General features: G+C 38.9%; 6 protein-coding genes and 1 pseudogene across 10 annotated transcripts; 3 read left to right on the top strand and 4 right to left on the bottom strand.

Annotated features, from left to right (window-relative positions):
• Nucleotides 1-5450: 5450 nt before the first annotated feature.
• On the top strand, nucleotides 5451-18069 carry LOC135717271 (phospholipase A1-like). Its single transcript, XM_065239269.1, has 5 exons — nucleotides 5451-5895; nucleotides 5956-6219; nucleotides 16553-16738; nucleotides 17511-17751; nucleotides 17958-18069. Exons 1-5 carry the CDS (start codon nucleotides 5601-5603, stop codon nucleotides 18016-18018), a joined length of 1047 nt encoding a protein of 348 aa, XP_065095341.1. The 5' UTR covers nucleotides 5451-5600; the 3' UTR covers nucleotides 18019-18069.
• Nucleotides 18070-25793: 7724 nt separating this feature from the next.
• On the top strand, nucleotides 25794-34674 carry LOC135717249 (phospholipase A1 member A-like). Its single transcript, XM_065239242.1, has 5 exons — nucleotides 25794-25857; nucleotides 25926-27069; nucleotides 33159-33467; nucleotides 33528-33959; nucleotides 34019-34674. Exons 2-5 carry the CDS (start codon nucleotides 27018-27020, stop codon nucleotides 34648-34650), a joined length of 1425 nt encoding a protein of 474 aa, XP_065095314.1. The 5' UTR covers nucleotides 25794-25857; nucleotides 25926-27017; the 3' UTR covers nucleotides 34651-34674.
• A 1310-nt stretch (nucleotides 34675-35984) lies between these two features.
• Nucleotides 35985-96631, top strand: LOC135717269 (lipase member H-like). Of its 4 annotated transcripts, none has more exons than XM_065239265.1 (4): nucleotides 35985-36064; nucleotides 36663-36846; nucleotides 95637-95827; nucleotides 95890-96631. In XM_065239265.1, the coding sequence occupies exons 1-4, from the start codon at nucleotides 36004-36006 to the stop codon at nucleotides 96525-96527; spliced, it is 1074 nt and encodes a 357-aa protein (XP_065095337.1). In that variant the 5' UTR covers nucleotides 35985-36003; the 3' UTR covers nucleotides 96528-96631. The 4 variants fall into 4 exon arrangements, with proteins under 4 accessions (XP_065095337.1, XP_065095339.1, XP_065095338.1 ...); XM_065239267.1 differs by lacking the exons at nucleotides 95637-95827; nucleotides 95890-96631 and adding exons at nucleotides 55819-56009; nucleotides 56072-56741; XM_065239266.1 differs by lacking the exon at nucleotides 35985-36064 and adding an exon at nucleotides 36452-36586.
• Nucleotides 56737-69193, bottom strand: LOC135717266 (annulin-like; annotated as a pseudogene).
• LOC135717248 (annulin-like) lies at nucleotides 69648-72319 on the bottom strand. The gene is made up of 4 exons (XM_065239241.1): nucleotides 72126-72319; nucleotides 71529-72053; nucleotides 71090-71473; nucleotides 69648-71028 (listed from the first exon to the last, which is right to left on the bottom strand). The coding sequence occupies exons 1-4, from the start codon at nucleotides 72172-72174 to the stop codon at nucleotides 69746-69748; spliced, it is 2241 nt and encodes a 746-aa protein (XP_065095313.1). The 5' UTR covers nucleotides 72175-72319; the 3' UTR covers nucleotides 69648-69745.
• On the bottom strand, nucleotides 96593-135994 carry LOC135717265 (annulin-like). 2 transcript variants are annotated; one of them, XM_065239259.1, is made up of 6 exons: nucleotides 135772-135994; nucleotides 98641-99156; nucleotides 98195-98578; nucleotides 97493-98142; nucleotides 96997-97431; nucleotides 96593-96939 (listed from the first exon to the last, which is right to left on the bottom strand). In XM_065239259.1, the coding sequence occupies exons 1-6, from the start codon at nucleotides 135977-135979 to the stop codon at nucleotides 96727-96729; spliced, it is 2406 nt and encodes an 801-aa protein (XP_065095331.1). In that variant the 5' UTR covers nucleotides 135980-135994; the 3' UTR covers nucleotides 96593-96726. The 2 variants fall into 2 exon arrangements, with proteins under 2 accessions (XP_065095331.1, XP_065095332.1); XM_065239260.1 differs by lacking the exon at nucleotides 135772-135994 and adding an exon at nucleotides 108335-108446 and having other exon boundaries at nucleotides 96596-96939.
• Nucleotides 109102-111773, bottom strand: LOC135717247 (annulin-like). Its single transcript, XM_065239240.1, has 5 exons — nucleotides 111632-111773; nucleotides 111035-111559; nucleotides 110596-110979; nucleotides 109287-110534; nucleotides 109102-109207 (listed from the first exon to the last, which is right to left on the bottom strand). Exons 1-5 carry the CDS (start codon nucleotides 111678-111680, stop codon nucleotides 109152-109154), a joined length of 2262 nt encoding a protein of 753 aa, XP_065095312.1. The 5' UTR covers nucleotides 111681-111773; the 3' UTR covers nucleotides 109102-109151.
• Nucleotides 135995-144179: the final 8185 nt, after the last annotated feature.

Genomic DNA, 144179 nt, shown 5'->3' with positions numbered 1-144179 from the left:
TCTTACACAGATTTTTTTACCTGTACAATCATTTGATCGATGCCCATAAGCACAACATTTGTAGCAACGTAATACATTAACATTTTCCACAACGTTACATACTTCCCACTCTACATTCAGTTTACCCCGACGCATAATTTTTTGGAATGCTTCCGAGTCAATTTCACAGATCACCGATACTGCATTGAATTTTCTGCCAGGGACTCTGATCATTTTCACAATTTTAAAAAACAGATTGTAACAGATTGTATTGACTTTCAAATGCACCAGCAAACGCACCGATAATCGTTAATCCAAGCGAATTATTAACAAAAGAGAAAATCGACGAAGAGAATCGATAATCGCGTTAACGTCCTTATGCATGCTCACTGTCGAATTAATTAAAATAGTGAATACCGATAAATACCGACTTTTTTAATCATTTGATACCGATAATCATGAAAACAATCTGGCAACGCTGGTAAGGCGTAAGGTTGAAGACTCCAATTATCATCACAACCAACAATATTAACGGATAGTTATACATCAACGAATGCCTGAAAAAATGTGTGTTGCCGGTCTCACCGAGGTACCGTCAAGTTAAGGCCAAATTTGGCGAGTTTCCACTACAGTAAGAATGCGCAACAGTGGTAATGGAGAAGTCGTCATTGAGAAAGGGATGAACCCCTGCCCGGATTTCCACCCAATCGAAATGTATTGGGGTATCATCGAAGCTAAACTGAAAAATAGTGGAAAATGGCTAAGGATGCTATTTCAGTGGCCAGCTACTGGAAAAAAAAAGCAGCCGGTGAACTTGAGCAGTAGTTGATGGCATGTATCAAGCCCAAAGTTTGCATTCGAGAGGAATACAAATCGCAAAACCCAATACAATAAATACATAACATTTTCTTCTAATAACGTTTTATTCTAAACCAAACAGATTCCAAGAGAAAGCGCACAGATTCTAAATAGGCAGGGCTTTATATTGGCATTCTAAGTAAGTTTGTCCTTCCGTGGATTACTGAACAATATGGACCGGAGCCGAATGTGGTTTTTCAGCAAGACGGGGCATCATGCTACACCTCAAACCGCACGCAGAATTGACTGAAGGAACATCTGTCCTTCCGGCCGAAAGATATGTGGCCGCCATCAAGACCCCTTGAATTACTCAGTGTGGCGCGTCATGAAGGCCAAGACCTGTTTCAAACGCCATTCCAGTAAAACAAGCGTCAGACAAACATTGACCCACGCATGGAGAGATATGGATCCGGACTATATTATCAGAATATGTCGAGCATTCCGGAAGCGTGTTGAGGCCGCAATTGCGGTAAATAGAAATTAAATCGATCATTAACATAGGTTTAAGTTCTTACAAACATATCCCTTTGCTCCGTAACGTGGGTAGATCACCTTTTCGTGGTACTTTACGGGATTTAAGATCTGCCACCGATTCCTAGTCCTGATTACTTCAAACTAGAGGAACATGATTTTTCAGTAATCAAAGGAACACATCTTAGTCCTTGTTACTTTTTATGCCTTGTTGATAGTGCCAAGAAAATGAGTTAATTAGTCTTCATCTATGTGATTCCTAATCTTCAATTCGTTGTTCTCTAGTTTGAAGTGGTTAAGACTAGGGTTATGATGCATGGTCATTATTGGTGTCATTGCACTAAACTAAGAACAACAGAAAAAATCGCTTTTAAATAAATATTTTTTTTCCACTCCGATAATTTTCAGATTTTTTGTTTGTCTTTGAAATTTGATGGAAATTTAATGGTGCAAACATAGCGGCGCTGGTGGTGTAGTGGTAAGCGTGATTATCTCTCACCCTAGCAGGCCTGGGTTCAATCCCAGTCAACGCCGCCAGGTGTGGGAGCTGCCTCCCTGGTGTCGGTAGCATTGGTGCTCAGTACGGAAAACAAGATCGACGGAAAACAAATCAAGGAAAAAACAATACGTCTACCTAGCTCCGTATTCCAGACAGGTGAATATTGATTTACAAACCATGTCAAACCTTTATCCAACCTCAAAGGTTGACTAAAAGTAAATTGGTACGCAAAAAAAGAACTGTAATTCGTGATTCAATAATTATGAACAAAAGTCCATTTATGGTTGCTTTACAGTACTTTTATTAAAACTTCAAAGTTACAGCATTAGATGGTTACATTTCTCCGGTTCGAACGAAATCTCAAACCTTCCTCTTGGAAACGGACATGGAATCAGCGCGTTTCTTCCATTTTGCCCACATTTGCCGCTTCGTCGAAGTCGCTGCTTTGAAATTGCCCATTATTTTTCAATTGGTCAAAATTACGGGCAATTCGGAGGATTCATTAGCTTGGAGACAAAATCGATCTTGTTGGTAGCATACCACTTCAGCTCCACCTTGGAGTAGTGGCAGTTGGCCAAGTCGGGCCAAAAGATAACTTTGCCCCTATGCTTGCGGATGAACGGCAATACACGCTTTTTCAGGCATTCTTCGATGTAAACTTGGGATGTCATCGTCGAGGATGACGAATGGTTCCGTTTTCAGGTCAAAACTGCAAATCGCTTGCCAAATCATGGCCTTCTTCACGAACTTGTCGGCAAACACGAACTTGAATCTTCCCGGCACATCCCTACGTCCTGTCGCGATGTAAAACTTTTGACCGGGAAGCTGCTTAAAATCGAGCTTGACGTATGTCTTCATCGATCAAAGTGCAGCCCTTGTGTTTCGTCACAGCACGGTTGTACAAGAGCCTTGCACGCTTTTTGGCCACGGAATTCTGCTTCATGTGACGGTTCGAATATTTACTAGCTTTGTACGACTTGTATCCTTCCCTGGTAATTATGTTCCGCACCGTTTGAAAGTTGGCGTTGTACCTTCTGGCCACATCTCGGATTGAAAGACAGGGGTTAGCTTTAACGCACCTCAACACCTTGCTGCGCAGCTGACGATCCCTGGTTCCAGTTTTTTCGTAGGTCCACTGATTCTTTTCCACACTCAGCGTTTCCTTGTTGCTCTTGAGCACTCAACAAACTGTTGTTTTCGGCATCTTCAGCACTTTAGGCAGCTTGGAGCCGGACCACTCCGGATTCTCCAGGTGTTTGTGCACAATATTTTTTCTGCTTTCGAGTTCCGTTTGACGTTATTTCTGAACGCGATCGACTACTTTGATAATCGTTGTTCTCTATAGAAGTATAAACGAACCACTGTCAAACATGTTCGATTCTCAACACTAGAGGCGTGCTGGCGACGCGCGAAGGGCGTATCAATTTACTTTTATTGAGCTTGCTAACATATATCTTTCCAAACTATAAATCACAAATAAAATTATACATTTAATATAATCATATATTCCATGGAGCTGGAGTCGGAGCCGGAGTCGGCACTGATCTCGCCATCCAGATCTCGCCAATGACATGCTTACTTCTCTGCAGCAGACAAGTAGGTTCATTTTGAACTTTGTCCGTTAAGTAGGTCGCCTGATGTGTGCCACGAAAATGCGTCGTGCACACTAAAAATTAATTAAAATTGCATGCAACGTAATCTGTTACAAACAGGGAACTGACATCCCTATCGTACTTGCAACAAGGACCAATAGGCAACAAAAGTGCTGAGGGCCAAGCTGACAATTCAACAATCTCGATGATTGCTTACGGTATCCATGGATTTAAGAATGATTTTCATTCATTTGCCTGATGGTTTCTAGTTGCTCGACGAATGTAATGTTAGAATGTAAAATTTCACGTTTCCTCCTGCGAATTTTCATTTTTTTACACTGACAAAAAATTACATGGCAAAGTTGAACTTTCACAACACTTATTTGCTGTATTTCCCATAGTAATTCGTCATAATCTCCATTCAAACTTCAACCATTTGCATGACCTCTAAACCTTCATCAATCTTTACCATTTTACTTTTGCAAAGCCTCATATTTGCGAGCTTTTAATCAAACTGGAGGGTGGCCTATTATATTGCAAATATGTACTTTTTTTTTAAATGAAGCACCAACCATACATACGTCAATTTATCTTCAAGTCCGCCAATAACCCTTTTTGCAATATAAGCTTAATATAGGGCTTCCAAGCTTTATATTAAATGAGCTTATTGGTTACTTGGAATATACTAAGAATTCAACTATTGCCGTATATTTTTTAAATATGGTAGCTGGGATATTGAATTCTCCAGACAAACATGCAGCTGCATAATTCCTTTCATCTCATCAATGATCCACAAAGTGCACTTTTTCTTCCAATTTACTCTGTTTAAAAACAAATCCTTTGAAAGCGTTTTTCAGTGTTGTCCACTTTCCGCAATAAAAGAAACAACCTCCAAGAACAGTGATAATCTAAACTGGTTGACAATTTCAATATGAGCAAACAAAATGTAAGCAGCCCCCGCCCTCAACAATGTTGTATACAAATTTAACAAATCTGATCACCTCACAGCATATAAGCAAAAAAGTATCACTTACCTACGGTAGTGGTTTGCATATTATAATTAATCTATTCACTGGCGTGAAGTAGCACGCTTTCCATCACTTTCAAGGTTCCGTACAACTGAGAAGCATATCATCTTCGGCGGGCGCTTCATCATACTCAAATGGATGCAGCAGTGTTGCACTGCAACCGCTGATTAGATAAACGATTCTCACATTCATTAAGGTTTTCCTTGATTCGTGCTGAAAAAGAATTATGCTATTGCCGGCCGACGAGAAACGTAGCTCTATAAACAAAATTATGCGGGGTGTGTGCTAAAGGTTAGATTGCATTGAACAAATTCGGCAAATCACAAATAAGAGAGCATTTTAATGAAAATGATATCCAAGCCCTCATTCCAATGCTCTTTTCATTAAACATCTGCGGAATTGTGCCATGTGGTTTGTCAGTTAATTTGATATCATGAAAACCTTGGTTTCAAAGTCACATCGAACACTAGAAAAAGTGCTGTCAACTCTGATCACAAAAAAAAATCAAATATCATAGTGATATTTTTTTACCATTCCACGATACTGACTCCCAATGTGTTCTCCAAGAACATATGTACGCTATTCTCTCCACTCGATTATAAAAACAAAATTTGTTCTCTCCACTGTGCTCCAAGTCCGCAGTTGTCGCGCCAACCGGCATCAATTTCCGCACCAGCAGCGAGCAAGCAAGCGAGCGGGCGAGTTTTTTGCCTCTAGTACCTAGTGGTTGAGCACGCTGCACTGCTTCGACACCTCATACTAAAAGCTCGACAAATCCGTAAGAATTTTTCACTCACGCGTGCTACCTCGGCAAAGCCAGTAGCATTAGTCGGAACTTCTGTTTTTCTTTTGCTTTATTTACATCCGTCCCCACAAGACCGAGGAGCGCGTTAGACGCGAGCGTGCTGATGTTTTAGTTTGAAGATAAGCGCCAAGCGGTTGGATCGCTTTCGGGTTTTCGGGTTTGAGGAGTTATTTTTGTGATTTGTAAATCTTTGAAACAATTATTCGAAGAATGTTTTGATTGTTTAGACACCCGCGTCGATAATTGAACACACAGCAAAAGTGAAAATAAAACGGAAGTCTGTGAAAGCGCATTCGATCGATCGATTTGAATCCTATGCTGTTGCAAACAATGGATAAACCATGTGAATGAAGTGAAATTGAGTGACAATGAGTAAAGTGCTGCTAAAATTGATTTCATTTGCTACCTCATTGATATTCATCGGTGTGAAAGCACGGGAATTTAGCATAGGTCCGTGTCAGTTCCAGTACTACGAACCGTGTAACTCGGACGCCATAGAGTTCTACCTATTCACCAGTGATAGTCCAAATGATGCTCCAATTCTGCTGGACAACATTGACCCCAAAGTTCCGGGGCACATAAATCTTACCTATAGGAATAAGTTGATAGTGCATGGATATAATGGAAACCTCGATTTCAATGCAACGAAAATGATACGAAATGGTTCGTTAGAAAGTTTTCTGCAACAAGATCGCAAATTATCAACCAACTCTATCCTTCCAGCCTACCTGAGACAATCTCACACAAATGTCTTCGTCGTCGATTGGGGCAAGCTCTCCAAGCTGCCCTGCTATCCGACGGCGGCTTTCAATACCAAACAGGCTGGCGAGTGTACGGCGACGTTCTTAATTGGTCTCAAGGCCAACCATCCGGAGTTCAGCTGTCGGGATCTACATTCTATCGGCTTCAGCTTGGGCGCACATGTGCTCAGCTTCACCAGCAACGCACTGGAGAAATCAATTGGCGTAAAATTCAGGCGAATTACAGGTTCTGTATTGACATAGAAGTTGGGGCCATAAAAATATTCAAACCGGTGTCAGTGCACTCTTGCAAGATGTTTTTGCTCCTCAGCAGGTTTCCCCTCAATCTCCAGCACTAACAGTTTCGATCGGGTAGCTTGCACTCAGCTTAAACTACGTTGCATAATCTCACATCCAACCGGGCAAAAGAAATAAATTCGCACTACTAACTGGCTGCATTGAAACACCACCGGCAATCTGTGTTCTAAAAATTGACTGTGACAGTGTCACTCGGTCAAACAACCCAACCTACCGGCTTTAACATTGTATACAGCGAACGTAGTGATTGAAAAAAAATAGATTCATTCCAGTTACATTTGATCCTTATGTTTATCTAAGAAACCGCTTCTGCAAAACTTCATGGCTCTCGCTGATTAAACGTTGAGCAATTATTCAAAATGCTGCACATGAATCATTGTCAATGTTACTGCTAGTGTACTCCCAAGCGGATGTGTTATGTGTTGTTTTTTTTCGAGTAGGTAATTGCCATTACAAAACACTACGCACCTCCACCGGTTGACCGTTGAGTGTCATAAAAGTCTATGATCGATTAAACGTTGTTGTCGTTCTTTACATTGACACCGTTTGAGGGGGATTATGCAAAATCTACTGGGTCGGATAGGTTACTGGTAGTTTGAATTTAATTTATTACTTGTGTAGTGAGAAAAGGTGGAAGTCAATTTGATATTTGGGGAAGATGAGGCAGCGAACTTAAAAGGCAATAGAATGTTCAACTACTTACCTACTAGCAGATTTGTGCCAAAATGAATATTTAAACGAGTGTTATATATCTAGGTCAACTAAGCTCAACTAGAATATCAATTTCAAGCGTTTAAAATTTTTGCATTGACGGTTTGTCATCATTACAGATGCGAAAAAATTGTCCCCAATAATGAATGTGAATGCATGCAAGCCATTGTTAGTCAATGGTTTCAGGATCAAGTACCATGATGCTCAACCTGTTTTAAACCAAGTTTCAAGTTCCAGAAACAGTAATTAATCATTAGTCATAGTATAAACTAAAAGTGATTCTGCCTAGGGGTCTACTCCAAAATTACGTAATGCAAGAAAGTGTAGAGTAATGTACAAACCCATTATGTTTTGCAACAAAGTAAGAGAAAGCGGGGGTTGCTATACACAGAATTATCGTATAGCTGAAAATTATACATTAACTTTCACAGTTAAATGACTTCAGAGCGATTCAAAGTATTTATTTAGTTTTCTAGGGAAAAGATGCTGAAAAATCAATAGACATTAACATATTTAAATTTATTCCAAGCTTTCATAAATCCTAATTCATAGTAATTATGGCTTACAGAGTTAAAATCAATTTTAATCAGTAATATTTCATTTTTAATGCCCATTATCGATAACCAGTAAATAATTACTTATTTTAAAAATAAAGTGGATGTACCAGCAAACAGGTGAGGAAGGTGGCATTTGCCGCTAAAAAAATTACTGAAGTGTGGAGAAATTGCTTCAATTGTCCCTTTTCTTTACATCTTGAAAATGTTCTCATCTTCTACGTAGTTCCATCAACATCTTGCAAGATCCATAATTAATGTTCCCAAGTTATCTCAATTTCACGAAGATCTCAGAACATTCATGACCTTCTTCAAACTTCAGGAAAAATCCCTTCTTTAAGAATTTTCCTTAACATCTGAGCGAATCAATAATTCAAAAACTTCCAGTAAAAACACAATTTTTGACTCAATATTTTCCGATTTGCACGAAAATTTTGTGTTAATAGGCAATCGTTTTTAGCAAACATTTTCGCAAAAATTCAGCCATTTTGGTTCTTGTAACTTTCTCAAAATATCATATTTGAAAAAAACGACACTTCTTATCGAAATTACATCAAAGACAAAGTTGTTTATAAAAGTAAAGTGATTCTGGGACAAACGGTAATTCTTTTAGTAATTTTGAGTAAAAATTCAAAAAAGTGTTAAAACTTTAAATATTATAAAAATATATCTTCAATATTTATGATTTATTTTCTAAATATAGCTCATGAAATGTTCAAAGTTAGGGAGTATTTAAAACTATAGACACTTGAAAATTGACAGAAATCGTAGAACATCAACTTTTGGTCATATTTTTAAACTTCTTATTAACTAGCTTATTAACTTATTAGACGTATTTTTAGCACAGATAACGATTTACAATATCTTAAATTGGTAAACTTGACTACTTCTCACTCCACAGGGCCTGGGTTCAATCTCAGTCGGCGCCATTGGGATTTTATGAGGGTTTAAAATCTCTGATCACGCCTTTCTTCGAAAAGGAAGTAAACCCGTTGGTTCCAAACTAGTAAAAAGTTCTAACATTTCATCAACAGTTTTGATGATTTTTGACCATTTTCAAGTGTCCGTGGTTTTGAATATTCAAATTTTTTGCATTTTTATGAGCTTTTTTAAAATTAAAAAAGTTTCTATTTTTAGATACTTGAGATTTATTCAATTTTTTTTTTAATTTTTACTCAAAATTACAAAAAAAATACCATGTATATTTTTCCCAGAAAGATTTTATTTTTCTCCACAACTTTTTTTCAGACCTTATTTCGATCAGAAGGGACGTTTTCGTGCTATAATTTATTAAAAAGGATAAATACGCCATTTGAAAAAAATCACAACATCTAAAATAGTTGCTTTTTTTGGAAAATCGAGTTTTTCCGATTCGTCATTTAGCGAGGAAGTGCTCTGAAGTTAGGTCTACAAATTATCTGAAGTTCTGTTAAGTTCATTAAGAAGCTCAACTAGATTGCTGAGCTTTTACAAAGTTAGTTGAACTTCTATAAAATTAGATTCACTTGGTGTTTCTTGAAAATCTATGAATTACATTGAAATTCTTAAACGAACCCTTTACTATTAAGAAATTTTGCAAGATTCTACAAAGTTCTCTGAAATCAAATAATGTTCGCTAAGCTTTTACAAATTGCCATTGACTTTTAAGAAGGTCACTGCACTTCTGGGAATACTCAGCTTCATTGATCTGAAATCCTTCCCCGCCCACAAATTTAAAAATAGCGGTTAAGACATGTGAAAAAATCTCGTCAATGCTGTTGAAGATTTGTTGTAAATACACCTGGCATCCTTAGGCTGAATAACTCCCACTTCATGTAAGAGAAAACAGGAGAAGTTGTTACACTATCGCTGTTTCGTTTACGTCACCCTTATGGAATGTGATGAGGGCATCGTTAAAATCAAGGTTGCAAATACTCATTTCAGCTAAAACAATGTTTTTTTAATTATGAAATAATTAGATGCCATGATCATATTTTGAATTGGTAGGATACAAGAAGAGGTTGCAAAGAATGTGTTTGACATATTAAACCTGTTTATTTCACTACATGAGAGTCACAATCAGCAATTTTTCACACACTCACTCCCTCACTCACTCACTCAGCAAATCGCTGATTGTGACTCATAGAAAGCCAAATTTACAGGTTTTATGTTTCAAACGCATACTTTGTAACCTCTTCTTGTAAGTTACAATTAAAACATGCCATCATACCATCTTTTGGTTTTTTTTTTATTCCGAAAAACATTATTTTAGCTGAAATGAGTATTTGCAACCTTGGTTAAAATGAAAATGAAACTGAGAGTTCGTCACCGAAACAGAAATCCTGAGTACGGCTATGTGTGCAGTGATGCCAACATTGCAGTTTAAACTGAATTCTTCCAGTATTTTTGGACGCATGCAGTCAAACAGTTAAAGTTTGAAATCTTCCAGTTTTTCGAGAGTTCATCGAGTTTTTGATCAAAATATGTTGAAGTATGATTACTAGACTGATGCAAAATTTGAAATTTTCGCTCCACAGTGTTCAAACGGTTTCAAATTGGGTCCTGATTAGCCTCCGAAAGTTTAAACTCATTTGATAAGAAACTGACTTGGTACAAACCATTTGAAGTTTATATGGAAAATACTATGGGAAAACAAAACTTTTTGTTCTTTGTCTTTTAGCCTTTTTACATATTGTACTGTTAACAAATTCTATTGCTATTCTTATGAGAATTTTTATCAACTACAACTTTGCAGAAAATCGTTTTTCAGCCAAACGCCAAATTAAATAGTTATTAATTGTTTAAGAGATTGATAATCTTATCGCAAGATTAAGCAACTGTATTGTAGGCAACTGTATTCTGCAATGTGACATAGAAGCCATGATTTTTGTCCTCTATTCTACGCGCCATAAACACCAATGTTGCCTGCTGAACAGATGATTGAGCATAATCATAAGACATCAGTGACTTGAATCATTAATAACTTTTGTTCCTTACATTTGATCGAAAACTGGTCTTGAATAAAGTTGTAGCTGAGAAAATTTTCAACAAGCTCAGCTATCATTTTTAAAAGTAGAGTGAACTGGTGAAATTTGAGATAGATATGAATCGAACTTATGGTTTCTCCATAGTAATTCCCATGTAAATTTCAAATGGTTTGTGTCAAGTCAGTTTCTCAATAAATGAGTTCAAATTTTAGAAGGTTAATCAGGGCCCAATTTGGAACCGTTTGAGCACTGTGGAGCGAAAATTTCAAATTTTGCATCAGTCTAATGATTACCAGTACAGATGCTTACATTTTAAAATTTTATATTCGAATTGAAATCTGGAAATACAATTTATATTAACAGTCATAAAGTGAAAAATGCGTTGCAATACTGCTCACTTCATTGCAACGAAACAGGCGTTTGGTATTATGACAGATAACATAATTTTATGTCAAAGTTTACCTAAATGATGATGAGTACTTGTTACAAAACAGTACGTTTTAGATCATGCCATCAATATTAATAATGTATCGCTGATGTTTTACTACCATATTTGAAATTATCGGGGTTCTTATTCCTATGTCTTCTTCTCATATGGATTCATTTAATTAAATAAAAGTAAGATTTAAGCTGATAATTATAAAAGGTAGACCCCATTTTGCTAAATAGTATGCCCTGAGCTTTCCAGGATTTACGAAAAGTGTCCATGTTTATAGGAAAACTGTTTTATAATTGAAAAATGTTATTTTTGGTAAAACAAATACTTTATTTCGACAAACGATTTTAAGACATGACACTCAGTTTTAAGATAACGATTTTATAATTAAAACCATTAAAGGATGAAGTTTAACATTTACTTATGTTTACTATGTCTAAGAATGAAGTCTCAGACACTTGATTAATTTCAAGTTCGCAATCTTAAACACATTTCAAAGTTGGACATTTCAGATATGTTTGCTAATTTTGAAATATTTATCATGTTCCCTAATCTTGGAAATTTCTACTTGTATGGAATATTAATTTGTATGCAAAACTTCCTGAATCTTGAAGCTTCTCCTTAATGCAAAATCATACAATTTTCTAAGCATGAAATCTAAAATAAATCGAAGTCTCAGAATTTCATTTTTATTTTCAAAATCATGAATTTGGGTTTATTTTTCTGTGTGATCGTGAATTTTATTATGGAAAAAACGACTTCCCTCATTATTTGATTCATAATACTCTTGAAAATTATTTGTAGAACACTCTTCAAATAAATTCTGCAATGCTTTTATTATTAATGTTTCATATTATTAATGATTCCTGCAATACTCCTGAAAAAATCACTTGAAGTTCTCCTTAGCATTAACTTAATTTTCTCCTGAAATTCCCATGGAATAACTATAGCAATTCCTTTTTAGTTCTGCTTAGAATTCCCAATTATTCTTTAAATGCTCTTCATAGTTTGGATGGAAGTCTCTTTTGAATTTTCTAAAATTTATCTTTGGAATATCATTGGAATACTCCTCGGAATTGCTTGTGAAATTATCATCAAAATTGTGTTGGAACTGTCCTCGGAATTCGTAATTCGTTTCATTAGAATTCTTTTAAAATACTCCTAAGAAATGCTTTGGAATTATTTTAGAATTTTCGTTGAATTCACTTTGGAATTCCCTTAGAATTTCTCTTGAGAATTCACTTGAAGCTCTTCTCATAATTTATTTTAAAGATTTTTGCTCAATATTTGTTTGGCATTCAAGTCAAAACTCTCTTGATATTCCTTTGAAGTTCTCTTGGAATTATTTTAAGATTCAACTGTAATTCTGCTTTTAGTCATTCCTCCTAAATATTCTCCGGAAATTCCCATGGAATTATGCACTAAGACACGCCTTGAAACTTTCCTCAGAATTCCCATGGATTTCTTCTTTTGAATTGCCTTGAAGTTCTCCTCAGTATTATCGTGAAATAAGCCTAAGAATTCTTTTCCAAATTTTTAAAAACTCCTCAGCAATTAACCTCGGTATTTCCTATGATTGTTCTTTAAAGCTTCCTTTGAATCCTATTAATAATTTCCATGGAATTCTAATCAGAACTAACTTGGAATTCTCCTTAGGTTTCACATAAAATCAGGAATTCCTCAGAACTACCTTGAAAGCAGATTGCCCTTGATCTTTTTCTCACACACAAGCTCAGAAATTTGCATGTTTGCCATAATATTTAATTTTTATGAGGATCCAGTTTTCTTCCAGTTTTTTGGGTGAATTTTGCAAGTAATTTTTGAAAATCTGTTGGCAACCTTGTTTGTGTGGCAGTAGTAGAGAAAATGAGCCATTTAAATTATTACTACTACTACTACTACTACTACTACTACTACTACTACTACTACTACTACTACTACTACTACTACTACTACTACTACTACTACTACTACTACTACTACTACTACTACTACTACTACTACTACTACTACTACTACTACTACTACTACTACTACTACTACTACTACTACTACTACTACTACTACTACTACTACTACTACTACTACTACTACTACTACTACTACTACTACTACTACTACTACTACTACTACTACTACTACTACTACTACTACTACTACTACTACTACTACTACTACTACTACATGAACTCGTCTAATTTAACATTAATTATGATATGTTAAAAAAGACAAAGTACCTAAACGTTGTATACGAGGCTCACGGACACAACGTAAATTAGTTATGAGTCACATTTTAACGCAAAAATTAACACAGTAGGAGTTCTCTGCATAGTGCTTTTGGAATTACGTCCATTGATTAAACGAAAACCTCTTTGAATTCGCCCATTGGTCATGTCACTTGCAGGAGCCATTATCGCAACCCTCTCACTACGTCCCTGGTAATGACCTCACACAACTTGTTAACCCGTTTGTAATCACTGAGTGGCTTTCACATTGTATACTGCTTTTATTAACCTTGTTTATTAATACCACACAAACACAATCATATGCTTTTCCAATGTATAGGGAAAGTGGGGCAATTTTTGAACATATTATACTAAAGGATCTGTTGCAGGCTTAATGTTTGAAGCCTACTGGAACTATCTATTTCATTTTAGTCTAGAAAATCTTTTTCCTCTAGTGCGAATATTCGAAAAATGTTAGACTAGCTCAAAATGTCAAAAATGTTTTGAGTTTTCTGAATAAGAAAATAAGGTCTACATGTAGTTTCTTACATATAATTAGTGTTGCCAAAATCGAACGGTTTTGCTTTAAAATTTAATGTTTGATTTCGTTGATTTTTGACCACCGTGAGTTATCTTTATGATATAGACGGCCTCCCTTTTTTTTGTTTTTCCTCTGTTCGGGACCTAACACCACTGCGACCAGTAATTTGATCTATTGTAGTATATCCCGTGTCCTTAGTTTAGTGCATGTCGTATTACTCCATCACTATTGAGAAATGATAAAATATTCGATTTTTTACAGTTTTAATTCCTGCATTTATCGCAAGGATCCGACTCTAATTGAAAGGTCCCGCTATTTAAACCCTTCGAAGTGTTGAAACACCCTACAAAGGCGCGCCCCTTTGTCAGTTAAAATTGGATTCCTAAGCAACAAAATTAAACAATGACACCGATAATGACCATGCATCAGAACCCTAGTCTTAATCACTTCAAACTAGAGAACAACGAATAGAAGATTAGGAACCACATAGATGAAAACTAACTAACTAGTTTTTCCTTGTTTCAAAATCATCCTCGGTGGGCCGAGTCTTGTCAATATCAACAAGGCATAAAAAGTAACAAGGACTAAGATGTGTTCCTTTGATTACTGAAAAATCCTGTTCTCCTAGTTTGAAGTAGTCGGGACTAGGAATCAGTGGTAACGTACCACGAAAAGGTGATCTACCCACGTTACGGGCCCTTAGCTCATTCGGTAAAGGCGCAGCTATAAACCAAGGTGACTGGGTTATATTCCCGGTCCGGTATTTTTCGGAATGGAGAATTTCTTGACTTTTCTGGGCATACCACACAATTATCTAGAACACTAAGTTGAGCGCACGCAATAAGCAAATATGCGAGTAGCAATAAGCTTGAAATGCGAAAAAGAAGAAGAAGAAAGACGTCAATAGACAATTGATGATATTTTATTAAACATTGTAATCACAAGGAGCAAAAATACTTTATTTTCAAAATGCGTTCGATGTCACTGTGCCAAAAACGAACTTTTTTGTTGTTTTGTAGCCACAATCGGATACTGTATATAAATGATCGTTGGTTTCTTACATAGCGCGATGTTTTGCAAACAAAATATTACTTATTTTTATTCGGGTCACTATGAGCACCATTTTGCATTATTCCTTTTAAAAAATGACTGTATTGTATGAAATCACGTTTTGAAGCAGCTGTTTAGGTAAAAAATCAGTCATTAGATGATTGAAAAAAATAACCATAAATAGGCAGTACTTCTTAAATTTAATGTATCATACAGAAAGTAATTCTCGCGTCACTTTTCAAATAGACCAACTACAATTTTCTTTTAACAGATTATGTAGAAAAATTAGACCAAAGTATCGATCCAACCAAGTTATTAAACGAGAATCGATTAAGAGAACCGATCAGTGTAGATAGAACCTATTGAAAAGTGACACGAAAATTGTTTCTTTTAAATCTTCTTATGCAAAAACTGATCATTGTTGACCCTTCATAAAGCCTCAAGAGAACAAAATATTCTTACCGGTTGTTTACAACGGCGCTTATACCACCTCGATAGGGTGCTCATTTTACACCAACGGTTTTCTTTCGGATACAAAACGATTTTTTTTTTAATCTTCTTTCATAAGATTCAAAAGTTTACTTTTAATATTAAATTTGTATTCATGATGTGAATAGGGCTTAAAACTTTCCATTTGGTTCGAAATCATTAGAATTTTTCACTGAATTTACACCACATTAGTGATGATTTTCTTAAGGTGTCCAAACTGTTGCCACTTTCCCCATACACTGACTCAAATCATATTACGCCTTCCCTCAACTTTGAGTACTTCCTCAGTTGATAATTGAGTCTAACTGCTGAACCATTTTCGCATTCATATATTGCCATCTGTGCTTGATTTCCTATTCATATTGGACAGTGATGCTTTCATGGGCAGTATTTTATGGCAACTCAGTACCATTGTGCCCAGGAGCGATGAGAAATTTATCAACCCAAACAAATTCTTGAACAGACCAAAATCTAACCTCATGTAATCCGCTCTGTTCCTGACTAGGGTATTAGTCGGCCTTTGACTTTAAATGATCATTATTTCTTGAATGTGTGTGGTTTACATGTATTACTTATCAAGTGACACAGATGCGTCTTTTCAACTTTAGTTCCTTTGAAATTTCAATTATTATTAATTACAGTTCCTAGTTCTATCAGGTCTGTTTAAGAGAATGATCACCTTGGTGGGATTGGTTTGTTGGTATTAGTCGGCCGCACTTTACTAATTATTTATAATCATGCTCATGACACACATTAACCTTGATATTTTCTCACCCCTCAATCAAATTGACACAAATCGACACTCTTGTTAACTATACCTACTAATCAAAGCAGAGGCAATAGCACTCATAAAACAGATTGCAATAAGCATAATCCTTACGTGGCATCATACATTCACTACCGGATTCTTTTTAACCTTTAGTGATTGAAATACCTCTTGAGGTTGTGCGTACCTACGAAAACGACTCGATATGAAAGCCAAGTTCAAGTTGAACCGCTTTACTAACAAGTGTAATTATCAACAAAGTACAGCAGCAGCATCATCACCAGCGGCAACAACAACAGCCACTAGCAGCAGCCATCGATTGGCGGAAATCTGCGGGTTACTAAAAACTCACCATCATAATTTATTCACATTTTTTTTCCACTTTATAATCCGGTGAACGGTGAGGTCGTAAAACATTGTTGATTGGTATCAACATCATTAGGTTTTATAGATTACCACGCACACCACGATTGAGAATCTAATGAATACCTACCTAGTTCTAACAGCATGCGTTCTCAATTCAGGTCTCGATCCGGCGCTTCCCTTCTTTGCAACCGCCCGCCAACAGTGGAAACTGGATCTCACCGATGCTGATTTTGTCGATGTGATACACACGAATGCCGGCGTGTACGGCAAGATTGAGACCTGCGGCCACGTGGATTTCTACATGAACGGGGGCCAAAACCAACCGATGTGCGAGAATGTTTCGAGTGAGTACCGGGGGTTAGAACAGTGATTTGTGAAGCGGACTCACGTGGTTCGTGACATCTCTATTTTTCTAATTATATTCTTTCTAAATTGGTTGATATGATATCTTATTACAATCAAAATTCTCAACTCGATATTGAAGATAAGTACAATTAAAAAAAATAGTGGGTTATAAAACAGCAAATCAATAGGAAATCCAATTGATGAAACCATGATAAATTAGATAAAGCAACGTTAAATTGACGGTCGATCCCGCATACTCTTTATGAGTCAGATAACACAGTACCTAGTTGTCTATTTAATAGCATTGCAAAGCATATTGTTAACTAATGTTGAAATTAAATTCAAATGCTAAGACAAATTTTTAGTATGATTTATGTATGAACGATCTGCCGTACGCTAATGAAGCTCAGTGCTATATAGTGTAATATACAAACTTTAACCACCAGAACATAATTTCAACTCCAATGAAGTGACTTTCATTTGCAAACCGAATTGCTTGATTATAACCTTGAGAGCAGAGATCAAGAACCATGACGATAATCTAACCACCGAGCTTTGTTCTACATCCACACATCCAATTAAGATCCCAAAGTCAGTAACTTGCAATATTATTATGGTCAATCGATTGTAAGGGTTATGATGCATGCACACCTTGATTGTTATTTTTCGCTAAACATGTTTCTTCCATGCTTTTCTTGCTTTCACAATCACCACCCACCCGACCGATCGAATCATGATGGGCCACACGAACACCGGATCGATCGAATGTAGATCAGCCACTGTGTAGCCACATGATGGCCCCCGCCTTTTTTGCCGAATCGATCTCCAGCAAAATTGGCTTCTGGGCAACCAAGTGCACCAGCTATTTCTCCTACTTTTTCGGCTTCTGCCGGTACAAAGCTGATCAGCAACAACAATCGTCGTGGTTCGACGACGGTCGAAGCCAGGAAATCAACGACAACAGCTTGATCGATAGCAATCGAATATTGATGGGCGAGCACTGTTCGCATACGTGAGTAGAATCCTTCATCGATCAATGAACGGTTTAATTTCGATGCGTCCCCTTACACTTGACTTTCCATCCCTCACTATATGTAGCATTCTTTTGCGATCGCAGCCAAATTTCACTGCCAATTTATATGCTCCAGCCGAGCTTATTTTCTCAAACAAAACATTTACAATCATTATACACCCTCTGTTTTGTGTGTCGTTTACCAGCGCTGAAGGAGTATACTTCGTACCGACCAACAAGAAGCCACCGCATGCCATGGGATATTGAGAAGACTGAACAGCGCATAGTTTCACAACTGCCACACGAATCAGCCGGATCTGATTTTGAGCGACCGACCAACCGGGTAATCTTCTGACTGCAGCTTCCATAAGGTGATCAATATGGCTAGTTTTGGAACTAGGCAATGCAAATGTAAATAAGCTGAGAAAACGCATGCGCCAATTACGTATGACATACAGTGACAGCGCGTGCATATTTAAGCGCACTTCTATAATTATATACATATATAATTGGAATTGAAGTCAACCGTTGTCGGTAGATGATGGTGATAGAATCGTTAATCAGATAGATATCTAGAAAGATGAATTACTAATTAAATATGCTCAGCGAAGTGAGCTAGTGTTGTAGAAGAGGAAGTTACCAATGCAAAACATTGAACGAGTGAGTTACCAATGTAAAATAAGTGATGAACATGTAAAATAAATTGAACCAGTGCCGTAATTTGTGTTCCATGAAGTTTGTGATGCATGCCATGACTTTAATTTGGAAAGAACCACCAGAACGGCAGATTATGATATCTACAACTGAAATGTCCTCATCTATATGTAATCGAGGTAGTGGAAGCTTAAACCGCATGACGAGGTTTTCAGTGACTTTGCGATTGCTGGCCACTTTCTAAAGAGGCTTGTCAGACAAAGAAATGTGTTTTAATAAGGACGAAACTACGAAAAACCCATGTAAATTTTGGTTCGCTGAGACCGACACATGTAAGCGACCCTTTCGACATAAGAATCAGTTGAATGAAACGAGAAAATCAATTCAATCAAACGTTCTCTTCGTCAAGTTGCTTATGTTTCGGTTTGAGAACACTAAATTTTACATGAAATGTTTATTTACGTTCCATGATTTAAGTCCAATATATATTACATCTCGCGAAAAAGTAGTTATTTCTAAGTGAGTACAAGTTGCAAATTAATGTAAAACTGTAAATTTCAATCAATCAAAATCTACTGCAAAATTTCCCTTCACCTGGCTAGGTCAGTTCACAAGAAGCAAAAAAAATGGCCATAACGATTGAACACTTGCAGGATATTTTTTTTATACCAATACACTCCCGGAAATAAATATAAAGACACATAAAAAAGCATGGCGCCTACCAAATATAAGAATCAGAGGAATTCTAAACCATGTATTTTTGGAAGCCACATTATCATGCTACAATATCACCCATAGAAATAACCAATTGCATCATGTACGCAGGGGAAATAAATGGAAATGTGATTTTCTCCTTCGGAAATAAATATAAAGACACATAAAAAAATGTATGGGAAATTGGTCATTTTCGAAACATTACTAAGCATGTCAACAATTCTTGTAGCACCAAAATAACCAAAGAGTTAGTTAAAGTAATAATTAAACTTAATTTCTGAAACGTTTTAAGCAGATCCAATCGCTAGAAGTTATCGAAAATTACAAAAAATCATTGGTTGATCAGCGTTGATTAATTAGGTGATACATACATTTAGGCGTTTTCCGAGTTAGAATGTGTCTTGAGATGTTCAAACAAATTAATAGGAAGATGGGAAGAGCGCGTAGGCCCGTCACCCCCTCACTTTTACTAGATATCAGTTTTAGTGTAACTAAATAAACACAGGTCATCTTCCTATTAATTTGTTTGAACATCTCATACTAAAATCCTGCACCAGCTAGGGGAGCCTACTGACAGCTGGAGTGCGATTCTGGAACATCTACTATGCACACGGTTGCACGATGATTCTCTCAAGGCCTGGGAAGACTATGCTTCGACTATCGAAGACCCGAACTACAACTGCCTCATCGAGTTTCTTCAACGAAGAATCCGAGTGGAAGAAATCAAAAATTCAGTTGGTTTTTGAAACGTGCGTGGATCCGGAAAGACATTAAAACACAACGTAGGGCCTGGTCACCGCTCGACGGAACATATGGCTACAGCTAATTTTATCGGAAACACTAGAAGTAATGCGGTCAATGCACATGTATGACAAGCTTAACATGAGTATTATTTGTACAGGTTTTTCTTTCCTCTGTTCGGGACCTAACACCACTGCGACCAGTAATTTGATCTATTGTAGTATATCCCGTGTCCTTAGTTTAGTGCATTTCGTATTACTCCATCACTATTGAGACATGATGAAATATTCGATTTTTTTACAGTTTTAATTCCTGCATTTATCGCAAGAATCCGACTCTAATTGAAAGATCCCGCTATTTAAACCCTTTGGAGTGTTGAAACACCCTCCAAAGGCGCGCCCTTTGTCAGTTAAAATTGGATTCCTAAGCAACAAAATTAAACAATGACATCGATAATGACCATGCATCAGAACCCTAGTCTTAATCACTTCAAACTAGGGAACAACTAATAGAAGATTAGGAATCACATAGATTAAGACTAACTAACTAGTTTTTCCTTGTTTCAAAATCATCCTCGGTGGACAAAGCCGAGTCTTGTCAATATCAATAAGGCATAAAAAGTAACAAGGACTAAGATGTGGACTAGGAATCGGTGATAGATTTTACATCCCGTACTTCTTCTTCTTCTTCGCATTTCAAGCTTATTGCATATCGCATATTAGCTTATTGCGTGCTCTCAACTTAGTGTTCTAGATGCACTTCCACAGTTATTAATTGAGAGCTTTCGATGCCTGTACCATTTTTGCATTGATATGATTGTGTGGCAAGTCCAATCATACTTCTATGCCCAGGGAAGTCGAGAAATTTTCCAACCCGAAAAATTCCTAGACCGAACCGGGAATCGAACCCAGCCACCTCCAGCATGGTCTTGCTTTGTAGCTGCGCCTTTACCGACTGAGCTAAGGGAGGCCCCATTTACATCCCGTAACGTACCCCAAAAAGGTGATCTACCCACGTTACGGGGCCTACACTCAAGTTACTAGACCCAAGATATCCATTCGAAAAAAGGCATTCCCTAGGAAAACCTATGAATTCATTACCACAGACAAACAGACATAACACTCTCGTACTGTTAATGGATTGCGCATTTAACGGTCAATTTAAATGTTTCTTCGTTGGTAGTACCGTCAACTTTGGCGTGCAAAGTCAATTGGCTTACATTTGACTTTTACACACGATTTGTTGAGCGAACTGTCCCGTACAATGTTACTCAACAGATGGCGGTGGTGTTCAGCACAAGACCAAATAATGTGATCTGCGTCCTGGTAACCTTGTCCACATTCACAGATATTGCTGTCCCCGAGCACAACAAGCAACAAGTGAGCGTTTAACGAATAGTGATTGTACATGAGGCGAACCACATCCAATCCTTTGAACCACGGACTCTTCGACACCTTAGAGATGACCAAATAAAGCCATCGTCCCAAACTCCCTTCGCTCCATTTATTTTGCCAGCTGACGAGTGACTGAACCTGTTTTTATTCGGCAACGTTTCCATTTGAACTGTGTGTTAGACCGAGAGGGACGACTCTATCAACGCTGCAGGAAAGATTGTGTTGTGCTGTGGCTAGCTGCTCACACGCTGAGCAGATCGGAAGAAGATTTATGACTATTCAAGAAGATCAAGAAGATTTTTCGAAGATTGATTCGCGTGTGTGAGATTTTTTGAGCATCTAAAATTGAGATTTAGATGTGCCGCCCCCCTCGTGTTAGACAGTGGTTTTATAATCAGAAGCATTTAAAAAATACGTATGTTTCATTTTGAGAAAAACCTGGTAAAATACGTTTGCTCAGCTGTAGAAATCTAATCAAATTAATGCTGAAAGACTAAGGAATCGTTTGAATACATCCAGCGAAGGTTTATGTGAATATCCAGTGAGATTAACGTTTCAATTTTGGTTGCCGAAAACCGGCACTGCCAGCCGAAGCCGTCATTTACCCTACTTCCACAACTGCTGGAACATGTTAAATTTCTATTTCGAACTGCGTATCGAAGCCACAAGATGTTCCAGTACAGCAACAGCTTTTAGTAGCTCCCAGAAATGTGGGAACTAATAGCGAATTTGTTTATTAATCAGTTCCAACCTGGATCGGGTATCAAGATCGAGTCTGATCGTTTTCTGACAAACGTCAGTTTGATCGTTTGTTTTTAAAGCCTACCTCAGGTTGAGGTTCGCACTGACAAAAAGTTCGGTTTCGCACTTCTAGAACTCACGGAAGACATTGTGTCTTCACAGAAGTTTTTAGTTGAAAGAAGTCGGATCTGATGATGGGGTCGTCCATAAATTGTACTCATTGGGACGCCTCTCGAAAATTCTAACATTTTGAAATGTTCTACAGAATTGAAGAACTCATCATTTCCATAAACTTTGCTGAAGACACAAATTTGCTTGCAAAATCTTCATCAAAATATGTAAAATCTCATCACGGTATCACGGTAAATTATGTAAAACATCATGTTTTGAAGAAATAAACCCATGTAGCTTTTGTGGATTACTAGATAGCGTTTTGCTATCTTCTAGAAATTTGTGTGTTCCTTAAGAAAACTTCTTTGTAGTAATCTTAAAAGTTAAAGCCAAACAATTGATTTTAAGACAGCTTCCATTAAGAATGCTTCATATCTCAATACAAATGAGGGAAGGTTCATTAATTATGTCACGCAGACTCGGCCCATTTTCAACTCCCCCCTTTGTCGCATTATTGGTAAGGACCGTATTTTTTATGGCTCGTCACAGTATTCAACACCCCCCCCCCCCTACTAAAAGTGTGACAATAATTAATGGTCGATACCTTATATGCTAGCAATCTTGTGCTTTCAGCAAAGTTTATGGAAACGATGAGCTCTACAATTTTCTAGAACATTTCAATAGGGGCTGTCCATAAACTACGTAGACAGTTTAAAAAATTTAAAAATTTTGTATGGACAATTGTCTACGCAGGGGGAGGGGGGGGGGCAAGAATAAAAAAAAACTATCTACGTAGTTTATGAACAGGCCCATATCGAAAATCTTCAGTCATAAAAGATAGAATTTTCAAGTGGCGTCCCAATGAGTATAATTTATGGACGACCACTTCATCAGATGCAACTTTTTGAATCTTAAAATTTCTCCAAAGAAACCAAATGGATTGAATTTCATCTTCATGCTAAAAAGTGCATGTTTTTCCTGATTTTAATCGTTCTGGACCTTTTTGTTACTCATTTGAGCCAGACCAGCATAATGGTCGATAAAAATTGAAGAACAATAGATTTGAAGCAATTCTTCCATTTAAATCCACTTAAATAATATTGGTATCCATGACAGATACGTATTTCGACTACAACCTTTTTTGCTGTTTTATATAAGCATTCCGCTAACAACCCAATTTCATTACTTCATTATGATGGCTACCAAGCCTTAGGGATTTTTTTCCTTTTTGAATAGATTTTTCTCCTTTACTTTACTAAAACCTTTGGTTATTATTAATTTATTATTAAATTATTATTCTTAAGAATCACTGAAAGAAAAAACTGATTTTCTTGGATAATTTTTCGTTAATTTTTGAAAAATCAAAATGTAAATATTTGGCCACCGGCTTCACATCAATAAGTAGCTTATAGTGACAATTGAAAAATCGGATGTATGAAGTAATGGATATTATTTTTTTTACTTTAAACCCAATTCTGTTTTTACGTGATTTAGTCCTCAGTTGGGATGAGTACAGAAATTTCTGAAAGCCTAGTCAGTAAAGACAGTAAAGGCCACGATAGACTAGTCAGTAAATGCACGGTATTACCAATCCAGAGTCGCGGGCACGATTCCCTGCCGGTTGAGGAAATCTTTCGGATTGTAAATTTTCTTGGCTCCCCTGGGCTTAGCATATCGTTGTGCTAACCACACAATATACAAATTCATGCATTGGTTGGCACAGAAAGCTCCTAATTAATAATTGTGGAAGTACATCTAGAACACTAAGTTGAGAGTCAGCAAAACGTCAGAAGCGATTTTTTTCGCCTAGAAGAAAAAGAAACAGAAATTTCAATGTCGCCTTATTTTACTTTGATTTATTTTTAATAAGTTTAACTAATATTGGATGAAATTTGAGATTACACGATCAATAATACAGACAAAAAAAAACCACGTGAAAGCAGAATCGAGTGTATTTATCAACGAAAATCGTTTGTAACTTTCCAAAAAATGAGATCGCAACTTGATTTTATTAGCAAAACTGTGCGTCATCAAGAGTTTTGAATGTGTTTGAAACAATATATATAATATAAATATATGAAGAGTTAACTAATCTTTTAGGGGTCTTCTCAAATTAACTTATTACATACCAGTAAATATCGGGAATCATTAGAAATAGAAAATTGGTTTCCTCAGCAAAGCTGCTTCAATGCAAAATTTCAAAGACTTCGTTCACTAATAGATTCCCGTATAATAGTTTTTTTTTCTTGATTAGTTTTCCGTCGGTCACCAATGCTACCGACGCCAGGGGGGCAGCTCCCACGCCTGGACCCTACCTATCGACCCATCAACTCATGAACCGGAGAACAACGGCTTTACTTCCCTTTCGAAGGAAGGCGTGATCAGGAGATGTTATGCTTTATAAAAGTTAGTCATAATCTTATGAAAATGGTGCTCAATTGGAAAAAAAAAGTTGCGGTCGGGATTCGAATCAAAGACTATGGGATCCGGAGGCGCGCACCTAACGCACTAGTCCAATGACGCTTGTTGGATGATAGCGTCTAAAGTTATATAAGAACTTGGGGACGACCCTGGCGTAGTAATTATCATCCTTACCTCTCACGCCGAGTTCAAAACTCCAGAACAACATGTGAAAAGGGCATACAAGCTTTTTGTAAACAAACATTTGTAGGCCCTTTTCTCACCAACCGAGGGTCGCCCACGCAAACCAGCAATATCATCGGGAAGGGGAAAGTGTCCCCTACCCGGTGATGTTAAAGGTTTGCGTTGGTGTCATATGGGTGGCGAGAAAAGGGCATAAGAAGGTTTGTTTACAAAAAGCTTGTATGCCCTTTTCACATGTTGTTCTGGAACTCACCCCTGGACAAGTCACGAATGCCCCAAGGGTGTTAAAATGACTATAATAAAAAAAAATAGAGCAATGTATTTCTTGACGAATGCAAAGTAATCATTACATTTTCATACGATTTCTTATGAAATGAGTTTAGGACGCTTGCTTTGCGGTTCAGAATTCTGATTGTATCATAAGTCTTAATTCCCATGTGGTGAACATTTTTCCGGCCCATCTGAAATCTTTTAAAAGCTGATATTTAGTAAGGACCACCTTTATGTATTTAAATATTAGATGAAATAAATGAGAAAAAAAATCTTCCCAAAATCACTATTAACCTGAAATTTATGGTGTAGGTGCAAACATCTTATGCATCTTAAATATGACTTTTCAACCACTGTGGACGTATGTGCTTTTTTTTTACCATATGTGTAATTGTTTAAGATAAACTGGATTCAAACATATTCCAAAAGTTATATTGAAATATTTGCGCTGAGATTATCAACTAGTTTAAAAATATGTGCACATAACTTCAAAAGGAAAATTCAATCGTAATCAAATTTATACTGGATAGATTTGAGTGAAGTTAGAACCAAAATTTGCTTTGCAATAAGTCATAGTTTTCGGGTAATTTTTTAGATTTAAGACTAATGTTTACCTATTCAAGGCATTTTATACTATTTTATAATATTGTGTTTGATAATTTAATGCAGGATCATAAAAGTAATTTTGCACTCACTAAACGCACTCCGGCTTTTATTCACTCACGCTCGCTACACAACCACGAGCAAGTTCGCCCACAGCAAAACGGGTGAAACTCAACTCTTCACAGCTGATACCGCACCGGAGAGAAGTTTACAAACAAGTGCCAGTATTATCGATCGGGGTAAAGCAAAACTGCTGGTGAATCTGCTCCCCACGGTGACTTTCTTTTCACATAAACATTTTATTTTTCCACTCAAAAACTAATCAAGACCATTAGCTTCTAGCCATTCGAACATTTACGTGCTTCATATCTTCCTATTTATATGTATGAATGGTTATTACATATTCACGCGATACAGTGCCACAACGCCGGTGATGTGTTGTTTTCTCACGCGTCAGAGTGAAGAGCCAGTGATATGAGCAATTAAATTGCATTTTATATACACCGGCTTGTGATTCTCCGACAGTCGAACCGATGGTGACTTGTATTTTAGAATTACGGAAGCTTGAGTCATTTGCATCTAAATGTCTTATCTAGTTAGATAACAATGTGGTGGTACCAAAAAGTCTGCCACAAATCGATAGAAGAGTGAAATAATGAAATCTAAATAAATGTAATGGAACTATTCTTCGAGTGTCTCCAAAACGGTGAAATTATGAGCTCACATTCGAACACCTGTCGCCCAACATCGGCTGTGCCAGCCAGTGTCCGTTCCTCGATACCCTAATTTGGCTTTCGCATTGGCTCTGTGAGTGCGGTGTGAGTTGAATAATTAAGGATACGATTAAACATTCCGCGAATTCGCCACTGATTCGCAGGTTCGATAGCCCGTTGTGCGCGCCAATGTTGACCCAAACAGGGAAAGCAGACAATTGAACTGCATAAACGTTTAGTGCCGTACCAGAAAAGCTGGTCACAACCGTGGAAGAAGAAAGTGGACTCGCGCTGATTTCAACGACCGACACGCAACGATGGACGATGGTTGGCCCTCTGCTGCCTGCCTGCCTGCCTTTAGAGCGGCCAAATGGTGACCGGTAATGGCGATCCAAGTGGAAACGCGAACTTCAGTTTAGTAACTGCGATTCTAGGCATCGAAGCGCGTATGCGACATCTCCAGCAGTACTATAGTGCTGGTGGAAAGTGAACACTAGGGACAGTGCAAGTGATTTCGGCGGATCTCCGGAAATAGTGAACCCAATTAAAATAGTGTGATATAATATGTGATACCAGCTATGGTGATGGTGTGAACTGAGGTTGTGAAGAGGAAACTGTGCTGCATAGAAGAAAGTCTTATCACCATTGCCGCGACTGATACGTAGACTGGTGGCATATGTGCGAAATGTTTTGCTGATAAGTAATATACATTGTTGAAGAGATGATTGCTAAAGTTGGATTTAACACATATAGAAGACTGATATTTTTTATCGGTGGGTTAAGTATAATGTTTTCAATTTTATCTTTTATTGATCCGAAGCATAACTTCGCTTTGATGTTGTTTTTTCAGCGCTTTAATAAAGTTAAATTTATACCAAATAAAAATAATTGTTGAGGATGTTTTTGGTTGATTTAGCATTTGTAATGTATCGATTGTAGAACCATTTAGATGCTTTTAAAAAACCATATTGGTGGGCCATTTTAATATTCTAAATCCCGCTTTATTCGCTAACTCGCTATTTATACTGAATCACCCCGTTTTAAATTAGACGCTTACAGTTATAGCACATAAATAATCACTAATAGATCATTGCACGATGGCCACACCAACACAAATTTGCCAGCTCAGGAAGCATGTATACTTGAATGTAAACTGTTTATAGTGGCATCGCTATCATAGCTAGTGCTCTTAAAATTATCAGTATTGATGTGTTCCAGCCTGACGACATCAACTTGCACAAATTTTACAAGAGTTTCAAAACCGCTTCGCTTCCAATCTGAGAAAAACGACAATGCATGTTTTGTTCTTTCGTTTCATATTCAAACACCTTATAGGTCGAAAATGTTTAAATCTTTCCGTGCAATGATCTATTGTGCGAAGATAATCTATATCTATCCAGTTTTTATGTTTTGAGAGTAGCGTAAAGCATTAGTTCCATTTTGTAGCTTAGAGTATTACCTTTGATATGGTACAGTGTTTTTATAGAGTAGGTTCTACATATTTTACAAATATCTTCTTGTTTAAACCTGATTGAAAAGGCACTCAAACATTTACTTGTTAAATATATTCTGATATAGCCGTCAGAAATTCAAAGATATCTTCTCATTGCTAATTGTGTTTCTGATCATATACTCATTCAAAGTATCATATTTCTTTAAGTAAATTATTTGAGATACACAAAAACAATATTGCAAATGCAATAACTTCCGTTAAACATATTACTAATGAATTGACTCTAGGATCCTAAGAGAAATATTTTAAAAACATTAATTATTTTAAAATATATTTTGAATACACCTCAAAAAACTATCTAAGTTATCCTGTTACTACGGCAGTAATAAACATAATGTCCGTGATTAAAATAAATAGAAAAGGACTCATATTTGCTTCTTCACCTGATAGCTTACTATGGTGGTTATGAGCATTGTTTTGCATTACTATGTTTTGAACCACTGGTAGATAGTTTAATCACTGGAATTAAAGAGATACTGATTGAGGGAGAATCGAATGGTGCTCTGCTACTGTACGATCGCGGACAATTTCCGAGTATCCAATTTTCGGTATTATGTTTATGGAATTGATTTTTTCATCACGTTTTAGCTCGAAAAAATGTGCCACTCGATAACATAGTTCCAGAAAAGCACTTTAGTGCAAAGCAAATTCAAGTGATCGGGTGAAATGCATTCCAAAGTATTTGTTCATCAGCATCCTTTTCGTCAGAACTGTTATTAGGCGATGGGTAGGCTGGCCCGATGATACTGATTGGAGGCGGATTGTGCAAAAGTTTCTTCGAATATCCGATGGAATGTTGTGAAATATTAATCTAGAATTAGGAGATGCAACAGTCTTTCAAGTTTTTGTAACACGGGCTAACCATCATTTGGTGAGTTCGTTTCTGTCTTCAGTGATGTTTTTGTACTCTAAAGTTCACTTTTTGTGATCATGATTAGTGTGAAGAGTTTCAGCCCTGGCAGGTTCGTCTCCGTGGAATAATGTTAGGTTCAACAGTAGTACAAAATTAAGAAATTGGATAAGATCTTTCCTTTATTTTCATTTGTATGTACTTAAATTCATAATGTATTCTTGTTGTATTTCTCTCTACTGGAATCTAGTTTTCTCCACTTTGTATTCACCTTTGGAAAATTTCGTAAGATTTTATGAAGCCCACAAAAGGAAACGTTCTCGAGTCATTGTGAGTTTTCGCGATCTCTTCCTTGATTATTTAGAGAACAACTTGATCGCGCACGAATAGGACCCGATTTTTACGTTGTGTAATACAATGAAATATTGATGCAAGAACGACTATTTGACCGTACTGCCATGGTGGAGGTATGAGGAGTATAAACGTGTATTTATTGTAACATAACAAGGAAACTACAAAACAAGTAATGACAATGATACGGGGACTATGGGTAGGTACAGTAGTTACTTTATGTTAAGGGTAGAGGCAGTAGTAGTTCCCTGCACGAACACTACTTTTTCTCTGTTCTTATACAAGGGAAGGAGGATAGAACTAGGGCTACTTCCTTTGTTTCCCTTCTCCGACGTCATTTTCTTCTATTCTTATCTTTTCAGAAAGTGAGGAATGGCGCTATAACCATAAGCTATTTAGGGCTAGGCCAAGAGTTAGTGCTTATGTACCGTTCACTAGAGGAAAGTGTAGCATCACTTTACCTTTTTAGACTAGATGCTCCCAACCACCATTCATTTATAAATAACAATACAACGGAACGTACGGTGTGAGATGTCCATGTTTCATTCAATCAATGGATTCTGAAGCAGCGTGATTAAATCTTTGATTTAAATAGGCCCAAAGTTTCTGAATAAACATGCCTCTTAAATGCTGCACAGTAGGCCTGGCCGTTTTGATATTTTATGCGCATTTCTGATGTGCAAAATCTGGCCTAAATTTCAAAAAAAAAATATTGCTTTAAATTGTCATTATGGTACAGTTTTCTTTTTGTAGTTTAAAGAAACAATTCTTCAATGAAACTTTTCAGAATTATTTGGTAATGTAATGTAGGGGAAATAGATGTAATGTCGGCCTCTCACTGTAAACTCAGCAATCGACTAAATTTTCAATAGCAACCAAACAATCCATTAGTACCGTCCCAATTACGCGTACATCTAGAGAAAATTGATAAATAGTAGGTTTTTAGCGATGGGCCCAATCTTAGATCCATAGGCCAACATTAGAGCCATTTTCCCTATTCCAAAAAATAATGCGAATGGTTAGTTAGTTTGTTATCTTTATTAAAGAGTTTTTCAGTCCGTGTCGTAGGTATATTGCGAATGTTACATAAATAGTGTATCACTTAACTAATGAGTTGTTAAATCAATATGATACCAATATAATATCAATGTAAAACCCCTAATGTTTACATACTATTCGAAAGGAAAACGTCAGAACTTTCATTTGGAATTAAATGGACCCCTGTAATCTGACCGTTTTCAATCCGATCATTTTTTTAACTTGAAACCCGTTAATCTACACGCCGTGCGAACCAAAAATTACTCAAACGTCATACAGCATATGAAATGGAGTAAAGCAAAATGGAACAAATAAGGCTACCAGAAACATGCTTTTCTGATGCTGGCAGAGTTACTAGAAGTGCTAGAATTAAAAATGAGCCCCGTTAATATGCATGAAGTGTCGTTCAGATTAGCGGGAGTCCACGATATTTAGAATTGTTGTGGCCATATTGAATTTAGCTACTCTCTCAAGTAACAATTTTGGTTTTATGAGGGTTCTGTAGACTGATTTAAAACCTTGATGAAATCTGAAATGTTACTTCTCCGGGTTGAGATTTGAAATCGTCACGGCGTGAGAGGTCTGGATATTAACCAGTACGCTGAAGCTGTCTCCTACTGAGAAAATAAAAGTTGTTTTAAACATCAAGGTTCATAGTTTTAGCTCTGTTTAGATCATATTCAACATAGTATCAGCCATATTTTTACAAATTTTCGAAATCAATATTCGTTTTCTGAACAATTTTTTAAATGGATTTTAATTGAATGAACAAATCTGCATAGAGCTTCAATTCCCAGACATTTTTCACCATTTTGCGATTCGGGAAATACAAATTAGATACCCTAAGAAATATCGAGATCCCGGGAAATGAATAAAGCGGATATCAAATTTTCATAATCATTAGTTTCAAAGTATTTGTTGATTGGTTTTCTGAAATACATCGGTTTCTTATCAATTATTCAACTTCACTGTTAATATATATTGATGAAAGTTTTTTGTGTAAGGTCTGTATCCACATTAATCCGGACACCTTCAAATCACTGTAACTTTTAAAAATTTCGCTGAGGTATAGCTGGGAGTATTTGATGCAAAATAGGTGGTTTACATTCCATGTTTACTGTTCAAGATGGAGACGAATGAAAAACACGTGTGTGAGTGAATTTTGTACAGACGTAATACAAATCCTGAATTTTGAATACGGGAACTTGCAAAAAAATGAATTTACCTTAATCCACTGTTCACGGTGTGCTCCAATCATTTTCGGAACGTTTGACGCCCGAGAGGAAACTGAGAAGTTTTAAAAAACATTTAACGTGCTGATCCTCTCATGGATTGAAAGGTGAAGAGGATATTGAAAGAAAATTCGAATATCCCTGTTCGACCGGTGGCTCGTAAAATAGGAATTTCACCCGTTTTTGTCCAAAACTCAAAACAGCGTTTGGGGTTGAAGTCGAAACAGGTCCAAATCGCTAAAGTAAAAACAGGTCCAAATCGCAACGACAAACAGAATCAGGCAGCAAAATCATGGGCTCGACGTTTGTACTGCGAATATTTGACGAAGTTTTCATGCATTGCTATTGACGATGAAACTTATGTTCTGGAGGATTTCAAGCAGCTTCCAGGGATGCTATTGCCAAAAATGCTTCAGCTGAGTATGTCAGGACGAAGAAGGCATCGAAATTTCACAAAAAATACCTTATTTGGCAAGCAATTTACACGTGTGGCCGAAAGAGTGAATCTTTCGTCACTACAGGCACAATAAACAAGGAGATTTAACAGAAAGAGTGCCTGCAAAAGCGATTGCAACCCTTCATCAAAAGCCACAAAGAACTCCCTTTGTTCTGGCCCGATTTAGCATCATGCCATTATGCTTAAACTGTGATGGATTAGTACGAAGCAAATCAAGTGAATATTGTACCAAAAACCACAAATCCGCCTAATTGTCCAGAGTTACGTCCAATCGAGAGATATTGAGCTCTGATGAAGCGGAAGCTTTCTGGAAAGAAACAAGGAATCAAAGATATCAAACACTTCCAACAAATGTGGACAAAGGCAGCCACCACGGTATCTGAGGTGTCTGTGCAAAGTTCGAAAGTTTTGCTTGACTAAATTATGGTTATTAATCAGTTTTAAGTTTTAAGTCGTGTGATGTGGTGTTTTGTTAGTGTCACAATAATCCACTTGTATCAAAGATATTTTCACAAAAAATTTAATTCTGGCTATCGGCAGGGAATCAAAAATGTCTTAATCATGACAAAATGATATGAAATGTACGAGCGTAATGGGTGATCAGTAACGGCATGCAACAATGGTAAAATCGTTTGAAAATTTGTAAGCAACAATCGAAACGGTGGAATGACATAACTAGTAATTCCCCATTGATTTACCGTTCCGATAAAGCTATGTTTCGTCTATATTGTTGCTTGCTATCTGTGTCTTGATACCCTGATCATCGGACAATAACTTCTTGAAATGCTGCTAGATATCTCTAATGTTTACAAACATTTCAATACATTCACAATGGATTTTCAGTTGAGTTTTGTATATGTATTCTAAAACGCAAAAAGCCAAATTCAAGCAATTTAAAATAGGACACATTGGACCACTTAATTATTCATCTATTGAAAATTGGAAATTGAAACTTTAACCAATCGAAGATTGACCTAATTGGAAACTGAACCATTAGGGTCCGGGTTTGGAGTGTCCTTCCTATTTTTGGTGATTGACACTCTCTTGTTGAACAAAGAATGACGGTAAATATGTTTTTATTAAAGAGACTTTCAAAACCGTAGACTTGTTCGTCTCTTAGTGACGGAAATAATTGTTAGGTAGGTAGAAAACAAACAAAAATGAATTTAGCTGAAAGGCAAATAATACCATTTTGAAATACAAACAATTGCACCAATTGAACCAATAGAACCAATTGAAAAATTAATAAATTAAACCTTTCGAAAATTAAAATCTGAATCATCTAAAATTTGAAAATTAACGGTACAAAATCATGCGAGCGACAGTGTTGAAAAAACAACTCCCAACTACTTATGCCAAAACAAGAGTCTACATTTTGGCGAAATAAACGCTAACACGTATTTCTTTTCCTTCTCATTCAGCTGCGTTACAAGTAGCGAACGTCGTCCGCGTTACCTATGCCATACCGGTTACAATACGGCAGCCGCGAAGCGATTTCACCGTTGGCGCCTGCACGTGGGTAATCGAACGACCGTGCCCCGATGAAGACATTAAGTTCTATCTGTTCACGCGCTCTAATCCGGACGATCGACAGTACGTTCACATCGATGAAACGTTGGAAAAATCGAATCTCAGCTCGTCCTACTTCAACCCATCGCTACCGACGAAGGTAATCATCCATGGGTACAATGCGGACATGTTTCTCGCACCGCTGATTAGTATGAAAGGAGGTTAGTGTGGTTGAATTAAATGTTATTTTGTCAATCATGGTAACAGTGCAATATTTTCAGAATATCTCAACCGAGGTAGCTTTAACCTATTCTACGTAGATTGGAGCGTACTTGGTCCCGGTCCATGCTATCCTTCGGCAGTACATAACACCAAACACGTTGGGACCTGTATTGGACAGTTAGTTCAACGGATGCTGGACACCGGAACGGACAACATCCACTTAGTTGGGTTTTCATTGGGTGCCCAAGTGACCAACTATGCAGCCGTAAAACTGCGACCGTTCAAACTGAAACGGATAAGTGGGCTTGATCCAGCGATGCCTTTGTTTATCACTGCCGACAATGATGATAAGCTCGATAAGTCGGATGCAGATTTCGTAGACGTCATTCACACGAATGCTCTTGTTCAGGGAAAAGTCGAACGCTGTGGACATGTGGATTTCTACATGAATGGAGGAATCATTCAACCTGGGTGCTGGGCAGGAGGGCAAAGTAAAACTAGTGGAATGTTACCCTGGAACCTTCAATTGATTGCTATTTAACCATTACAGATCCAATGGCTTGCAGTCACCACAGGGCACCAGATTACTTTTCGGAATCGATCCGAAGTCTCACCGGTTTCTGGGGCTGGAAATGTGAAAGCTACATCTACTACTTGCTAGGATTCTGTCCGCACAACAACTACCAGGTTATGGCCGGCGAAGATTGCGTTCCAGGAACCGAAGGAATGTTTATGATTACAACGAATTCTGATTCGCCATTTGCAATTGGTCGGTGGACCGATGCCACTGGTTTGCTTAAGACAAATAACAAATTTGCTCTCAAACGAGATCCATTCACCAGTGATATCGATCAATGGGGTAAATTGGAAGGAAATTTCAACAATGTGGAACACTTCCCCACACCGTATTCTCAGGATCCGAATGGAGACGACTGGCCGTACTTTAATCACATTGGCACGAATAAACTTACCAAAGATTATATTAAGAAAATTTTGGAACAGGATAAAGACATTTACGAGGATACCACCGAAGAAAGTGCTGCAATGAATCTTCGGAAGCACGTTGTAATGAGTAACAACATCAATCAAAATTCAGGACTGAATGACTTGAGAAGGCGACTTCAACTGAAAGAAGCCAGTGTGATGGAACGGTACACGGTGCCAATGTACAATCCTCATTAGAAGCGTTTTTAAATTGTTGAAATAAACTGGTTAAAAATTGAAAAGATTACCAACTCATGAAAGAAATTCCCTTACCGATGCATCGTATGCACCAGAGGTGTTGAGTAGTTTACTTGTTATCAAATAAATGCATTAATTGCACTTAATGTCAACTTGTATCATGATTAACGACTTCAGCAAGTAGCATCATACCGAGGGTGCACTGCAACAAAAAACGCAATCACCCACTAAACCAGCTTTCGTTTCAGTGACGTGCGCAGAGCAGTTGATTTGATCATAAAATGACACTTGTTCCAACCTTTTGAGGTTTATGATTGAATTTGTACAGTATTTGTTGTAACTACACACTTAAAAAAAAATCAAAAAAAATCATAATAGACGTGAAGTTCAGCACAATCAAACGTACTTTTAGTCGAGCAACGAACTTTTCAGTCTCGGAGCACTTAATTTTAGATGACATGTTTGTTTAAGTCTCATCTTTTATGTCAAAGACGGATTCCGTCACGTGTAAAATTAGTTATTTCTAAGTGTTTATAGGGGGCTGTTCATAAACTACGTAGACAGTTTAGGGGGGGGAGGGGTTGACAATTATCCACGGCACATACAAATTTAAAAAAAATTGTATGGAAAACTGTCTACGCATAGGGAGGGGGGTTAATAATCCCAAAAAACTGTCTACGTAGTTAATGAACAGCCCATAACAGCTGTCAGCGTTGGAATATTGTTGGTATTTGAGTTCATATCGAATTGAAAAAAAAAAACAATATTACTCGGGGTAGTGTGCAGTTTTTTCCAACCTCCACACATCACGTTAATAAACATTTGAATTTATAGATAACTAAGGAACCATTTCCAATCAACTAATGGTATTTTAATACAGGAAAACATGACTTGAAACTTGACAGCTACACGCACCTCTAATTTTCCTAAAAGAAAGTAAAACTAGTTTGTAATCACGAGACTTCCGATGAACAGTTGTTAAGTGAACGGAACATTACAACTACTTCCAAAAACATCTATTTTCAGCAGCATGGTGCACAAAAATACTGCATGGCAAATTTAATGTAATGCATTCCAAATGATTGCCACCAACACAGCGGCAATGATGAATTATGCTTCATCGTTCAATTTGAATTTTCCCCAAGAAACCACATTGTACACGCAGAAGAACCGGTTTCGTTCTTGGTTGCAGCTCAACAGTCATTTTTTTCACCACGTGGGAAATTGATAAGAGCTCCCTCATTTTTTTTATGCATTGATTGCATTCCGAAAACTAACCATTTAAAAACGATGAAAAAACGGTCGTAAAGGTTTAGTTTGTTTTCCAAATTCACCGGTTAACCATTCGCTAGAATGAAACCATTTGGAGCCTTTCCAGCCGCTGTAGTTCTTTTGTTACTGTTCTCAAGCTCAGGTGGGAATAGCCAACCATAATTTTTGGCATTGGCACTTAGTATGCATCCTTGCGTACGCCGCTGGTACACTAAATTCGTCGCTCAACCTTGAACATCTATCGATCGTCATAAGCGATCTCGGTGCGCATCACTCAAACCGCGTCCGTAGCGTCCGTAATGAGTAGCACTTTCATGTGTGCGCGTAAAGTCAAAACAATCCGCGTCTATTATGTCCGCGCGTCCATTTAATGGTCGTCATTCTAAACTCCAATATGTGCTTCCATTCCCATTATACTAAATGGTGATCTATCTGATGGCTAGAGAACTAAACGACCGCCATCAATCGGTGGCGAACCATTTACTTCGGCCTTCGGATGGAAAGTTATTACCGCGCTTCAAGTTCACTGCAGTAAGCTGTGGCCACGCAAAATGTTTAGTCGTTCGGACGGACGCACGCGAGGATTTCCTATAGAAGACTACCATGTTCGATTTCTTGATCCCGTTTATGTGCCAGCATGTGATCATGAGGACTGTGTTCGACTGTGGGAATAAATTTAAACGTTTTGTAGGTGAAAAGTGTGCGAAACTAATATGGATTTCTGTTTGCCTTCTTCGTAGTGAAATGTAACATGGAGCAGCTGAAGAGCATAGATCCGAACTACGGAGTGACGTGGATGTTCCTGCCGGATGATCAGGGTGTACCGCACGTGGTGGATTTGACGACACCGAACGATACCTCTACGGATGGGAAGAATTTTTGGAACAATTGCAATGACGATGTCACGTTCTACTTCCACCGGCAGTGAGTATGGTCGTGTTGTGGGTAATAGTATGTAACTGAATTTCAAGTAGTAAAAAGTGAGTCAATTCGTGGAATAGAATTTATAGAATATTAGCTCAGTCGGTAAAGGCGCAGTAATAATGCACGATCTTGTTGGATGCGCCTGGGTTCGATTATCGGTCCTGTCTATTAGTAGAAACTCACATTGTAGAAATTGAAGCATTTGATCAGTATAGTATTCCAGGATATAATGTAGCTGCTTGTTTATCGCGTTCTAGACACACTGGCGGTGTTGATATTCATACCAAAGAATCAGTTCAATTCAACCTCCGTACCAACGAAGTTATTGATGGCAACTGGTTCTTGGGCATAACAGTCGTGCGTAGAAGAAGATGAGTAATTATGGTGTTTTGCATCATTCCCTCAGTTCAGATGACCAGCGTTTTGTTGAAGTTTTAGAAAACTGGCTCGAGACATTTCTTGAGGCTGTGTCGTTTTCGTTCTTGTGAAAATGTGGAAAAGTGTTAATTGAATGTACAGAAGTTGTGTTGAAAAGTGCATTAAGTGAAAATCATCAAATCCTTCCCTTTCCATTGCATGAGGTGCCCTCCGTTCCGAATAAAGCGCAGCAACGTTCAGCTAAGTTTATTTGCCTTTTAGTTCCTCTTTCCTCTATAACAGCACTTCCCAGCGTGCGGCCTGCGGCCCGGACGTGGTCTCTGGATCTCAGCAATGATATAACTCTAGTGGAATTTTGTTCATCATTATGAGTTTTAGCCCAGGAGGAATCAGAAATATTCAAAGATGCAGCCATTTAAAAATACAAGATTAGGAAGATTGGACAGGACTTATCCCTCTAAATTGAGACGATCATTTAAATTACTAAATACCCGTCAATCTTTTATCTAGAGGCTATTTGAGCTACGGTCTAACTCCCGGGTCCAAGCTTCTTGCGTTCATAAGAACTTATTTCATACATAATGCCACTGCCAGACAGTGGGAGTTAGATTGTAAACAAACACACGTGGCATGGCAGCCGTTTGAAATGTCATTGACCAATTCAAACGGGGAAATATTCCGCCAGAATTAAGGAGCGAGCTTTTCCATGATTTCTTGGATTCTCAGGACTATCCCGCACGGCCAATGAGATCAACTTAAAATATATTGACTAAACTGAACAAATTTTCTTAGAATCATAATTTTGTCATCCCTGCTAAACTCTTCTAAGGTTGGAGCTATCAAACTGGAAAAGGTTAAGAAGCGTATTAAACGAGGATCAAATCTGTTTAGTAAATGTCTAATAAAATAGTTCCATGACTGATTGACCGAAAAACGTTTACAAAATATATGCTCAAGATCTTCGAGGAATCCGCATGATAAGCAATTAGGGTTGTCAGCAATACCTATGCGATACAAATGAGCTCTGTGATCAATTTTCCTATTATAAAGTAAATTAGGAATAGATTTTTCATTTGAGTTCAGGTTCTTTAAGTTAATATTATTCCAGACACGTGGCCAATTGTTTTGTTCTTTAGTTTCAATAGTTGGTCTAGGCAATGATCCAATTTTATCAGAATATAGTTTTGTCATAGAAAAAGGTTGTGTTAGATCATGTTCGTAAAACAAATTCATGAAAGAAGGATACATATGTGGTAATATAGTAACAGGTTTCCTAATGACTACTGACTACTGATATTAGGCAGAATATAATTTTTCAACAAACACGTGTCGGTCGAATTAGGATTTATCCCAGGCTACTATTCTGGAAAAACGTAATTGATAGATATTGGGCGGAACGCGTCGGAATGTTTAGAAAAATAGGGCGCACGCTTGATCCGGTTTAAGATACATTGTTGACTGCTTTCGGGAACATGATTTCATTTTAATAGCTTGTTTACTTGTTTAACCAGGGCTTAAGCAATCGTCACGTCGGTCATAGCTTGTTATGATAGCCTGAACAATGCGTAAAGAGCAAACCGCGAAACATTGAACGTCGCGTGAAAGTGGAACTTAATGAAGGCCTAAGTGCTTTTTCGTAACTTTTAGTTTTCGGATTAGAAAAATCATCGGTTGCAGGACAGTGTTACCGATTTATATTGGATAATCCAAAGCTATGTTGATCATTATAACATTAAATTTTGAATAACAAATGATAAGACAATCTTATTCAAATGTCGAAAAATGATTTATATAGTTTTCATAAAAGTTGACGATACAAATACTAATGAGGAAAGGAATTCCGCATTTCCTTTTCCCAAGTCCTTTTCCTCTCCTTCCCTTCCCTTCTTCTCTTTTCAGAAAGCGAGTAATGGCGCTATAACCATATGCCATATAGGGCTAGGACAAGAGTTAGTGCTCAGGTCCCAACCGCTAGAAGAAAATGGTAGCGAGCAAGGGCGCTATAACCTAGGCGAATACAGCATTCCCTCCGTATAGGTTACGTCCGCACACCGCTCTCTGTTGTCCTTCGACTGAGGTCGGCTGGATCGATTGAGGGATGGCAGTGGGTTGGCGGTGCCGTCCACGCTTGTACGGAGGGAGGACTGTACGCTCGAACACAAGGGGTAAATACCTGTGTTCCATCCCAGGAGATCGGACAACCAAGGAGTGTACATTAACTTTCTTAGCTCTGTCACTCCCAACGATTTATATAGCCTATTTTCAAATCCTGCATACGGAGCGGTTGGTACGGTATGTCCCCGCTCTTTGATTACCTGTGGATTAAATGTTAACCACTGTCTATACTTATTAAGTAGACATGGTAAACATTCACTTCCACAAAAATTAACTAAACGCTACACAGTAGGCCTGGCCGCTTTATTGTTTGTTTCACATCCTTGATGTGCAGCAGGCATTAATAATGACAAGAAAAATGATAGATGTATCATTTTCCAGGATTCTTTCAAGTACTGGCTGTGTATGTGTAGACTAGACTAGACTAGACTAGACTAGACTGGCTCGAGACATTTCTTGATTCTAGTTAATTATGTATACTGGCTGATGATTTTAATATTAATTGGCTTTAATTTATACATTTTAATTAAAATTATAATTCAAATCATCTGAAGCGTTAAGCTGAGTTTTTTTTCAATTTTAAACAAACGGTAGATGAGTATACGCGTATTTGCAGTACAGTAGAATTCCCATTGACCATGTTTACTTCAATTTTGATTTTATTTGTTCAGTTACGGACAGTGATTTGAAAATTATCGATCATGAGACCTTAGTGATTAATGTATTAGATAATATCAATAATTCAAGGACTTTGTAAAATTGAAGTGTTGGAGGAATATTCGAAACAGGCTGTAGAACTTTTCGGCAGAGGGTGCTAAAAGTATTTCTTTTCGACACTATTATTTTAGTTATGACAAGTAGGCCATTATGTTATTCAAAACAGTGTCGAAAACTGACACTTTTCAGTATCGAGTGCTAAAATGTATTTTTCGCACCTTGCCAAGTATACACACAGAGATTATTTCACTGGGGTCAGTAATTTTTTACTGGGTTTTCAAACAGCTGAAAAAGTCAGTAAACTGAAAATAACGGTCACACGTAATGCAACGAACAATTTTAACATATTTTATTTTTATCATCAAATAAATGTAATAAGAACACAGTCTGTATAAATTTCAAGAAAAAATCACTTTTATACAATTTTTTACAATTTTTTTAAGTTTACTGACTTTTTCAGCTGTTCAAAAACCCAGTAAAAAATTACCGAACAGGGAGGCCGTGATTTTGTGTGTAGCCTTGCCGACCGAGAGCATGAAACATGATGTAACTTTGTTAACTTATAATCAATTGTGCTAAAACGTTCGCCAAAGAACTACAAATATGTTCAATTTTACGATTACAAAATATTAAAATTTTGGAAGCACCTGCCGGAAAGTGAGACACCAGGTAAAATTGTTCCTCATTGAGATCCTCACTCATGAGCTTGGTCTGCTTAAGTTTTGCTTTTAGTTACGTTGAAGAATAGAATTCCCCTCACATTTTTTTTTCCATCAGAAACTTACAGTTTATGAATGGAACCCGACCAGAAAGGAATATCTTAATTATAACAGCAATCTATCAACTTCTATTATTAATAACAAATTTTGATATAATCTCGCTTCCGGGTCCTGGTTTGAAGAAAATCAACAAAACAATTGAAACAATACTATGCCATATTTTGATAAAATTAAAATTGATAACAAAATTTCAATAAAGTTTGTTGAACCAGGAAAACAAAAAAAGAACATTACTTTAATATTGTATTTTTTTAATATGTTTATTTTAAAAGTTTTTTTTTTTCAAAAATGGGAAAATCCATTTATTATGTTTCGCTTTATGATGGAGAGGGTTGTGCATAGAATTCTTTCACAAGCTCTTTATGTGTAGGAAACACATAATGAAACTTTTTTTTTATCTAGTTCGTTTATTTGGAAGGCTCAACCACGATAGCTTTACGGAGCCGATAATTAATTGTTCATTGTTTCCAACAAAGTTCGCTTAATTTTATGTCTATTTAAGGTTGGGCCGAATACTCAAGGCTGACACGAAGTTAGAGGGATACATTCTCAAAGGATAAATGAACGTTCTTTTCAATTTCACGTGTCATAGCTAATGGATCACCGATTAGATTTTCTCAATGCTGATGTTATGTAATTTAAATATTATCTCTTTATACAGAATTGATATAGAATAAACCATTGTATCAAAAATTTCTTTTTATCCAACATGTCACTCTAAAGTTGGTCAAAATTCAGTAGTTTACGAATCAGAATATAAATATTGGTAAACATATCTGAGTGTATAGCTAAACCCATCGAACCAGCAAAGACCGAAGCGTACAAAGCTTTTTCGCGAAACCACCAGAGAGTGATTTTTAAAATAAGGAAAAGAATCTGAATTCACCCTGATACATAACATGCATTTAATAATGGATTCTAGCTGATTGAAATGACATTTTCGACCATTCGAACTTTACCACGGAACAATACTATGAGATGTTTTCTTCTGAAACGTCAATAAAATGCTAAGCTAAGGGTTTTATGCTAAGCCTAATAAATCTAAAATGATTTGCCTCATTATCTAAAAAGTTCTGGTATAAGGGTGCTCCAAATCTGGTCCACTATGTGGTCAATTAAAATTAACTCTAAACTCACCCTTCTTGGTCTACATACTCCATTGAAGTCAAAATCATTCACAAAGTATCCAATGACTAATTCTCTATATTTCAACCGATTTCGGAAATTTTCCAAAGAAAACGTATCAACTGAACTTTGGAAAAAAAACTTTCATTTAAAACCTAATTTTATCATACTTCATCTCAAAAGACATTCAGCCTTATCCAAATTGACTGTCTTAGAATTACGACAAATGGAAAGTTTTTTTTTGCTTTAGTCTTTCTTCTTTCAGTCTTGGACTGGTTCGTCTCTTAAACTATTGGAAAGTTCCAACTTGGTGTTTACAATGCACATATACCGTATTTTTTGAGAATTATAACAAATTGTTGTTGTAAACTAACAACCTCAGATTACGTCAATATAGCAAACCACATGATCCAGAAGAGGGAAGAAAGCTATTGTGAGGGAGAGGTGTTGAGAAAATCTTTTTTTTTAACTCGGTTGAATTGTGCACCACAGCACAGAGCGTTACTATTGTTTTTTTCTTGCATCTGGACGAGTAACACTCAAAAAACATGTCACCCAAAATTATGTTTAAAAGCTCAGTGTATACTCTTATATGTTTTTTATTATTTTAGCTACATCCAGGATAGCGCTGGTAAATATCACGGCCGTCATGTTACAATGAGAAAACAGGTCCTCTCACTATCACGAGAAGAGACTACCTACCATTGGATTTCTTGTCATGTTCCAATGATCAAACACTCATGAGAATAATTCTTATACGGTTTTGACATCAATATTACTAACTGCTTTAGATGAATTCAAGCAAGTAACCGTATGTAATCGGTAAAGTGAATATATTATTAAAATTTCCTCGGTACTAGTAACATTAACAGCAATACATGAGCTAGTAATTACGATGATCACAACACTGTCACGTTCTGTCATGACAAAAATTTCGATCTCCCATCATTTTCTCATCCGATGATAGTGACAAAAGTATCTCTGTAAATGTCGCGTGAGATCTTTCATTGAAATTGACATTTGCCAGCCCTGATCCAGGATCTAAATTGTAACAACCACATTTCCCATGCAAAATTCAAAAATTTACCACCTTAACTCGAAAATCATTCCTAACTCTTTGATCGTAAATATCTATTTAGAATGAGTTAAATGTAATAAGTTTCTTTTTTTTTCACTCTCACGTTTTCTCCTTTCTCTCTATCTCTTTCTTTCTCATTTTCTCTTATTCTCTCTCATTCTCACATTTACTCACGCTGCATTTATCACCGCAGGATACTGATTTCGATATATCAATATGTAAGCGTAATAATTCCATATGCGGGAACATCGCTGTGCCATGTATCTCAAGAACGAGTGAAGATATCGTAAAATGGACAAAAAAGTAGAAGGGTCTGTTCCTAGCGGCACGAACGGAAGCTTGACGTAGGACCGCTAGTCGACGGAATAAATGTGAAGACCATTAAGTTCTTTTAATTGATCAAAATTTGATATATTGATATATTGATTTAATATCTATTATCTCAACTCTTTCCGGTTTTGAATTGTAGGCGATCCAAATTTGTAGTAATCTTTTTCAAAGAGATAGTTGATTACGAGAATCAATCAAAATCACTTGCACCCCTGCTTCCAAGTTTGTGTGGTCGTTGGGGGCTTGTGGTTCTGAATATGGACAAAAAAGAATAGATAAATTCTATTCCAACTCTTTACTGATGTAAGCTTGATGGCCCTGAAAAGGGCCGTTTTATTGAAGAGGACATCCATGGCCACTTACGCTTGGCGTGTTTAGTGTAGGTGACAGCATCACGGACCTCATTTTCCACGAACACCTTCACCACACCTCGTAGATCAGACCGGAGATACGTCAGACACTGCCACGGCGAGCCAGACGACGGATGGTGGTTATCTCGAAGAACTTGCAATGACGGTTGGCACCTCCTTTGCCACGACCTACTGCTACTATTGCTGTCCACGCCGTCCGAAGCGAAAATCCTCATTCGCTGCCAGACTGTTGAGCAGTTCAGTCGATTTGAATTCTCTCTAGTTTCGTTCGTTCGTTCGCAAGTCGAATTAGCTCCGCGTTGTGTAGTGACGCTCTCGCTGACCCAGCCATGGGTAAGAAATCGCGCGGTAACGCGAGTGCCGGTTTACCGGGAAAACAGACTCTCCCAGGAGACGGCGCGACCACCGAGCCAGCCCAGAAGAAGCAGAAGAAAACCCCATTGCCCATCCCGACAGGCGTTGCGGACCCGCAGCCGGGGCCTCCCGGAACTAAACGACCCAGACCTGAAGACAGCAGCGCCACCGTATCAGCAGCAAAAAAGCTGCTGAGCAACAATCCGTTCTCCGCCCTGCAGAACGGAGCGCAGCCGCAGTCGGACCCTGAGACGGTGCCGAAAAAAGTTAAGTTGCCACCCTTCTATGTGAAGGGCTTCCCTCCCGGGCTATGGGAGCAGCTGGATTTCTACATTAAGCAGGGCCTTCGCTGCACCATTCAACGGTGCACGGAAGGCTACAAACTGATGGTCCCGGCCGAAAAACACTTCAACGCAGTTCAGGCCCTCTTGGACAGAATGAAGCTGGAGTACTTCTCCCACGACATCGAGGCCACCAAGCCGCTGAAAGTGGTGCTGCGCGGGCTCCACGACATGGACACCACCACCTTAATGGACGAGATTAAGGCGAACGGCCTCAAGCCGGTCGAAGTCCACAAGATGACCCGCAGCAAGGCCATCAAGTATCGTGACCAGCTCTACCTGGTCCATCTGGAGAAGAACTCCACAACCGTGAAGGATCTCCAGACGACACGCACACTGTTCCACATCGTAGTGAAGTGGGAGCGGTATAAACCCACCCACCGTGGCGTCACTCAGTGCTCGAACTGCCTATTGTTCGGGCACGGCACCAGGAATTGCCGCATGGCCAGCCGCTGCATCAAATGCGGCAAAAACCACAAGATCGACAACTGCGACAGCATCGAGGAAGCCACTCCCACATGCGCCAACTGCGGTGCCGCCCACAAGGCCACGAGTAAGGCCTGTCCGAAGCGGGCCGAATACGCCGAGATCCGGAAGAAGGCCTCGTCCAACAGCCAGCCCGGTCGCAAGAAGGTTCCAGATAACAACGCGCAGAACTTTCCTCCGTTATCACCGGTCCAATCACGGCCAATTCCAGTGTTGCCGCCGCTCCCGCTCAACCAACAGTTGGCTGCCGCTGCAGTACCCGGTCAAGCCTCCGGGCCATCGACGGATCCCCCTGCTCCGGGATTGGCCGGTACAACCGGTGAAGCTACAGACGATTCTCCGCTGTCAACGGATGAGATCGTCACACTGTTGGCCCAGGCCATCATCATCAAGCGCACCTGCGCAACAAGAACACAACAGCTCCAAGCTATCATCTCCTTCGTCGCTAATTATGGACCGTGAACCCATAAAGATCGCCAACTGGAACGCTCGCTCCGTAGGGGCGAAAAACATTGAGCTTGCAGACTTCCTCCGCAAGCACGACATCGACGTGGGCCTTCTCACCGAGACCCACCTCAAGACCGGTGACAGCTTCTGGCTGCCCGACCACAGCATTGTCCGGCTTGATCGCACCAGCTCCAGGGGGGGCGGTGTCGCGGTCATCATCAAGAAAGGCATCAAGTACTGCACCCTACCCCACTACCGCACTTCCATCATCGAGGCCGTTGGCGTAGAGGTGGAAACATCGACCGGAAACGTCCGGTTCATCGCCGCCTACTGCCCCCGGCAATGTACCGTTAGCAATGGTACAGCACAGCAGTTCAAGAACGACCTTGCCATCATAACCCACACCAATGCCCGCTTTGTAATCGGAGGGGACCTGAACGCCCGGCACGAGGCCTGGCGGAATTACCAGCAGAACCAGAACGGCCGCCTGCTATTCGACCATTCCCAGCATGGTCTCTATTCCGTCTGGTTTCCGGACGAACCAACCTTCACATCACCGACGGGCAACCCATCGACGCTGGACCTGTTCTTGGCAAACACCAGATTAGCCAAGCCGGTTGCCGTCAACGACCTGAGTTCGGACCACCAACCGGTGCTGACCGAGCTGGGCTACAACGTGGCCCCTGCACCGTGCCAGCGGAAGGACTACCATCGAGTCAACTGGGTCCAGTTTCGACGCGTGGTCGACCGCCACATCGACGACAACCCACCGCTCGACACAGTGGATGACATCGACCGGGCCCTGGAGGGTCTCCATCAAGCCATATCCGTGGCTGACGAAGAGTGCGTTCGACGAGTTCCTGTGAGGGGTAAGTTTCAAGCAATTGATTCCCACACCAAACTCTTGATTCGGCTCAGAAATGTTCGTAGACGCCAGTTTCAGCGGACTGGGGATCTGCAGCGTAAATACGAAATGGTCGATCTGAATCGGCAGATCGCTTCCAGAATGGTCTCAATCCGGAACGAGAGTTTCGGGCGGCTCGTTCAGAACCTGGACGACCGTTCCAGACCATTCTGGAAGGTTGCCAAGGTGCTGAAGTCTCACCCCAAGCCCATTCCACCACTTAGAGTCAATGACGAACGGCTTATCACCAACGAAGAGAAGGCCAATGCAATTGGGGAGCACATTGCCCAGTCGCATTTGCTTGGCTCTACAATCCCAAGTCCACTCGAGAACCAGGTTGTGCAGTGCGTCCAGACGTTAGATGCCTCCCCTTGTGCCGTCCCTCCAGAAGAACGGATTACAGAGGAACAAATTTGCTCAGCGCTGAAACACAGTACGAACATGAAGGCTCCCGGGTTTGACGGAATATTCAACCTAGAGTTGAAAAATCTCAGCGCGAGGGTGCACTCGCTGCTGGCTGCCATCCTCAACAGATGCTTGGAGCTGCACTACTTTCCAAGCATCTGGAAGGTGGCAAAAATCATCCCGATCCGCAAACCTGGGAAAGACCCTTCACTACCGTCAAGCTACAGACCGATTAGCCTGCTCTCAGCGCTGAGCAAGCTGTTCGAAAAATTGATCCTCAGCCGACTAAACAAGTTTGTGGAGGAACATGACATTCTTCTTCCGGAACAGTTCGGGTTCCGTAAGGGGCATTCCACCAATCATCAGCTAGTGCGGGTGATGAATAACATCCGGAGTAACAAAGCTGTATCCAAGTCCACAGCCATGGCCTTGTTAGACGTCGAAAAGGCGTTTGACAATGTCTGGCACGACGGACTTATATACAAGCTTTGTAACTCCAACTTTCCACCATACCTTGTGAAAATCACCCGTAACTATCTCCAGCAAAGGTCGTTTAGGGTGTCGTTGAATAGTTCCCTTTCGGGACAATTTCCGATCCCAGCAGGTGTTCCGCAAGGGAGTCTGCTGGGACCACTGCTTTACAGCATCTACACGTCGGACATCCCTCCTCTAGGAGACGGTTGCGTGTTCTTTCTGTTTGCAGATGACACCGCGATAGCCGTCAAGGGTAGGATGCCTCGTGAAATTACGAACAAGCTCCAACGATGCCTTGACACCTTTACTGATTATGCCACCACGTGGAAAATCAAAATCAACGCCTCGAAAACCCAAGCGATCATGTTCCTTCACAGACAATCATTAAAACTTAAACCGTCTCCCTCCTGTACCGTAATAATGGATGGTACAAGGGTCGAGTGGTCCACTGATGTTACTTATCTCGGGATGTTGTTCGATGAGAAGCTCCTGTTCCGCTCGCACATAGAGAAAACCCTAGTTAAGTGCTCCGCCTTGGTTAGATGTTTGTATCCGCTCATTTGCCGCAGATCCCGCCTCTCAAGGCAAAACAAACTGGCTGTTTACAAACAGATCATAGCCCCCGCGATCTTCTATGCCGCCCCGGTGTGGGAATCGTGCGCTCAGACCCACAGGAACAAAATCCAGGTTGCACAGAATAGAGTGTTGAGGATGATCCTAGATCGTCCATTCGACACAAGAATAGCAGACCTCCATCAAGAGGCAGAAATTCCCAAAGTAGATTCCAAAATTGATGATATGACAACTAAATTTATTCAAAAATGCAATCTTTCTGAACATGCTTTAATAAGCAATTTGTACATAGTAGGTTAAGTGTATATAGTAGAGTAGGTTAGTTTTAAGCTGTAAATAGTAGTATTAAGTAGTTTCTCTTCAAATTCTAAAAACAAAACAAACCAATCCCACCAAGGTGGTTGACCGTGTACTAAGTCTAGGACTAATTCTGTAAAACAAATTTTGAATTTTGCCCATACCTAAAGATGAAGAAAGCAATTAAATCACTTAGTAAAAATTTATATGGTAATCGTCCAAGTTAAACTAAAATAAAGATCATTTAAACTAAACTAAAACTAAAAAAAACCGAAGCGAAAATGAGCTGATACCAGACACCAGCGCTGCTTTATATCTTTTTAGGTTAAAGCAGAATGATTCGCAACCAAGTGGTATAAAAGCTACAAAGACTCCTCCCATTATGAGTAGTTTGCTATCAAGTAGCGACACTGGCTATTTTCTTTTTGCGTACACGGCGAATGAGAACGACCCAAATTTGAGTTTAGTTCACTCATAATCGCCAAAAGTGTAGGAACTATTTGTCTCATGATTTCATGTGAAAAACCTAAAAAATCTGCCAGAAAATGAGGAAATTGACGAAAATTTTATTCAGTCTCGGAGTAGTACCAATAGACAGAGTGAATCCAATCTTTACTTTTCTGAAATTCGGGAATTTTTCCCTGGAAAAACCTGGGAAAACATGAGGAATATTTACTCATCGCTGAGTTCCTGCACTTATTTCTGAGATAACTAAACTCAAATTTGGGTCGTTCTCATTTGCCGTGATAGATATCGGCGCCGGTGGTTAGCGTGATTACCTCTCACCCCAGAAGGCCTGGGTCCAATCTCAGTCGGCGCCATTGGCATGTTCTAAGGCATAACATCTCTGGGAGCTGCCTCCCTGCCGTCGGTAGAATTGGAGCTCAGTACGGAAAACAATAAATTAATTAATTTATCTTTATTAGGGAGGCTTTCATCCTGGGGCTGGTTCGCCTCCAACTACGGAAAACAAATCTCGCGTCACTTTTCAATAGGTCCTATCTACATTGATCGATTCTCTTCATCGACACTCTCTTTCGTAAATAACTCGGCTTCACAAATCTGGATCAACAATAGAAAAGAGCCCATCAGCATTTGTAAACAAACCGTTCCAAAGCCCTTTACTCACAAAGCGAAGGCCACCCACACAAACCAACACCATCATCGGATAGGGGAAACTTCTACCTACAAGATGTTGGTGTTGGTTTGTGTGAGCGGCCTTCGATTTGTGAGGCTTTGGAACGGTTTGTTTACAAATGCTGATGGGCCCTATTCTATTGTTGATCCAGAAATGTTTCCTGCCGTCTTCGTCGAATTAGATGCTAAGATTGTTGCTTCTTTCATCGAAAATATCCGGCCGTGGCGATTCAAAGTTGATCAAGGTTGATCAAAACAATTTGTATCCCTGCTTCCAGTTTGATTACATGAGCATTTTGTGTGGTCGGTGGTTCTGAATATCGTCAAACAGGCAGATGAATTCTATTCCTACTCTTTACTGTAATAAGCTTGGTGGCCCTGAAAAGAGCTGTTTTGTTTCCAATGTTGGTGATGATTTAACCTCTGACACCAAACAGAGTGCGTCTCTGTCACTTCAAAAACGTAGATGACATCCATGGCCGCTTACGCTTGGCGTGTTTAGTGTAGGTGACAGCATCACAGATCTCATTTTTCAGGAACACCTTCAGCACACCTCGTAAATCAGACCGGAGATACTTCAGACACCGCCACGGCGAGCCAGACGACGGATGGTGGTTATCTCGAAGAATTTGCGTTTGGTTCTGAACATGGCGATGAGTGTGCAAAATATTACGCAATTCCATCCTCCCTATTCGCACGCGCCCAAGGATCGGAGCCGGAGGCGAATGCCACTTCGACTTGTTTTGTCTACTTACTACTCTCTGACGACTGTGCTGGGGAAGCAGCATATGCATGTAGGTAATTGGTGGATTTCTTAGTTAATTCGACGCATTTGGACAATGCTGAACATTTACCAGTTTTTAAATAGTTTTTTGTTGAAAATCAATATTCGGAAGCATTGTTATCAATGCGTAGCCATATTTCTGATCGATTGGTGATAAAATTATTGAAATTGGACCAGGGGAAGCTGAGTTATTAACGTTCAAAATCTTTCTTAATTTGTTACATGTTCCATTTTCGGTTTTCACAAAGTGTACCCCCATATAGAAATCAAAGACGTAGTCCTATGTCAAAAATCGTTCTTAAGCTCACAAAATCACGTGTTTACTTATAGAAGCATATGTTTAATTTGAAAAAGCTCATCGTTCGATATTTTGGACTTGGAGCCCATGTGCCACCACTAAATTTCAAAGAAAAAACTCAATCCTTTAAATTTGACGAACCTCTTAACGGAATCCCTTTATGAAGAGTAATTATAACGGAATTTAAAGGAAAAAAACCAACCCACTCAAAACCACTTTTGAAAACCTCGACCATCTCCAATTTACATGAAACTTTGCACAAATGTTTGTTAGTAAACGTTTCTCATTTTTGCTAAAATTCAGCCATTTTAGATCATGTAAAATTTTCAAAATAGCATCTTTGAAATTCTGATGAAAATGACGTCTTATACGAAGTTGTAGAGAAAAATAATGTTTTTTTCTGGGAAAAAGTATACAAAAAAACGGTTTTAGTTATTTCAAGTTAAAATTCAAAACAAATTATAAAAAAATCAATCTCTCAAAATATTCATCACCGATTTTTTTTTTTTAAGTAAAGCTCATGAAAAATGCAACTTTTTGACACTAAAAAATTGTCCAAAAACGTAAAACGTAACTTTTGGTAAATTGTTTGATCTTTTTGTCTAAACGATCTTGTTTTATGATTTTTGTCCATGGTTTTGAACATAACAAAAGTTTATATTTTTTACAAGCTTTTCTTCAAACAAAAATTTCAAAAATCTGAAGGAGACATTTTGAGGCATTTAGGTTGTTAGTTTTTTTTTAAATTTGCTATAATTTACTAAAAACCTTTTTTTTTTGTATATTTTTTCCTACAAAACATAATTTGTCCCTAGAAGTTTGTCTCAGACGCAATTTCGATCCGGTTTTTGTTACTGCAATGATTTGAAAGATTTCAAGGAGACCATTTTAAAAAATTTACAAAATCACAAATGGCCGAATTTTAGAAGAAAAAAGTTGAAACAAACAATAATGCAAAGTTTCATTCAAATCGGGGAAAGCCAATTCAAGAATTAATTTCCCTTGATTTTTTTCTGTCGATCTTGTTTTCCGTGCTGAACACCAATGCTACCGACGCCAGAGAGGCAGCTCCCACACCTGAACCCTACCTATCGACCCATCAACTCATGAACCGGGGACCAACGACTTTACTTCCCTTCGGAAGGAAGGCGTGATCAGAGATGTTATGCCTCAGAACATCCCGGCGGCGCCGACTGGAATTAAACCCAAGCCTGCTGGGGTGAGAGGTAATCACGCTTACCACTACACCACCGGCGCCGCTAAAAAAAAAATCATTTGTTTTAGCTATTTTACATGGAACTGCTCTCCTTCCTTATTCCTGCTGATATTCACCAGGCTAAGGGCAGTCTAACATAGAATATGAGAGTTCGGACATTTTGATCGTATATTTAAGTGTTTGAGAAGTTTCAGCAAACTTGTATCCAAGGAAGTAACAACTATTTCCGTTAGAATTATTTTAGCATGAAAAAGTCCTGATTGAGAGAGGAATTTTCTACAAATCATTTAAAATTTTAAACACTTTCTTTTTCTTAATTTAGTGATCTCATAATTTTAAAATCTCCAATATTTCTGTAAAACTAAGAATCTTGAAAACATTTCCTGTGTTATGAATTTTTTTCATGCCCAGTAATTTTATTTTTTCTCAATGTCAAAATGAAACAATATTTCCAGTCCCAAAAAGCCGACAATTTCAACAAATTCCAGAATCTTAACAATATTTATTAGTTCCAAGTTTCAAAATTTTGAAAACTTTCCCAAATCCTGGATCTTGATTTTTATGAGTCCGGAATCATTTTGATTTTAGTTTATATGTATTAGGGAAACTGGGGGTAAACCCGGCCCCTTAAGCATTAACACTAGTTTAAAATAATAGAGAGCTATTTTGGTTATCTTTTGGTCCATGTTTTGAATAGAAATTGTGTGGTAGTAAGGTTTTAATAGGTTATGTTGTTAATTACTATTTATAACAAAAAAGCGGCAAAAATTTACGTACTTGTAACAGTGCGGGGTAAGACCGGCACTTTACCAAACGAGCTTTTTGCATTCTAAAATTTGATTCAATTATATGTTTGCTAGGCTTACTGAATAATGATGGTATTCAAGATAATTGAATGAAACATTACACTTTAAACTGGTAACTATTTAGAATTCAGAATTCATCAGTGCTCCTTCGTTTCTGGCTCTCTAACCTTATATCGGCCTGTAGGTATATGCATAGAGCTTTATTCATATTTATTCAACTTAATTGGTTAGTTAACTTTTTGCACAGTAGTCGAATTGATTTGCAGTGTTGAAAATAGTTATTCAGCATGAGCCCAATCTAATTTTAACAACATATTATTGACATTAACAATTATTATTGATCAAAATTATGTTTTTTATTCACAACATATTATTAACAACATTTTATTGATCAAAATTATGTATAATCACACAAGGATGATGATAAAAAGTTAAGATGGCAATATGTGTGCATCACAACAGGATTCCAATCTTTTAGTGCTGTCAAAACATTAAATTCGACTGGCAAAAACTACACACTTAGAAAAATTCATATAAATTTAGGTGCTCTGAGAGTGACATATATGAGCGTCTATTTGGACATAAATTTGAGGCATAACAGACGCAAAATAAAGCTCAATCAAACGTACCTTTCGTCGAACAACGAACGTTTCAGTCTCGGAGCACTTAATATTACATGACATGTTTGTTTACGTCTCATATTTTATGTCAAAGATGGATTCCGTCACGTGTAAAATTAGCGATTTCTGTAACATCCAGCAGCACACGATAGATCCTTGAGTATTCTTTGCATTTGACAGTTCATTGTGGGTCCAATGTGTCTCGAAATGTTCAAAATAATGAATAGTAAAATTACCTGTTTGTTTAGTTGCACTAAAACTGATTTCTAGTAAAAATGATGGGGTAACGGGCTTACCCACAGTGACGGACTTACCACAGGATTTCATTCGAATATTCTCAATAGTTTTCATAGACTCATCTCAGAATTTTTTTTTCAATGCTCATTTATTTTAAATGATTAAGAATAATCTTGAAATTATCTCTGGTATTCAAAGAATATTGTCTCCAGAGATGTCAGGTCATTACGCCAAAATACATCAGGCCAAAGTAGGTTAGGCCAAATAGGTCGTAAGGTCGAAGTTCTTTCCCCGTTTAAAAAATAAGCTGTTCTTTCGAAGCTGTTTAAAATGCTTGACAAGATATCTTTGGAAATATCATCAAAATTGGATTTCCTTGGAAGATGGAGCCGAAAAAAATTAAAAATTAAATTTATTTATTGTTTTCACTATTCTGAAGATGTGTCGTTGAAATGTGGTCGTGATGAACTCTTTAGGGTTTTCCTGTGTAGTGGTCTTTCTCCTGCTCCCGCAATTCCCTTAACGCCTCCTATCGTTTCTATTTGGACAGCGCCAGCCACTTGGCGTCCTCCTCGTCCCTGTTCTGATTCCTGTCTGTCCAGTCTATGATCCCAAACTTGCGTACCGTACTTGTCATTAGACTGCTTAAACACATGTGGCGGCGTTTTCTGGACTTCGCATTCCTCCATTCGCCTCCAGGATCACCACCTTCTCACACACTTCTATTCCTACATCTTCCTTCACAGCAAAAAAATAATTTTGATATCACGTCAAAGTGGATGCACTACAATCATGTCGAAAATATGGTGTAACATTACTTGCTAAAAAGGACAAAATTATCATTAATACAATGCATGAACTGACATTACGCTGCTTTTACTGCATTTGTTTATTTATGTGGCCATAAAAATTACATGAAATTTTCGACATGATTGTAGTGCATCCACTTTGATGTGATATCAAAATTATTTTTTTGCTGTGTTGTTGAGCAACGATGCTTCTCCAGACACCACCCTCACGTACGTACAGCTATCACTATGATTTACATCATCCAATGCCCCTCAATCTTGCATAAGAAATACTTGTTTTTATCATGTCGTAGAAATTATTCCTTTCCAATTGATGAAATAAAGCGCTAATAGATTTCCTTATCTACACACTTAGAAATTATTATTTTTACACGAGACGTAATTCAGCTTTGACGTAAATCATGGAACGTAAACAAACAAGGCACGTAAAATTAAGTGTCCTGAAACTGAAACATATGCAACTCGGCGAAAAGTGCGTTTGGTTGAATTGATTTCCTCGTCCTTTTTAACTGATTCTTATGTCAAAAGGGCCGCTTGCATGTGTCGGTCACAGGGCACTGAAATTTACATGCCTTTTTCGTAGTGTGTACGCCTTGCACATCCACATAATATACACACTTAGAAAAATCGATGTAAATTTAGGTGCTCTGAGACTGACATATACGAGCGTCAATTTTGACATAAAATTGAGTGATAATAGACGTGAAATTCAGTGCAATCAAACGTACTTTCGAACTTTTCAGTTTCGGAGAACTTAATTTTACATGACATGTTTGTTTACGTCTCATCCTTTATATCAAAGATGGATTCCGTCACGTGTAAGATTAGGTATTTCTAAGTGTGTAGATTTCGCACAGTTATGTTCATATCGTGATCCAACTATGCAGGGAATTTCTCCCGGATTACACGCTTCACTATCCCGTTTTTTCTCAGCACCAACGCTAGATCGCAATCCGGGACCTCCGGTACACTCGTTCCCCAAGATGCGTTCCTCTAGAGCCTTTCTTTCAGTGTAATGAAAAATTAATAATACATGCATAATGCACTAATTTTTCTGAGACTTGGAAAACTCGAAACGAAAGTAAACTAGCTTTATGTTGAAATTTTTATTTCTATGGAGGAGGTGAAACCAACATGTTAAGGTATATTCATCCAGACACAATTGCGGTCATTAATTATTAGTCTATCAGCTGTTTATCATTCAAAATAGTTATTTATATTAAACCAGTTGAACCGAAATTGTGTTAAAAGCCCGAGCAAAGCTGGAGATCAAATTGAAATCAAAATTTGCTGTTATGATGTAACTTATTTTAAATACTCCTGTTGATCTCATTTTGGTTGACTTAACGGTTAACACAGCAAAAATGAGAGCAACCTTTTACACTGTTGAATCAAACGGAAAACTAATCTTGCTTTCAATGAAATCAATTTGAGTTCTAATTTTGCATTCATAATATTTAACTCAGTACGGGCCTGTCGTAAATGGTTAGCATCCATGCTTCTCACGCTGAAAAACTTGAGCTCAAATCTCACCCCGGGCAAGTAACGAATGACCTAAAATGTGTTAAACAAAACAAATAAACAATAATCGTTAGTTTAACGACAGATGAGCTTAAATTAAATTTTAAACAAGACGTTAACAGCAGAACTTCAAGTTAAGTCGCTTTCATTTAAAAAGTTTTGGCTGCATAATGAAAGCACAATATTATATCAGACTAATGTCGTGACAATTGAAATCAAAATGAGTTTTCATCATGATAGGAACTGCAAACTTTAATATCGATTTGCTTTCATTTTGTTAACCAACTTTGCTCGGGAGTTCCGACAAATATTTGCATTTCGTTTAACATTATGTTTTATTTATGATACATATTTCACGGTTAAATAATAGAAACACCAGAGATAGTCCAACGGCATTCAAGTTTACCAACGATCCGTCAGTTCCGATGAAGTTCGTTCAGACGTACAATCCAAATCTCCCAACGAAGTTCGTTATCCACGGATGGCAAAACTCGATCAGCAGCCCTGTGTGCCAGCAGGTCAAAGATGCCTATTTGAAACGAGAGGATATGAACGTGTTCGGTAAGATGTTAGTCGGAGAACATTTTGAACAAGCGATTTAAAAACCATTATCCCTTTTGCAGTGGTCGACTGGAGCCCATTAGCGCACGATACCCTGTACTTTAGATCGGCATATGCAACTCGAGATGTCGGACGCCACGTGGGATCACTGATCGATCGAATGGTAACAGAACGAGGAACGAATTTGGACTCGGTTCACATCATAGGTCACAGCTTGGGAGCCCACACTTCGGGATTTGCTGGCAGTTCCATAAATTCGGGAAAGGCTTCCCGTGTTACGGGTCTCGATCCGGCACTTCCCGGATTCATTGATTCGGAACCGGATAAACGTCTTGACCCCAGTGATGCACGGTTTGTGGATGTGATTCACACTTGCGCAGGGATGTTAGGACATAACAAGAATCTGGGTCACGTGGATTTTTATCCCAATGGAGGCGGACCCAATCAACCGGGATGCAATGGGATGGAGGATTTCATCGGAGCCTGCAGCCATGGACGATCTTATGTGTACTACGCAGAGTCCGTCAATAGACGCGATGGCTTCATTGCGTTTCAATGTGGCAATATGAACGAATTCAATAACAAACAATGTCAAACCGGTCCTGTCGCAATGGGCGACGCAGTTCCGATCGAAACACGAGGTACCTATTACTTGGACACCAACGCAGAACCCGTCTTTGGAAGAGGTTTAAGAAGGTGATATCATAGAATGTAGAAATAGCTTGTTTCATGCTACGATAAATAGTTTATTTAAAAGTGGATACAAATTGCATAAATTAATAAGTAGATTTAGGTTTATAAATATGATCAAAGCTTGTACAAAATCGATTGATATTTGGCTTTCAATACATTCATTTCTTGAACACATCGACACAAAAGATAAATACTACCAACCGTCATCAATCGATAACGTCTGTTCGAGCGATTATTGCATTTTCGGTAGTTTCCATTAGCACATCCTCTGGCCGAGGCTTAGCTTCAAAGGCAAGAAAACCATCAACGTCGTCCAACTCTTTGGACGTAAACTTGGCAGCAATCGTTGCCCGACCGGCAAACTCCGGCGTCAAACTGAAGGTGTTGCTGATCGTTTCGCCCACTGCAATCTCCGAATGCTGCAATGGTGGGTTTCGTTAAAACCAAATCTCAAATTAAAAACAAACTAGACTTACCTTAAAAATCAATGGCTTCTCTATTCCCGATCCTTCAATCTGGAATATTCCCTTCCTGAGGGAAATCGGGAGCGGATTGAGTAGGGAAAACGTCACGTCAACTGGGCTTTGCGAAACCGGTGTATCAGACAGCTTGATCTTGATGTCAGGTTTCCGAACGCGGAAGTCGTCCTGCGCAAAGAATTCGTAGTCCGTTTTCTCAACGGTAGCCAGACAGGAAATGTTGAACGCAGCTTGATCTCGTAGCTTCTTGAAATATTCATCGAAGGTGACCACTAATCTGACAAACTCCTCTGAGCTTGGCATCAAAGCGATGCTGAACGCTTCGGTCTTGACCATGTCTCGCTCTTTTCCCGTATAGAGAATAGTTTCCACGTTCAGAGAACCGTTGACGATGTGAGTCGATTCCGAGGATCGATTCTTTACTTGTAGAATCTGCGAAAATAAAACACGCAATGATTATTTGAACAACTGATAAAGTAGGTTAGTTACAAACCACTGAAAATAATTCCCCAATCTTGATGTCATCTCGCAGTTTGAAATTGAAGTATATCTCATTGAAGTCCTCGTTCAAGTAGTACCTGCTGAATGCACTATTGGTTTGTTTCAGAGCTTTCAACATGGTATCGCGTTCCTCTTGGCTTTTCTCGGCAAACTTGTAGCTACTTGTGATATCCTCGCGTACCCAATTTCCAACGGCCTTGGTACTTATGAAATGGCCAATGCCTAGGATATCCTTTCTAATCAATTTCAGTGGATGAGCAGGCCCCGTATACCTGCAAAACACCTTATCCGCGTTGACTTCCGCGAATAGGAAGTTGTTATCGTAGGGCTTTGCAATCTCTCCCAGTTTAACTGCCAACACCGAGGCCGGTCCACAGCGGAACATCCCATCCGACATCTCCTGAGGAGTAGCATCAATCGCCTGCCATCCTCCATAGTCTCCATCCGAGCTGATACCCAAATCAGGTCGTTGCATCCAAACTTCATTCCACACGTGATAGTTCCAGATGGAATCCGAGTTTAACTCTTCCATTATCTTACCATTCTTATCCACAAAATAGTCCACCGTGAGTGAGGCCTGTGTATCATGAGCCGATGAGTAGTTTGTGATCACTCGTGATGGAATACCGATTGCTCTAGCAACTACAAAAGGAAAGATATCAAATCCATCAAATCCAATGCCATTCCGACTTACTTGTTGAAACAACTCCAGCAAACACCCAGCACTGTCCAAACTTAACCGGTTTCTGCTTCTTGTAGTATTGCTGCATAATCTCCACCGATCCTACCCACTTGGTTGGAGCAGTCCCACTGGAGAAATCCCCACTCCAGTTTCCGAGTAACGCTCCATCGTCATCCGGAGAATTCACAGCGGCCGATATGGCCCTACAAACACGAATCGGATCACCTCGATGAGTAGCACTTACCTTGCCAACCTTGTCAATCAATAGCAGCGCACAGTCAAGAATGTGCTTCTCAAATTGACCAAACTTCCAGACCGACGGTCGCAGTCGGTTATAGGAACCTCTCCATATCAAAGTCGTGTCGTTCATAACACATTCGTCTCTAAGTGGTTTTTCTGCAAACGGATTGATAAAGATCAGAGAAATTCTTGCTTTGGATACCCATTATATTTATTACCTTCTAAATACACCTGATCATCCTTGCACCATGGATTGAACAGCAAATAGAATGGCTGCGGCATTGAGTAGCTTTTCCCGAATCCTTCGCTCAACAGTTTCGTATCAAAGTCCAGCTTCCACTTGGTCACAGAAGCCGTAGCCGCTGGTTTGACAAAAATCTCCAACACATCACCACTGATAAAATCGATGGCAGCTCCCCATTCCAGCGGATCCTCGATCAGATGCCGATACTGCTGAAGGGCAACCCCCACCAGCGATCCGTGACCGTGCGTTGGCCTTTCATCGCCGTCAACCGTGAAGATCAAACTCATGGCATCGCGACTTCGATCGAACGGTCGATCGCAGTGCACCTCGCCGGACCACCAGACGGGGCAATGGTCCGTTCAGGCCATCCCTATTCATCAGCTCGAACCGCTTGGTGTGATGAAGCTTTCCATTCTCCTCGATGCACAGATCTACCTTCTTGATTGTCAACACGTCGGCAGAAGGGGCGTCTGGAAAATAAACAACGACTCTTTCAGACTGACTAATAATCAGAGAATAGAAGTTTTAAATATTCTATGAGAGAACGCCCACACGTATACATAGCAATCGAATTAGTCAGTTGACAGTTTGAGTAGTATTCAATGCAAATTGCTCTTAAAACTCACCGAACCGTACCACCTTGCACGGGGCACGTTTTCGCTAATTGCATTCATTGATTCTTGGAAATAATAACGGGGTGAAGTGTACGGACACGATCCACCAATGAATATGCCACTAAGCCTATCTACATATATGTCACATTGCCTTGTATGTAATGTATACGAGAAATTTAAATTTTGGGTGCTCTGCACATCGACTACGGGTTGTATGCTTGACAGACTTATCTGCATTTGTAGAATTTGTATCTTAGTTCATTTAACTTTGACGAAAAGGATAAAACGTAAACTAATAATCCCTGTCCGTCACAGAGCACCGAAATTGACATGAGTTTTTCGTAGTGTGCAGCAATTAGGTCATAAGTGACGATCTAATGGAGCAGTTTCACGCCAAATGACGAATCGGAAAAAATCGACCATCTCCGATTTGCATGAAACGTAATTGTTTGTTATGGGCAATGATTCACATTTTTGCTGAAATTCGAGAAATTCTCTTATGAACTCTCCTCAGAATTACTATTATCGAATATTCCTCTGAATTGCCCTGGAATGTTACTCAAGACTGTCTTGAAATTCATATTAGACTACACACTTCAATTTTTTTAGAATTATAAATAAATTCCAACATTATTTTGATATTCTCTTCACTACTTCTCCTTATTATATACCTAGAGTTTTCAACAATTTTTTTATTACATTATTCTTCTTAAATTCCCATGAAATCAGGCTTCAACCACCTCAAAATTCCCTAGGAATGCTTCAAGTATTCCCTTGAAATTCATCTACATTCAGAAAGTCGCCAAGGATAGAAGAGAGTAGTGGGCGGGACATGTTGACACTACATTCTGCGCTGTTGGTCTCAAATCAGGTTGGTATAAAACGAAATGTAGCTCATCGAGCTAGGACATCGCGAATAATGCTTTGAATTATCGTTTCCAATTAACTTGGAAACCATTCCCGGACTTCCTTGGCATTATTCTTAAAATTCACCAGTAATTAGGTGGTGCTTAGAATTACATTGAAAGCTATCCTTAGATTTCACATGAAGTTTTTCTTACATTTGCCTTTGAAGCCCTCAGGATTCCCAAGAAATTCCGTGAATAGTTCGGAAAATACGAGAAGATCGTTAATTTTTTTTTTAATGCAAAATTTCTATCCATAGAATTTTCTTTATATTCGCCCAAAATTCTTTACACTGTAGTTCCACAGTCGTAATGCTTGCATTTAATTCAAAGTCTCATAGAATGGTCCCATATCTCCATTATTTTTTTCTTTATTATAGAGATTTTTAACCGTATGGCTAGTTCATCTCTTACTCCATTAGTTTAAGATTAAACATCCTAGAACAGTTTCAAAGAAATTTTTAAGGATAGGCTTAATATTTAGATCAATAGGCTATCTTTACAGTCATTTCCCCTAGAAGTCATCAATTCATCAGCATACTTCCAGTGTACTTTTTAAAACTCTGAATACGGTGGGTAAAATACTTTACGCCGACTTCGAAGCCTACGAAAAACGTGTAACAGCAAGTTTGCAATGACATAACTTAGCCATTTCTTGATAAATTTCAAAAATTGTGGTACCTCTAGAATTCCTAGGCTCTGTAAATTATTGTAATGGTAGAAAGATTGAAAAATGATCGCCTATTTTTTTCAAAAGCGAAAAAGTCGTTACACGTTTTTTTAAGGTGTGATTATGGGTTTTGTAAGTGGCTTAAGATCCATAATTTAGATTAATGGGCACAAATGTTCATAATTAGCCAGAATACAGTCATGGTTCCTATATATGGAACCTGGAGATAACGGAACGGCCCTCCGGAAGATTCGGAATATCCGTAAAAGTGGTTTATCCATAAACCCCTGATCCTAGAACTTCACAGTTTTTTTCGAAAACATGAGGAACTGTGATTAATAATTTGGGTTCATGTCATAAACACGGACCCGGATGGCTATGGAACCGTCCTTCGGAAGATTCGGAGCATCGGTAAAATTGGTTTATCTATGAAACTGATTCTAGAGCTCAGCAGTTTTTTTTTAAATCTCTTGGAACTGTGAAATAAGACAAAAAATTAGGTCGGGACCTAAACATGGACCTGGATTGGCATATATTAGGATCTGTATTATAAGAATGAATTTGGGGTCCGTCATTCGAAAGAATGAATGGCCATTGGACCGTCATTCGGAAGATCCGGAACATCCGTAAAATTGTTTCATACACGAAACTGTGAAAAAACAGTGATTTTTTTTCAAAAAATTCACAGTTCGAAGCGTTCTCAAGAAAACCACGAAGTTCTAGAATCAGTATCATTGATGCATTACTTTTACGGATCTTCCGGAAGATGGTTTCATTGTCATTCGGGTTCATGTTTATGTTACGACCCCAAATTATTTCGTATATCCGACCCTAAATTATTTCTTATGTCACAGTTACTAGTGTTTTCGAAAAAAAAACCGCGGAGCTCTAGAATCAGTTTCATGGATTGACCACTTTTTCAGATGTTTCGGATCTTCCTTAGCACGCTCCCATGGCCATCCGGGTCCGTGTTTATGTCATAAACCCAAATTATTTTTTATATTACAGTTCCTAATGATCTCGAAAAAAAAACCGCGGAGCTCTAGGATCAGTTTCGTGGATTGACCAATTTTATGGACGTTCAGAATCTTCCGGAGGACCGTTCTGTTGTCTCCAGGATCCATATATAGGAACCATGACTGTATTCTGGCTAATTATGAACATTTGTGCCCATTAATCTAATTTATGTATCATAGGCCACTTGCAAAACCCATAAACACTCCTTTAAAAAAAGTGTAACGACTCTTTTCGCTTTTGAATAAAGTAGACGACCCTATTTTTAATCTTTTAACAATCAATATAATCTAAAGACCCTAAAATTCTAGAAGTACCACAATTTTTGAAATTCATCAAGAAATGGGTATGTTATGCAGAGGCATCGGAGTGTTAACAAATCTCGATAACTTTTTCAAAGGGACGTATCAGCTTTTGTAAACAATGCATTTGATCGTCGATTTGGCGTAACTGGTAGCTCGCACACGCTTACTAACACCACTATATGGTAGGGGAAAATTTTCCCTATCTGATGGTAGTGTTAGCATGCGTGGGTGAGCTACCAGTTATCGAGAAATCTGATTTGAATCAAGCTCACAGTCATGCTCTCCATCTTCATTGAACGATGCACAATGAAGAAACGGCAATAATACCACCCATGTCAATTTGTCAAAAAAAGTACTACATCATTACGTAGTAGGTATGATCTCTATTTATAGGACTTGCGGTAAGAGATTATTGAAAAGCTGAATTAAAAAAGCTGCGGAGTGAAAAAGCAGTATGGCTAATAGGATATATAAATTTCAAAAAATTACTCATAATAATCCTATTTTTGAGAACATTTTCTCGAAATGCTATTCGCAATTGACATAACTTCCAAGCCTTCCCGTATCGTTAATTATGCACAATATTGTCGTGGCATACTTGATTCATTGTTAAAAATCAGAATTTCGTTCTGCACTCATTGATTGCTTTAAGGTGAATCGCTGTGACATCCTTATTCTTGGAACCACTTCGAAACTTTAAGTGCACAAATATCAGCTGCTACGACATGTGCAACATTCAAATTGTTACTCCATGTTTGCTGCACTGCAGCATACATGAAGTAGGAATTTCAGGTGAAATGGAGCACCGATTTCCGAGATTTGTGTAATTGAAAATTCGAAGTGGAAGTGCATGTAAAGCCTACGTGGCGGCCATTTGTGGACTCTACAAGAAATGATTCACTAAACAACAAAAGTCATGGCTTCACCAAAAACAAACCGAAAAACAAACTCAAGATCACTCATTTTCATTGCCTGTGGTCGGTGGGCTATCATTTTGAATGAGCTTAAAACAACAACAAGGTTTCACACTTACTTGATTTGCTCTTACATGCTCTTTAAGAAGTGGACAAGAGTGTTTTGATTTGCAAACAACAGAGAAAGATGCATACCTAAGACGCACGATATGTTGATTAAACCTCATTCGGACTGCTATTCAGGAGTCGAGATTAAATTGTGTGTAGATTAAATTCATTAACATAGTTGTGCAATCCAACATATAAAGAACAAGAATCAGTAAATCCACCGTGTCGTCACAATATCTGGAATTTCTAATTAATCAAATACATCGCTAACATCTTGCTATACTTTTTTCTTACGAGATAGAAAGTTCACAGCAATCACAATTGGCAAACAATTGATCGGTGTGAACCGAACGATTAATCAGAAGTTGATTTATTACCCTGCGGTTGAATATCGATAATAACCATAATCATCACTACCGATCGATACGTATGGGAGATAGAACAAAGCGGATGCAACGACTCCGAGCAGGGGAGCTGTACTATTCAACGCTTCCGAATGAGATGATTGATTCTAATCATAAGTCACGATTCCTTCAGACGATGCAGTCTCGTGACAGCAACAACACCCGTACGCGGGGAGCAGACAGCGTGCAATTATGGGTTGATTGTTATGAAGTCATCATCATCTGGTTCGGCGGTATGAATCCTGCAGATAATATTTCTGGGGTAATGCAGCATTGAATCATCTAGAAATGCTTTTCAATTGAATTGTAAAGACATTTTCAAACATCAATCATCAGTCACACTTTGAGTAGAACACTTGATAACAATAAATCACCCAACTGGTCTGCATCACTGGACATGATTCAACATCTCACTGAAGTCGTGTGGCGCTAAAGTATGTCCGGTGCCGGGGGTTTCTCCAGTATGAAGAAGATCTCAATGAGTAAAGCATCTTGGCAAAGAGAATTGATTCCTAACAATTTCTCTGACTAGGCGCATTCTGCAGAAACCAATTGACGATGATTATGCTGTATGAGTGAATCACAATTATATTAACACGAACAAACTTCAACCAATCAATCAAATCGATCTGACCACACACATCCTCGTTCACCCATGCCAAGCACAGGAACTGAACAAATCTGGTCAAGGTCGCATCCATCTAAAAAGGTGCTTCCAGTTGCGGCAAGTTGTTAAGTAGTAATTTTCCTAAAAGTGAAGATAAAGCCATATTTAAAAATAGCACCCACATGCCAGAAACGGTCGAGAATGAACCGACAGTTCCTCATCGCTTTTGAATTTGCTTAAACTTGCGCATCACGCCTCCAAACAGTGCACATAGCTAACGCGTGCGGTCAACTGACGGGAGGAGACGCGGCATGCAATCAAAACAATATCCAACTCCCACGGAACGCTCCCAGAGCGAGCTCATGGCGGGGCCGGCCGTGTGCGGTTGATCGCATTCAAATCAACCACCTATTACTCATATTTGGGTCTGCAGCGAGAAATAGAACCCACTATTAGCTGATCTGATCTACACACGGAACGCATCGCCGCTGGTTTGAAAATGTCGATTAGCGAAGCAGCGTGTAGTTTGTGGTAAACTGGCAGAAAGACCATGTAATTTTGGCGTTTGAAGCACAGTTTCCGATGATGACCCGTTGTTTACTGCGGTGCCAGGTCAGAACGCAGTACTATTTTTAATGCAATTTGTTTACGGAAAGCATTCGCAGATTATAGAGGAAATGCGATCGGTGGTGATCTTTTGCTTCAAATACTTCATGTAGGATGATGATCGACATGTAATTATTCAAAGCAATATGCATTGACGATGACTTGGTGGTTATGATAACTTACAACAAAAAAGTTGGAGCGGATTAAGACCCGGAAAGACATGAGCTTTCTGATCTGGAAAAGGAAGATTCTCATAATTACTAACTTTAACTGTAACAGATTTTATGAGCTCTAAAATTATTTTAATATTTTGAAGTTGGATATCTTGAAAGATTTTCAAGGCCTCATTAAGACTTAAGAAGTTTCCCGAGCTACAGAATCATGAAAATTATCCAAAGGCTGTCACACTCAATCCAGTTGAATTTTGAAAAGTGAAAGATTGTAGTAAGAAATTCTTCTACAAACAGTGAGCTTCAAAAAAACTTAGGATATGTTGGGAATTTACAGGAAAACATTAAAATTTTATTTCGATGAGCCATTACATAATCCTAAGGTTATTCCGAAGAGAATTCCTAGGACATTCTGGATAGTTTTCTTAGGGCATTCCAAGGAGACTAGAAAGTAATTCTGAAAAGAAGTTGAAAGGTTTTGTGAGGAAATCTTCAGGAAATACTTGGGCAATTTAAAGGTGTAGTCACATGGCAATTCTGAGAATATGCCAAGGAGAATTTCAGAAAATCTCTGAGAAGAACTCAAAAAGAATTTGGAGGATAATTCCAAACAATATCCAAACTCCACAACTCCAAATAAATTCTGGCAAAAGTAACAAAGAAATGCTGATAAGGACTTCTTATGAGTACTGACATTAATTTCTAAAGATTTTTTAATAGATTTCGAAAGGGAATCTGAAGTTGATTCAATTCTAAAGGAATCTTAAAGAGAATTTAATATTCTCGACAGCGTCAAGGAGAGGTTATTTAGCAGTTGTTTTGAGTTGAACTTAATGGGAGTTCAAACTCACAACATCTGAGGATGATGTCATGCGATAATTATAAAATATTGATATCGGAATTTTAGGAAAATTCAAACGGAGGCAAATCATTAAGACATTTTATGGAATACACGAGAGGAATTTTGAAAAATTTGGACGGAATTCTGAAAATAACTTAGATGATAAAAAAACAGCGGTGCCGGTGATGTATTAGTGATCGTGATTGCCTCTCACCCCAGCTGGCCTGGGTTCAATCCCGGCCGGCGCCGCCGGGATGTTCTGAGGCAAAACATCTCTGATCACGCCTTCCTTCGGAAGAGAAGTAAAGCCGTTTGGCCCATTTTAATGAGTTGATGGGTAGATAGATAGGGTCCACGAGTGGGAGCTGCCTCCCTAGTGTCGGTAGCATTGGTGCTCAGCACGGAGAACAAGATCGACGGAAAACAAATCAAAGAAAAAAAAAGTTCCAAAAGAATTCTGATATGAAATCCAAGGAAATCTTAATTTGAAAAAATATACATTCCATAGACTCTCGGCGGACCGCATGATGAGCACCACTGGCATAGAGTGTCATTGTACTTGCCACACAATTTAAAAATGCATGGTTAGCATATAAAACTCTCAATAGATTAAATCATTCGAGAAGTTTCCTACCACTCGAACTTTGCCGAGGGACAATATTTTTTATTCTAGAACCTCGAAAGAATATGATTAATTAATAACTGTAGAAGTGCTTCAAGAACGCAAAGTTCAAAGGAGGCGATAGTTCGTGTAAGAGCATCAAACCATGAAGAAGAAGCAGCTCGATATAATATCGCAAATTTTCGTAAGTCAATAATTGTCTAAAAATTTCTTAGGCAATGTTCTACAGTTTCTTAATCTTTATTTAAGTCCCAGAATCAATGAATTTGTTAACCCTTTTATGACCGGCTAAAAGTTCTCAGGATTTTCTTACAAGCATTATTTGAATGGTAAATTACGTTTCAGAATTTTACAAGGAATCTACTTGTTAATAATTTTGAAATCAATAAAATCAAACTACGATAAGTACACAAAAGTTGTTTTGAAAGCACCACTAGCACAAAGTCCAAAGTGGCAAAATAATCTATATTTTCTTAAATTTCAAAGCTCAAAATCCTCATTTAATCTGCCAGGATTTTGGAAAAAATCAAGGCATCTCAAATATATTGGGGCCTCAGTGGGTAAAGACGCAGCTATAAATAATATAACCATGCAGGAGGCGGCTGGGTTCGATTCCCGGTCCGGTCTAGGAATTATTCAGGTTGAAAAATTGTTCGACTTCCCTGGGCATGGAGTATGATTGTACTTACCACCAGTGTCTGTTTTTATCATTTACCATCACACGCAAGGAGTAGCGCTTCAACCCAGTGTAGATGAATTGCATTCTTTTTGAATAATTTCGCTGTGACGTACGAGCGAAACGAACAAATGAGCTCATTATATATCAACGAAAACACGTTTGATGATATTCACTAGTGCTTGATTATCCAATCCAAAATTACTCAGAGGTTGCCATGATCAAGAGAATCCTTTTATGTCAAAATTCAAATTTATGCAGGTAGTTGGTCTATCTGTTAAGGTTGTCTTCATTTTCAGCTAAGTTGAGCGTAGAAGAAATTATTTTCATCAGCACTGCTTGCCACACAATAGGCATACATATGCAAAAATTGTATACGCTTAGAATGCTTTTAAGAACACTAAGGTGAGAGTCAGCATAAAGTCCCAGTAGGGATGTAATAAAGCCAAAAGAAGGTGAAGATCTCGAAAATATTAGTCCCAAAATCTCGAAAAGCACTTTTCTTGTTTCTATTCTAAGAAATATTCCTATTTCGGAATTTGAAATCTTTTCTATGTCCGGAATCTCGAAAAATTTCCAGGTTTTAGGTAGAGGAAATATTTTTGAAGTCCCAAAATGATGACAATATTTCAAAGCCTCAGAATCTTGAAAGTTCCCAAAAGTTCCAAAACATTTTAAAATTTGCAATAACTCGTGATCTCTCAATTTATTTCCAGTCCAAAATTTATAAAAAAAAATATCTAAATTTAATTTCTATCAAGCCAACATTCAGCCTAGCGGTTTTTGATCAAAGGACCAATTCGGCTTTTAGTGGTATTCATGGAAAAAAAAATGAATATTCTGAAACATAGAAAATAGTTTTAAATTTTTATACTTTACTTTTAATGGACTAGGAAAAATATCAGATCTTGATCCCATACTTTAAAAAAGACTAATCCCACTGATTTTTTAGCTTCATCCACTAACCGTACATTTTTCACAACTAATATCACAAAAGCTTTTAATTAAAAAGCAGAAAATAAGTAGACATTTAAGCACCCATATGAAACCTTATAAAATGTCTTGCATCATCACTTGTTTACAATTGCAAGGTCAGAATTCCGATAGGTAGCATATAATCGCATTTTAACTACAAATTGCGGTTAATGCAGAAAATTTAATTGCGAAACCTGCATCTCTTGGTGCTAAAATTACGCGATTACGCTATCCTGCACTTTAGCACTAACCTCACCACACATTGTCCAAAACTAAACACAACAAGTAAAACACTGTCCACCATCATATTGACTTATTCAAATCGGTACTCATATTGCATTCTAAACAATCCCGTCATCCGCGCAGGTGGGAAGTGCCTCGATCACTGAAGGCACACACTTCTCCGTTGTTTATTGAACACATTCTTCAAACACCTCCTACGTCAACACAAAACACTCCATCCGTCACACTAGTTCCATTCTTCGTTCGGAATTCAACCCTCAACCACATCGTTAATCATTCACATCTTCGTTTAGCAAAACTCACGGGAGAAAATTACAACTAAACCCCATCAACTAGCGACATATCTCACACATGATGTAATCACAATCGGTTCAATCAAATATTTGATGATAAGCAAAATAAACCGGTGGACAATTACATTCCGGTGGTGACCAAATCATCAGTGGTCGTCGAATCCGCTTCCTCCTCCAGGATGTCGGCAGCATCCGTTCCATGTAGTCATACAAGTAGCTCATTTTGTCGTTGTTGCTACTGGAATAATTGATCACTACTAAACACTACACTTAACAAGGGCGTAAGAAGCTACAAAAATCGTGACTTTCGACCTGCCCGAACGCGACGAGAACTTCAACTGACGACCAAGCTGATCTCGCCGCATTTTCTTATACAATTTCCGATCTCATCTTGCGGTAACGCAATCGGTGGCCGTGTGATGGAGATGAAACGATACCCCAACTCCACTTGGATTAGCGCTGCATCACCATCGGCAGCCCACCCTTTTGTTTAACGGGCTCACAGTTTTTGCATCTTTATGAATGAACGGTGATTTGAGTATAATAAGAGCGAGCATTCTGAGCAAAGCAACCACGTGCACGTGGGTCGAATGAGAGAATGTCGGTACGATGGATGCTGCGATATTGTTCGAATGAATCGCCGCAGGCGAGGTTCATCTAATCCAAAACAAGCATTCATCAAACCGAGTCGAGTCTCGTGAACAGAAACATGATTCATGTCATCACGCATTCCATTTTTAGCGTCGTCACTGTTTGCGTCATAATTACGCTCGGCCGGACCGGCCCCTCAAGGGTCATCAACGTACAATGAAAGAGTGACAGAAACGAAAAATAGAAATGATGTCATCGATTTTTGCTTTATTGAGGTATACATTCGCACAACTGGGGGAAAAACCGAAACGAATGGTTAAATAATACATGTAGTTAGATCTAAGCGAAAACAAGAGTATTTTTCAGTGAGCGACCGGCGTTGTCTTCAACGTTGTCACTAACTTCGAATGAAATGAAACCGTCCACGTCGTTCAGCTCGGTGGCGTTGAATTTGGCCGCGATCTGTGCACTTCCAGACAAATGAGGCGTCATACGAAATTTAACGATTGCCGTCTGCTCGACATCGATGTAGTCGTAAGGGATTTCAACCGGCTGCCACACACCAGAACATTCAAATCTGAATACCCCGCTTGATAGTGGAATGGGCATAGGGTTCTCCAGTGTAGCCGTAATGTAAAGAGGAGCTCCCATGGTAGGTTCGTTGTCCAGATTGATTTTAATGTCCGGCTTACGCACTCGATAGTCTTCTTGGGCAAAATATTCGTAGTTAGTTCCACGGACACTGGCTGAGCACATAATCTTGAAGTAGTCCTGATCCATAACGTTGCTGTAGTATTCTTCAAACTCAACATGTAATTCTACCGAACTGGTTGAATTTGGTTCCATTTCCACCTCGAATGGAATCGCTTTCAAAGGTGTCCTCATCTTTCCCGTATAGAGAACGGTATCCACGTGTACCATTCCGTCGATTGGGTAAGTTTCACTGTCAGAATTATTCTTTATGTTCAGGATGATTGTGAAGGGTTCTCCGATTTTTACGTCATTTCGGATTTCCACATCGAAATCAATGTCATGAAATTCTTCGTTCGTGTAAATTCTCGCCAAAGGACTGGTGGCTTGCTTCAGTGCTTTCATCATTGTAATTCTCTCGTCACAAGATCTTTCCTCGAATTTGTACGATTCAGTGATGTCTTCACGCTCAAAGGCTCCCACAGCTTTGGTGCTGATGAATTGTCCAATTTTCGTAGGATCTTTCTTCACTAACTTCAGCGGTTGACCTGGACCTCTATATCTCCAGAAAATCTCATCGGCATTAACCTCAGCGAACACAAAATCACAATCGTAATGCACGTTGACATCTCCACGTTTAACTGCCTTTACCGGTGCCGGTCCCAGCTTGAACATTCCATCAGACAGCTCCTGTGGAGTCGCGTCAACCGCCTGCCATCCATCGTACAGCTCGTCGGATCTCTCCCCAAGGTCTGGTCTTTGCATCCACATTTCGTTCCATACGTGGAAATTCCACGTAGAGTCCGAACTAAATTCGCTTAGGTGATTATTGGTCTCGCCAAGGTAGTAGTCAATCGTTAACGATGCCTCGGAATCGTGGGCAGAATTGAAATTGGACACTACGCGGCAAGGAATGCCGAGAGCTCGCGAGACTGCAATAAAAGACTAATTAGTACGTAGGAAAATAATAATTATAATGAAGCATTAACTTACTTGTAGTTAGAACCCCCGCAAACACCCAACACTGTCCGTATCTCACGGATGTTTCCGATTTGAAGTACTGTTGTAGGATATCAACCGATCCAACCCATGAGGTAGGTGGTGTACCATTCGGAAACTCCTTACCCCATCGTCCCAACAACGCTCCATTGTCGTCGTTACTATTCACAGCTGCCGAGAGAGCACGCGCCACACGAATCGGATTACCACGGTATGTTGCACTAACACGTCCAACTTTGGACAACAGCAGAAAACTACAGTCCAGAATATCTTGCTCGAATTGTCCCAACTTCCAGATGGTTGGATGGAAACTACGATTGCAACCACGCCAAATCATTGTCGTATCGCTAAGAACGTACTCCTCACGGAGTTTTTCGTCTAGAAAAGCATTCAAGTTATTTTCAAAGAATCAAAGTGTACCCTTTCTACAAACCTTCCAGATATACGCAATCATTTTCGCACCAAGGATTGAACAGCAAATAAAATGCAACTGAGACGTTCGCGTTGATTACTTGATCCGATCCAATCAATTTGGTATCGATTGACATGCTCCATTTGGACACCGAAGCCTTTGCCGATGCCCTGATGTTTATCGTGAGTGCATTATCCTCAACCGATTCCAGAACGGCCTTCCAATCTGATTCGTCTTCGTCCACACCATCACCCTTATCCAAAGGTAAATGCACTACGGTACCATGACCATGGCTCACCCTTTCTTCATTCATCGGTTCCACTGCTAACATGAACGAAATCACATCCCGATCCTCATCGAAAGGTCTATCGCAGTACATCTTCAGCTGAAATGGTTGACCTCGCCTCACCACCAACACAGGATTTCCGGTATCCATCTTGTGTCTATTCATCAATTCAAACCGACTCGTCCGGTGAGCCTCCCCATTTTCGTCCAGGCACGGATTGACACCATTTATCCCTAATGGCACGTCCTCGCTATCGGTCGCTAGAAGTTAAATAATAAAGCAAACACCGCTCAGAATTCCAATATTATAACAAGCCACTTAATGACACTCACTGTTTGCTTGCGGCCACATCATCCACGGTGATAAACCAGCACCTTCCATATTAAACAACACACAACAACGCGTTTAACAGCGACCGAGTGATTAAGATTTTTTGAATATTAATATTTCGCGTAGAATCCTACACGACAAGCGTCTGGCACTGGCAAATTTCACGGTTAAACTGAACATACGATATGGGTGAAATGAACGTTTTATACGGCGCGATGCCGACCGATGGTACGCAGCGCAACTCTCCGGTCTGATTTATTTCAGCGTCGTGGGATTACTCATCCATCACCAGCATGGTGCGCATGCGACTTCATCCCTTTTGGTGCTGCTGACAAGCGTTGATAATGGGCGGTTGGAATTGGCTGATAATTTCCATTGCAAGATTTATTGCTCTGGATGCAAATTACTGCATGATCTATGGTGAGATGATCAAAATGATTGGATCGATGTTCAGCCGAAGAGCAAACTGGACGGAAAAGGATGAAATTTTTGTGCGGTATAACATTCCTATTATTATTTTTGTCGAAAATGAGTTATCCATTGGAACCGATTGACAAGTAGCATCATTTTACAGTGTATACGACGAATTTCCTACTTTGTTCAGAAAATGCCGCGAAAAATACCAAAACTACTATGTTGTCCCATCCTAAAGAGTCCATTGAGAAATTATGTTTCAACAATGTTTTTCTTAGCTTGCTATTTTAACGAATGAGACAACTATGCTGCATAGGACAGTGTAGGCTAGGGTGCTTGATTTAAAAACAAAAGTATTTGCAATCTTATAGGCCAGGTTATGCCCCCAAAATATGAGCCTGTGCAAAAAATGGTAAAGATCGATGAAGGTTCATAGGTCGCGCAAATGGTTTGAAGTTTCTATGGGGATTACTATGGAAGAAGTTTAAATTTATCAAACACAAAAAAATAATATGTGACATCGACCAACAAGCCTCAGTTTGGTAACAGTTGTTGAACAATTCAAGAGTGATAAAAAAAAAGTTCATCACTACGACAACATGCATGTCTATCGTTTTTTTTTTTTCCTTTGATTTGTTTTTTCCGTCGATCTTGTTTTCCGTGCTGAGCACCAATGCTACCGACGTGCCAAATAAGGCAGCTCCTACACCTGGACCCTACCTATTGACCCATCAACTCATGAACAGGGGACCAACGGCTTTACTTCCCATCCGAAGGAAGGCGTGATCAGAGATGTTATGCCTCAGAACATCCCGGCGGCGCCGACTGGGATTGAACCCAGGCCTGCTGGGGTGAAAGGTAATCACGCTTACCACTACACCACCGGCGCCGTTTACATGTCTATCGTTGTCATAGGAACTACATAATATTTTTTTACAGCTACAACCAAAGAACAACTAGAACCAAAGATAGAGTGATAGAAGTGGAATTCAAAAATTTTCCATAGTATTTCGCCATAAAGTAGATTTCGCGTTTCGTGTTCAAATCAGTCAGCCGGTACCGAAAACTCCATCAGTAGTCGAGACAATAAGTCACATTAATATATTTCAGATGGTGTAGTGGTTCATGCTGAGGCTCTCACAAAGAAAGACCGGGTTCAATTCTTCAAACAGCTCTTATTTATTAAAAAATAATAAATGTTTAACACGATCATAAATGATGAACACTAGCTGTAGAAATAGAGCTTTCATCCCGGGATGAAAAATTCCGGGATTTTGACATTTCCCGGGATTCCCGTGGATTCCCTGCATATCAATTTATAAATCCCGGGATCTCGTACATCCCGGGATTCTTAATTTGAGACATACTCGAAAAAAATGCACCATTTTTATCCGTGTGTAACTTTTTTATCCGTGGGTAAAAATTGATGAAAATCTGGGTATAACTAGTTTGGAGTGAATTGTTAACATGTGCAAAATTTCATAACAATCGGTTCAGTGGTTATTGAGATGCCATCGAAACAAGAAGAAAATCGCCGGAGAATTTTGTGCGCCGTCATGGAAAATCCGACTGCGACGATGAGATGGATCAGAAGACAACTGGGAATCACCCATACAACTGTGTCTCGGGTGGTAAAATCGGTTAAGGAGTCCCAGACGACTGAGCGGCGGGCTGGAAGTGGAAGAAAATCGAAAACAGCTGACCCTGTGACGGCCCGGAAGGTGTTGGATTATTTCAAGCTTAATCCGAACCTTCCGATTCGCGACGCAGCTCTAAAGGTAAAGTGTTCCGCCTGGTTCGTTCAGCAAACCATGAAACGAGCTGGGCTTCGTGTATTCAAGGTCCGGAAGGCACCGAACCGGCGCGATCAACAAAACACGGTGGCCAAATCCCGCGCAAGGAAGCTGTATCGAGAGTGGTTAACGAAACCGATGTGTGTGGTTATGGATGACGAAACCTACATCAAGGCAGACGCAAAGCAGATACCGGGGCTGGAGTTTTACGTTGCCAAATCACAGTTTGATGTTCCGGAAGACATAAAGAAGAAGAAAGTGGACAAATTCGCCAAAAAATACTTCGCTCTGGCAGGCCATATGCCAATGCGGTAAACTGAGTAAACCGTACATCAGAATGGGAACCATCAACAACGAAATTTACCGCACCGAGTGCCTGCAGCAGCGTCTGTTGTCCTTCCTGCGGTCCCACGGAGGCGAGACATTATTATGGCCGGACCTGGCATCATGCCATTACGCGCGATCGACGTTGGATTGGTACAGAGACAATAACGTTGTTTTTGTACCAAAACCGCCTAGAGCACGGCAAAATAGTTTTTACAATTACATTCATGAGAGAAATCATCCACCATAATCATCATGATCTTCATAGACTATTGTGAAACTTGGCTGTCAAACATAACATCACGTCATGGAACTATGATGTTTTAAGTCAAGAGCCATTCATCTCATTTCAGAGAACTTCATAGTATTTCGGGGAGCTTCGTTAAAGTTCAGGTTATAGAACTTCAAGGAACTTCATAGATCTTCATGATACTTCGTAGAACATTAGACAACTTCGTGAAGGTTAAGGATCATGGTAATCTTTTAGAAGTGCTACAAATAGGAGTTCAGTTAACTTTGAGAAAGTGCAGAGAAGTTTGTTGAAGGAGAGCGTGACTGCCTCTCACCCCAAAGGCGCCGTCAGGATTTTCTGAGGCATAAAATTTCTGATCACGCTTAGTAAAGGCGTTGGTCCCCGGTTCATGCGTTGATGGGTCGACCAGTAGGGTCCAGGTGTGAGAGCTGGCTCCCTGGCGTCGGTAGCGTCGGTGTTGAACTTCAGCAAAATTTTATAGAAATTTAGCGAACTTCAAAGAAATTTCGAAAATCTTGTAGAAACTCGTGGAACATCATTGAAGTTTAAGAATTTTTCTTTAATTCCATCGAACTTCGTAAAATTTTAGCAACTTTATCGATGTTCAAAAGACAGCGCAGTCATTCAGGAAATTTAGGAGAAATTCGAAGAACTTAATAGAGCTTCTTAGAATGTCGTAGACACTCAGACAGCTTTGTTAAAATTCGGGAAAACTCTATAGAAGTGGGATGCTCTGTTTTAGTTTAGAGAATCTTGTTACATGTCAGAAAGTGTTCCAGGACCTGCTTTTAATTACAGGGTACTTTACTAATGAATTTTGTAAGTTTAAGGAATTCCGTAGAAGTTTAGAAACTTCGCAGAAAATCATCGAAATTCCTAAAAGTGAAGGGAACTATATGTAGAAGGGAATTTTTGTTAAAGATCAAGGAACTTTGAAAAATGTCGGCAAACTTTGTAGAAGTTCGGCAAACTTTGTAGAAGTTCAGGAAATTTCCTAGAAGCTCAGGATATTGCTTAGATGCTCAGGAAATAACGTATAAATTCATCAAACTTCTTAGAACTTTAAGGATCTTCGTATCAGTTTAGGGAACTGTGAAACTTTGGGAGCATCGTTTCGTCAGGAAAATCCCTAGGTTATTTCCGGAAGTTTGAAGAAGTTGATGGATGTTATGAGACCGAATCAAAAATTATGAATCTTAAAAAGTTAAGACAATTTTTTTTAGAAGTTAAGGGAACTTTGTAGATGATCACAGAACATTGCATGAATTATAGGAAATTCGTACAAGTTTAGCAAGTTTGGCAGAAATTCAGTTGTAGCTATCGAAAAAATAAAAGTTGCACGCTATGAAAAAAATATTCAAGGTACTTCATAGAGGCTTTGAGTTCATGGAACTAAGATTAAGTTCAAGAAACTTCTTGGAAGTACAGGAATCTTTTTAGAAGTTCAGGAAGCGTCGTAGAATGTTAGATGACTTTGTTGGTTTTCACAGATTTTCGGTGAGATATCAATAAAGTTCTCTGCATATTATTCAAGACGTTTCAAGTTGATCAAGTAATGTTCTGAAGATCTGCAACTGTTAAAAAATTCAAATGATGTCTTTCAGATTTGACATAACATTTAACATTAATAACATTTTTTATTTAACATTTGATTTCCCGGCAAGTTCAGTAACAACAACGGTGCCGGTGGTGTAGTGGTAAGCGTGATTACCTCTCACCCCAGAAGGCCTGGGTTCAATCCCAGTCGGCGCCGCCGGGATATTCTGAGGCATAACATCTCTGATCACGCCTTCCTTCGGATGGGAAGTAAAGCCGTTGGTCCCCGGTTCATGAGTTGATGGGTCGATAAGTAGGGTCCAGGTGTGGGAGCTGCCTTCCATTGGTGCTCAGCACGGAAAACAAGATCGACGGAAAAAACAAACCAAAGGAAAAAAAAAAAAAAGTTCAGTAACAAGAGACCCTTCGAGCTAGGTTACAGAATCGGCTTACTACCTGGTAATCACGAGGAGCTTCGCGGACAAGATGTGCAGCATACGGTCACCTGACTAGAGATACTGTGTAGTGTGAATTGAAAGAATTACTTTGATAAGCAAGGGTTTTTATTGTTTGTGTTTGTGGGTGTGGGTAAAATTAACTTTTTTTCTTCGGTACGTAACACTGCTCCTTGTTCTTATGCCGACGATCTGGCGACACCTCGCCGACGATCTGCGAGCGCTCGCTGCTGGTGACGAATAGTGGCTGATGGTTCCCGAAACGATAATGAATGGTCATTTAATCGCACGATGGTTTGGAGGGGTTTGTCGATCGTGTATGGCTATGTTAGCCTTTCAGGCGTCCTCCCTCGTTGACGGGGATTGGCACGGCCCAGGACGATACCGGAGTGACCGTGTCAAGAGGGAATGCTCCTAAACGGTTGGGGGTTTCAACCCCGAGCTTTAAAACCTCCTTAACGAGCGGCTGGCCCAGAGGTTGGAAATGGTCCTTTGCGGTTAGACGTAGCAAATCGAGGTCTACTTCGCCGGATCGTGTGCACCTGATCGAGCTTCTGACCTGACAAAATGGCGACTATCAGCTGAATTAACAGTATTATACAAAAACTCTGTGAGGGTAATGGGAGGTATTAGAGAAGCCGTACTAATCTTCTAGTCATTAGTAGTGAGCTAGATTTAGTTAGATTTTAAGCGAAGGATAGGTTATTAGCGTATCTGACGAATCCGCCGCCCTTTCCCTTTTTAGCTGGATACCAGTCACTTAAAATTGTGGACGACACAGGCTCTTGTGCACACGAACGCCTGTAACTTTATGAGCAATGACGCTCCTCCTTATTCTCTTCAACCCCATTGAAACTTTTTTGTTGCTGCCTGCGGGGGGTTGTTGTCACCACCTTTGTAGATTTTGGCCCACATCGCCTGCTGTTCTTCTCTATCATTTAGTTGTTGTATCCACTGACTTGCAGGCGATTCACCCCACTTATTTTGTACAAATTTCAAATTCTACTAACCTACAACATTTTTTTAGTAGACAATAGGTACAACCCTAATTTTGCAACACCACTTAGCTCTAGAGACGTGACTGTACACAAAATAAAAGCACGAACTAAAAAAATGCCAACAATTTGTTACAGTCGGTTACACAATTTCAATAAAAAAATACAGTTCTATCTGCAAGTACAGTTCTAGCTTATTCTACCATTCAATTTTCTCCAGTTTTATAACAAAAGGGTTTATACTCTGTTCCTGTATAAGAGGAATATTGCATCTTATGTGACTATTCCTTATATTGTATATTAACGTTATATTTACACGAATCATTTAGCGTCAGCAAGGATTCAGAGCATAAATCGAAAACAACGGAAACAACGAGGGGAGTTTTTTAATAGTTGAAATTAGTTTATTTTGAAGAACTCTTAGCCCATCTATTTGCAATATGTCAGCGAGACCCCATATGCAATTCCTATAATTTAAATGTGGAACTATAAACTAAAGGGTGATACGGTCAAAATTTGGTCAAGGGAAAACGCGTGTAAATCGGTGAAATCGTTTATTTAAAAAATCAAATTAAATTTCTTTTTCAAGTTCAATTAGTATAAAATTCAGGAAAAATATTCAGTTAGGCTTCCGCATTTCCAAATCCGAATTGCCGGGCCTTACGCTTGACCCCTGCCATCAGATTTTGTACAGCCATTTTGTCCACCTTCTTCGCCGCAGAAAGCCAGTTTGCCTTGAACTGCTGCTCGCCCTTAGCAGTTTTTTTGGTCTTCTTTAGGTTCCGCTTGACAATAGCCCAGTATTTCTCAATTGGGCGGAGCTCTGGCGTGTTGGGAGGGTTCTTGTCCTTGGGAACCACCTGCACGTTGTTGGCGGCGTACCACTCCATGGCCTTTTTACCGTAATGGCAAGATGCCAAATCCGGCCAAAACAGTACGGAACAACCGTGTTTCTTCAGGAAAGGCAGCAGACGTTTATTCAAACACTCTTTCACGTAAATCTCTTGGTTGACAGTCCCGGAAGCTATGAAAATGCTGCTTTTCAAGCCACAGGTACAGATGGCTTGCCAAACCAGATATTTCTTTGCGAACTTTGACAGTTTCATGTGCTTGAAAACATCTGCTACCTTTCCCCTTCCTTTTGCCGTATAAAACTCCTGTCCCGGAAGCTGCTTGTAGTCGGCTTTGACGTAGGTTTCGTCGTCCATTACCACGCAGTCAAACTTCGTCAGCATAGTCGTGTACAGCCTCCGGGATCGCGCTTTGGCCGTCGTATTTTGTTTATCATCGCGATTTGGAGTCACTACCTTCTTGTAAGTCGATAGTCCGGCTCGTTTTTTGGCTCAATGCACGGTTGTAGACGATACACCCAGCTTATTTGCGGCATCTCGGAGAGAGAGGTTAGGGTTTCGCTTTGTCGTCTCAGCGGCTTCCGGTTTTCGATTTCCCCCCGATCCAGACTTCCTGGCTGTCGACAAACGTTCCCCAAACACTTTAATTACATTTGTAACGGTTGATTTGGCAACTTTTAGCGATTTTGCCAACTTTGTGTGCGAGTTGCTCGGATTTTCGCGATGCGCGAGCAAAATTTTGATACGCTGCTTTTCTTGCTTGGACGGCATTTTGACAACTGTAGAGTGAATTCCAAAATCAAAATAGGAGCAACATTCTACACACTCACACACACCTTCAAAATGAGGGGTGTTCAGGTTTTTTAAATGCAAAATTGAAAGAAATACGTCAAGTTGATATTGACCAAATTTTGACCGTATCACCCTTTAATTGTAGAGGTTACAACATCATTAAATTTTTTTTTTGCTCTATACTTCAAGACGACATCATTTGCAATGCACTGAAATATTTTTTTTTTTTTCGGATATATTGTAAATGTATGATCCGAATTGAATTTTTGGAATATGCTACTGAAAATTTAGTGCAATAAGTCCTTTAGCTGGTGCATTTTGGATACCTGAAATTTTCAATAATTTCACGTGTGTTTATTAGTGCTGTGTTTGGTTATTTAAAAAATTAAATCGAAAGAGTTTTTAAGATTACCGCGAGTGAACAAACCGGGTTTTTTCTTCCTTCGCCGTCGTCGTGAAACGTTGCAGATCTCCGCTGAATTTTCTAATGTACGCTGTTGAATCGTGTCCGTTTGGGTTTAGTTACAAGTGCATAACGATCCGGAAGCCGGAAGTTACAAAATAAGTCCAGGAGGTAACGGTAATATCCAGTGGAAGTAGGTTAAAATCGAACGTGCAAATTTTCTTCTGCAAAGTGCTGCTGCCTGCAAGCCAAACGTATCGATCGGAACCACTCACGAAGGATTCGAGCAAGGAGGCAATTGATTTGCTTGCTTGCGGTTCCAGCTCGATGCAAGGCTGGCGGATCAGCCAGGAGTAGTAGTTTCTAGTGAAAGAAATGATCTCCATCACATCACTAAACATAACCACGAGCAATGACGAGGAACTGCATCCCAAACCCCATGATAAACAAGGAGCGGATGCATCCAACGAAACTTTTAAGCGCAAAAGAATCATTACCAACATAGGAAAAAATTCGGTAAGATCCTTCCATTGCATTATTTTATGATTCTTCAATATTGTACAAATATTTACACATTACACACAACTACACATAGTAACTCGGAGCGTTTGGTACGGTATGTCCCAAGTATGTATCCAAGAATCATCTTTGCGGCAAATACAACGCAGTAGGCCTGCACAGCAAAAAAATAATTTTGATATCACATCAAAGTGGATGCACTACAATCATGTCGAAAATTTCATGTAATTTTTATGACCACATAAATAAACAAATGCAGTAAAAGCAGCGTAATGTCAGTTCATGCATTGTATTAATGATAATTTTGTCCTTTTTAGCAAGTAATATTACACCATATTTTCGACATGATTGTAGTGCATCCACTTTGACGTGATATCAAAATTATTTTTTTGCTGTGTGGCCGTGATGATGTTTATATCATATCTTAGATATGCTGTAAACATCAATTAGACAAGAAAAATGATTAGACCTCATCTAACATAATCATTTTCCAGGATGCTTTCTTCGTACTGGCTGCGTTTGTTTTAGATTAGATTAGATTAGATTAGATTAGATCCGGATTGACACATTTTTGAATTTCAATAAATCATAGGGTGGCAAATGGTGGCAGACAACTTCTGTTGGAAAGTACAACAAAAACACTGAAAAACCCCGCTGTAATTACATCTGAAAACATGTCGTGAAAAGTTACAGCAGTTTGAAGGAGAGAACACAATCAAATTTCTTTTATGAGATATTCGCCCAACTAATTAGCTAATTTTTAATTCGAAATTTCCGAAGTCTATTATTTTGGAAATTTTTGACCATATCAGAAATAACTTGCTTAAGCACACTTTCGTTTAAAAAAAACATAGTTGAAACATAGTTGCAACATTCCAAAGTCGGCTAGTTTGTAAGAAAATTGACCTCTTGTGCTAATTAAAAGGTCACCACTGTATATTTAATCATTTGAGGAAGTGATTCACAGTCAGCTGGCTGATATGCCGCCATGTTATTGAAACCAACATCTTTTTTTTTTCCTTTGGTTTGTTTTTTCCTTTGGTTTGTTTTTTCCGTCGATCTTGTTTTTCCGTGCTGAGCACCAATGCTACCGACGTGCCAGGAAGGCAGCTCCCACACCTGGACCCTACCTATCGACCCATCAACTCATGAACCGGGGACCAACGGTTTTACTTCCCATCCGAAGGAAGGCGTGATCAGAGATGTTATGCCTCAGAACATCCCGGCGGCGCCGACTGGGATTGAACCCAGGCCTGCTGGGGTGAGAGGTAATCACGCTTACCACTACACCACCGGCGCCGTTATGAAACCAACATCTGAAACGTCACAATTTAAGTGTGAACTGCAATAATGGCGTGACTGGATTGTCTTATTTATATCAAATGGAATTATTTAGCCTTTTATGCCATATAAATGGTTGACTTTGTGGTAGAAAATCAGAAAATAATGCTTTATGAGTTCTTAGTTTATGTTTCACAAAATGTAAGCAATAATATTAAGAATATCGGAAATATCAGTCATGCCTTTTTTGAAATTCTGGCTTGAATCATCTATTTGTTTATAAATTATGAGCTGTCAGTGGGGCCAACGATTCCCGGGCCCGCAGTGATGTTAGCTCTTGTCAAGGCAAGGCAAACAAGATAGGGTTGCCACCTAGCTGTTCAAAGTATAGTCAATGTTGCCCGCCTATGTGGTGAATATCTGATAGAAGAATTTTGATGACTTTGATTGTGTCCCCTCCTTAAAGCTGCTGTCACTTTTCACAATGTTGTCAGATAAAGATAATTCCAGAGGAGTTATACAGTGCTTTTGTTGTACTTTCCAACAGAAGTTGTCTCATCTGCCACCATTTGCTACTCTATGAGTTACTCAAATTAAAAAAAAGTGCCAATTTGGATCATAAATTTACAATATCTTCGAAGAAACAAAGAATACCGAGTTGTTGTCTTGTGCATTGAGCTGTGTATTTTAAAAAGATAAACAACTCATTAGAACATGTTAACGGCGCCGGTGGTGTAGTGGTAAGCGTGATTACCTCTCACCCCAGCAGGTCGGGTTCAATCCCAGTCGGCACCGCCGGGATGTTCTGAGGCATAACATCTCTGATCACGCCTTCCTTCGGATGGGAAGTAAAGCCGTTGGTCTCCGGTTCATGAGTTGATGGGTCGATAGGTAGGGTCTAGGTGTGGGAGCTGCCTTCCTGGCACGTCGGTAGCATTGGTGCTCAGCACGGAAAACAAGATCGACGGAAAAAACAAACCAAAGGAAAAAAAAATTAGAACATGTTAAGTACATTAAAATTACATGGAAAAAGTTATGGTCATATAACATATTTGTAAAGATCGTCCGTAAATAACGCTCAATGTCTTTATTGTGCAAATAGATAGAGAGTTGATGTCTTGAGCAAAGTTGTTTGTATTTTCATTTACATAAGACACCAATCCTCTATCTCCATTTTTCAAAAAACTAAATTTTGAGTCCCACTTTTAGGGGGATTAATCAGCCAACGGGTACAGTCAAAACATAGGGCTTGCATGCCTAAAAACTTCTCCGAAGGCACTATGTACACACTTACAATTTTTTACAGAAATCTGTAAAATAATCTTAGTGTGTACCTAAAATTAAAGGTTTTGGAGTAATTCCATGCGAACACGTTTTTCACCGTTTGGACCACTTAGTGCTGGTAGAATTGAAATTGGTCTATGGTTATTGTTTGACAATCTCCCGACAATGTTACATTTGTTACTGTTTTTAAACAATCATGAAAACTGGACGTTTCAATAAAACAGTTCGTTAACTCGGCAATTTTGGAACAAACACATATCTATAGTTCTTTAAAAATCTCACATATATCAAAATATCAATTCCAACGGCAGCATACGAGTTCAAAAAAGTAGAAGCCTAGGGGCACGAACGGAAGCTTGACGTAGGACCGCTAGTGGACGGAATAAATGTGAAGAGCATTAAGTTCTTTTAATTGATCAAATCAGGCATAACATTTGATAACGGCACAAAAGCATTTGTAAACAAACATTCTAAGGCCCTTTACACGCGAGCTAAAGTACGCCCACGCAAACCAATACCACTTACGGAAAGGTGATAGTTGCCCCTATGCGATGATGTTGTTGGTTTGCGTGGGCGTAATTTGGTTCGCGTGTAAAGGGCCTAAGAAGGTTTGTTTACAAATGCTTTTGTGCCGTTATCAAATGTTATGCCTGAAATATCTATTATCTCAACTCTTTCCGTTTTTGAATTGTAGGCGATCCAAATTTGTAGTAATCTTTTTCAAAAAGAAAGTTGATTACGAGAATCAATCAAAATCACTTGCACCCCTGCTTCCAAGTTTGTGTGGTCGTTCCCAACAATTAATTTGAGCTGAATAAGCTATTTTTTAGCTTAAGAAGCATATTTGTGCCTGAATAAGCTGTTACTCAGCTTGCAATGTTTGTTGGGTTGGGGGCTTGTGGTTCTGAATATGCACAAACAAGCATAGATAAATTCTATTCCAACTCTTTACTGATGTAAGCTTGATGGCCCTGAAAAGGGCCGTTTTATTGAAGAGGACATCCATGGCCACTTACGCTTGGCGTGTTTAGTGACGAACACCTTCAGCACACCTCGTAGATCAGACCGGAGATACGTCAGACACTGCCACGGCGAGCCAGACGACGGATGGTGGTTATCTCGAAGAATTTGCGATGACGATTGGCACCTCCTTTGCCACGACCAGCCACGGCCTACTGCTGCTTTTGCTGACCACGCCGTCCGAAGCGAAAATGAGCTGATACCATTTTTTTGCATTTAAATGATCTTTATTTCTTGTGATTGTGTGGTTTACATGTATGAATTTTCAAGTGACACAGATGCGTCTTTTCAACTTTAGTACATTTGAGATTTTAATTATTATTTACAGTTCCTAGTCCTATCAGGCCTATTTTAAAGTATGACCACCTTGGTGGGATTGGTTTGATTTGAATTGGAAAAAGGAGACTACTTATAACTACTATTTACAACTACAACTAACCTACAACTACTATGTACACCTAACCTACTATATACAAATTGCTTATCAAAGCATGTTCTGATAAATTACATTTTTGTGCAAATTTAGTCTTAATTTCGTTAATTTTGGAATCTATTTTGGCAATGCCTGCCTCTTCATGTAAATTTGTTATTCTAGTGTCGAAAGGACGATCAAGAACCATCCTCAGCACTCTATTCTGAGCGACCTGGATTTTGTTCCTGTGAGTCTGTGCACATGATTCCCACACCGGAGCTGCGTAGAGGATCGCAGGTGCTATTATTTGTTTGTAGACGGCCAGTTTGTTCACCCTTGAGAGGCGGGATCTGCGGCAAATCAGCGGATACAGACACCTAACCAAGACAGAACACTTGACTACTGTTTTCTCTACATGCGAACGGAAGAGGAGCTTTTCATCGAACAACATCCCGAGATAGGTTACTTCGGCGGACCACTCAACCCTTGTGCCATCCATGATTACAGTACAAGAGGGAGCCGGTTTTAGTTTGGGTGATTGCCGATGGAGGAACATGATTGTTTGTGTTTTGGAAGCATTGATTTTGATTTTCCACGTGGAGGCATAATCAGCAAAGGCGTTAAGGCATCGTTGAAGTTTGTTAGTTATTTCGCGAGGCATCCTTCCTTTAACGGCTATTGCGGTATCATCTGCGAACAGGAAAAACACGCAACCGTCTCCGAGGGGAGGAATGTCGGAAGTGTAAATGCTGTAAAGCAAGGGGCCCAGCAGACTGCCTTGCGGGACTCCTGCTGGGATGGAAAACGTGTCTGAAAGACAACCATTCAACGATACCTTAAACGACCTTTGCTGGAGGTAGCTACGGGTGATTTTAACCAGATGTAATGGAAAGTTGAAGTTACAAAGCTTGTATACAAGCCCATTGTGCCAGACATTATCAAACGCTTTCTCAACGTCTAACAAGGCCATGGCTGTGGACTTGGATACAGCTTTGTTACTTCGGATGTTATTCATCACCCGCACTAGCTGGTGATTGGTGGAGTGCCCCTTTCTGAACCCAAACTGTTCCGGAAGGAGAATGTTATTTTCCTCGACAAACTTGAGCAAACGATTGAGAATGAGTTTCTCGAACAATTTGCTCAGCGCTGAAAGGAGGCTGATTGGTCTGTAGCTTGAAGCTAGTGTTGGGTCCTTCCCGGGTTTGCGGATAGGTATGATTTTCGCTGTCTTCCAGATACTTGGAAAGTAGTGCAGTTCCAAGCATCTGTTGAAGACAGCAGCCAGCAGAGAGTGAACCTTCATGCTGAGATTTTTCAACACTAGGTTGAATATTCCGTCAAACCCGGGGGCCTTCATGTTTTTGGTGCATTTCAGCGCTGAGCAAATCTGTTCCACTGTGATTCTATCCTCCGGAGGGATGGCACAAGGGGAGGAATCAAGGTTGAGTACGCATTGCTCAACCTGAACTTCGAGCGGACTTTGGATGTTGGAGCCAAGCAAGTGCGATTTGGCAATATGCTCACCAATCGCATTTGCTTTCTCATGAGGGGTGATTATGAGCCGATCGTCATCATTTTCATCTTTTAGTGGCGGAATGGGTTTAGGGTGCGTCTTTAAGACCTTGGCAACTTTCCAGAATGGTCTGGAGCGGTCGTCCAGATTCTGGACAAGCCGCCCGAAACTTTCGTTCCGGAGTGAGACCATTCTGGAAGCAATCTCCTTGTTCAGATCGGCCATTTTACGTTTCCTCACTTGATCTCCAGTCCTCTGAAACTGGCGTCTACGAACATTTCTCAGGCGAATTAAGAGTTGGGTGTGGGAATCAATAGCAATAAACTTACCCCTCACAGGAACTCGTCGGACGCACGTCTCGTCAGTCACGGTTATGGCTTGGTGAAGTCCCTCCAACGCTCGGTCGATGTCCTCCACGGTGTCAAGCGGCGGGTTGTCGATGATGTGCCTGTATACCACGCGTCCAAACTGGGCCCAGTTTACGTGATGATAGTCCTTGCGCAGGCTTGAAGCAGGAGCCACGTTGCAGCCCAGCTCAGACACCACCGGTTGGTGGTCGGAGCTGAGTTCGTTCAAGGCTATCGGCTTGGACAAGCCGATATTTGTCAGGAACAGGTCTAGCGTCGATGGGTTGCCCGCCGGTGAGATGAATGTTGGTTCATCCGAAAACCAAACGGAGTACAGCCCATGCTGTGAGTGGTCGAACAGGAGACGACCGTTCTGGTTTTGCTGGTAGTTCCGCCAGGCCTCATGGCGAGCATTCAGATCTCCTCCAACTACGAAGCGGGAACCGGTACGGGTGATGGTGAACAGGTCCTTCTTAAATTTAGCCGCTAGTCCACTGCTGGCGGCACACTGTCGAGGGCAGTAGACGGCGATGAACTGGACGTATCCAGTCGACGACTTCACCTCCACACCAAGGGCCTCGATGATGGAGGTGCGGATATGGGACAGAGTGTGGTATTTTATTCCTTTCTTGACGACGACCGCAACACCACCCCCCCTGGAGCTGGTGCGATCAAGCCGGATAATGTTGTGGTCAGGCAACCAGAAGCTGTCGCCGGACTTTAGATGGGTCTCGGTTAGAAGACCCACGTCGATGCTGTGCTTGCGGAGGAAGTCGGCAAGCTCAATCCTTTTTGCTCTTACGGAGCAAGCATTCCAGGTGACGATAATTTTTTTAAATTTTATTCAGTCTCGGAGTAGTACCAATAGACTGAGTGAATCCAATCTTTACTTTTCTCAAATTTGGGAATTTTTCCCTGGAAAATCCTGGAAAAACCTGGGAAAACACGAGGAATATTTACTCATCGCTGAGTTCCTGCACTTATTTCTGAGATAACTAAACACAAATTTGGGTCGTTCTCATTCGCCGTGATAGATATCGGCGCCGGTGGTTAGCGTGATTACCTCTCACCCCAGCAGGCCTGGGTTCAATCTCAGTCGGCGCCATCGGCATATTATAAGGCATAACATCTCTGGGAGCTGCCTCCCTGGCGTCGGTAGCATTGGAGCTAAGTACGGAAAACAAATCTCGCATCAACAATAGAAAAGACCCCATCAGCATTTGTAAACAAACCGTTCCAAAGCCCTTTACTCACAAAGCGAAGGCCACCCACACAAACCAACACCATTATCGGATAGGGGAAATTTCTACCTACAAGATGTTGGTGTTGGTTTGTGTGAGCGGCCTTCGATTTGTGAGGCTTTGGAACGGTTTGTTTACAAATGCTGATGGGTCCTATTCTATTTTTTTTTCCTTTGATTTGTTTTCCGTCGATCTTGTTTTCCGTGCTGAGCACCAATGCTACCGACGCCAGAGAGGCAGCTCCCACACCTGGACCCTACCTATCGACCCATCAACTCATGAACCGGGGACCAACGGTTTTACTTCCCTTCCGAAGGAAGGCGTGATCAGAGATGTTATGCCTCAGAACATCCCGGCGGCGCCGACTGGGATTGAACCCAGGCCTGCTGGGGTGATAGGTAATCACGCTTACCACTACACCACCGGCGCCGCTTGGGTCCTATTCTATTGTTGATCCAGAAATGTTTCCTGTCGCCTTCGTCGAATTAGATGCTAGTTGCAAAGTTGATCAAGGTTGATCAAAACAATTTGTATCCCTGCTTCCAGTTTGATTACATGAGCATTTTGTGTGGTCGGTAGTTCTGAATATGGACAAACAGGCAGATGAATTCTATTCCTACTCTTTACTGTAATAAGCTTGGTGGCCCTGAAAAGAGCTGTTTTGTTTCCAATGTTGGTGATGATTTAACCTCTGACACCAAACAGAGTGCGTCTCTGTCACTTCAAAAACGTAGATGACATCCATGGCCGCTTACGCTTGGCGTGTTTAGTGTAGGTGACAGCATCACAGATCTCATTTTTCAGGAACACCTTCAGCACACCTCGTAAATCAGACCGGAGATACTTCAGACACCGCCACGGCGAGCCAGACGACGGATGGTGGTTATCTCGAAGAATTTGCGTTTGGTTCTGAACATGGCGATGAGTGTGCAAAATATTACGCAATTCCATCCTCCCTATTCGCACGCGCCCAAGGATCGGAGCCGGAGGCGAATGCCACTTCGACTTGTTTTGTCTACTTACTACTCTCTGACGACTGTGCTGGGGAAGCAGCATATGCATGTAGGTAATTGGTGGATTTCTTTGTTAATTCGACGCATTTGGACAATGCAGAACATTTACCAGTTTTTAAATAGTTTCTTGTTGAAAATCAATATTCGGAAGCATTGTTATCAATGCGTAGCCATATTTCTGATCGATTGGTCATATAATTATTGAAATTGGACCAGGGGAAGCTGAGTTATTAACGTTCAAAATCTTTCTTAATTTGTTACATGTTCCATTTTCGGTTTTCACAAAGTGTACCCCCATATAGAAATCAAAGACGTAGTCCTATGTCAAAAATCGTTCTTAAGCTCACAAAATCACGTGTTTACTTATAGAAGCATATGTTTAATTTGAAAAAGTTCATCGTTCGATATTTTGGACTTGGAGCCCATGTGCCACCACTAAATTTCAAAGAAAAAAAAAACTCAATCCTTTAAATTTGACGAACCTCTTAACGGAATCCCTTTATGAAGAGTAATTATAACGGAATTTAAAGGAAAAAAAAAACCAACCCACTCAAAACCACTTTTGAAAACCTCGACCATCTCCAATTTACATGAAACTTTGCACAAATGTTTGTTAGTAAACGTTTCTCATTTTTGCTAAAATTCAGCCATTTTAGATCATGTAAAATTTTCAAAATAGCATCTTTGAAATTCTGATGAAAATGACGTCTTATACGAAGTTGTAGAGAAAAATAATGTTTTTTTCTGGGAAAAAGTATACAAAAAAACGGTTTTAGTTATTTCAAGTTAAAATTCAAAACAAATTATAAAAAAATCAATCTCTCAAAATATTCATCACCGATTTTTTTTTTTTTAAGTAAAGCTCATGAAAAATGCAACTTTTTGACACTAAAAAATTGTCCAAAAACGTAAGACGTAACTTTTGGTAAATTGTTTGATCTTTTTGTCTAAACGATCTTGTTTTACGATTTTTGTCCATGGTTTTGAACATAACAAAAGTTTATATTTTTTACAAGCTTTTCTTCAAACAAAAATTTCAAAAATCTGTCGGAGACATTTTGAGGCATTTAGGTTGTTAGTTTTTTTTTAAATTTGCTATAATTTACTAAAAACCTTTTTTTTTGTGTATATTTTTTCCTACAAAACATAATTTGTCCCTACAAGTTTGTCTCAGATGCAATTTCGATCCGGTTTTTGTTACTGCAATGATTTGAAAGATTTCAAGGAGACCATTTTAAAAAATTTACAAGATCACAAATGGCCGAATTTTAGAAGAAAAAAGTTGAAACAAACAATAATGCAAAGTTTCATTCAAATCGTGGAAAGCCAATTCAAGAATTAATTTCCCTTGATTTTTTTTTCCGTCGATCTTGTTTTCCGTGCTGAACACCAATGCTACCGACGCCAGAGAGGCAGCTCCCACACCTGAACCCTACCTATCGACCCATCAACTCATGAACCGGGGACCAACGGCTTTACTTCCCTTCGGAAGGAAGGCGTGATCAGAGATGTTATGCCTCAGAACATCCCGGCGACGCCGACTGGAATTAAACCCAAGCCTGCTGGGGTAAGAGGTAATCACGCTTACCACTACACCACCGGCGCCGCTAAAAAAAAATCATTTGTTTAGCTATTTTACACGGAACTGCTCTCCTCCCTTATCCCTGCTGATATTCAATCAGGCTAAGGGCAGTCTAACATAGAATATGAGAGTTCGGACATTTTGATCGTATATTTAAGTGTTTGAGAAATTTCAGCAAACTTGTATCCAATGAAATAACAACTATTTCCGTTAGAATTATTTTAGCATGAAAAAGTCCTGATCATGAAGCTTTTGAGAGGAATTTTCTACAAATCATTTAAAATTTTAAACACTTTCTTTTTCTTAATTTAGTGATCTCATAATTTTGAAATCTCCAATATTTCTGTAAAACTAAGAATCTTGAAAACATTGTCTGTGTTATGAATTTTTTTCATGCCCAGTAATTATTTTTTCATTGACAAAATGAAACAATATTTCCAGTTCCAGAAAGCCGATAATTTCAAAAAAATCCAGAATCTTAACAATATTTATTAGTTCCAAGTTTCAGAACTTTGAAAACTTTCCCAAATCCTGGATCTTGATTTTTATGTGTCCGGAATCATGATAATTTTAGTATATCTTAATTAGGGAAACTTCGGGTAAGCCCGGACCTTAAGCATTAAGACTAGTTTAAAATAATAGAGAGCTATTTTGGTTATCTTTTGGTCCATGTTTTGAATAGAAATTGTGTGGTAGAAAAGTTTTAATAGGTTATGTTGTTAATTACTATTTATAACAAAAAAGCGGCAAAAATTTACGTACTTGTAACAGTGCACAGTGGTCCAGAATGCAGATATGTTTTGAGCCTGAAATTGAAACTTTAGACTAAAAGTCTCTTCTAAAAAGTTGTTCCTTATAGTTAGACCCTCATTTTTATGACAATGAATTCTAGGGTGGTTCCTATTATCATTAAAATAAAAAATCTAACTTTTTTGTTTGAATAAATTAAGGTATACATTCTTGTGCAAAGTTATAGCTGAGCTAATTTCAAGCAACTTTGTTTAAAATAACTTTTTTGTATCTCTTAAATTGGCCGATTTAGAACTATTTTCTTGAATTGAGTTTAGGTGGCTTTTAAAAAAACAGTTTTTTTGCTCTAGTTTTCTTATTTAGAATTTCTCAGAAAAGATGTCTTTAGATAACTTTTAGATCTTAAGAAGGCGCAAATTTTTGCTCCACAAAGTTTGTCGATATCTTTCGCCGATCAAGAGTTATTGACGTTTTTATACTAAAAATATGCACTTTTCATATGTTAATATCTCTGGTTGGGGCAAACAAAAAAAGTTTTCTTATGGCATTTGAAAGGGCGTATATTATTCTCAATAATATGACAAAATTGGAGGTATGTTTTTTTTTTAAACTCGTATAAAATCAATTTGAATTTATTCATATTTTTTACTATATTTGGGTATATCTTTTTTATTAGAAGAGATACAGGCAACAAATTCAGCTATAAAACATTCGTCTTAAAGAGTTTTAAAAATCTCTAGAAGATGACTTTCATTATAAATTTCAAATAAAAAAGTTATTGACAAAAGATGGATTTCATAGGACCACTCTAATGACAAATTTTTATAAAATGTGCTAGTACATTTGTTTAAGTATTTGGACATTAAGTGTCTTCAAAAAAGTTTTTGTTCTTAAAAATTCCCTTCTTTTGGTGTTTGCAAACGTCAGGGTGGTCCTCAAATTAGGGAATTTTTAAAACTAACTTTTTTGTTTTATAAAATAAAAACATGTGTTGTTTAAAAAAATTGTAGCTAAGATAATTGCAAGCAACTTTGTCGAAGAAATTTTTTTCTATCTCTTAACGTTCTCATTTTAGAGTAATTTTTCGGAGTTGACTTAGGGTGTTCCTGGAAAAAATAGTTTTTTAGCAATAACTTTTTTATTTGAAATTTCTCATGAAAGTTATCTTCTAGAGAATTTTAAAACTCTTTCAGACAAATGTTTTATAGCTGAATGTGTTGCCTGTATATCTTCTAATAAAAAAGATATACTCAAATATAATAAAAAATATTAATAAATTCAAATTGATTTTATACGAGTTTAAAAAATAACATACCTCCAATTTTGTCATATTATTGAGTATAATATACGCCCTTTCAAATGCCGTAAGAAAACTTTTTTTTTTGTTTGCCCCAACCAGAGATATTAACATTTGAAAAGTGCATATTTTTAGTATACAAACGTCAATAACTCTTGATCAGCGAAAGATATCGACAAACTTTGTGGAGCAAAAATTTGCGCCTTCTTAAGATCTAAAAGTTATCTAAAGACACCTTTTCTGAGAAATTCTAAATAAGAAAACTAGAGCAAAAAAACTGTTTTTTTTTAAGAGCCACCCTAACTCAATTCAAGAAAATAGCTCTAAATCGGCCAATTTAAGAGATACAAAAAAGTTATTTTCAACAAAGTTACTTGAAATTAGCTCAGCTATAACTTTGCAGAAGAATGTATACCTTAATTTATTCAAACAAATAAGTTAGATTTTTGATTTTAATGATAATAGGAACCACCCTAGAATTTATTGTCATAAAAATGAGGGCCTAACTATAAGGAACAACTTTGTAGGAGAAACTTTTAGTCTAAAGTTTCAATTTCAGGCTCAAAACATATCATTCCACCTAAATCTGCATTCTGGACCATTGTGCAGTGCGGGGTAAGACAGGCACTTTACCAAACGAGCTTTTTGCATTCTAAAATTTGATTAAATTATATGTTTGCTAGGCTTACTGAATAATGATGATATTCATGGTAATTGAATGAAACATTACACTTTAAACTGGTAACTATTTAGAATTCAGAATTCATCAGTGCTCCTTCGTTTCTGGCTCTCTAACCTTATATCGGCCTGTAGGTATATGCATAGAGCTTTATTCATATTTATTCAACTTAATTGGTTAGCTAACTTTTTGCACAGTAGTCGAATTGATTTGCAGTGTTGAAAATAGTTATTCAGCATGAGCCTAATCTAATTTTAACAACATATTATTGACATTAACAATTATTATTGATCAAAATTATGTTTTTTATTAACAACATATTATTAACAACATTTTATTGAACAAAATTATGTATAATCGCACAAGGATGATGATAAAAATATAAGATGGCAATATATGTGCATCACAACAGGATTCCAATCTTTTAGTGCTGTCAAAACATTAAATTCGGCTGGCAAAAACTACACAAATTCATGTAAATTTAAGTGCTCTGAGAGCGACATATATGAGCGTCTATTTGGACATAAATTTGAGGCATAACAGACGCAAAATAAAGCTCAATCAAACGTACCTTTCGTCGAACAACGAACGTTTCAGTCTCGGAGCACTTACACAGCAAAAAAAAATAATAATTTTGATATCACATCAAAGTGGATGCACTACAATCATGTCGAAAATTTCATGTAATTTTTATGACCACATAAATAAACAAATGCAGTAAAAGCAGCGTAATGTCAGTTCATGCATTGTATTAATGATAATTTTGTCCTTTTTAGGAAGTAATATTACACCATATTTTCGACATGATTGTAGTGCATCCACTTTGACGTGATATGAAAATTATTTTTTTGCTGTGTAATATTACATGACATGTTTGTTTACGTCTCATATTTTATGTCAAAGATGGATTCCGTCACGTGTAAAATTAGCAATTTCTGTAACATCCAGTAGCACACGATAGATCCTTGAGTATTCTTTGCATTTAGTGGAGGCGAACCAGCCCAAGGCTGAAAGCCTCCTAATAAAGCTAAATAATAATAATAATTCTATGCATTTGACAGTTCATTGTGGGTCCAATGTGTCTCGAAATGTTCAAAATAATGAATAGTAAAATTACCTGTTTGTTTAGTTGCACTAAAACTGATTTCTAGTAAAAATGATGGGGTAACGGGCTTACCCACAGTGATGGACTTACCACAGGATTTCATTCGAATATTCTCAATAGTTTTCATAGACTCATCTCAGAATTTTTTTCAGTGCTCATTTATTTTAAATGATTAAGAATAATCTTGAAATTCTCTCTGGTATTCAAAGAATATTGTCTCCAGAGATGTCAGGTCATTACGCCAAAATACATCAGGCCAAAGTAGGTTAGGCCAAATAGGTCATAAGGTCAAAGTTCTTTCCTTGTTTAAAAAATAAGTTGTTTAAAATGCAAGATATCTTTGGAAAAATCATCAAAATTAGATTTCCTGGAAGATGGAACCGAAAAAAATTAAATTTATAGATTGTTTTCACTATTCTGAAAAAGTGTCGTCGGAATGTGGTCGTGATGAGCTCTTCAGGGTTTTCCTGGGTGGTGGTCTTTCTCCTGCTTCTGCAATTCCCTTAACGCCTCCTTTCGTTTCTATTTGGCCAGCGCCAGCCACTTGGCGTTCTCCTCGTCCCTGTTCTGATCTCTGTGAGTCCATGTGTGTCCGATCCCCAAACTTTCGCTCCGTACTTGTCATTCGACTGCTTAAACACATGTGGCTGCTTTTTCTGGACTTCGCATTCCTTTTCACCGGTAGCCTCGAGGATCACCAACTTCTCATACACTTCTACACAGCAAAAAATTAATTTTAATATCACATCAAAGTGGATGCACTTCAATCGTGTCGAAAATATGGTGTAATATTACTTGCCAAAAGGACAAAATTATCATTAATATAGTGCATGAACTGACATTACGTTGCTTTTACTGCATTTGTTAATTTGTATGGCCATAAAAATTACATTAGATTTTCGACATGATTGAATGGATGGAATTGGATGTAATATTAAAATTTATTTTTTGCTGTGTATTCCTACATCTTCCTTGTTGAGCAACGATGCTTCTCCAGACACCAAGCTCACGTATACGTACAGTACACTCTAATTTCTATCCTGTTGTTGTTGTGCTGGCTGCTTCCGAGCTTTCCGCATCCGATGCCCCTCCATCTTGCATAAGAAATACTTGTTTTTTATCATGACGTAGAAATTGATTTCCAATTCCAATTGACGAAATAAAGCACTGGTAGAATTTCCTTCTCTACGCCTCGCACATCTACATATGTACATAGATTTCGCACAGTTATGTTCATATCGTGATCCAACTATGCAAGAAAGTTCTCCCGGATTACACACTTAACTTTCCCGTTTTTTCTCAGCACCAACGCTAGATCGCAATCCAGGACCTCCGGTACATTCGAACGTAGAGCCTTTCTTTTAGTATAATGAAAAATTAATAATACATGCATAATGCACTAATTTTTCTGAGAAAGGAAAAGGAAAATTCGAAACTAAAGTAGACTAGCTTCATGTTGAAATTTTTATTTCTATGGAGGAGGTGAAACCAACATTGGAAGGCATCTTCATCCAAAATGGTTATGTTTGGAAACCAAACGGTATATTATTGATATTAAACCAGTTGAGCAGAAATTGTGTTAAAAGATCAAAAAACAATATTTGCATTTCGTTTAATTCGTTCAATTTATGTTACATATTTTACGGTTCAATAGAAACACCAGAGATAGTCCAACGGCATTCAAGTTTACCAACGATCCGTCAGTTCCGATGAAGTTTGTTCAGACGTACAATCCAAATCTCCCAACGAAGTTCGTTATCCACGGATGGCAAAACTCGATCAGCAGCCCTGTGTGCCAGCAGGTCAAAGATGCCTATTTGAAACGAGAGGATATGAACGTGTTCGGTAAGATGTTAGTCGGAGAACATTTTGAACAAGCGATTTAAAAACCATTATCCCTTTTGCAGTGGTCGACTGGAGCCCATTAGCGCACGATACCCTCTACTTTAGATCGGCATATGCAACTCGAGATGTCGGACGCCACGTGGGATCACTGATCGATCGAATGGTAACAGAACGAGGAACGAATTTGGACTCGGTTCACATCATAGGTCACAGCTTGGGAGCCCACACTTCGGGATTTGCTGGCAGTTCCATAAATTCGGGAAAGGCTTCCCGGGTTACGGGTCTCGATCCGGCACTTCCCGGATTCATTGATTCGGAACCTGATAAACGTCTTGACCCCAGTGATGCACGGTTTGTGGATGTGATTCACACTTGCGCAGGGATGTTAGGACATAACAAGAATCTGGGTCACGTGGATTTTTATCCCAATGGAGGCGGACCCAATCAGCCGGGATGCAATGGGATGGAGGATTTCATCGGAGCCTGCAGCCATGGACGATCTTATGTGTACTACGCAGAGTCCGTCAATAGACGCGATGGCTTCATTGCGTTTCAATGTGGCAATATGAACGAATTCAATAACAAACAATGTCAAACCGGTCCTGTCGCAATGGGCGACGCAGTTCCGATCGAAACACGAGGTACCTATTACTTGGACACCAACGCAGAACCCGTCTTTGGAAGAGGTTTAAGAAGGTGATATCATAGAATGTAGAAATAGCTTGTTTCATGCTACGATAAATAGTTTATTTAAAAGTGGATAAAAATTGCATAAATTAATAAGTAGATTTAGGTTTATAAATATGATCAAAGCTTGTACAAAATCGATTGATATTTGGCTTTCAATACATTCATTTCTTGAACACATCGACAAAAAAGATAAATACTACCAACCGTCATCAATCGATAACGTCTGTTCGAGCGATAATTGCATTTTCGGTAGTTTCCATTAGCACATCCTCTGGCCGAGGCTTAGCTTCAAAGGCAAGAAAACCATCAACGTCGTCCAACTCTTTGGACGTAAACTTGGCAGCAATCGTTGCCCGACCGGCAAACTCCGGCGTTAAACTGAAAGTGTTGCTGATCGTTTCACCCACTGCAATCTCCGAATGCTGCAATGGTGACTTGCGTTAAAGCCAAATTTCAAAATAAAAACAAACTAGATTTACCTTAAAAATCAATGGCTTCTCTATTCCCGATCCTTCAATCTGGAATATTCCCTTCCTGAGGGCAATCGGGAGCGGATTGAGTAGGGAAAAGGTCACGTCAACTGGGCTTTGCGAAACCGGTGTATCAGACAGTTTGATCTTGATGTCAGGTTTCCGAACGCGGAAGTCGTCCTGCGCAAAGAATTCGTAGTCCGTTTTCTCAACGGTAGCCAGACAGGAAATGTTGAACGCAGCTTGATCTCGTAGCTTCTTGAAATATTCATCGAAGGTGACCACTAATCTGACAAACTCCTCTGAGCTTGGCATCAAAGCGATGCTGAACGCTTCGGTCTTGACCATGTCTCGCTCTTTTCCCGTGTAGAGAATAGTTTCTACGTTCAGAGAACCGTTGACGATGTGAGTCGATTCCGAGGATCGATTCTTTACTTGTAGAATCTGCAAAAATAAAACACGCAATGATTATTTGAACAACCGATAAAGTAGGTTAGTTACAAACCACTGAAAATGATTCCCCAATCTTGATGTCATCTCGCAGTTCGAAATTGAAATATATCTCATTGAAGTCCTCGTTCAAGTAGTACCTGCTGAATGCACTATTGGTTTGTTTCAGAGCTTTCAACATGGTATCGCGTTCCTCTTGACTTTTTTCGGCAAACTTGTAGCTACTTGTGATATCCTCGCGTACCCAATTTCCAACGGCCTTGGTACTTATGAAATGGCCAATGCCTAGGATATCCTTTCTAATCAATTTCAGTGGATGAGCAGGCCCCGTATACCTCCAAAACACCTTATCCGCGTTGACTTCCGCGAATAGGAAGTTGTTATCATAGGGCTTTGCAATCTCTCCCAGTTTAACTGCCAACACCGAGGCCGGTCCACAGCGGAACATCCCATCCGACATCTCCTGAGGAGTAGCATCAATAGCCTGCCATCCTCCATAGTCTCCATCCGAGCTGATACCCAAATCAGGACGTTGCATCCAAACTTCATTCCACACGTGATAGTTCCAGATGGAATCCGAGTTTAACTCTTCCATTATCTTACCATTCTTATCCACAAAATAGTCCACTGTGAGTGAGGCCTGTGTATCATGAGCCGATGAGTAGTTTGTGATCACTCGCGATGGAATACCGATCGCTCTAGCAACTACAAAAGGAAACTTATCAAATCCATCAAATCCAATGCCATACCGACTTACTTGTTGAAACAACTCCAGCAAACACCCAGCACTGTCCAAACTTGACTGGTTTCTGCTTCTTGTAGTATTGCTGCATAATCTCCACCGATCCTACCCACTTGGTTGGAGCTGTCCCACCGGAGAAATCCCCACTCCAGTTTCCGAGTAACGCTCCATCGTCATCCGGAGAATTCACAGCGGCCGATATGGCCCTACAAACACGAATCGGATCACCTCGATGAGTAGCACTTACTTTGCCAACCTTGTCAATCAATAGCAGTGCACAGTCAAGAATGTGCTTCTCAAATTGACCAAACTTCCAGACCGACGGTCGCAGTCGGTTATAGGAACCTCTCCATATCAAAGTCGTGTCGTTCATAACACATTCGTCTCTAAGTGGTTTTTCTGCAAACGGATTGATAAAGATCAGAGAAATTCTTGCTTTGGATACCCATTATATTTATTACCTTCTAAATACACCTGATCATCCTTGCACCATGGATTGAACAGCAAATAGAATGGCTGCGGCATTGAGTAGCTTTTCCCGAATCCTTCGCTCAACAGTTTCGTATCGAAGTCCAGCTTCCACTTGGTCACAGAAGCCGTAGCCGCTGGTTTGACCAAAATCTCCAACACATCACCACTGATAAAATCGATGGCAGCTCCCCATTCCAGCGGATCCTCGATCAGATGCCGATACTGCTGAAGGGCAACCCCCACCAGCGATCCGTGACCGTGCGTTGGCCTTTCATCGCCGTCAACCGTGAAGATCAAACTCATGGCATCGCGACTTCGATCGAACGGTCGATCGCAGTGCACCCGCAGTCGAAAGGCTTCACCTCGCCGGACCACCAGACGGGGCAATGGTCCGTTCAGGCCATCCCTATTCATCAGCTCGAACCGCTTGGTGTGATGAAGCTTTCCATTCTCCTCGATGCACAGATCTACCTTCTTGATTGTCAACACGTCGGCAGAAGGGGCGTCTGTAAAATAAACAACGACTCTTTCAGACTGACTAATAATCAGAGAATAGAAGTTTTAAATATTCTATGAGAGAACGCCCACACGTATACATAGCAATCGAATTAGTCAGTTGACAGTTTGAGTAGTATTCAATGCAAATTGCTCTTAAAACTCACCGAACCGTACCACCTTGCACGGAGCACGTTTTCGCTAATTGCATTCATTGATTCTTGGAAATAATAACGGGGTGAAGTGTACGGACTCGATCCACCCAATGAATATGCCACTAAGCCTATCTACATATATGTCACATTGCCTTGTATGTAATGTATACGAGAAATTTAAATTTTGGGTGCTCTGCACATCGACTACGGGTTGTATGCTTGACAGACTTATCTGCATTTGTAGAATTTTTATCTAAGTTCATTTAACTTTGACGAAAAGGATAAAACGTAAACTAATAAGCCCTGTCCGTCACAGAGCACCGAAATTGACATGAGTTTTTCGTAGTGTGCAGCAATTAGGTCATAAGTGACGATCTAATGGAGCAGTTTCACGCCAAATGACGAATCGGAAAAACTCGACCATCTCCGATTTGCATGAAACGTAATTGTTTGTTATGGGCAATGATTCACATTTTTGCTAAAATTCGAGAAATTCTCTTATGAACTCTCCTCAGAATTACTATTATCGAATATTCCTCTGAATTGCCCTGGAAGAACTGTCTTGAAATTCATATTAGACTGCACACTTCAATTTTTTTAGAATTATAAATAAATTCCAACATTATTTTGATATTTTCTTCACTACTTCTCCTTATTATATACCTAGAGTTTTCAACATTTTTTTTATTACATTATTCTTCTTAAATTCCCATGAAATCAGGCTTCAACCTCTCGTTGAATCACACCTCAAAATTCCCTAGGAATGCTTCAAGTATTCCCTTGAAATTCATCTACATTCAGAAAGTCGCCAAGGATAGAAGAGAGTAGTGGGCGGGACATGTTGACACTACATTCTGCGCTGTTGGTCTCAAATCAGGTTGGTATAAAACGAAATGTAGCTCATCGAGCTAGAACATCGCGAATAATGCTTTGAATTATCGTTTCCAATTAACTTGGAAACCATTCCCGGACTTCCTTGGCATTATTCTTAAAATTCACCAGTAATTAGGTGGTGCTTAGAATTACATTGAAAGCTATCCTTAGATTTCACATGAAGTTCTTCTTACATTTGCCTTTGAAGCCCTCAGGATTCTTAAGAAATTCCGTGAATAGTTCGGAAAATACGAGAAGATCGTTAATTTTTTTTAATACAAAATTTCTATCCATAGAATTTTCTTTATATTCGCCCAAAATTCTTTACACTGTAGTTCCACAGTCGTAATGCTTGCATTTAATTCAAAGTCTCATAGAATGGTCCCATATCTCCATTATTTTTTTCTTTATTATAGAGATTTTTAACCGTATGGCTAGTTCATCTCTTACTCCATTAATTTAAGATTAAACATCCTAGAACAGTTTCAAAGAAATTTTTAAGGATAGGCTTAATATTTAGATCAATAGGCTATCTTTACAGCCATTTCCCCTAGAAGTCATCAATTCATCTGCATACTTTCAGTGTACTTTTTAACACTCTGAATACGGTGGGTAAAATACTTTACGCCGACTACGAAGCCTGCGAAAAACGTGTAACAGCAAGTTTGCAATGAAATAACTTAGCCATTTCTTGATGAATTTCAAAAATTGTGATACCTCTAGAATTCCTAGAGATTTAAATTATTGTAATGGTAGAAAGATTGAAAATATGATCGTCTACTTTTTTCAAAAGCGAAAAGAGTCGTTACACGTTTTTTTAAGGTGTGATTATGGGTTTTGTAAGTGGCTTAAGATCCATAATTTAGATTAATGGGCACAAATGTTCATAATTAGCCAGAATACAGTCATGGTTCCTATATATGGAACCTGGAGATAACGGAACGGCCCTCCGGAAGATTCGGAATATCCGTAAAAGTGGTTTATCCATAAACCCCTGATCCTAGAACTACGCAGTTTTTTTTCGAAAACATGAGGAACTGTGATTAATAATTTGGGTTCATGTCATAAACACGGACCCGGATGGCTATGGAACCGTCCTTCGGAAGATTCGGAGCATCGGTAAAATTGGTTTATCTATGAAACTGATTCTAGAGCTCAGCAGTTTTTTTTAAATCTCTTGGAACTGTGAAATAAGAAAAAAATTAGGTCGGGACCTAAACATGGACCTGGATTGGCATGAGACCGTCCTCTGGAAGATCTGGAACATCCTTAAAAGTGGAAACTGTTCCTAGAGCTCCGCAGTTTATTTAAAAAAAATATTAGGATCTGTGTTATAAGAATGATTTTGGGGTCCGTCATTCGAAAGAATGAATGGCCATTGGACCGTCATTCGGAAGATCCGGAACATCCGTAAAATTGTTTCATACACAAAACTGTGAAAAAACAGTGATTTTTTTCGAAAAATTCACAGTTCGAAGCGTTCTCAAGAAAACCACGAAGTTCTAGAATCAGTATCATTGATGCATTACTTTTACGGATCTTCCGGAAGATGGTTTCATTGTCATTCGGGTTCATGTTTATGTTACGACCCCAAATTATTTCGTATATCCGACCCTAAATTATTTCTTGTATCACAGTCACAGTTACTAGTGTTTTCGAAAAAAAAAACCGCGGAGCTCTAGAATCAGTTTCATGGATTGACCACTTTTTCAGATGTTTCGGATCTTCCTTAGCACGCTCCCATGGCCATCCGGGTCCGTGTTTATGTCATAAACCCAAATTATTTTTTATATTACAGTTCCTAATGTTCTCGAAAAAAAAACCGCGGAGCTCTAGGATCAGTTTCGTGGATTGACCAATTTTATGGACGTTCAGAATCTTCCGGAGGACCGTTCTGTTGTCTCCAGGATCCATATATAGGAACCATGACTGTATTCTGGCTAATTATGAACATTTGTGCCCATTAATCTAATTTATGTATCATAGGCCACTTGCAAAACCCATAAACACTCCTTTAAAAAAAAGTGTAACGACTCTTTTCGCTTTTCAATAAAGTAGACGACCCTATTTTTAATCTTTTTACAATCAATATAATCTAAAGACCCTAAAATTCTAGAAGTACCACAATTTTTGAAATTCATCAAGAAATGGGTATGTTATGCAGAGGCATCGGAGTGTTAACAAATCTCGATAACTTTTTCAAAGGGACGTATCAGCTTTTGTAAACAATGCATTTGATCGTCGATTTGGCGTAACTGGTAGCTCGCACACGCTTACTAACACCACTATATGGTAGGGGAAAATTTTCCCTATCTGATGGTAGTGTTAGCATGCGTGGGTGAGCTACCAGTTATCGAGAAATCTGATTTGAATCAAGCTCACAGTCATGCTCTCCATCTTCATTGAACGATGCACAATGAAGAAACGGCAATAATACCACCCGTGTCAATTTGTCAAAAAAAAAGTACTACATCATTACGTAGTAGGTATGATCTCTATTTATAGGTTGCGGTAAGAGATTATTGAAAAGCTGAATTAAAAAAGCTGTGGAGTGAAAAAGCAGTATGGCTAATAGGATATATAAATTTCAAAAATTACTCATAATAATCCTATTTTTGAGAACATTTTCTCGAAATGCTATTCGCAATTGACATAACTTCCAAGCCTTCCCGTATCGTTTATTATGCACAATATTGTCGTGGCATACTTGATTCATTGTTAAAAATCAGGAGAATTTCGTTCTGTACTCATTGATTGCTTTAAGGTGAATCGCTGTGACATCCTTATTCTTGGAACCACTTCGAAACATCAAGTGCACAAATATCAGCTGCTACGACATGTGCAACATTCAAATTGTTACTCCATGTTTGTTGCACTGCAGCATACATGAAGTAGCAATTTCAGGTGAAATGGAGCACCGATTTCCGAGATTTGTGTAATTGAAAATTCGAAGTGGAAGTGCATGTAAAGCCTACGTGGCGGCCATTTGTGGACTCTACAAGAAATGATTCACTAAACAACAAAAGTCATGGCTTTACCAAAAACAAACCACTGAATTCAAGAAAACATCTGTGATAATCGGCTCAAGATCACTCATTTTCATTGCCTGTGGTCGGTGGGCAATCATTTTGAATGAGCTTGAAACAGCAACAAGGTGCTCTTACATGCTCTTTAAGAAGTGGACAAGAGTGTTTTGATTTGCATACAACAGAGAAAGATGCATACCTAAGATGCACGATATGTTGATTAAACCTCATTCGGACTGCTATTCAGGAGTCGAGATTAAATTGTGTGTAGATTAAATTCATTAACATAGTTGTGCAATCCAACATATAAAGAACAAGAATCAGTAAATCCACCGTGTCGTCGCAATATCTGGAATTTCTAATTAATCATACCCATCGCTAACATCTTGCTATACTTTTCTCTTACGAGATAGAAAGTTCACAGCAATCACAATTGGAAAACAATTGATCGGTGTGAACCGAACGATTAATCAGCAGTTGATTTATTACCCTGCGGTTGAATATCGGTAATAACAATAATCATCACTACCGATCGATACGTATGGGAGATAGAACAAAGCGGATGCAATAGCTCCGAGCAGGGGAGCTGTTCTATTCAACGCTTCCGAATGAGATGATTGATTCTAATCATAAGTCACGATTCCTTCAGACGATGCAGTCTCGTGACAGCAACAACACCCGTACGCGGGGACCAGACAGCGTGCAATTATGGGTTGATTGTTATGAAGTCATCATCATCTGGTTTGGCGGTATGAATCCTGCAGATAAGATTTCTGGGGTAATGCAGCATTGAATCATCTAGAAATGCTTTTCAATTGAATTGAAAAGACATTTTCAAACATCAATCATCAGTCACACTTTGAGTAGAACACTTGATAACAATAAATCACCCAACTGGTCTGCATCACTGGACATGATTCAACATCTCACTGAAGTCGTGTGGCGCTAAAGTATGTCCGGTGCCGGGGGTTTCTCCAGTATGAAGATCTCAATGAGTAAAGCATCTTGGCAAAGAGAATTGATTCCTAACAATTTCTCTGACTAGGCGCATTCTGCAGAAACCAATTGACGATGATTATGCTGTATGAGTGAATCACAATTATATTAAAACGAACAAACTTCAACCAATCAATCAAATTGATCTGACCACACACATCCTCGTTCACCCATGCCAAGCACAGGAACTGAACAAATCTGGTCAAGGTCGCATCCATCTAAAAAGGTGCTTCCAGTTGCGGCAAGTTGTTAAGTAGTAATTTTCCTAAAAGTGAAGATAAAGCCATATTTAAAAATAGCACCCACATGCCAGAAACGGTCGAGAATGAACCGACAGTTCCTCATCGCTTTTGAATTTGCTTAAACATGCGCGTCACGCCTCCAAACAGTGCACATAGCTAACGCGTGCGGTCAACTGACGGGAGGAGACGCGGCATGCAATCAAAACAATATCCAACTCCCACGGAACGCTCCCAGAGCGAGCTCATGGCGGGGCCGGCCATGTGCCGTTGATCGCATTCAAATCAACCACCTATTACTCATATTTGGGTCTGCAGCGAGAAATAGAACCCACTATTAGCTGATCTGATCTACACACGGAACGCATCGCCGCTGGTTTGAAAATGTCGATTAGCGAAGCAGCGTGTAGTTTGTGGTAAACTGGCAGAAAGACCATGTAATTTTGGCGTTTGAAGCACAGTTTCCGATGATGACCCGTTGTTTACTGCGGTGCCAGGTCAGAACGCAGTACTATTTTTAATGCAATTTGTTTACGGAAAGCATTCGCAGATTATAGAGGAAATGCGATCGATGGTGATCTTTTGCTTCAAATACTTCATATAGGATGATGATCGGCATGTAATTATTCAAAAAAATATGCATTGGCAATGACTTGGTGGTTATGATAACTTACAACAAAAAAGTTGGAGCGGATTAAGACCCGGAAAGACATGAGCTTTCTGCTCATAACCAGGAAAAGGAAGATTCTCACAATTACTAACTTAAACTGTAACATATTTTATGAGCTCTAAAATTAGGTTAATATTTTGAAGTTGGATATCTTGAAAGATTTTCAAGGCCTCATTAAGACTTAAGAAGTTTCCCGAGCTACAGAATCATGAAAATTATCCGAAAGCTGCCATACTCAATCTAGTTGAATTTTGAAAAGTTGAATTTGAATAATCCAAAGGTTATTCCAAAGAGAATTCCTAGGAAATTCCGGATAGTATTCTTACGGCATTCCAAGGAGACTTGAAAGTAATTCTGAAAAGAAATTGAAAGGTTTTGTGAGGAAATCTTCAGGAAATACTTGGGCAATTTAAAAGTGGAGTTACATGGCAATTCTGAGGAAATGTCCAGGAGAATTTTAGAGAATCAAAAAGAATTCGGAGGATAATTCCAAACAATATCCAAAACTCCACAACTCCAAATAAATTCTGACAAGAGTAACAAAACAATACTGATAAGAACTTCTTAGGAGTTCTGTCATTAATTGCAAAAGAAGTTTTAAAAGAGTTCTAAAGGGATCTGTATCTGAAGTTGATTCAATTCCAAAAGAATCTTAAGGAGAATTTAATATTTTCGACGGCGTCAAGGAGAGGAGTACTCATCCCCTAGGTAAAAAAAGTCAAGATCATAGGTATAAAAATGAAACTACAATGTGTTGAATCGGAACCTTCCTTATTAGAGAGTTTTATAGATTTTTCTCCTTTAGCTTACTTAAATCTTTGGTTTTTATTAGTTAGGTAGGTTCCGATTCAACACATTGTAGTTTCATTTTTATACCTATGATCTTGACTTTTTTACCTAGGGGATGAGTACTTAAGGGGGTTAGATTTTGATAAGTTCTTTAGTGGGAATGACACTGATGAAGACTGCACATTGTAGTCGAAATACGTATCTGTCATGGATACCAAAATTAATTAAGTGGAATTAAATGGAAGATAACCTTTTTTGCTGTTTTATTTAGCATTCCGCTAACAACCCAATTTCATTTCTTCAATATCAAGATATCTAAAATATATTGGGGCTTCAGTGGGTAAAGGCACAGCTATAAATCATATAACCATGCAGGAGGCGGCTAAGTTCGATTCCTGGTCCGGTCTAGGAATTATGAAAGTTGAAAATTTGTTTGACTTCGCTGGACATAGAGTATGATTGTACTTACCACCAGTGTCGGTTTTTACCATTAGCGCTTCAACCCAGTGTAGATGAATTGCGTTCATTTTGAATATCTTCGCTGTGATGTACGAGCGAAACGAACAAATGAGCTGATTATATATCAACGAATACGCGTTTGATGATATTCACTAGTGCTTGATTATTCAACCCAAAATTGTCAAAATCAGAAGCAATCCACAAAAGCAAAATAATCAAATTCATTTTGGGCAAAATGATTATTTTGAACATTGTCCACCCCAGAGCCTAAGACTCTGATATTATCATCAATTCAGCATAAGGCAATAATTTTTCATCGTTCTGTGTGTAAAAACCAACACAACAAGTTCTACAGCGCTATATTTGTGTAAAATGAAAATAATCATTTTGCATTTGATCCTCAAAATCCTGTCCAAGATGCAGACGAATATTAATATTGACAACAACACCGGCGATAATGAACATCCAGCTACGAATGAACAAAAACAAAATTTAATGTTGAATTCGATACTCAGAGGTTGCCATGAACAAGAGAATCTTTTTATGTCAAAATTAAAATGTATGCAGGTAGTTGGTCTATCTGTTGAGGTTGTCTTCATTTTCAGCTAAGTTGAGTGTAGAAGGAACGATTTTTATCAGCACTGCTGCCACAAAATAGGCATACAATTGCAAAAATGGTATAGGCTTAGAAAGTTCTCAATGAAAAACTGTGGAAGCGTTCAAAGAAATCTAAGTTGAGAGTCAACATAAAGTCCAAGTAGGGATGTAATAAAGCCAAAAGAAGAAGAATATCTCGAAAATATTTGCCCCAAAATCTCGAAAAGCACTTTTCTTGTTTCTAATCTAAGAAACATTCCTCTTTCGGAATTTGAAACCTTTTCTATGTCCGGAATTTCGAAAAAAAAATCCAAGTTTTAGGTAGCGGAAATATTTTCAAAGTCCCAAAATCATGACAATATTTCAAAGCCTCAGAATCATGAAAGTTCTCAAAAATTTGCAATAACTGCAACCTTAAATTCAGTCCAAAATTTCTAAAACATATTCTAAATTTAATTTCTATCAAGCCAACATTCAGCATAGCGGTTTTTGATCAAAGGACCGATTCGGCTTTAGTTACATTCATCGAAAATAAAATGAATATTCTGAAACATAGAAAATAGTTTTAAATTTTAATACTTTAATTTTAATGGACTAGAAAAATATCAGATCTCGATCCCATACTTTAAAAAAAATCATGTTTGTGAACTTAAAATCTAATTCTCCGTTTGTGAACTTGGCGAAATTGTCATGATTAATCCCACAGCGTCATCCACTAACCGTACAGTTTTCAAAACTAATATCACAAAAGCTTTTGATAAAAAAGCAGAAAATAAGTAGACATTTAAGCACCCATATGAAACCTAATAAAATATCTTGCATCATCACTTGTTTACAATTGCAAGATCAGAGTTCCGATAGGTAACATATAATCGTATGTAAACTACAAATTGCGGTTAATGCAGAAAATTTAATTGTTAAACCTGCATCTCTTGGTGCTAAAATTACGCGATTACGCTATCCTGCACTTTAGCACTAACCTCACCACACATTGTCCAAAACTAAACACAACAAGTAAAACACTGTCCACCACCATATTGACTTATTCAAATCGGTATTCATATTGCATTCTAAACAATCCCGTCATCCGCGCAGGTGGGAAGTGCCTCGATCACTGAAGGCACACACTTCTCCGTTGTTTATTGAACACATTCTTCGAACACCTCCTACGTCAACACAAAACACTCCATCCGTCACACTAGTTCCATTCTTCGTTCGGAATTCAACCCTCAATCACATCGTTAATCATTCACATCTTCGTTAGCAAAACTCACGGAGAAAATTACAACTAAACCCCATCTAGCAAAATATCTCACACATGATGTAATCACAATCGGTTCAATCAAATATTTGATGATAAGCAAAATAAACCAGTTGACAATTACATTCCGGTGGTGACCAAATCATCAGTGGTCGTCGAAACCGCTTCCTCCTCCAGGATGTCGGCAGCATCCGTTCCATGTAGTCATACAAGTAGCTCATTTTGTCGTTGTTGCTACTGGAATAATTAAACACTACACTTAACAAGGGCGTAAGAAGCTAAAAAAAATCGTGACTTTCAACCTGCCCGAACGCGACGAGAACTTCAACTGACGACCAAGCTGATCTCGCCGCATTTTCTTATACAATTTCCGATCTCATCTCGCGGTAACGCGATCGGTGGCCGTGTGATGGAGATGAAACGATACCCCAACTCCACTTGGATTAGCGCTGCATCACCATTGGCAGCCCACCCTTTTGTTTAACGGGCTCACAGTTTTTGCATCTTTATGAATGAACGGTGATTTGAGTATAATAAGAGCGAGCATTCTGAGCAAAGCAACCACGTGCACGTGGGTCGAATGAGAGACGAGCGATCTCTCTCACAGAATGTCGGTACGATGGATGCTGCGATATTGTTTGAATGAATCGCCGCAGGCGACGTTCATCTGATCCAAAACAAGCATTCATCAAACCGAGTCGAGTCTCGTGAACAGAAACATGATTCATGTCATCACGCATTCCATTTTTTGGCGTCGTCACTGTTTGCGTCATAATTACGCTCGGCCGGACCGGCCCCTCAAGGGTCATCAACGTACAATGAAAGAGTGACAGAAACGAAAAATAGAAATGACGTCATCGATTTTTGCTTTATTGAGGTATACATTCGCACAACTGGGGGAAAAACCGAAACGAATGGTTAAATAATACATGTAGCTAGATCTAAGCGAAAACAAGAGTATTTTTCAGTGAGCGACCGGCGTTCCCAAGTAACAATTCTGGTTTTATGAGGGTTCTGTAGACCATGATTTAGACTTGTAGAATGCTATAAAAGCGCGATAAAATCTGCAATGGTACTTGGGTTGTCTTCAACGTTGTCACTAACTTCGAATGATATGAAACCGTCCACGTCGTTCAGCTCGGTGGCGTTGAATTTGGCCGCGATCTGTGCACTTCCAGACAAATGAGGCGTCATACGGAATTTAACGATTGCCGTCTGCTCGGCATCGATGTAGTCGTAAGGGATTTCAACCGGCTGCCACACACCAGAACATTCAAACCTGAATACCCCGCTTGATAGTGGAATGGGCATAGGGTTCTCCAGTGTAGCCGTAATGTAAAGAGGAGCTCCCATGGTAGGTTCGTTGTCCAGATTGATTTTAATGTCCGGCTTACGCACTCGATAGTCTTCTTGGGCAAAATATTCGTAGTTAGTTCCACGGACACTGGCTGACCACATAATCTTGAAGTAGTCCTGATCCATAACGTTGCTGTAGTATTCTTCAAACTCAACATGTAATTCTACCGAACTGGTTGAATTTGGTTCCATTTCCACCTCGAATGGAATCGCTTTCAAAGGTGTCCTCATCTTTCCCGTATAGAGAACGGTATCCACGTGTACCGTTCCGTCGATTGGGTAAGTTTCACTGTCAGAGTTATTGTTTATGTTCAGGATGATTGTGAAGGGTTCTCCGATTTTTACGTCATTTCGGATTTCCACATCGAAATCAATGTCATGAAATTCTTCGTTCGTGTAAATTCTCGCCAAAGGACTGGTGGCTTGCTTCAGTGCTTTCATCATTGTAATTCTCTCGTCACAAGATCTTTCCTCGAATTTGTACGATTCAGTGATGTCTTCACGCTCAAAGGCTCCCACAGCTTTGGTGCTGATGAATTGTCCAATTTTCGTAGGATCTTTCTTCACTAACTTCAGTGGTTGACCTGGACCTCTATATCTCCACAAAATCTCATCGGCATTAACCTCAGCGAACACAAAATCACAATCGTAATGCACGTTGACATCTCCACGTTTAACTGCCTTTACCGGTGCCGGTCCCAGCTTGAACATTCCATCAGACAGCTCCTGTGGAGTCGCGTCAACCACCTGCCATCCATCGTACAGCTCGTCGGATCTCTCCCCAAGGTCTGGTCTTTGCATCCACATTTCGTTCCATACGTGGAAATTCCACGTAGAGTCCGAACTAAATTCGCTTAGGTGATTATTGGTCTCGCCAAGGTAGTAGTCAATCGTTAACGATGCCTCGGAATCGTGGGCAGAATTAAAATTGGACACTACGCGACAGGGAATGCCGAGAGCTCGCGAGACTGCAATAAAAGGCTAATTAGTACGTAGGAAAATAATAATTCTAATGAAGCATTAACTTACTTGTAGTTAGAACCCCCGCAAACACCCAACACTGTCCGTATCTCACGGATGTTTCCGATTTGAAGTACTGTTGTAGGATATCAACCGATCCAACCCATGAGGTAGGTGGTGTACCATTCGGAAACTCCTTACCCCATTGTCCCAACAACGCTCCATTGTCGTCGTTACTATTCACAGCTGCCGAGAGAGCACGCGCCACACGAATCGGATTACCACGGTATGTTGCACTAACACGTCCAACTTTGGACAACAGCAGAAAACTACAGTCCAGAATATCTTGCTCGAATTGTCCCAACTTCCAGATGGTTGGATGGAAACTACGATTGCAACCACGCCAAATCATTGTTGTATCGCTAAGAACGTACTCCTCACGGAGTTTTTCGTCTAGAAAAGCATTCAAGTCATTTTCAAAGAATCAAAGTGTACCCTTTCTACAAACCTTCCAGATATACGTAATCATTTTCGCACCAAGGATTGAACAGCAAATAAAATGCAACTGAGACGTTCGCGTTGATTACTTGATCCGATTCAATCAATTTGGTATCGATTGACATGCTCCATTTGGACACCGAAGCCTTTGCCGATGCCCTGATGTTTATCGTGAGTACATTATCCTCAACAGATTCTAGAAAGGCCTTCCAATCTGATTCGTCTTCGTCCACACCATCACCCTTATCCAAAGGTAAATGCACTACGGTACCATGACCATGGCTCACCCTTTCTTCATTCATCGGTTCCACTGCTAACATGAACGAAATCACATCCCGATCCTCATCGAAAGGTCTATCGCAGTACATCTTCAGCTGAAATGGTTGACCTCGCCTCACCACCAACACAGGATTTCCGGTATCCATCTTGTGTCTATTCATCAATTCAAACCGACTCGTCCGGTGAGCCTCCCCATTTTCTTCCAGACACGGATTGAAACCATTTATCCCTAATGGCTCGTCCTCGCCATCGGTCGCTAGAAGTTAAATAATAAAGCAAACACCGCTCAGAATTCCAATATTATAACAAGCCACTTAATGACACTCACTGTTTGCTTGCGGCCACATCATCCACGGTGATAAACCAGCACCTTCCATATTAAACAACACACAACAACGCGTTTAACAGCGACCGAGTGATTAAGATGTTTTGAATATTAATATTTCGCGTAGAATCCTACACGACAAGCGTCTGGCACTGGCAAATTTCACGGTTAAACTGAGCATACGATATGGGTGAAATGAACGTTTTATACGGCGCGATGCCGACCGATGCACAGTGGGGAATGGCTGGCCATTAGACAAAATTGAAAAATTTGCATTTCTTCCTCCATCCTATTTTTTTCTATCATTATATACGTATACGGATCAATACGTTCAAATCCAAAGTTTGAACGCAATACGAGAAAATTTGAATATTTTATGCCTTTTTGAAGTTGGTCACCTTGAACCTTTTTCGCATTTTTTCGAAAAAAAACGGCATTATTACTCAATCAACTGGAGGTTTAACGGTAGTTTGGATTATGGTGACGTCTGAGAGAAAGTTGTTTTAAAAACAATGCATAACAAATTTGTTTCATTAAATTTTGTAGAATCTTATTAAAGTAGGTCTAAATCTTTATTTGATTAAAAAAATAGTGATTTTTCCATATAAATGAAGCTTAAAAGTTATGAAGCCAGGGTTTGCCATGGTTGACACCAGTTGTAAAAGGTAGTTTAAAATGTAAGGTTTCAAATGAGCATAACCTGATCTTGCGCAGACTTGCGCAGGATGCTGATAGTGCGAAATGAAAAAAAAAAGTGTTTGTACTCAGGTGGCATTCTACAATTTTAAATTAGAATCACGATCAGCAGATTGGTTGATTGCTCATTGCGCCTGTTTGAAAAAGCACTCAAACTATCACTTATGAAATGTTTTTCCAATAAGGCCATCACAAACTCAATGTTGTCTTCTTATTGGTTATAATTTTTCTGATTATATACTCATTCAAAGTTTCATATTTCTTGAACTAACTTGTTTGACATTCACGCATGTTTTTTTATATTCATCGAGCATTATCAAAGTAACCCCAAATCAAAATATCGATGTTCGGTCAAAAGACTAAAAAAATAGTGCAAATACAATAATTTTCGTTAAACATGTTACTAACGAATGGACTCAAGGAACCTCAGTTCTTGTTTAATCTAAACGAAACGGACAAAAAAGAAAACAGATTTACGAAACGATGAAACATCAAGAATCGCTAGAAAAGATGAAAGCAGCCGCGGAAAAATGCTTTCCTTCGAATGCGAAAAAAGAGTTTGAGATGTTTTGAAAGGCATTCAACAGGAAATTTCTAAAATCCCAACGGAAGCGCGACCGCTTTGAGAAGGACCATTCAGATTAGTTAGAGGAATTTGCAATACCACCATCTGATGCACCTTGGCGGCTAGGAAAATCTGAAAAATCTTTTGAAGAATGCAGTGATCGATCGAAGCGGCGCCGTACTGAGGAAATTAGAGCAAAATATTCGTCAAATCAGTTAAGCTTTGCTGTGGAAATGAGTTTGCGTGCCGACCACAATTAAAAAGCAGCAAATTTAATTAAACAGGCTATTGATCTCATCAACCAAACCACTCAAATCACACCTGAGAAGGCGTTGTCCATTTTAGTGATAGCAAAACTGACGAGATATAGTTACAACATTATTAGGGAACCAGTAAAAGACAGGTATTAAGTTTAAAGTTAGGAGTTTGTATGTAAACTACAATGGTTTTATTATTTCAGGTACCCACCGTACTACCAAGTACAAAGAGCCAAAAAGGAATGTTATCCTCCGCAAAACGCATTTTTTGCATTGATCTCCAGGCTATTCTAAATAAAACCGCTGAAAGGTTACTGCTGCTAGAAAGTACTATTGAACCCCGATTGCAACATGGTAAGGAGGAGCATTTGACTTTGATTGCCAAGTGGGGTTGTGATGGTGCTTCGGGACTCACAGAGTACAAGCAAAAATTCCAAATCGATGTAAATAGATATTCCAATTTTTTTTTCATCATTTGTTCCATTGCGGTTGCTAGATGATTGGAACATAGAGGACATTATATGGGATAATGATCGACCAGGATCATCATATTGGTGTAGATCGCTTCATTTACAATTTTGTGCAGAACCTGATGAAGTGATTCAAACCGAAGTTAGTCGTTTCGTTTTCGCTTTTCCTCACAATGATCGACGGAAAAAGTGTCAATACTTTAACCAATACAAGTTCTGCCCAACGGTGTTATGCTTGTAAGGCAAAGATTTCGGAATTCAATGATATATGAAAAATGCCAAACCTTGGAGGTAAATGAAGACTACCTAAACTACGGAATCTCTTCGCTGCACGGTTGGATACGCTGCTTTGAGTGCATGATCCACATTGCGTATCGTCTGAGTTTCAAACGCTGGAGAAAATCTGGATTTGAAACGCAGTTCGAGGCGAACAAGCAAATAATTCAGGCAAGCTTCAAGAGCAAAATGGGTCTGATTGTCGACAAACCGAAGCCAGGAGGATTTGGCAACAGCAATGACGGCAATACAGCTCGTAGATTTTTTGCCAATCCTAAAGTCAGTTCCTAAATCTCAGGAGTAGATTTGGAGTTGATTACAAGACTTCGGAACATTCTTATTGCAATTTCTTGTTCCCAGCAAATAGACCCAGCTAAATTCAAAATTTACTGTGTTGATACCGCAAAGCGCTACGTAGAGTTGTACGCGTGGTTTTACACGCCGTCGTCGATGCACAGAATGTTGATTCATGGGCATAGCATTGTTCAGGCGGTGATATTGCCGATTGGAAGAATGACGGAGGAGGCTCAAGAAAAATGTAACAAAGTCATTAAAAACACTATAAAGCATTTCACTCGGAAGGAGAAGCGTGAAAACACAAATCGGGATATTATTAATCGCCTTCTTATCACCACGGATCCAATGGTTAACTCTTTTTTTTTTATCTAGTTCGTTTATTTGGGAGGCTCAATCGCGTTAGCTTTACGGAGCCGATAATTCATTGTTCACTGTGTGTAACAAAATTCACTTAATTCTATGTCTAGTAGGAGTTGGGCCGATTACTCGCGGCTTACTCGAGGTTAGAAGGGTACATTTTCGAAGGATAGGATCAGGGGAGGAGCTTGGGGTAGGGTTTTGTTGTCTCATCAGAGCGTTGTCGCCAGTATGAACGGTAGTGCTGTTCTAGCTTCGTCCGGAGTTCGACCGGCTATGGTGGGTGACCAGTGGGCGACGATGAGACTCATCGAGACGGGGGGACAAGACAAACAAAAACTAATAAAGAGAGACAAAAGACAAAAGGAATTAAATTCTTATACTAGACATTTGAAGAAAAACATAAACGGACTGCATATAGCAGAGATCACGGGTTGCCAACACGTCTCTGATAGGAACATAGGGTTGTCTTCCTTGGGCCTCGAGGGTATTCAAAAGTCGCTCTCTGGCGGCGTCATTATCCGTACATTGCCAAACTGCGTGTTCGATGTCATCGTAACCGTTTCCACACCGACAGATGTTGCTGTCCACGAGGTTTATTCTATTGAGATGAGCATCTAGCGAGTAGTGGTTGGACATAAGTCTACTCATCACGCGAATGAAGTCACGACTTAAGCCCAAGCCTTTAAACCACGCTCTCGAAGAAACATTAGGAATAATTGAATGTAACCACCGTCCAAGATTTCCAGTGTCCCAATCGGTTTGCCAACTCGAAAAGGTACTCTGACGCACTAAATGGTAAAATTCATCGTGTGAAATTTGCCTGTCATACAATTCGCCTTCCTGCGCGCCCACCTTTGCGAGAGAGTCCGCCTTCTCATTGCCTGGGATTGAGCAATGTGAGGGGACCCATACAAAGGTAATCATATATGATCTTTCGACCAGCACACACATCTGCTCCCTTACCTTTGAAAGGAAATAAGATGAGTGCCTACCTTGTTTCATCGACCGAATAGCCTCAATCGAACTGAGACTATCCGAGAAGATGAAGTAATGGTCTGTGGGCATATTGGAAATCATCCCCAATGCGAAGTTGATTGCTGCCAGCTCAGCAACAAAAACGGAACAAGGTTCCTGAAGTTTGCGGAAGGCGCTAGAGTTTTCATTGAAGACACCGAAGCCAGTGGATCCATTGAGACGGGACCCGTCTGTAAAATATCTTTTCATGCAATTGACTTGTTGGTACTTTTCAGTAAAAATACGTGGGATAATAATAGGTCGAAGTTGATCGGGAATCCCATGAGTTGCTTGTTTCATGGTCAGATCATATTCAATTGAGGAACTGCGATTGGTGAAGTGAACACGGTCTGGAGTATAACAAGGAAGACACATATCTGATGATATGTAGTGGTGGTAGATTCTCATAAATCGAGATTGTGTGTTCAACCCAAGAATTTCTTCAAAATTAGCAATTATAAGTGTGTTCGTCACTCCGCATTTGATTAGTATTCTGAGAGAGAGCTCCCAGAAACGGTTCTGGAGGGGTGTTACTCCTGCCAGAACCTCGAGACTCATGTTATGCGTTGAGTGCATACAGCCAAGAGCAATACGCAGACAACGATATTGAATTCGTTCCAATTTTATTAGGTGACTTTTTCTTGCCGAGAGAAAGCAGAAAGAGCCGTACTCTAGAACAGAGAGAATAGTTGTTTTATAAAGCGTTATGAGGTCTCCCGGATGAGCACCCCACCATGTGCCGCAAATTGAACGGAGAAAGTTGATCCTCTGCTGACATTTTTGCTTCAAATACGTAATATGGGCATTCCAAGTGCACTTTGAATCAAACCAGACCCCAAGGTACTTGAAAGACAATGATTGAGTAATGTTTCTGCCCAAAAGATTAAGATGCATTTGGGCTGGGTACCGCTTTCGAGTAAACACTACCAGTTCAGTTTTCTGCGGCGAGAATTCGATCCCTAGATTCATAGCCCAAGAAGACAAGTTATCTAAGGAATTTTGCAATGGTCCTTGCAAGTCCACGGCATGTGGACCTCTTACGGAAACCACACCGTCATCTGCAAGTTGTCTTAGCGTGCATTGTTCTGCCAAACAGTTGTCGATATCTTTGACATAAAAGTTATAAAGAAGAGGGCTGAGACATGAGCCTTGGGGCAGGCCCATGTAACTAATTCTGGAAGTTGTCAGTTTTCCAAGAGAAAAGTTCATTTGCTTTTCTGACAACAAATTGTACAAGAAATTATTTAAAATTCCAGAAAGTCCACATCTGTGCAGATTGTCTGACAGAATTTCAATGGAAACTGAATCAAAAGCCCCCTTAATGTCCAAGAATACTGAAGCCAATTGCTCCTTGTGCGCAAAGGCCAGTTGAATATCTGTGGAAAGCAGCGCTAGACAATCGTTTGTTCCTTTGCTCTTGCGGAACCCAAATTGTGTATTTGATAGCAAGTTATTTGATTCGACCCAGTGATCGAGTCTCCGAAGGATCATTTTCTCCAACAATTTCCTAATGCACGAAAGCATAGCAATCGGACGGTATGAGTTATGGTCAGACGCTGATTTGCCAGGTTTTTTAATGGCTATTACTTTGACCTGTCTCCATTCAGGCGGTACAATGTTGTTTTCTAGCAAGGAATTGAATAAATCTAGCAAGCGTCTTTTAGCAATATCTGGGAGATTTTTCAGAAGATTGAATTTAATCATATCGCTTCCCGGTGAGGAGTTATTCGATGAAAGAAGAGCCATAGAGAAATCCAGCATTGAGAATGGTCTATCCAGAGAGCCGTCGCTAGGAGACGCTTCTCGAAGAATATTTTGTGCTGGAACTGAGTCCGGACAGACCTTTTTAGCGAAATCGAATATCCATCGGTTGGAGTATTCTTCACTCTCATTGAAAGATGAGCGGTTACGCATGTTCCGAGCCACCCTCCACAAGGTGTTCATTGAGGTTTCTCGTGAGAGTCCCTCGACGAAATTGCGCCAATAACCGCGTTTTTTTGCTTTGATTAATTGTTTCAGCTTTGTCTCAAGCTTTGAATATTCCTCGAAGTAAGTGGAGGTTTTGTGTCTACGAAAAGCTTTGAAAGCATCAGATTTTTCTACATACAATTTTGTGCATTCTTCGTCCCAACCAGGTGTGGCTGGTCTCCTTTTAAAGGGTGCACTTGGAACTTTTCTTTTTTGTGCTTCCAGAGAGCTTTTATAAATCAAATCGGCTAGGAATCGATATTCTTCCAATGGTGGAAGCGCATCTATTGATTCGACACCGATTGTCACCGCCGTTGCATATTTCTGCCAGTCGATGTTCCTTGTAAGATCAAATGGAACCCGAGATGGTTCTGCAGAGTGAGGGCCACACTTTATTGAAATGATGATTGGCAAATGATCGCTACCATGGGGATCATTGATAACCTTCCACTGACAATCCAATGATAGCGATCTTGAACACAAAGATAGGTCGAGTCGGCTTTCTCGAGCCGGAGGTTTTGCTATACGTGTCGCTTCACCAGTGTTCAAAATAGTCAAATTGAAATCGTCACATAAATCGTAAAAAATAGCCGCTCTATTGTCGTCATATAGATCGCCCCACCCAGTACCATGGGAGTTCATATCACCCAGAATTAATACTGGGGATGGAAGAATCGAAACTAGATTCCAGAGTTGGCTACGGCTAATGGAGGTTCTTGGTGGAACGTATACTGAAGCTATGCAAAGATCTTTGTTCTTCACATTTATTTGGCAAGCAACGATTTCGACGCCGGATAGAGCAGGAAGGGAAATTTTGTAGAAAGGGTAGCACTTTTTGATCCCTAAAAGTACTCCTCCATAAGAATCGTCTCTATCCAGGCGTATAATGTTAAAATCGTGGAAGTTGAGTTCTTTATCGGAAGAAAGCCATGTTTCACAGAGAGCAAATATATCACAATCAGAATTGTGAAGTAAAAATTTGAACGAGTCTAGTTTAGGCACTAGACTACGGCAGTTCCACTGTAGCACAGTGATCATATCTTCAACCTCGTTCGACGAATTATCCATCGAAAGATATGATTGATGCAAGGAGGGGCCATGAAACAGTCAATTGCTTAAGATATGATTCTAACGTTGGAAGCAAGGCAGAAACTAAGCTTCTTAGAGGGTCTTGTATGTTGAACATGTTTAATATGAATTCCACAATGTCCGAAAAAGCTAGCAAACCTCGTTCGGACTTGGATTTCTTTTGAGAAGTTTGAGGAGCAGCTTTTTTATTTTTTTTATCTTTGTTGGGCAATGGCGGAAAATTCTTGCTGCATCCAGGGATTGGATCAACAGGAGCCTTCGGTTTTGTTTTTTCATCCCCGTTACCCTGGGAATTTGGCAATCGTCTGGAGGTGACTTTAGTTTTCTTACGGCGCACTTTCGGGGAGGGGCATTTTCTTTTTGAGGAACCGTCTATTTTTGAAGGTGCGTGTACCACCGTAGAATCACCTTCATCGGATGAGTCAGAGTCCGATTCTTCAACTGACAAAACCGAAAATTGGTTTGCATCTTGGACGGCTGATGCAGCCTTCAACATTTGAGCATATGTCTGCTTGGAGCGTCCAGAGATTGAACGCTGCACTTTATCGGAGTGCTGTTTGTACATCGGGCACTCCTGCAAGGGGTGAGGATTCTCGCCACAGTAAGCGCATTTTACTGATTCTTTGTGGCAAGAATCCTCTTTGTGGTTTTCACCACATTTGCCACAACGAGTTTTGTTGCCGCAATGGCTGGCCGAGTGTCCCAGCCTTTTGCAGTTGGTACAATTATATACCCTCTGTACAAACAACCGCACCGGAAAAAAAGCACCATCAATTTTAACAAAGTTTGGGAGAACTGATCCTGCGAAAGTCACCCGGAACGAGTCTGAATGTTTATAAACTTTTTTACCGTCTAGCAAAGATGCTGAATGCAGTTGCCTTACATCCAGTATCTTCACTAGCGCGGTAGCGAATGTCGAGTTTTTAAAAGTTCCCGAGGCATGTTTCAAGTCCTCGACAGTCAGACTCGCGTCGGAGACCACGCCTTCTATCTCCACATCTCGAGAAGGGATGTAGATGTTGTACTCAACACTAAACAACTCGTGATCAGCAATTTTATTTGCCACATCATAAGTCGGTGCTTCTACACGCAGTTTGTTGAATCTTTCTTTGTGTACCAAGATTCCCGGATACTTACGCAGCAAATCTCTCGTTATGTCGAGAGTTTTCAAAGGTTTATTTTTGGGCCGAAAAAAGACAACCCATGGTCCTTTCGAAGACGGTTCATAGTATCTGGTTCGCGTAACGTAGGCATCGGAAGATGCCATAAGTGTTGCGCAAAAGCGGTGCGCAACCACTTAAGGAAAAAAAAAAAAAAAAAACCTTCACTAATTAATTAATTTTAATTACTAGTAATTAAATTTTTTGCCCGACGTACGAACAAATCAAAAAGAAAAAAAAAAATCGAAACAAAAAAAAAACTTATATCTACTTGCAAAAAGTTGTCTCACTATGACCCATACTCCCCTACCAGGGGTGAGAGACAGAGTCACGCGCCACGAGGCAAAATTAAACTACAATAGGGAGGCAATGGACTTGCAAAATGTATTGTCTAATACTTATGCCGGTTGTAAACAACCTATCAGCCGTTGCAGCTAGATGGTCCGTTTGCTGCTGCTGGTGGTGATGATTGGTGTTGGTGGGTCGGCACGATGATGAAAAAATGGCTTGACGACCGGATGGATTACCGGGTGGATTAAAGCTGGATGGCAACTCCAAGGGGCTCGGCCCATGGAATTCCACTTCCTCTGTTGCACACTGGTCACTTGGGGCACCCAATGGGGGGGTGAAAAAACCGCTCGGGCGGAAAAAACACCGAAAAAAATTAGATGCCGCGCGACTGAGACCGGGACGTTGTTAACCGACTGAGTGTTCAACTAGGAATGCAATGGTTAACTCTTATTATGAGAAGGAAAAACATAATTTTAAAAGTCTACCAGCGGAAGTTACATTTCTGATGAAGACAAAAACTGACTCAAGCGAAATGGTACCAGAAGATGATGATGATGATGATGATGATGACGATGATGCTGACGATGATGCTGACGATGATGATGATGACGATGATGATAATGATGAAGAAGCAGAAGAAGAAGAAAAAAGAAGAAGAATATGATGATGCTGATGATGAGGAAGAAGTTTAAGTAGAAGGAAAATACAAATTTGACCAATTGTGATTTTTAATTTGTGCTGTTTTTTATAATAACTTTATTGTTAGGGATATTTTAAGCAAATAATAAAAAATTATGTTTTCTAAGCATTGTTTAAAAATAAAAATCTTCATTGTATGACTTGTTTCATGACCATCTTTCACAGTTACAACGTATAAAAAATTTAACATAAAAAAACATACAAAATCGTTTATAACGTAAAAAATACCAGTTATAATGCAAAACTTATGACATACATATTTGGATTCAGTGCCCCAAAATTACGCAATAATCATAATGTTTTTTCATAATTTGGAGAATTATTTGCTTGGCCAGACTTTGTATGGAGTCGCCCCACTGTGCGATGGTACGCAGCGCAACTCTCCGGTCTGATTTATTTCAGCGTCGTGGGATTACTCATCCATCACCAGCATGGTGCGCATGCGACTTCATCCCTTTTGGTGCTGCTGACAAGCGTTGATAATGGGCGGTTGGAATTGGCTGATAATTTCTATTGCAAGATTTATTGCTCTGGATGCAAATTACTGCATGATCTATGGTGAGATGATCAAAATGATTGGATCGATGTTCAGCCGAAAAGCAAACTGGACGGAAAAGGATGAAATTTTTGTGACTGCTATGTACTGCCCTGTGCGGCATAACATGCCCATTGTCATTTTTTGTCGAAAATGAGTTATACATTGGAACCGATTGACAAGAAGCATCATTTTACAATGTATATGACAAATTTACTACTTTGTTCAGAAAATGTCGCGAAAAATACAAAAACTATATTGTCCCATCCAAAAGAGCCCATTGAGAAATTTTGTGTTCTTCTTAGCTTGCAGTTTTAACGAATGGGACAACTATGCTGCAAAGGGAAGTGCAGGCTAGGGGGTTTGATTTAAAAACAAAAGTATTTGAAATCTTATAGGTCAGGTTATGACCCCAAAATATGACGCTGTGCAAAAAATGGTAAAGTTCGATGAAGGTTCATAGGTCGCGCAAATGGTTTGAAGTTTATGTGAGGATTACTATGGAAGAAGTTTAAATTTATCAAATACATTATTGGGTGGGAAAATCCCGGGATTTCGACATTTCCCGGGATTCCCGAATCCCGGGTATATAAATTTATAAATCCTGGGATCTCTTACATCTCGGGATTCTTAATTTAAGACACTTTTAATTCTTTAAATTATTCCTTGAATATCTGTAGTAGGATTTGAATCTGGAAATTTCGCGTCCTATGAAATAGGGGAAATGACGGCTTCGGCATGACAGACTATTTTCCGCAACCCAAATTGAAACACTCATTTCACTGGATTTTCTTACGAAAACACTTCGCTGAATGCATGCAAACGATTCTTTATGCTTTCAGCTTCAATTTGACTATATTTTTACCACTGAGAAAAAGCAATCTAGCAGGGTTTTCTTGAAATGAAACACACGCACTACAAATTGTAGCTGATTTCGAGTTGCCGATAATAGAACAGCAGATTTACATGTAGTTCAAATGGAACGGTTGCCGAAGAAAAACTGGTTGCCGACAATACTCGCTCTCACTAGAGAAGATTGGAGCTTTGTAAAAGCGTTTCAAAACAGTTTTTGACAATTCTTTCGACTGAAATTGTTAGAGCAGCTGGCAGCAAAAGATTGTAAATGAACCAATACTGCATATGTGTGCGTTCCATAGAGAAAAAGGCTATAGAAAGAAGGTCGCTGCTTAGGTTGCCGAGAATACGTAAATTCCCCTATATCTCTTCCCTTCGTTTGGCATTTTTTTTTTCTGATCTATTATGTATTTCAATATTTACTTCATTTCGTCAAGCCAGTGTAGACTACATACAATGATTATTACAATGTTTACTTAATACTATGCATTAATTCTATTCTGTTTTAGCTTAGTTTTTACTTGCTGCTTGGACATAGTGATGTCAAAAGTTCCGCAATGCAAATGATAAAGACGCATCATTCCATTGATTGGGCTATTTTTTGAATAGTTTGTTCTGTACGATTTTTCAAAAAATAAATTCCGTGATATCAACAAGGTGTGTAAAAGTTTAATTGTGCGAGAATTTCTGCCGAATCTATGCGCATTGAAATAATGTCGTTGATAAAGAAAAGCATTGCAAATTGGCGGCGCTCCTTAAGTGTTCGTATATTGATGAGCATGCAGCGTGCTTAATAAGATGATAATGGAAATGCAGTCCAATTCAATTTACGTAAAGCATATAAAAGGAATTGTTTTTGGACAGATTCTATGCGTTCTTCGTGTATGGAAATGTATGGAATTACTTATTTCCATAAAGAGCTTCATGTCGCTAAATGAGAACCCTGGGGTACCCCAGAGGTGACTGAAATTAAAAGTATTGCACATAGACAACACTTTTTGTATATGATCGTTGTACAAGAAGCAATCGCGAATAATACGACCTAGCAGTGAAACAAACCGTGAACATTTTGATCAAATTTTGTAATCACGTATCTAGATGGTACATATACGAAAATCCATCATGTCAATCTTTTATAGTTGATCGACAAACCAATGCATTGTTCAGACGGTTAGAAGTACTTACAGCATTTGCAGTATTTAGAGTCCTTCCTTGGATAAGCTAGCGGAAGTAAAATGCCTACTCCTTCTGGAGGAACTTCTATCTGTCGTCGACTTCTATCTCGGCATCCATAGCTGTCTCTCTCTGTTATGTCCTAACCATTTCTTACGTTCACATGTAAGCATTCTACTTACCCATTAGCATATCTAATCCTAGAGCACGGCAAAATAGTTTTTACAAATACATCATGGTCTTCACAGACTATTGTGAAACTTGGCTGTCAAACATAACATCACGTCATGGAACTCATTTCAGAGAACTTCATAGAATTTCGGGGAGCTTCGTTAATGTTCAGGTTATAGAACTTCAAGGAACTTCATAGATCTTCATGATACTTCGTAGAACATTAGACAACTTCGTGGAAGTTAGGGAACTACTTTGAAATTATGGTAATCTTTTAGAAGTGCTACAAATAGGAGTTCAGCTAACTTTGAGAACGCTCAGTGAATTTTGTACAGCTTCAGTAAACTTCGTAGAAGTGCAGAGAAGTTTGTTGAAGGAGAGCGTGACTGCCTCTCACCCCAAAGGCGCCGTCAGGATTTTCTGAGGCATAAAATTTCTGATCACGCTTAGTAAATGTGTTGGTCCCCGGTTCATGTGTTGATGGGTCGATTGGTAGGGTCCAGGTGTGGGAGCTGGCTCCCTGGCGTTGGTAGCATCGGTGCTGAACTTCAGCAAATTTTTATAGAAATTTAGCGAACTTCAAAGAAATTTCGAAAATCTTGTAGAAACTCGTGGAACTTCATTGAAGTTTAGGAATTTTTCTTTAATTCCATCTAACTTCGTAAAATTTCAGCAACTTAATCGATGTTCAGAAGACAGCGCAGTCATTCAGGAAATTTTAGAGGAATCCAGAAAACTTAATAGAGCTTCCTAGAATGTTTAGTGAATCTTGTTTCATTTCAGGAAACTTCATAAAAGTGTTTCCGGACCATGTCTTAATTACAGGGCACTTCGTTAATGATTTTTGTAAGTATAGGGAATTCCGTAGAAGTTTAGGAAACTTCACAGAAAATCAACGAAATTCCTAAAATTGAAGTAAATTATGTAGAAGGGAATTTTTGTTAAAGATCAAGGAACTTCGAAAAATGTCGGAAAACTTTGTAGAAGTTCAAGAAATTACCTAGAAGCTCAGGACATTGCTTAGATGCTCTGGAAATAACGTAGAAATTCGTCAAATTTCTTAGAACTATAAGGATCTTCGTATCAGGAAAATCCCTAGAAAAGGATCAGGTTATTTCCGGAAGTTTGAAGAAGTTGATGGATGTTATGAGACCGAATCAAAAATTATGGATCTGAAAAAGTTAAGACATTTATTTTAGATGTTAAGGGAACTTTGTAGATGATCACAGAACATTGTATGAATTATAGGAAATTCGTACAAGTTTAGCAAGTTTGGCAGAAATTCAGTTGTACACACTTAGAAATACCTAATTTTACACGTGACGGAATTCATCTTTGACATAAAGGATGAGACGTAAACAAACATGTAATGTAAAATTAGGTACTTCGAGACTGAAAAGTTCGTTACTCGACGAAAAGAACGTTTGATTGAGCTGAATTTCGCGTCTATTATGACTCAATTTTATGTCAAAATTGACGATCGTATATGTCAGTCTCAGAGCACCTAAATTTACATGATTTTTTCTAGGTGTGTAGCTATTTTAAAATTAAAAGTTGCACGCTATGGAAAAAATATTCAAGGAACTTCATAGAGGCTTTGAGTTCATGGAACTAAGATTAAGTTCAAGAAACTTCTTGAAAGTACAGGAATCTTCGTAGAAGTTCAGAAAGCGTCGTAGAATGTTAGATGACTTTGTTGGTTTTCACGGATTTTCGGTGAGATATCAATAAAGTTCTCTGCATATTATTCATGACGTTTCAAGTTGATCAAGTAATATTCTAAAGATCTGCAACTGTTCAAAAATTCAAAAGATGTCTTTCAGATTTGACTAGATTGATTTATGATTTGACGTTTGATTAGATAATATTTAAAGAATATACAGCTGATCAGAGATTTAAAGCCCTCTGGATATGTTCTGGATCAGCCTTCAGGTTAATCAATTATTATTCTTAAGATATTGAACTGTTCATGACCCAGTTATTGAGTCTCTGCATGATCATTTTCTCCAAAAATTTCCTAATGCACCAAAGCATTGTTTTATTTACAATTGCGGCTGAAAAGTTTGTATAAACTGTGGCACCTTAAAACTAATTATTCAAAATATTTTCTTAAAACTAAGTTGCATTCAGCCGATTTATCTATAAACAAATCCACTTAATTTTTTTTTAATATAATAATGTTTGTTTCTAATTTTAGTTCAATGGGTAACGCATAAAATTTCACAATTGTAACTGTTCGTTTGTCCCGGCAAGTTCAGTAGCAAGAGACCCTTCGAGCTAGGTTACAGAATCGGCTTACTACGAGGTAACCACGAGGAACTTCGCGGACAAGATGTGCAGCATACGGTCACCTGACTAGAGATACTGTGAAGTGTGAATTGGAAGAATTACTTTGATAAGCAAGGGTTTTTATTTAATTTGGTGGGATTTGGTTAATCTACTGCAGTTTATTGTTCTGTTTGTGGGTGAAATTAACTTTTTTTCTTCGGGTACGTAAAACTGCTCCTTGTTGCTTATGCCGACGATCTGGCGACACCTCGCCGACGATCTGCGAGCGCTCGCTGCTGCTGACGAATAGTGGCTGATGGTTCCCGAAACGATGACGAATGGTCATTTAATCGCACGATGGTTTGGAGGGGTTTGTCTATCGTGTGTGGCTATGTTAGCCTTGCAGGCTTCCTCCCTCGTTGACGGGGATTGGCATGGCCCAGGACGATACCGGAGTGACCGTGTCAAAAGGGAATGCTCCTAAACGGTTAGGAGTTTTAACCCCGAGCTTTAAAACCTCCTTAACGAGCGGCTGGCCCAGAGGTTGGAAATGGTCCTTTGCGGTTAGACGTAGCAAACCGAGGTCTACTACGCCGGATCGTGTGCACCTGGTCGAGCTTCTGACCAGACAAAATGGCGACTTTCAGCAGAATTAACAGTATTATACAAAAAGTCTGTGAGGGTAATGGGAGGTATTAGAGAAGCCGTACTAATCTCCTAGTCATTAGTAGTGAGCTAGATTTAGTTAGATTTTAAGCGTAGGATAGGTTATTAGCGTACCTGAGTGGCAAAACTGTTTGTGTACACACTTAGAAATTATCACCTACTTCGGTAATTTTTACCGAAATCTGAATAGCTGAACCACAGACAAACAGACGCAACTCTTCATTGTGTATCTTCGTTCACGAATTTAACGGTTGATTTGAATATTATCAGTTCCGCGAACTACTCGCCGCAGCGCTGGCATCGGATCACTTTGACGTTTCTATACATTCTATAGAACTTTTATGCAATATTGTTTGCGAGTTAGCGAGCAGGCTTGTTTTCCGCGAGAAGCCTGAAAGATGTCGCTACTGAGGTCCTATGTTTTGAGATACTATGTTTTCAAGAAAAACTTTTTCAAAGAGTTCCGTCTGTTTGTCTGTGGCTGAACTGTTCGCTAAAATTTATGCAATTCAATTCAATTGCTTTTCAGCTACTTTGAAACTAAATCTCCACTAAAATGACAATCATTATCATTTAAACAAGGTTGAACATGTTTTGAAACTGTTTTTAAATTCAATAGCCTTTAAAATAAAGGTCAAACTTTTACCGAACGTTCAGCTGTTTTGATTTCGGTAGAATTTACCGAACACGAAAAGAAAATCTTAGTGTGTATGACTGAAAAAAATTTCACTGTGTGTAAGTGGTTAGTGTGTATTCTTATCTTATGATTGATAAATTCAAATATACGCGGTAATTTGTCAAAAAACAGCATTACAAACAATACATTTCTGTTGTGTGCAATCAGTTAACAAATCTAGATAGAGCTGGAATTAGGGCGTAACAGCCTTTGTAAACTATGACTTCTATCGATGATTTCTAGAAACTCAAGGCACGCCCACGCAAACCAACATAACCGTCAGGTAGCGGAAGTCTTCTTCTACCAGATAGTATTGTTTATTTGCGTGGGCGAGCCTTAGCTTTCTAGAAATCATCGAAAGAAGTCATTGTTTACAAAAGCTGTTACGCCCTAATTCCAGCTCTATCTAGAAATGTTTTTTTTTTTTTTGGTTTGTGGTAGGAGTCGATACAAAAATAAGAAATTATCAAATTTCTCAAAGAATATGCTGTTCTGGAACTGAGTCTGAACAGACCTTTTTAGCAAAATCGAATCTATGAAATTGAAAAATTATTTTTCTACATACAATTTTGTGCATCACTCGTCCCATCAAAGTTTGGCTGTCATTTTGAAGGGTGCATTTGGAACCGGGGGTGACCTTAGTTTTTCTTTACGGCGCTGTTTCGGGAAGGAGCATTTTCTTTTTGAGGATCCGTTCATTTTTAACGCTCCGAACACGATGCCTCCGGTAAAATGTGTAACGGCAAACTTGCAATGTTTAAAAAATCATAGCTCAGCCATATATTAACGTATTTCAAATCTATTGGTGCCATTTGAAACTAGATACTTTAAAGATTTATTCAGAGTTAATAGATTGAAAATCTATTGATAAGCTGCTGAGTATTTATTTTTCAAACATTGCCAGTTTGCTATTTTACATTTGATCGGAGGCACCGTGTTCGAAATGTTAGGTGCGTGTACCACCGAAGAATCACTATGATCGGATGAGTCAGAGTTCGACTCTTCAGCTGACAAAATCGAAACATGGTTTTCATTTTGGCCGGCTGCTTCGGCCTTCACCACTTTGAAGTTGAACAAAATTTTGCTAGGCCCGATTATTTTCCCAAATACCTGTACTTCGAATAAACACATAGCAGTCTAATTTGAATAGGAAAGCAAGCAAAGATGTGACTGTTATGCTTTTATGGACAGTGTAGATAATAGCAGATTCAGCTTAACCGTACACACATTGTCATTGTTATATCAATGAAAGCAATTATTCATTCATCATCTTTAAGATCACTGTAATACGTAGACAGTACGTGATTCAGTACAATTTATATACCCGGTACAGGTACAGTGTATTTTACTTCAATATGCTGTATGCTACAAACGAAACGGGACGCATACAAGTTGAAATGAACTAAGTAGAAGATGGTGATAGTATACGAAATGTTGAATGCAATATACAGTGTGTCTGACTGCGTAAATTTGTAATTCGAACAAATAAGTCGGTGGTTTGAATACGTGTTTCTACCCCGTTCATAATCTTACCTACCTGAGCAAGACAGGTATTATTTGTAATTTTTGGCATCTTTCATTAGCAGTAATTGTTGTTCATTTATCGTTTTAGGGAACATGTATAAATGACGTAGTGTTTAAGGGGGAGAGGGGTCTAACATTGGTTTAAAAAATATGCCACGTCATTTATAAATGGCACTTACAACAAACTACTTTTATATTATTATTATGTTTCTTTCACATAACACTTGTATCTAGGCAGCTCTGCTTCTTCTTCTTTTGATTTAATATAGAGACTTTAAGGCAGACTGTTGTATAAAGATACTCCACTTGGTTTGTTGTATTCAACTTTTTTTCGACTTGAATGAGCTCCATACTTCTATCACTTGTGTGCGTACATGCGCTCTCCTGTCAAATTTTCACCAGTGCATGAACTCAAATCCATCAAATCGTTCATAGAGCTTTTTGACGTTTAATCGGCGCACACTACTGCACCATTTAAATCGAACAAGTGCGAGCAAGAAGGAAAAGATAAGTGGGAAAACAAACCGTTCATTCATCCATGTGTGCTAAATAGAGAAAGCCGATCAAACGTCAAAAAGGTCTATATTGATAGCACAAAAGTCCAAAAGTGCTACCCTTGCACTATAAATGAAAAACATTTAGGTATGTTTATGTGTATTATATTTAGACAGAATTTTATAACAAATTTAAATTACAGCATATTTCATTTCTCATCTCAGTAAGTTAATTAATTCTATACTATTAGGACCGTTTTCAAAACATGAAGAATAATTTAAGACTATATCACATCACTTGAAAAATTAGATCACAGCCCCTTTACAAAAAACAGCCATACATACATAAGTTTGTTGTCATATTACACTAAATAATAAAAGAGATTTCGATTCATAATACTCGTACGATGGGACCAAAAACAAGACGATCTGAAAGCCTAGCACCTCAATCACCGCCAAAACCATCCAAAAGGACACTGGCCAAGCAAGCGAACCGTCAGCGCACCCAATACCGGATAGAAAACGAGTCCGTAGAGGAACGTTCCCTGCGGCTGGAGAAGCTACGCCAGTACCAAGCCAACCGGATTCAATCGGAAACATTGGCCGAGCGTTCCCGACGCTTGGGTAGTCTGAAGCAATACCAACGCAGCCGTATCTATCAGGAGTCGGAACCGGACCGACAGATTCGGTTGCAGAAATTATGTGAAGCTCAGCGACGTCGATTGGAGAATGAAACCCCGGAAGAACGGGAGAAGCGATTGGAGAAGCTGCGAGAAAATTACTACAAGCGCAGGGGCAAGATGCCGAAACCGAAGACGAATAAGGGGAAACAGCGTAGTGAATTTAAAATGAAAATTAAACTGAACGATCCAAATTAAAGCCATAAGCATTGTTTTATTATGTAATGCAGACTGATTAGATTTTGTGGGAGAACTTGATTGATAATAAAATCACGATTATTTTTTAACAAAACGAATCTTGAGAAAATCTTTCATTTGTATGTTTTGGAAAGCGCAGTTACCTTGTTACAGTTTTTTTTTGTGAACATAAGAAAAATATTCAAAATCCCTTGGACATATTTTCAGCATTCTGGTACATGCAAGTTAAAAACTTAATGATTATTTTTATTTGGAATGGATCACATCATTCGAGCGTTTCCTATCACACAAACTTTGCCAAGGAACAATATTTTGAAGAATAAAAATCCTTTGAGAAAATAGGGTCTTATTTATGCCAGACCTGTCATGGTGGCTATTCATGGTTACTCCATGAGTAATCAGCTCCAAAAGCATATTTGTGTTTTTTTTTATCAAAACTAACGGCGTTGAAATATCGATCAACATGCGCTTTATTTATAAAATCTGTGTACCAAAATGCATAAGCAAATTTTTTAATGCCCACTATAGCTGTAAAAAATTAGGCTGTAAATCAGCTTCCTTGAATGCGAAATTAAAATATTAAAAAACCATAAACAGATGTTTGAAATGTTTATTCCGTTTACAAATGTGCTTAGAAAAATGATCTGCACCCATAAGACTTACAAATTGTTCGCCCATCAGATGCACACATTTTAATTTTATTTGGGCCGCCTTATGAATGCTCATGTACTCTAGTGAAGACAGGTACCTACCTTTCCGAAGGCATTAAGACATTAAGGAATTTTAGAATGCCAATTTACCCTAGGCGCTCTCGAAGTGTAGAAATTTTCATCTGGGGCAGATGAATATTTCTACCTACACTTCGAGAGCGACTCTAGTGTATTTATTTATTTATTTATTATTGTTATCTATCATCTCAGTGCTAACATTTAAAAACGGCACAAAAGCCATTTGTAAACAAATGGTTTGTGGGCCCTTTACTCACTACTTGAAGTACACCCACGCGACACAACAGCAACATCGGGTAGGGGAAATTTTCCCCTTCCTGACGATGCTGTTGGTTTGCGTGGGCGTTCTTCGGGTAGCGAGTAAAGGGCCCACAAACCATTTGTTTACAAATGGCTTTTGCGCCGTTTTCAAATGTTAGCACTGATCTGACATCGTGGTCTTAATGAAATATTCTTAATCCTAGTTTAATTAAATATATGCAGAGATCGTAAACGTTGTTTTAAATTTTTTGTAGACATATTAAAATCAAAAACATGATACCCTTCTTGAAACCGTCTGCTTATAGAGTTCAAAGGGTCATTGGAGCCATATAAAGTATTCCTCGGAGTTTGTTGGATTAGTTGTCGTGACCGCAACACTCGCTCTGGGGCATAAATCCTCATACGATTCAGTAAGGCTGAACTATCAATCTCTGCGCAAAGTATCTTAGCTCCAAATACAGCTTGATCCATCTTACGACGATTTGCCAGCGGTTCGATATTGAGCAAGGCACAACGATGCTCATAAGGCGGTAGGTTTACTGGGTCACGCCAATGTACACACTAAGATTATTTTACAGATTTCTGTAAAATTTTACCGAAATCTCAACAGCTGAACGTTCGGTAAACAATTTTACAGATTTCCTGTCATTATTTACAGATATCTGTGAAAAATTCACAGATATTTGTGAAAAATTGCAGGAAATCTGCGAAACTGTTTACCGAACGTTCAGCTGTTGAGATTTCGGTAAAATTTTACAGATTTCTGTAAAAAGTTCTAAGTGTGTAGACTTCGTAGTGCAGCCCGGACAAATTTACATTGCACAGATTCGATCCTGGAGATCCACACAGCTTCATACGGTGACCAAACAACCGATACAAATTCTAGTATTGATCTAACTAGAGAGCAATAAAGTGCACGCAAGCAAAGTGGATCATTGAAGTCTTGCGCGATTTTTAGAATGAATCCTAATTGACGGTTGGCTTTGTCAACAACAGCTGAATAATGCATCTTGAATGTGAGTTGGTGATCCAGCAATACTCCAAGATCCTTCACTTTATCAACGTGCTCATGTTCCTGTCCATCGATCGTGTAGTTGTACAGAATAGGCTTTTTGCACCGCCGATACGAGATGATGCATCACTTTGAGAAAGCTGGAGTTGCACCAATGAGCGAATCGATCCAGTAACTCTTGAAGTTGCCTGCAATCGCCTTCATTTCGTACTACGAGATAAATTTTCAAATCGTCTGCATAAATCAGCAGTCCCCAGTTCAAAGGATCATCACGTCATTGAAAAATAATACGAATAACAATGTACCAAGGTTGCTACCTTGAGGCACACCAGAGCACGGAGTAAACGGAGCAGACACTGTTGATCCAATTTTAACAACGAGTTGCCTGTTGCTTAAGTATGAACGAAGCCAATTACATACTCTGCTGGAAACGCCTAGTCAAAGTAGCTTGGCAAGAAGAATATCGTGGTTCACGGTGTCAAAAGCAGCCTTTATGTCGGTGTATACAGCATCAACCTGAGCTCCATCGTCCATTATGCCGATGCAAAAAGAGGTAAATTCACACAGATTGCTGTCCACTGATCGTTTGGGGTAGAATCCGTGTTGAGAGGCACTGATGTAGTTCCTGCAAGAGCTGAACAGTACTTCATTGACGATGATTTCGAGGCACTTAGATCCAGCTGACAACGAAGTTATCCCACGGTAGTTAGAAATAACTGACTTATCACCTTTCTTGTGCACTGGAAGCATATGGGAGGTCTTCCAAGCAGAAGGAAACCACTGTTGCTGCAATGATTGCACTACACTTTTTGAATACACACGAAGGAATGCCATCCGGGCCAGGTTGATAAGACTGCTTGAGTTTATGTAGAGCTGATTCAACCGTTGCTGTGTTGATGTTGAATACATCAAGATCCACCGCGTCTCTTGGTACCAGCTCAACAGCTACAACTATCTCCTCCACAGTTGGCATACGATTCTCAAACACGCTAGCAAATTTTTGAGAGAAAAGCTCGCACTTTGCTTCTGCAGAAAGAGCATGAACATTTCCTAAGTGCATCGTAGTTGGCAATCCGCTCTCCTTACGTTTTGAATATACAAAGCTCCAAAAACGTTTCGGGTTTCGCCGAAGATCATCTTGTCTCCGTCTAACGTACATTTTGTACAAAAAACGATTGTATCCACGATAGATGCGACTAGCTTCGTCAAACTGGTGCTTTAGATACAAACATCGTTGACGACAATATCGCTGCAGTAACTTGGCGCGCCATCGACGCAGGGTGCGAAGATGCGCATTGGACCAAGCAGGATTCCTTGGGGGCCTTTTTAGCGGAACAGTTTGAATGATGCAATTATGCAAAATACGATTGAAGGAGCTGACGGTGCTATCGACGTCATGGCTTTGGTATACTTCAGACCAATCAACTTGCGACAGCAGTTCATTCAAGTTATCATAATCCCCTCGACGAAAGTTACGCTCAGAAAGGTCAACATCTTCATGAAATGATGAAGGAGGCACACAAATCACAGAGAAAGAGAGAGCTGGATGATAGCAATCAATTGGCACAACTTCTTCAGCTGATAATGTTACGGTACCGTTAGTCATAATTGAATCGTTTGAAAATATTAGATCTAGTACTCGGTCAGAACAGTTTCGAATTAAATTACGCTGCCTCAATCCAAGAAATGCCATACTATCAAGAATAATTTGACTGGCCATTGAAGTCTGTGACAGTATCGGATCAGCGAAGGCGTATCCACTGCTCGAATTTTTCCAGAACAGACGAGGTTGATTGAAATCACCGAACAAGACGAGCTCACCCATATGGATATGCCGTCTGTCTGCTTCAAAGATGGCATCTACATGAAGCTGAACAAAATTCTGGTCCTGACTTTTATCTGGCGGCATGTACAGTGCACCAACAAACAGAGGTAGTGGTTCGACAGCGACTTTCACCCAAAGCTGGACAACTGAAGAAGCGTACTTTCGCTTCACGGCTATTAGTACGCCTCCGCCACGTCGACGCAAGCTTTTTTTTTTTTTTAATTCTTTATTAAAGAGATTTTTAGCCTTAAAATCGACGCAAGCTGTTGGAGGCGCAACGGTCAACGCAATAGACGCAGTAGTCGTTGTTGAATAGCTGGCAAGGTTGTATACGATCGTCCAGCCATGTCTCTGTGAACACGTACACGTCGTAATCCAATTCGGCGGTTGCAAGAAAAGCTTGATCAATTTTAGTCCTTAGGCCACGAACATTTTGGTAGTACAGGTGTAGCTCAGATGATATATCGGCGACGTTGGGTGCAGTGACACCAGAAGATGCACCATTCCGCTCAGGTAAACTGCAACGCGAATGTATGTCAGTCAGAGAAATGTTTTGATGTGTAGAATACTTGCCTGGCAACACAGGCTGGAAGACCCCTTCACCGATCTCAACCGCAGGACCAGGACGGTTCCGATGGCTGGAAACAGCATCAAACACGACTGGGTCGAGTGGCTCAGGGGCTTTCAAAGTGCTGTATACAGTGCGTCCTGGTGGTGTCAAATGAATTTGAGGGTGTACTTTGTTCGAATTCGGATAACAGAGGATGTTGTCACGTGACACCGGTTGGGTTGACAGCGTAAAGGAGTTATCTGCGATTACTGCAGTGGAATTGGAATCCCGGCCACGAATTACAAGCTCAGCAGGAAGATCAGAAGCATAGGAGCTGACATCAATGGCACTCCGAGGGTTACTGGAACTCGTAAAGCAATTAGGCAAGAGTATAGTATAGAGTGCCAAGTATAGTGTATAGTGCCTAGGGGCTAGTGATAAAAAAGACGCTTGAAAATAAAAATCACCGAATAATTACATAAGAAAACACAATCCAGAAATTCCAGAACAAACCAGGGAAGCATCAGTATTATTACACCATTTTTGGAAACTTCAAGGCTACTTCCATTCATTTAGCATAAACAAATGTTTTACGGTATTATGGAATCATAAGATGTTGTAATGATATTTTGTATTTGTAAGCTACAAGAAGAGGTTGTAAGGAATGTGCTGTACAAGAGCCACAATCGGCGATTTTCTGATATTTGTTGGTAAAGAATGAAAAATGGGTGAGAGAAAATAATCAAATGATATTGCGACTCTTATAAAGCGAAATTGGCTGGTTTAATGTGTCAAACTCAAACTTTACATCCTCTACATGCATACATCTACATACAAATACAAAATATCATCATAATAATCTTATGGTTCCATAATCCCATAAAATATGTTTGTATGCGAAATGAATGAAAGTAAGTTCTGAGAATTACAGAAAATTTCAGAACTTTGAGATCTTTAAGAGTCAATTCCGAATACAGAACAGTTAAATGAACTTCAAGAAAATGTCATACTCTAAGATGAAGAACAGAGTACTTCGCGATAGTTATATTAACCTTCCTAGTGAATTAGGGTCTATATGACCCAAGCGACACTTATAAATTGCTGTAACTTCCCAACAGAACAAGCTACAGAGTAGAAATTTTGTAACTTTTCCTATCTTTCTAAAACAAACAGAATCAACTTTCAGCAACCTCTAGGAGCGGTGCATTAACCGGCCTATTTGACCCAGGTTTCAACTTGCTCTTAAACATTTATTTTTAGACCGATTCTTGCAGTTTGACAAGCATATTGAGCGAGTCTGTCAGTACCAGAGCATATCCAATACCAATAATGCTGTGTTGTTAATCCATCTGCAAAAAAAATTTAATCTTCATTTGATAACTTACCAACAACATCATGCTTCATCTCAATCATCGGCGTGGCAAGTGGGTTTCTTCCACCCATGAGGTGACCCCGTGCTTCCGTTTCCGATGGTGTCCATTTTCTTTTAAACCTTATCCCGCAGCAACTGCCGCAGCAGCCGGTGGCCTTGGATTCTTCACAACACAAGCTACTACCATTGTAGCAGCTACTGCTACTACACTTGTTTCCCATTTCGGTACGATCGGTGCAATTATCGTACCTTGTCGGGGAAAATCAACACTACACTGCTGCGTTCAATTAATTACACACTTCACCACAATGAGTACATGAAAATAATTTAACTGATTTAGTTTCAACTGTTGTTCCTTGGTAGTTAACAAGTGAGACTGAAAATAAAATGATGCCGATAAGAGTTAAGCAAGGTCAAACATTCATTAACTCCAGCTCTTATTGGTCGTTGGACTGAACCTTATTCAAAACTTATTCTCGTTAACCTACATGATGTGTATGATATACAGCGTCAATCAAATGGAATTTTGTATCAGACACATGTTTTGCTAATACCATCGAAACGGTTACAGTTGTTGAAAATAATCAAATTTGTCATTGTTTATCAAAAACCTCTCCAAAAAGATTCCATCAGCTTCTACTCGAAATTTCTCATAACTTATAGAATTGGAAACGTAAATTTTGGTGAGAACAGCGGAAATGTTTTTCCATGGTTCCAGAACGTTTGTGTCAGTCCCAGGATGTTTAAAATAGAATAACCAAGTCCCAAAATTGAAAATTAGTTCAATCCCTTATTTCTCTTGCAAAAAAATGGTTTAGATAATTCAAAAATAAGAAGAAGAAAAACAATTAACTATATCTGAACTACCTTAACAATTTCGTTGCAAATCCCACATAGCACGTGAAATTTCTTGAGTCACATCTACCTTAGAATTCTATCCATAACCATAACTGCCTACTAGACTGACCCACAAAAATAAAAGTTCTAATATTCCACGGGTCAACCCCTAGATTTGTGCCTATAGATGAGAAAACCATTATCCAAAAATTTCAGCTCATTTGGTTAAAATACATGAAAAATGACACTCCTATACTACAGATCATAAAAAAAAGTTTCCATATCCTCGATTCGATTCAGATTTTCAAAACTTGTAGTTCAGTTAATAAGTGAGAACTTTGCTGAAGATTGCATTAAGAATCCAGTTTGTTTTATTGAGATATTCGCTTTTCAATGTATATGAGCATTTTGTAAATGAAAATTTCAACCAAATCTTCTATTAAGCCATGAATCTTGGCCTGTTGAAAATATGAACTTTCGTTTTTAGTGGTAATCTAGTTGATAAGTTGCATAAGCTGCCTGTATTTTGATGCAATATACGAGCAGAATGCATATAATTAATTAATATCTGTCTGAGTTTAAGCTACGTGTGCTGAAATTCTGAGCTTAATCAAGTTTGCTGAACCAGTTATATGCACGAAACAGTGAAGAACTGTTATTTCTCCATACATTTCAACCAATATTGGCGCAGCTAGAAAATTTATCTGGAGGGGCGTAGGGGGGGTGTTGTTGCATATTTTTTTTTTTTTGCTAGACGACGGTTAAATAAAAACTCGCGAAGATGCTATTGAATCATATTGCATTAAAACAACTTGTATTTGATTGTAATTATTTTGATTGTATTTATTTTATAACAACGATCGGGCCCTCGATTGAGGGAGCCTTAAAAGCTATCTGATTTTGAACAAGCAACGATCGTTTGTCCATGCTTTTGGTAATAAAATCACATAGCGTCCGGATCTCATAAATGTAAGCATCGCAAACTTAAGACAATTTTAACCATTTTAGATTTTGAATATTTAGACATAGGAACCAAACATAAATTCTACGATTTTAAATTTTATATTTTTCTAAAATTCTGTCTTTGAAGCATGGTTGAGTGCACACGGAATAAATTTCATCCTTAGGAAAATGTTTAAGACATATGTCCATGCACAATTCTTAACATTCTAAATGTTAAAATAAAAATTGCTTTGAGATCCCAAACCCATATGTTTTCAAGATTTTGTAACTTCTGATACAGATTGTAAGCATAAATTCTCCGAATACAAATTTAAATAAAATTCATCGACATTAGATCAATTGTCATAATTCAAAGACTAAAATAAACTTTCAAGATCCTTCCAAGACAGTCATTTCATAAAAAAATATAGTACATGAATATTAAAAACAAATGAAATAAGTTTTTTAATAATCATATAAAATTATATATAATTCAAAATAAATTTTAGAGATTAAAAAAAAGATTTTCATTTGGCTTAGCCAAGCTTTGAATCTTTGTAAAATTTGTAATTCAAGATCTTGGGTAACTTATCTAGATTCTGAGACTTACAGCGTTTTTCAAGAAGAAAATTCTTCGAGATAAGAAAGTAAAATAAAATTAAGATTTAAAATTTTGAAAAATCTTGACATTTGACAAAAATTACGAAAAATCAGGTTATAATTTAATTTAATTAAGCTTTTAAGATACCGGATTTCAAATGTCATGATTCTGACATTTGAAGAGAAAAGAAAGTAATGAAGCTTTTTTTTATTCGATGCATCAAAAAGTCAAGAACTCAAAATTGGAATGATTGTGTCCCTGTTTGTAACTAAATAATAATTGGATTTATTTTTTCAAAAGCATTGGGTTTCGTTAAACCCATTCTGTACCAATTTATTATTAACACGTACTTTATACAAGTAAGAGCTTTTTGAGTGTTTTAAATTTATTTAATCAAAAAATATAATCAAAAAGCACGGATTTTAGTATGTTCTAAATCATCCAAACTATTCTGCAGCTGAACTCCGGACATAAATTTCATCGAAAAGAAAGAAATTTATACGTATTAGGTAGCGGAAAAGGATTTAATATCGGCCTAAATGCCCCTAGGCCCATACATAAATTCAGCAATCGAATAAATTTTCAATAGTGACCAAAAATATCCATAAGTACCGTCCCAATGACGCGTTCATCTTGATAAAATTGATAAATAGCAGATTTTTAGCGATGGGCCTAATCTTAGATCCATAGGCCAACATTAGAGCCATTTCCCCTATATGAAAAAAATCCATCTCTTCGTCGAAATTTGTGCCCGGCACGGGTCTTCTCTATAGAGAATGTACAAACATGTCCATAAAATCTAGATTCATCATTAAAGCACAGACAAACAGACGTAACTCTTTGATAAACTTGTTATTGAAAACATAGTATCTCAAAACATATAACCTCAGTAGCGACATCTATCTGGCTTCTCGCGGAAAACAAGCTTGTTCGATAACTCGTAAACAATATTGCATAAAAGTTCTATAGAATGTATAGAAACGTCAAAGTGATCCGATGCCAGCGCTGCGGCGAGTAGTTCGCGGAACTGATAATATTCAAATCAACCGTTAAATGCATGAACGAAGATACACAATGAAGAGTTACGTCTGCTTGTCTGTGATTAAAGATTTCAGATGCAATTAGCTGGAAAACTTTTGAATACTTCCTGAACAACCTACAGTCTTGAAAAAATAATTGACTTGGTTATAGATCCTCAGAACATGATCCACCTGAAGTGTTGGAAAAATATCCAGAGAACTTTATTAATACCCTTCGGGTGTTACACATCTAAATCTCAATTTTAGATAGTCGGAAAATCTCCCGCTAGTTAATAAATATATGAAAAAAAATTGTACATCTCGTGCATCTAAATATATCTCCTTGCATCACTCACTACCTTTTAGTAGAAAATATTCATTAATCTTGTTTCTATCTACTAAGCGTGCGAGAATTTCACAACAGCAAAGCAAATTTTGTCCTGCAACTTAGATAGAGTCGTCATCTCGCTAATATCTTCGTCTATATGGAGATCTTTTAAATATTTCCCGTAATTCTACGAAAATCTCCGAATATCTTTGCACTTCTGAAAAGACACCTATCATCTAAAAATATTCTTGAATATCTGGAAAGTTCCATGAAATTTAATGAAGCTCCCAAAACGTCCAAGAAGTTCATGGAGCTTTTTTGAAGTAAAATCTCTGACAAACTACAGAGTTCCTTAAGCTGAAGCGAGGATCCCTGAAGTTGTTAAAATTTTATTGAACTATTTTTATTATTTAGATCCCCGGATTTTTTTAAAATTCCTTACACTTATATGCAGTTTTCCGCAGCTCCTCAAAATGCTACGAAATTTGCAAAAAGTCTATAAAGATTCTTGCATTTCTACGTTTCTCGAAAGTTCCACGAACGAAATTTCTTGAATTTGTACGTAATTTCCGCAACTATTCCAAGTCCATAAGGCTTCAAAAAAGTTCCCTGAAATTATGTAGATGTTCCCGATCAATAATGAGCTTCCTGAAATACAATAATGTTTCCTTGACTTCTACGAAGCTTCTCAAACTTTAATCAATTGTCCATTTCTATGCAGTTTCTACGATTTTTTTTCTGAAGATATATCAAATTCCCAGAATTTCTACTAAGTTTCTTCAATTTCTGCGATGTTTCCTGAACTTTTTAGAAGTCCTTAAAGTTTCACGAAGTACCCAGAAGTTGAAGAAAATTCCCTGGGCTCATATTCAATTTGTAGAGCCTGAAGGCGTCTTATTATGTCATCGATTAAATATCGATATGATATAATCAGGGCTATTCTGCGCGGCGTGTGAGGTGAAGTGACAGTGAAGTGATGGTGAAGTGACAATTGTCACCTAGCGTGAGGTGATTCTCCATTTGATTTGCACGGAGAGTCACCTCACCCGAGGAGACAATTGTCACTTCACAAGTGAGAGCGTGTCACCTCACCTCACACGCCGCGCAGAATAGGCCTGAATTTCTCTTGGAAGCCCAGAACATAAAAAAGTAGTCAACTTTAATGACTTTAAAAAAATCGTTGTTTGTGGTTCATTTTTTTAATCGCTGTTATGATGAAACATATAATAAGCACTGCGATAACATTGACCTTATAATAAAATGACAAGATCTAAATTGAAGCAATATTTTAATTCCACGCATAACGTCAGCTAGAAGTATTTTTTAACTTGTTCTCAAGACATATAATAAAAAAATATAACCATGACAAAATTGTAAAAATAGCACTTCAGACAGCAATTGTAAAACGGTCTACACTGATTGACGACAAATATATAAATAAATAAATAGTAACATCGAATTTGACAAGTTTGACAAAATACTGAAATTTTCAGAGAGTGGTTTTCTCACCTAATGTCACAAATCTAGGGGTTGGCCCGGTGAAAAAAATTTAATAAAAAGTCTCCCATATAAATGTAGGCCAGTCTACTGCCCACTACTACTGCTAACTACTATTATCGTTCCTTAGAAATTTCTCCTCAGCATTCCTTTTAAATTTTGCTCTGAATTGCTTCTCCTTACAATCTCTATGGAATTCACCTCATAATTACCATGTAGGGGAAATAGAGGTGAAATGCCCATATCAGGTAAAATGCGCCCATCCTATATCTCAGCTACTAGTTGATATGATAGCGAAAAATTGCTAGTGTACGTTTAACTTTAATGGAATGAAAGTCATTTGAAATTTATTAAATTGAAAATCAATTTTGGCAGAAAAACACGCAAGAAAAGTTTCTTGGAACAACTGGTTGTTAGCTGCATCCTTTATCTTTTGTCGCGATAGTCAATTCAGGGGAAACATGTCAGAAGGGTATAACTCGAAACGTAAACAATGACTTTGAACGTCGATTTCTCTTGAATGACCACACACTCCGGAATCTGACTACACCAGCTCATAGAACAAACATTTCTCTGTCAGATGATTTAGTTAGTTTGAGTGAGTATGTTATCATTCGTAAGAAACCGACTATCCAAGTCATTGTTTACGTTTAGAGTTAGACCCTTCTGACATGTTTCCCCTGAATTGGTATGTTTATTTGAAAAATAGTAGTCATTTTCAACAATATTTGTTACTCTAAGTGGGGTTTAATGCACCAGATGAGACATAGCGTGGAAAGCATAGCCATCAGGCGTGAACCATTGAAATTCAATAGAGTAAGACCATTTATAAAGCCTAAATGTATGCTTCTCATTGGCATAAAATCAGTATGTGTTTCGCCCCACAGTATTTCGTAGACAGGTTTTATTGGTTAAAAACTTGCCGCAGTCGTGCAAGAAACGCCCTATTGAAACATGATTTTTATGACTAATTTCTTTGGATATTTTTAAAATGTGTATACATCACTCGAAAGAGGAAAAGTTGACCTTGAAATACAATTTAAACTCGAATCAATTAAAGGGGAATTTTCTTTTAAATCCGCTTGCAAAAACACCGCTCATTTTTCGGTGATTTCAGGCGAGTGCTCTTGGGTTAGTTTTAACAATTTAAACAAGAATTTAGCTATTTGTGGTAAGCATATCAATGGCAATATCTCTCCAATATATTGGCCCTTTATGGTCACTAAATCACGTTATTACTTATAGATGCGTATGTTTAATTTGAAAAAGCTCATCGTTTGACATTGCGCCACCTTTAAATGTCACCGAAAACTGCTAAATATCAAAATGTTACTTAATTAGTCCCAATAATCATTTTCCACATGGCCCCGAACGATTTTTAAAAATAAGCTCACCAAGCCGGAAGGGTTATACCTTTATTTTACTAACTAGGCTATTTGAGGCCCCTAAACTCTCAACGGAAGCCCTTAGTAATATTTTCCAGAATTCCGTAGAATACTCTTGGAATTAGAGGTCAACGAAATTATGGTCGTGGAAAAGTTGCTGGGAAAATCTGTTTGAATTTGCCTCTTTGGCTTGTCGCCCTCGGCGGGGGCCGATTTCACATTATATCCAGCAATGAACTCATCATTTTTTTTTTAATTTACATCCCATCGACCTATTTGCCCCCATTGTACGGTACTCGGTATCAGATGCACATTATTTGTTCGCACGTATGGTACAAATTAATGGGCAAATCTGAATTACATCAGCACCTCTGAACAAGGGAGAAAACAGGGCCTTATCTCGCGTCATTTTCATACATGATCACGGGCGGAGGGAGCAATAAAAACTGACACCTAGTTCGCACTAAGCCCGCCCATGCACAGATCACACACAAGAGACGACAACTCCGGTGATGTCACTCACCCGCTCACCGATCACGAGAAGCAACTGACAAAAATCTCTTCATGGTCAAGGTTTTCGATAGTTAGTTGGACGTGAGTGGACATAGCTAACTGATGTGAGCAATAGGTGAATTTGATTAAAATAATTTGAAATGGCACTGGAGAGGTCCATCGGGTGCGGTTGTTATTTATGTGTTTTTAGAGGCGTTCCAGGCATTCATCAAAGACGAGGCTAGAATCAGTGTTAAAGTCGGCCTTTATATGACTTTGGAAATTTTCGTTAAACTTTCTTGGCAGCAAGGTTAAAGTCGTTCATCTGGAAATCCTTCACTTGAATGTAAATACTCTGAATTTTATCTGAAGAGCTTTAGGAATTGTTCAAATCCATTAAGAATAATCCTGCTGTTCTAAGAACAACTGTGTATACCAGCGTTTTAGCACTATACCAATCAGAGCACAATCAATAGTGTTGCAATCGTGAACACAGATTTAAACTTGGTCAAAAATTGTATCATCTCATTAAATTTAATTTGTGGTTGTCTTGCACCTTCGTATGGTTATACAGCCCCTAAAGCTCAAGTAATCTGCACCATATGGTCAACACAAAATGACTCTAGGTACAGATCCTCAAATACTCTTGGTGCTTTACTCCATTGTAAGTAATCGTCGCGGCATCTATCAAACCAATTAACATACAATTAATCGCACTGCACTCGTCTTATCCTACAACAAGCTTCTACCTAGATACACTTTATTCAAATAGGAGTTCTATATCTTTCATCTAATTACACACACGGCAATAACACCAAATCGGGACCAGAACACGGTCTCTGCTCTGACACAACTCGTTCAACAACGCGACCGATTATTTGTTGCCGTTTGAAAATGTACCGGCAGCGACGAAGACGACGACGACGACGGATGTACGCGTACTGATCTGTCCAAGCTACGTAAACGATCTGTGAGAGCCTGGAATATCGACGGCTATCAATACTCTTGATGATGCTACAGAACATGTGCGTTCAGCTCAGCGCGCGCGGTTGGCCCTGGTGGAATTGTAGATTCAAACATCATTCAGTCACGGAGGCGCTTCTCCTGTTCTCACTCTTCTCAAGTGGCTACATGCGGCGATGTCAGGTTGTTCAAGTGTGGGAGAACATTGCGTCGACGCTGCCAATCTATATGGAATGTTGAATGGAATACGTTTGTTTTAAAATTTCGTTTTCGCGAAACATCTCATTTTGTTTATGTCTGTCGGTGACCTTTCTGGATTACACATACAGTGGATCAGTAATGTGTGTCCATAAAGAA

The sequence above is a fragment of the Ochlerotatus camptorhynchus genome, unplaced genomic scaffold (genome assembly GCF_037179485.1).
Source record: "Ochlerotatus camptorhynchus isolate MF236.1 unplaced genomic scaffold, CSIRO-AGI_Acam_v1.1 ptg000054l, whole genome shotgun sequence".
In the NCBI taxonomy this organism is placed as follows: domain Eukaryota; kingdom Metazoa; phylum Arthropoda; class Insecta; order Diptera; family Culicidae; genus Ochlerotatus; species Ochlerotatus camptorhynchus.
The sequence above is the reverse complement of the archived record's forward strand: the minus strand, read 5'-3'. Positions and strand labels throughout refer to the sequence as shown.

Bases quoted from the DNA above. Each gene is read 5' to 3' on its own strand.
- LOC135717265 (XM_065239259.1), bottom strand. From the start codon at position 135,979: ATGGGAAACAAGTGTAGTAGCAGTAGCTGCTACAATGGTAGTAGCTTG. The intron at 98,143-98,194 runs GTAAGTCGGTAT...TTCCTTTTGTAG, and splicing joins TGCTGGAGTTGTTTCAACAA to TTGCTAGAGCGATCGGTATT. The intron at 97,432-97,492 runs GTTTGTAACTAA...TTATTTTTGCAG, and splicing joins TTGGGGAATCATTTTCAGTG to ATTCTACAAGTAAAGAATCG.
- LOC135717271 (XM_065239269.1), top strand. From the start codon at position 5,601: ATGAGTAAAGTGCTGCTAAAATTGATTTCATTTGCTACCTCATTGATA. The intron at 5,896-5,955 runs GTTCGTTAGAAA...CTATCCTTCCAG, and splicing joins AACGAAAATGATACGAAATG to CCTACCTGAGACAATCTCAC. The intron at 16,739-17,510 runs GTGAGTACCGGG...GATCGAATGTAG, and splicing joins GATGTGCGAGAATGTTTCGA to ATCAGCCACTGTGTAGCCAC.
- LOC135717248 (XM_065239241.1), bottom strand. From the start codon at position 72,174: ATGGAAGGTGCTGGTTTATCACCGTGGATGATGTGGCCGCAAGCAAAC. The intron at 71,474-71,528 runs GTTTGTAGAAAG...ATGCTTTTCTAG, and splicing joins TGATTGCGTATATCTGGAAG to ACGAAAAACTCCGTGAGGAG. The intron at 71,029-71,089 runs GTAAGTTAATGC...CTTTTATTGCAG, and splicing joins TGCGGGGGTTCTAACTACAA to TCTCGCGAGCTCTCGGCATT.
- LOC135717247 (XM_065239240.1), bottom strand. From the start codon at position 111,680: ATGGAAGGTGCTGGTTTATCACCGTGGATGATGTGGCCGCAAGCAAAC. The intron at 111,560-111,631 runs GTGAGTGTCATT...TTTAACTTCTAG, and splicing joins GATGTGGCCGCAAGCAAACA to CGACCGATGGCGAGGACGAG. The intron at 109,208-109,286 runs GTACCATTGCAG...TCATAAAACCAG, and splicing joins CAACGTTGAAGACAACCCAA to AATTGTTACTTGGGAACGCC.
- LOC135717269 (XM_065239265.1), top strand. From the start codon at position 36,004: ATGAAACCATTTGGAGCCTTTCCAGCCGCTGTAGTTCTTTTGTTACTG. The intron at 36,065-36,662 runs GTGGGAATAGCC...CCTTCTTCGTAG, and splicing joins GTTACTGTTCTCAAGCTCAG to TGAAATGTAACATGGAGCAG. The intron at 95,828-95,889 runs GTAAGATGTTAG...TCCCTTTTGCAG, and splicing joins AGAGGATATGAACGTGTTCG to TGGTCGACTGGAGCCCATTA.
- LOC135717249 (XM_065239242.1), top strand. From the start codon at position 27,018: ATGATTGCTAAAGTTGGATTTAACACATATAGAAGACTGATATTTTTT. The intron at 27,070-33,158 runs GTGGGTTAAGTA...CTTCTCATTCAG, and splicing joins AAGACTGATATTTTTTATCG to CTGCGTTACAAGTAGCGAAC. The intron at 33,960-34,018 runs GTAAAACTAGTG...TAACCATTACAG, and splicing joins GTGCTGGGCAGGAGGGCAAA to ATCCAATGGCTTGCAGTCAC.